Here is a 121,896-nt window from a genome sequence, read left to right as displayed (position 1 = left end):
GGCTGGGAGGGAGCGGGGAAATGGCCATTTACAAAGGCCAAACATCAGTCAATTCGTTTGACATTTGATCAAACTTTTTGAAAAAAAAAAACAGCTGCCAACTTTAGTTAAAGCTGTGGATTGACTTTTGCTTAGCATTTTGAGAGCATTACACAAACAAGCGTAGAGAGAAAATTGCATATCGAATTGATATGCCGCATAGTCAAAATTGACACTACATAATATCAAATTGATCGTCGATTCATATTAAATTTTTATTCAAGAGCAATTTCCTCTTTCTCTCTGTGTGACTATTTTTTTCAGAACACTTAAATTCGATTTAATTCGATTCGATAGCCTTAAATTTGAATTTTAAAGCACACAACTTTCCCGTACCTAATTTTTGGCAAATGGATTTGCCTTTTAATGTGAATGGGGGAAGGGGATGAAGCCCAAAGCCCGAAACCGAAATGAATTTGCTTTTGCAACTTGTAATGAAAAGTTTTGCATTCGGGCTTCAATCAAATTAATTTGTTTATTAGGAACAGAGAGCTTGGAACTCTAACTCAAACCCAGCTGCGATTTTTGCCGCCATATCTGTCTGTCTGGGCGAATGAATCATAATTTTTATGATTACGTATACGCCGCGTGGGCGGCCACTCATTCCATCATTTCGAGAGCAAATTGCTGTTCTTATTGTTGTTATTGTGGCAATTGTTCTGCGGCACAAACACATCGGCTGGGCGAATGGGTGGCCGGTGGGTGGTAAAGTTATTATTATTTTAACAATTTTCCAACTCTTTTGCGCTTGAGCGGCGCCAGCGAAGGTCGCGTAATTCAAAAGCAATTTGTTGAAATTAAATTTGATTACGTTTATTGCGCGCCAGCTGCTCGGCCCGAAAAACTTTCATCACTTTTCCACGGAGTTTGCCCGTGGAAAACTCTTCTTTAATCGCTCGGTAATTGCCCCAAATTGTGCGACAGAGGGCGCCACGCAAATCACCGATCAAGCAAAGCTTTTCCTTTCCTTTGCCTGTTGTTTTTTTTGCCATTTTCCACTTCCCATTTAGCTCATTTTGCCCACTGACAGTTGAAATTGGACAGGCGCACACAGGATAATAAAGTATTGTTTTGTCAAAAAATAAATTACGTTTCAACTTGTCTCAGTTGAAAGAAATTAATGATAGTTTTGGCTTGAAGAAGTGCAGCTACTCTTGTAAATAAATTACCAAAATAAAGCTGTTTCCAACAGAAAGTTATCTTTAATTGATCGCTGAAATCACAGCTAAAGAACGCATAAAAAATATATTAAGGATTAATCCTTAAAGGCATATGGCGAGGGCTCATAACGCTGCTGAAGGCTCTCCACATAGGGATTGGCCTCATCGCTGGCGAATTCCCGTTTGTAGTCCATCATGGGACTGTTAATCAACTTGGATTTAACGGCTGCAATTCACAGAAATATATCACAGATATTCTAAGGAAAGTAGTTAGACTCACGTTGAAAGCTGTCAAACATGTCCATGTCGAGATTCTCGTCAAAGTGTTCCGCATACTCATGATCCAGCAGCCCCAGCTTTGGTTGGAAGTCCAACTCATCATCCTGGGCCAAATAGCGATCCATTTTATTCTCAATTATCGGCTCCTCGTAGCTGTATTTCGACATCTCTTCGTGGCCATACGAATCCTCTTTAACTGGCTGAATTTTCTCCATTTTTCGCTGCTTGCCGGGCCACGAAAGAAAGGCTTTGAAAGCTAGAGGGGGTTCAAACCAAAAACTTATTTTAAAATAAGAGAGAACGACTAATTACAAAGCTAAAGGAAGTGCGAGCGAGAGGAAGTTATGCAAGTAGTAAATTGACTGCTTGCACTGCTTGCATTCCATTATTTGCTTTGCTCATAACTTTTTAATTAATGGTCCGATTTTAAAATTTTCTTCTACATTTCGATAGGTATTAATAAGCACAACAAAATTGCATTTACATTTTTGTGTAACGCGTATTAGAACTAGTAAAAACTTACGATTCATTGACCGATCGAAACGATGATGTTTGACATCCAATAGTCCCTCCCCTGGGCATTCCATTTCCTTTTTAGATCCATGAACCTGTCGATGGTACATGTCCAGCAAACCCTGGCGATTCACCACAACTGTGGGTAGAATAATTCTTAGTTTCGATATGAACTTCAATATTTTTAGAGATTTTCTGCTTACGCGACGACGGCTTACCCCAGGCGCTGGCCAGGAAAAGCAAGAAGAGGATGAACAGCGGCGTCCAAATGGGCAGTCCAAAGGCAGTCCTTCTATTCATCTTCGATATGTATTTAAATATCTAAATATAATTACTTGAAAATATTATTCTGATAGACAACAGAGTCCGGTTGGTTTCGGACTGGAAAACGTATAGTCAACCGGGTTGAAAGGAAACAAGTAAGCTTGCTGGGTTTATGTGAATATTTCATTTTGTAATTACAAAATAAAAATTAATTTAATTATTCTTAGCTCTCCATACCAAAGATACAAGTGTTCAAGATTCAGGGAAAACTTTCTGCTAATCCGTTACCGCTTAGATTTAGCCATTATCACTTGTTCTTCGCTTTGTGGCGCTTTTGAGCTTTCTCTCGGCCACAATTTTGCCTTATGCGGCTGACCACCTTTGACCCCTCGTTGCCCCACCGATGGAAGCGTTGAAACAAGTTGCCAAAAAGTTAAAGTTTCCCCTTCCCCCAGCTGCCAACAACAAAAGTTGCAGCCCATCAAGTGCCACGCCCACACACAGAGAGCCGCCCACTTGCGTAAACGTTTGCTAACAAGCTTGAAGGGAAAACTATGGGGAAAAGGGGGAAGTTGGGATTCTGAGAGAAACCAACAAACATTTTTGAGGGGGCTCCCCTCCCCCTGCTAACTAAACACAAACGGATATGTGGATAGTTCCACCATCACCACACAAACCTCTCTTCAATATTTTAAAACCCAAACAATTTTGCCAACAAATTCATCTAGAAATCCAGGCACAAAAAAGCTGAGAGATGAGTAACTAACAAAAAAAAAACAAAAAACCAAAGAAAGAAAAAAGCAAAATGAAATGTTTGAGGTTTGCCAAAAATATTTTCAGCATTTCTGTGTGTAAATAGTGAAAAATTGCTGCTTTTGTTGGCCAAAACAAACCGAAATATCTAAAGTTGTTGCCAGTTCTTTCCACCTACCCCTTGCCACCTCCCAGAACTCCTCTTTATTAAAATGTCAAGCCATTAGGAGAGGGTGGGGAGATTTCGGCAATAAAACGGATTCTAACATTTGTCAGTTGTTGTTTCTGGGGTGCCATTAAATGCAGGAGATGCCAACAAAAGCCAACCTGACAAAATGGCTAGCGAAAAGGGGCGGCGGGGCACTCCACTCCTCTCCACATGCCAGTTAAAAACATCTTAAAAGCTACTTTTAACCACAATTATGTAAATATTAACACAAACGAAACATAAGACAAAAGCACAACAGCATAGGCAAAGGCAAAAGCAAGAGAACACATCCGAACCTCCTTCCACTTCTGCATATCTATTCTATTCAGATCCATTCCAAAGAAAAGTCACGAACTCTGGGAATATTGTGACTGTAATCACAAATTCAGAAAATACAAGCATTTTTAAAAAAAATATTTATTTTCTTAGTAATTTAACTTAAACTTTTTTAACTGCAAAGAAATATTTTAGTAGTTTTTTTTTTCTAACACAGAAAAATAATTATTTTTTTTATCAGTATAATAAATCTGAATATATCCGTGACTTCAGGGGAGAAAATCACAGGTGTCACTCATCACTGAGCCTAGGAACTTTCACAGGCAGAACAACAGAATCAAGGTGGAAAAGTTGGGGGGGAGGGGAAGGGGCGGTGAGGGCCAGGTAGAAAGGCAGAAGCAACAAACGGGTGACACATAAAGCCAGCAAATGTCTGGAGTGTCGACAACACAGCCATTAGCATCTGGATGAGTGCGAGATGTCCCGCCCACCTTTCGCTTTTCTCCACCTTCGCCCACTTTTCCCGCAAGGTGTTGAAGTTAATGTCAGCCGAGTGTGCGTGTGTGTGAAAGAGACATAATCCCCAAGATGAAGGCGGTGTTAATAAGCAAAGAGGCGGCGGAAAATGCGGAAAATGGGGGAAAATGGGGGAGGGAGAGCCAGCTGGCTGCCATTATTATTGAAAACTGTTAGACATGACAGCAGGTCACGTTTTGTCAGGCCACGCCACTCAGTCAGCCAGTCATTCAGGCAGTTCCTCATTCACTCACTCACTCACCCGCTCACTCACTCATTCATTCAGCCAGCCAGTCAATGAAATGAGCAAAAGAAATGCAAAAATGCACAGACGACAATCCGTTTTCATGGCTGATTTAACAGAGTTTGAGTTTGGTTTCGTTTCGTTTCGTTTGGGCTGGGATGGAAATGTCCCCCGACAGAGACTGAAGTTGAATCCGGGAATCCGGGAACTGAGCTCCGGATTGGGATGGCAAACATATCGGTATGGGCTGTAGATGCAACTCATCCCCGTGGAGAACCGACAAACAAGTTAAGGGACTTAATCTGCAAAGGTACAGCCGAAAATACCCTTTGGATTATATGGTTATTTATTTATAATACAAAATTAGACGCAAAAAATGTTGAATATAAAATAAAAACGTTGGTAATTAGTTTAATATTATTATAATAATATTTTGTTGTCCATAATTAAAAAAATTTCATGACCATGATCTTAATTTTTTTTTACTGAGTATACTAAGAATATTTCATTAATTTATAGATTTTGTCTTTTAATTTAATGAAAATAAATACAAAACCCCACTTTGTATAAATAACCTTTGATAAAATGATAAGAATTTCCCCCCTCGAAAAAATGTCCTGCTACTTGTTGCCAAAAAAAAAATGAATGAAAATTATTTCATAGCAAATACAAGGCGAAGAGAATGGAAAACCGAAATCACATTAAGCCAAAAAAGAGCCGGGGAAAGTGGGCAGCAAAATAGGGGGTGAGGTGGGGTTAGCAGTGGATAGGAAACTAGCGGAAGGTCCCTGTACAAATGCCAATCCAGTCACGGGTTCTAAAAATCAAAAATTTGAATTTCGATCACGTCTTCAATTACGTCGAATCGACGTGCATATAAATCAACTCTGTAACAGGCCCCACACACACACACAGAAACACACATACTGTGTTTATACGATGCCGAATTCACGCTATCATTTCACGCTTTCGGCCGATTCGTGCTTGTATAAACGCCATTTCGTGAATTCGGCAACACACGAAAGTTGACTATGATTTCAGCCCAAAAGCGTGATTTGGTGATATGCAATCTGGTAACTCTGTAAAAAATGATTGACGTTGCCAGATCGCTAGAAATTGAAGGCCTTTTATAGGCCATTTCTCTAATCAGTGGTATTACAAATTAGATTTTTTACCGGTCCGGCATCCCTATCAGCTGAGAGTGAATAAAAGCATGAATTCTCGGCTGTCGTATAAACAGGGGCAATTTCTATATCGCGCTTTCAAGAAATCGTGATTGCTATCGTATAAACATAGTAACAGACACTCAGACAGGGGGGCGGTGGATGGTGGGGCCTATGGGGGCGTGGCAGTCAGTCGTCAGTCAGTCAAATGCGGTTTTGTTGTTGCTCCACTTGCCCCTTATCCCCGTTGTTGCGTTGAGTTTTGTAAATCAAGTGGAAACGCCACACAGGGCAAAAAAAAACAAAGCACAGAGTTCGGAGAAAGCGGGAAAATCGGGCAGGAAAACGGGTCTGGGAAAGCGAACCGCACCGATGACGATGGCGATGATGATGACGATCTGGTGGAAAAGTCGGTGGAAAAGCACAACCAAGTCGAGGAGTCCAGAGTTGAAGTGCTGATGTGGCACAAGTGTGGGCGTGCCACGCCCCCTAACCCCGCCCATTGTTCAATCGACGCCCCTGGAACCCGCCCCCCCCCCTCGCTGAGCACTCATGCTAAGTGCAGTAGACATGCGGAAATTGTAGGTGCAGCCACGCCCACCGCCCTTTCAAGGACACCAAATAATCGTCGTTAAATAAAATAAATTAAAAAATAAAGTCAAAACTGGGCGAAAAAAAAAGAAAAATTGAGCCATACTATTTATTTTAATACTCATATATTAATAATATTTTCTAATATCCATTTCATTCATTAGTGTTTTAAATTTATTTAGAATTCTGTTTTAGAGTGTTTGAAATATAATATTTATTCATTTTCCATGGGATATCCTTTTTGATAATTTAATGGGATTATAATTATAGGAAAATATCATATTTAATTTCATTTGACAAAAATTATCTGGAAAAAGGAAGACCGGAAATTGTTCTCTACTTTGCAAAAGGCGGGAACAGGTTGAAAGGGGGGCAATGCCTGTCAGCCAGCCCGAATTATTTGGCATTAAAAATTGTAATTTCTGGCCAAGACAAGCAATCGGGAACTTGTTGTTCAATTTCCCCCCATCACGCTGATTATCCTGGCACTCGCACACACACATGACGCCACACTGACATGTCCTGGTTGTTGTTGATGTTTGTCGGGAATTTGATTTGATTTCAGGCAACCAGGAACTGCAACTGCAGCAGGAGTTGTCCTCGTCAATGTTGGCACTGCAACCTCCATTTCCAGCTCCTGCTCCTGATCCCGATCCTTTGCCTCCGTCAGCTCCTGCTCCTGCTCCTGCTCCATGTCCTTCTGCTGATGCTCTGTAAAATGTCCTGGCCTGCCATTCGCTTGAAATTACTGACAACAGCTTCAAGCAGCGGCAAAGTTGAATTTGCATTGCCCAGAGCCGAGTGTGTGTGTGTGTGTGTGTGCGAGCGGGTGTCCTGCGAGTGTGTCTGCGTAAGTGTCTGTGTATGCGAGAGATGTCAGTCATTGGCACAAGTGCATCACACGAGGGTAGGTCAAGATAAAGGAGAAAATCATTTTTGTAGGAAGCACAAAAAAGTTTTTATCAATTAATTAAAAATTGAGAAGTTTTTAGTTATTCTATTTCCTGTAATAACACCCTATATGTTGATAGCTTAATCAAAACACAAACCAACTTATTGCATGAAATTTTTTTTTTATATTTCTCAATAAAAGTATTATTTGGATAATTTCTTTATCTAAAATGTACAATATTTTTATATTAAACAAAAATAGATATACTTATAGATACTTTAGACTATATCAATATCATTCTTTTTATATTCAAACATTTTTTTAGTTTCACACACCTGACGACCCCGAATGTTAATATACAAGAGGAAGACCCGAAAAAAAGCAGCATCTTGCTACACATGCATTTGTCTGCAGCCTGGCCCTGGTTTTTCCCCCATTTCCTTACCAGTTCGTCCTTCCTTTGACGTCAGAGCAGGATGTAAGTGGGGGGGTAGACTGTGTGACAGCTTTCTTGAGATGCACTTCACGTGCATTTGACTGCTTAAATAAATTTTGCTCATGGTAATAAATTCACTTAAACTCAAACTACAGGCCGGGATGTGGGCCACCCACCCAGGGCCAACCACTCTCATATGCGAGGACAACGGGAATGCTGACGGCTTTATAAGACTTTTTGTTTAGACACTCATAAACATAATTGACGTCATAAAAACAGACAGCAGCAGCAGCAGCAGCGGCAGTAGCAACAACAATGACATAATGTCATGTAAATCTGTGCAGGGATTCCGTGTGTGGGTGGTTGTGGATGCCCGCCGTCGCCCCGACTTTTCCCCATTTTCCCCAAAAGCTTTTCCTCTGTCGCTGTGGTAAGTGAAAATCATTAGTTTCAAGTCCGCACAAAAGCCGAGGCATTTGTTTTGTTTGAGCTGCTTTAAAATGAAATGCCTCTCATGTTTTATATGGCCGAAAAGGACCTGCCTGCCCGTGCCCCTAAAAATAAATATATATACCCGTACGTATATGTAGGTAGTATCCCCCATTTCTATCTCGGGCAAAGCGGCCTGCATTTTTTGTATAAATTCTAACAAATTGTCTACACTTCCGACCAAACTGCGCTCTCTCATAGAAAAGCCCCCTCGACCGCCGCCCCTGCTTTTTCGCCCACTCTGTCTAACCTACTCCCGCTTGGCTCTCCATAAATCAAAAAGTGCTTGGCTACAGTTTTACAGTTTGTGCATTTGCTTTGTGTCCTATCTGCCCCCCTTCTCGCATTCTCCCCGTCCCTCTCCTTCTTTCTTTACATTTTTTTTATGAACTCCACATTAGTTGGGGGGTTGAAGGGGGGCTAAGGGTTGGGGTGTAATGGTCCACATGCTTGGCATGCCGCACTTTTGTGCGTCGTCAACTCTCGCAGTTTAACATATTAAAAGTAAAGTGAAGTGGGCACACTGTGGAAAAACATTACAGAGAACTGGTCACACTTGAAGATTAAAGACGACATTGGGCACACTGACGAAAACATTTAAGTGAAGAAAGGGGATAATTAACCCTTAAAAACAATAAAAAATATTTAAAAAATAAAATTAATAAATACTAAAAATGCAATTTATTTATAATAAAGTTTCTTTAAGGTTAACATATCATAATACATTTTTCCAAGTGCATCACTTATAGGCTACTTCGAGTAAAAAATCTCACAATGAGATTCTGAGGAGAAAGGGAGCAGAAAAATGTGAATTGAGGCGAGGGGGAAGGGGTCCGACTCAATGGCAGCCCGTCTATTGTTGCCGGCCTGATCCCATTCATTATTCACCATTGGCAAGTCCTCATGTGTGGAATGTCCTTTGAGCCAGTTGGCGAGATAAGTTCCCGTTCCCCTTACGCAAGCCACATTCTACACTTCCTGTTGCATATCCATCCAATAATTATCAAAGGGGGCTGATGGCTGGGTTAAAGTTAAGCTTAAATGGGATGAGAGCCTTTTGAAATATAATACCGTTATTTACACATCACTTCATTGAGCGCGCAATTTTTTAAGCAAACAAGCGACAGGGAGAAAGAGGATCTTATCGTCTCGGCTCGTTTATCAAGCTCATTAGTCGCTGTCGCATCTTCGTCCTCGCTCCCATCCTGGTCCTCATTTTCATCCGCGCGTTGTCCTTTGGCGGAAAATTATTGAACAGCATCGAAAACATTTTAAGCGCGTCCTTCGGCTCAACGAAGTGGCCACCAAGGAGACGCTTTTGCGCCCCGATTTTCCACCCCCCTCGTAAAAGCGAAGACGCTTTTATGCTTATTAATGACGCTACATGCAATTTATGTCGGTAGTTAAAACGCTGTCGCAAATTAATGGACGTAATGTGCAATGCCCTTCCAAGGACTCGCACACATCGCAGTCAAGAAAATCTCCTCCTTGAAGGGATAAAGCTCTGCCTAATTACAAAAAGGGAAAAATGCGATAAGGCCGAGAAGAAGAGAAGAGTAGAGAAAAACCAAAAATAATTCCAATTTTCATCAAAAACTGAAATCCCGAATTTCGAAAGAAAAAAAACCGGGTTTTTCGCTAAAACAAAGCAAATACTGCTTCAAAGTATGGATTGCCATACCTTTCTGAACTCGTTATTAAATTTCCTAACGATTGGCATTTAAACCTTGACAATTTATTCATTTTTAATTTTTCGCAAAAAATCATGGGGTACCCCCTTATAAAAAAATTAAAAATTGGCGAAAATTTTATTTTTCCAAAATTACACGGAAAGTTTTATGGATTTATAGCAAATTTTGTTATCTGTTCAAAACAGTATGAATTTTTGGTGTAGGACCATTTTTGGCCAAGTTACAGCAAAAAAACCAAAAGAAAAAATTCCAATTTTTGTCAAAAACTGAAATCGCGAATTTCCAAAAAAAAACAAAACCCGTTTTTTCGCTAAAACGTTGCAGTTTTTTCGCTATAACAAAGCAAATACTGATTCAAAGTATGGATTGTCATACCTTTCTGAACTCGTTATTAAATTTCCTAACGATTGGCATTTAAACCTTGACAATTTATTCATTTTTAATTTTTCGCAAAAAATCATGGGGTACCCCCTTATAAAAAAATTAAAAATTGGCGAAAATTTTATTTTTCCAAAATTACACGGAAAGTTTTATGGATTTATAGCAAATTTTGTTATCTGTTCAAAACAGTATGAATTTTTGGTGTAGGACCATTTTTGGCCAAGTTACAGCAAAATAACCAAAAGAAAAAATTCCAATTTTTGTCAAAAACTGAAATCGCGAATTTCCAAAAAAAAAGCAAAACCCGTTTTTTCGCTAAAACGTTGCAGTTTTTTCGCTATAACAAAGCAAATACTGATTCAAAGTATGGATTGTCATACCTTTCTGAACTCGTTATTAAATTTCCTAACGATTGGCATTTAAACCTTGACAATTTATTCATTTTTAATTTTTTGCAAAAAATCATGGGGTACCCCCTTATAAAAAAATTAAAAATTGGCGAAAATTTTATTTTTCCAAAATTACACGGAAAGTTTTATGGATTTATAGCAAATTTTGTTATCTGTTCAAAACAGTATGAATTTTTGGTGTAGGACCATTTTTGGCCAAGTTACAGCAAAATAACCAAAAGAAAAAATTCCAATTTTTGTCAAAAACTGAAATCGCGAATTTCCAAAAAAAAACAAAACCCGTTTTTTCGCTAAAACGTTGCAGTTTTTTCGCTATAACAAAGCAAATACTGATTCAAAGTATGGATTGTCATACCTTTCTGAACTCGTTATTAAATTTCCTAACGATTGGCATTTAAACCTTGACAATTTATTCATTTTTAATTTTTCGCAAAAAATCATGGGGTACCCCCTTATAAAAAAATTAAAAATTGGCGAAAATTTTATTTTTCCAAAATTACACGGAAAGTTTTATGGATTTATAGCAAATTTTGTTATCTGTTCAAAACAGTATGAATTTTTGGTGTAGGACCATTTTTGGCCAAGTTACAGCAAAATAACCAAAAGAAAAAATTCCAATTTTTGTCAAAAACTGAAATCGCGAATTTCCAAAAAAAAAACAAAACCCGTTTTTTCGCTAAAACGTTGCAGTTTTTTCGCTATAACAAAGCAAATACTGATTCAAAGTATGGATTGTCATACCTTTCTGAACTCGTTATTAAATTTCCTAACGATTGGCATTTAAACCTTGACAATTTATTCATTTTTAATTTTTCGCAAAAAATCATGGGGTACCCCCTTATAAAAAAATTAAAAATTGGCGAAAATTTTATTTTTTCCAAAATTACACGGAAAGTTTTATGGATTTATAGCAAATTTTGTTATCTGTTCAAAACAGTATGAATTTTTGGTGTAGGACCATTTTTGGCCAAGTTACGGCAAAAAAACCAAAAGAAAAAAATCCAATTTTTGACAAAAACTGAAATCGCGAATTTCCAAAAAAAAACAAAACCCGTTTTTTCGCTAAAACGTTGCAGTTTTTTCGCTATAACAAAGCAAATGCTGATTCAAAGTATGGATTGTCATACCTTTCTGAACTCGTTATTAAATTTCCTAACGATTGGCATTTAAACCTTGACAATTTATTCATTTTTAATTTTTCGCAAAAAATTATGGGGTACCCCCTTATAAAAAAAATAAAAATTGGCGAAAATTTTATTTTTCCAAAATTACACGGAAAGTTTTATGGATTTATAGCAAATTTTGTTATCTGTTCAAAACAGTATGAATTTTTGGTGTAGGACCATTTTTGGCCAAGTTACAGCAAAAAAACCAAAAGAAAAAAATCCAATTTTTGACAAAAACTGAAATCGCGAATTTCCAAAAAAAAACAAAACCCGTTTTTTCGCTAAAACGTTGCAGTTTTTTCGCTATAACAAAGCAAATACTGATTCAAAGTATGGATTGTCATACCTTTCTGAACTCGTTATTAAATTTCCTAACGATTGGCATTTAAACCTTGACAATTTATTCATTTTTAATTTTTCGCAAAAAATCATGGGGTACCCCCTTATAAAAAAATTTAAAATTGGCGAAAATTTTATTTTTCCAAAATTACACGGAAAGTTTTATGGATTTATAGCAAATTTTGTTATCTGTTCAAAACAGTATGAATTTTTGGTGTAGGACCATTTTTGGCCAAGTTACAGCAAAAAAACCAAAAGAAAAAAATCCAATTTTTGTCAAAAACTGAAATCGCGAATTTAAAAAAAAAAACAAAACCCGTTTTTTCGCTAAAACGTTGCAGTTTTTTCGCTATAACAAAGCAAATACTGATTCAAAGTATGGATTGTCATACCTTTCTGAACTCGTTATTAAATTTCCTAACGATTGGCATTTAAACCTTGACAATTTATTCATTTTTAATTTTTCGCAAAAAATCATGGGGTACCCCCTTATAAAAAAATTTAAAATTGGCGAAAATTTTATTTTTCCAAAATTACACGGAAAGTTTTATGGATTTATAGCAAATTTTGTTATCTGTTCAAAACAGTATGAATTTTTGGTGTAGGACCATTTTTGGCCAAGTTACAGCAAAAAAACCAAAAGAAAAAAATCCAATTTTTGTCAAAAACTGAAATCGCGAATTTCCAAAAAAAAACAAAACCCGTTTTTTCGCTAAAACGTTGCAGTTTTTTCGCTATAACAAAGCAAATACTGATTCAAAGTATGGATTGTCATACCTTTCTGAACTCGTTATTAAATTTCCTAACGATTGGCATTTAAACCTTGACAATTTATTCATTTTTAATTTTTCGCAAAAAATCATGGGGTACCCCCTTACAAAAATATTAAAAATTGGCGAAAATTTTATTTTTTCAAAATCACACGGAAAGTTTTATGGATTTATTGCAAATTTGGTTATCTGTTCAAAACAGTACGTATTTTTGGTGTAGGATCATTTTTGGCCAAGTTACAGCAAAAAAACCAAAAGAAAAAAATCCAATTTTTGTCAAAAACTGAAATCGCGAATTTCCAAAAAAAAACAAAACCCGTTTTTTCGCTAAAACGTTGCAGTTTTTTCGCTATAACAAAGCAAATACTGATTCAAAGTATGGATTGTCATACCTTTCTGAACTCGTTATTAAATTTCCTAACGATTGGCATTTAAAGCTTGACAATTTATTCATTTTTAATTTTTCGCAAAAAATTATGGGGTACCCCCTTATAAAAATATTAAAAATTGGCGAAAATTTTATTTTTTCAAAATCACACGGAAAGTTTTATGGATTTATTGCAAATTTTGTTATCTGTTCAAAACAGTACGTATTTTTGGTGTAGGATCATTTTTGGCCAAGTTACAGCAAAAAAAAACAAAAAGGATTTTTCCTTTTTTTCCTCTGATCAAAAATATACATACTTTGTGGGATCGGAAACTTCTCCTTCTCTGCGTTGCAAACTTCTGGCTGAAAGCATTATACACTCTGCAAGGATATAAAAATGGATTAAATTAATAGAAACAAGAAAACCGCGGGCTAAGCTTACCCAAGATCACTTTATCGAATTCAAAAGCACCGGCAGACTGCAAATTTAATTACTTAAGCTCATTAGGGCTCATTACCCTCAAGTTCGACTGCTTGAAGCATTTTAGTAGTTGAGCTGAATTAGCTGCAGCTTACAGGTGAACGATATATGTGTGTAGCGCACAGGCAAGGAGATAAACACCCACCTAACCACTTAGGGGTTAACCTACAAGGCAAGGCTTAACCCCCGCCCGCCCTGCTCCCGTTCCTTTAACGATTTTACCCCCCCGAAACCCACTGCCTCCCCTCTAAACTTTCGCACAAAAGGCAAGCCCTCAATGGATATATCCCCTTACCCTTAACCCCACACTGCCCCCTGTGGACTGCAACTTTTTGACTTTGTGCGCCTTTTGCGGCTGTTGTAGCTGCGAAAATTTATGGCCAATTCAATAAACGATTTTATTACATGCGCACGTTGTGTTAACAATGTTATTATTATTGGCGCCCAGTTCCGAAAAAAGGGTTGCAAAATGGGGCAGAAAACCCGGGGGCAATGCAGTGAATTGGTTCCTGGGCGACGGACGGGTTAAGCGGGGTAAGCGTAAGCCAATTATTATGAAAATTAATTTATTTTCTATCGGTAATATGAGGCCAGAGCCCAAATGGCATCTACTTTTCCGATGGCGAAGGGGGAACCTTTAGCCGGTTCTTATCGCAAACTGGCCAGCAGCCAGGAGAGCTCACAACCCCCAACCCTCAATCCCCCTTGGCCCTTTTGGCCACTTATCCACTGAAATTGCAGTCCAAACCCACTGCTTTCCTGCATTTCCAAATGCTTTTACTTTGTTTACTTCCCAGCAATTGTTGTTGTCGATCTGCAGTGAGGAAAAAGTTTCGAAAAAACGGAAATTCCTGATATCTCTAGGTATTTTTCAGATACAAAATTGAAATAGCATACTTTTTGGCGCTTTTAAAGGCGATTTTAAACATATTATTATTTTTTGGGACTAAATGTTGTTTAGCCCTTTCTTAGTGCTTGGTGCTAACTCACAAATTATTCTCGAATTTCGGTTTTTGTTTTTAGATTTTTATATCGAACTGTGTTAGCTGAATGGTTGGTTATACTTGGATTAGTTTTAATACTCCAACTAACTCTACTGACCCATTAGTGAATTCGACCATGGATTAAAGTACCCAGATATAGTTGCAAATATTTAATTAACACTTTTTTGCCATCCTGCCGTCCCACTGTGCGACCCACTGTCTGTCAACGGTTTGCGCTTTTGTTTGCCCAATCCAATACACAAAAGGCCAGCGCTCACATACTCTCACACAGATACTCCGCGCGCGTTTGTGTGTGTGAAACCTTATTTTCTGCAAACGCATTGTGCTTGTATCTGTGAGTGTGTGTGTGTGTGTGCAAACACAAAGAATTCATAGAAGGCGCACTCATGTGCAACCCAACAAGGCAACAAAAGTCTCATTACTTTTACTTGGCAAATAATGAAGCTAACAACAAAACAGCCACACGCACCCATACACATGCACTAGCCAGCATATGTTGCTGTATGTGTGTGTGTTTGTGTGTGTCAATTTGACAATTGACTTTGGCTCACTAACACACACACACAAACTCATGTGGCCGGATGCGAATTCACGCTTCATTCTTAAGGCCAGTAATTTGGATTTTGTGGTCTGGGGAATTTCCTTAAGTAGATAAATCACAAAGTACGAACATCTTTGGGGTTTTCTATATTCTTCTTTGCGTTTATGGTTATTTTTGTTAATTAAAATCTTTTATATACCTAAAATACTCAATAAAGATACTCTATCTATCTATCTCTAGGAAACTAACGGAATTGTAAGCTCGAAAAATATTGTTGCATACTTTTAGACAAGTTTTAAGTGATTTTAGGGTCCATTTTGTATTAGTTTTAAAATATATATAAAATAAAACATGATTTGTAATCAATTAAGTTCTAATCCCAAAAGATTTTAGGCAGAAAGCTTTCATTCTGATTTTAATTTTGAGTATGGAAACTTAACTAAATTATTTTACAACATATAACAATAAAAACGAAGGATAATCTTCTTGAAAACACCCTGAACTCTGTTCCCTTTTGATGAATAACTTAAACGAGTTTAGTCAATGGTCCCACAATCATTTTGCCCAATCATGCTGGCACTCAATTTAATTGATTTTAAAGTTCCACACCGAAAGTGAAGCTACATAGTTCGGGAGCGAGACGTAGAGGGGTAAACAATGGCAAACGGACCTGCAGCGAAACAGATGTGTAACAGGTTGACCAACCCACCCACCGACGGCCAAAAACCATCCACTCTATACGCCGAGTAGACCCCATTCAAAAAGCCCCCCAGAAAACCCACAGAACACAAACCCTGGACAGAAATTAAAAACAAAAACGAAACTCACCAACAACGCGTCGCAAAGCTCTTGAAACTTTGGCAGGGGCGTGCGGAAAGGGGGCTTCAGCTCAGTGAAGTTCGGTTCGGTCAGGCGGCTTTTGAGTGTTTTCCACCTGAGCACAAACTTAAGTGGCGAAACTTGATTAAAACCGCACACACCGACACACACACACACACACACACCGCCAGGGGCGTAGAAGGGGGGTTGGAAAGGGGGGCAAGCCAAAAACCCGGATCGGTCGAAAAGTTTGTGATACGGCTAAGGACCGGTCGGGGATTAAGTTGCGGTTATGCACTCCACTGACGGAAAGTCAAAGTTGCACACGTTTCCATTGTAAACTCATCCAAAAAATTAAGGTCACCCAAGAAAATGTACAAAAGTTGGTGTATTCAAAGTTGATACCAAATCAAGCTAACTGAACTGAAACTAAATCTTTTAACTAGCTAATTAGAAAGTTTAATGAATACTGGATTTATCTGGAGGAAACCAAAAATATTTATAAAAACACCAAACGATAGGAATAAAATATTTCTGTATTTATTTATCCTTGCCTTTATTTACTGTTCAATTGTTTCGTAAAAACCTCTACCAATGTCTTTTGACAGCCGCATCGTTATTAAGATCTGGAACTTTCCGTTCATATGGCTTTCCTTCAAGGGGCAGATCCAAGGCGTATTCCTGTTGCTGTCTTAGAAGTTGGTGGATCCCCGGATAGTCCACAAAGACGGGGGCATACCGTTCGTAGGAGTCCTGGTCAATATCGAAGAGAAATCCATTGTCATTGTCGTCGTCTAATAAGGATTCATCGGAAACTTGGTAGTTATTCCTCAGCGGTGGCAAGTAGGCATTTCCGGGCAATTCCGCCGAGAAACAACAAACGGCAATCCAGAGGATCAGAATCAGGGTCAAAGATTGTCTCAGCATCTTGGTAACTTCGGTCGAGGGCTTCAACTGTGCTGAGACCCGAATTGCAGTTCGCTTTTATGGCAAAAACGGCAAGGCCACTGTGGTGCACTTTAAAAAGAATTTAAGACTAATATTAAGGATTATTTTATATTTTCAATGGTAGTCCAAAAGGGGAGTTTGCTATTTCCCGATATTTAAATTGTATTATTCCTTCAAAGCATCGATATTACCAAATCGATATTGTCAAAAAATCGAAAATATCGTTAACTTTTAAGCTTTATTTCTTATCATAATTTTTTGTTAATATATAATATTACATTATTATTATAGATTCTTTTATTCCAAATTATCCTATCCTACTACTATTTTTATAACGATAAGAACCCCGTAAGAAAATATTTTAAAGTGCACTCTTAAATATTCACTTATAGACTGCAAGACCTTGAGTCGAAATTAATTTTTGACTGACTATTACACATAATCAGCACTCTTAAAAAATTCACTGCGGACCTTGGACTGAAATAATATTTTTGGCTGCTCATTAGAAATAATTTTATGCCGATCCTGATCTTCAGCGGCGCGACAAACCTTCGCTATTGGCTCGTTATCTCGCATAAATTTCCCGATATTTCTGTGCCACTAACTTGGGATACTGGTTCTGTGGCTCTTATACCGCAGATGTGGGAACACAAAACGACACTTAGCCGAGCGTCGAATGTCGGATTTTTAGACGCATGCGCTTTAGGCGGCAGAATATCTGACGAATTACAGCGTTTCCCGCCAAAGTCGCCGATGGAGGGCATCAGGGCATCCATCTGGCGACGGCTTTGTTTACCTTTGTTATCAGCTCTTATCACACGGCGTCTCACCGGAGTCCGCTGGGTGTGAAGTGCCCGCCCATTGGCTGGATGGGTCTCTCTCTCTATAGGAGGTATTAGGTGTCTTCCCCTCCCTCGGCATTTTGTCCGGCAATTAAATGCAATTAATACGGGGCCTGGGAAATCTCTTCATTGGAACAAAAAGTAAACAGCACCGACTTTTATGCCTTGCATGACAACTACAAGGCGGCTAAGCCCAAAAAGGCATAATTAAGAGTTAGTATTGCAGTGGCAACAGCAGACTGTGATAACTGCTAACCGGTAAATGTTGAACAACAAAGCCGGAAAGGATATTCCAGGGTAAAGTAACGAATACTTAATGTTCTTTAAATTACGAAATTTTAAACGAGTTTATAAGTAAATCTATTGGTTTACAAATGGTTTATATAATACATTTGTCAAATAAAAAAATAAAAATATATTTTTATTTTCTAGTTTCTAGTATTTTGTTAAATTATAAATATTTATAAAAAAATATTAGGGTATGCTGACAGTGGCTTATGACCTTATATGTCAAACATTGAATGCTACATGCTGACAACATTTGTTGCTTGCAGGCACTTTTAGGGTTTTTGGTCTAAGGGGGTTAAGGTGGGCGACGCCCACGCCCACTTCTGATGTGGCCTGCAACACTTCCGGCATTTAAGCAAACAAAATATGTAGCAACAAGGAAAGCACACGGCTGCAACAAGCCAGAGCGCATTTGTGTTCCATTTGGGGACCCCGGTGCCCTTCAGTCCCCCCAACCGCAACCCCTTTTTACACCCTTCTTCAAGATAACAAGACTCAGCCCTAACTTTAAATTTAAATTTGGTTATCGATAATTTCGATTAATATTTTAGATAGAGATTGATGCTTATCTGTATTTATTTGTGGGTTTTATTTATTTGGTTATATAGAAAACGAATAGCAAATTCTTTATAGTTATGGATATTATTTTAAATTTAATAGATTAATTTGTCTATCGATCAATTAGTTACAGTTATTTTCTGTAGTAGTACTAGTATTTTGACCGCAAGTGTATATGCCCCTTTTATGCTGCCACATGTGTAGGCAGAAAATGCGGCCATGTAGGCTAATGAGTTCGTTCTATGTCGGACGTGTCTTGTTTTTGCCCTTTTATTTTTTTTTTTCTACCTCCTACACTGCCGTTGTTGTTGTTGTTGTTGCTCTTTATGTGCGGCTAACGAGGACGTTCCATTGTCTTCTGATGCCACAACCCAAAATGCCAGCGGCAGTGTCACAGTTGCAACTTGCTATCCATATGGCAATTTGAGGGCCCAGAGATTGGAGAATGGAAATTTTATGCCAGATAAAACAGGTAAGTAGGTCCAAGTGTACGAATCATGTTGATTTAACTGATTTTATTTAAAATATTTATATTGCAAAAAAAAATCATTATTATTAGGTATACAAAACTATCCTTAGAAATTTTAATTTGCCAAGGCAATTAAAAGAAAATCACAAGCACGCGAGTAACGACACACACACTCAAGAACAGCGACACTAAGAAGAATCGACGTGTGCCCAATGCCAGCTCCAATTAAATAATAGGTATCTATAATTTAATAATAATAACAAATCTCTCATTCAAAGAGCCTCCTCAACCAGTTAACCCTCAGGCTGAGCAGCTCCAGGAAAAAGGCAACCAAGGCGGCCGAAAGCAAAATCGAGGAGACATAGTAGAGGCCGCAGAAGGAGTCCAGGGGAATGGGCGACACCTCGTAGTCCTCCTCGTAGGGCTTCGCGTACAGGCTGCTATCGAATTCGCGGACAAAGTAGCCAATAATGCCGGCGGACAAGAGCTGCTTGATCTTCCGATCGAAGGCGAACTTCAGGAGCGAATGGCGCCTCAAGTAGATGACCAGTTGGTAGAGAAAGATGTGCTCGCGGATGTGGGTCAATCGGCTGGTGCTCCAGTGCATCTGATTGTAGTACGTCATGGAGGCAATCAGCGAGGTGGTCGTCACCCTGGCCTCTTCCCCCAAATCCTGGATATAATCGAAGCGATCCTTGGACCCATTTCTGGTCAACACAGTCAGGTGACGCGGATAAAAGTCCACATACTCCTGGGTAACCAGCGTGTAGTTGGCCCCGATCAACTGGGATATCTCGGTGGGCAGCGGTTTGTTGTAGGGCAGCCGGAAGGAGTCGAACAGCTTGCCCTGGTAAACCACGCGCAGGACGAGGACCAAGAGCAGCCAGCCTGCATAGAGGATGCGAATGCGGCAGCTTCGGGGCAGACTCCTCGCCTCCAGCGGATTGCCCATCAGGGTGGTGAGTACCTGGAGGAAATGAAGGGCCCAATCGGACTGCCCACAGACGAACCTCTTGCGCAGCCAGACGACGAGGACCACCAGGCAGCCGGAGGCCACCAGGGCCAACCAGACGGTGCCGCAAAAGGGCACCGCCAACTGGGCCACCGCCCCAAACTGCGGGCTCATGTGCATGATGAAGACCAGCGAGCTCTGGTGATACGAGCTCGTGAAGGAGAACTGCGCCCGGTGCTGATGCGAGCCACTCATGGCTCCAATCAGTATGGATGAATTGCTGTAGATCACCTGATCGAAGCAGCCACTGCAGCCGTCCTTGAAGTCCGGCGACAGGCACTTGTCGCAGGGCTCCTCCAGCAGGATGCGGAAGTGAAAGATCTTGGCCAGCAGCTTGATCAGCTCGCCATCGATCCCGGTCAAGCGCCAGAGCTGCGATCTCTCCTCCGGATCGCTGGCGTTGCCCTTGAAGGACACAAAGGGCGCCAGGGGATACCAGCTGACACGCAAGGGACAGCCGGACAGGCTATTCAGACCCCGATCGAAGGACCTCGCCCGGTGGCCATAGCGAAAGGAGCCGTTCTCATAGCGATCGATCAGCTCCAGGTTGATCTTCAGGTCGCAGTCCTGGTTGAACATCCGATAGGCGTAGACCAGCACCACGCCGCTCCTCTTCTGGGTGAGCAGTATCACGTTGAGGGTGTGGAAACCCACGCAGGTGGTGGATATATCCCGCAGCACCTGGAGTCTCTCCGCCCGCGAGTTCATGCGACGCGTGAACAGAATGAGGAAGTTGTACTCTCGCGTCGAATGGACATCGGTGAAGTGAAAGCTCAGGGTGTCGAAGGCCTGCGCGGAGTTGACCAGGAAAACCACATAGCTGGCCGGCACCTCAGCGGGTGGCTGCTGGAACGTCCGCAGGGCCATCGAGATGCCCACCTCGGTGAGGATCGTGGTCATTAGCTCCTCCTGCCCGTGATCCCGGTGCTCATCCTCGCGCGTCAGCTCCATCACCGCCAGGGTGCTTTGCGAGGGGCTGACCTGCTCGTCCAGAATTTCCAGGGCCGCCGCCACCAGGGGCGCCATCACTTCCGGTTCCGGCGGATGAAGTGCACCCATCGCCACGGATCGAAGGACCGCCAGGAGCCACAGATATCGAAACATTTACACGCCGCCGCCGCAGTTGCAAGTTCATGAGCAAATGCCCTGGCTAATTTTCCTAATGGTCAACTTTTATGGTCAGCCAATCGCCGATAAGCGGGTTTTCCTTAATGCCGAATTAGCCTTTTCGAACTCGATCTAATCTGCGATGACAGTGCATTTAATTAGCCTAATGCTGAGGAAATAATTACTCGAAATAAATGGCAATTCGATGCGATGGATGGCCAAGTTATCTAAGATTAAATGTGTGAGTTTTAAGAAATTTATTTTATAAAGGGGGATCACAAGTAGTATTTTACCAAGTAATATTTTGGAATTTCTATAAATTTTAATAATGCTTTAATACATATTGGTAAAAATGAAGAATGTAAATATTTCTGTGTAATATTTTTACAATTTATTATTTTTATTTAGGAAATTCGTATATAATATATAATTTTAGGCCTAATAGGATTTTTACCTTGGACTCTGTTATATTATGGTTTACATTTTCAGTGCTAAGCTTATTAATTTTACACACTAATAGATTTTATTAATATTTTCTGCTGTTGTTATAATTGCAAAGATATTAAAGTTTACACGTTTTTGTTTCGAAATATTTCCCTAAAAAATAGCAAGAGCCTATAATAATTTGTATAAAAATGCTTACTATGCAATATTTCAGTATTCCTATCATTTACATGCCTTTTTTCTTAACAAGAAACAAAAAAGCAGGGAATGCTGGGCAATCAGACAGCAATCATCACAAGAGTGGCCGCAATCCCGAGAGCAGTGTAAAACGCAATGCAAGTGCAAACCCAAACCAAAAGCCAATTCAACGTGTTTTTTTCTGTTCGGTTCGCCACAAGTGTGGGGATAAGGATAAGGATAAGGGATATTCCCCTGCCTAGGACCAGTTTTTATTTATCTTTGCGCAAAGTTGCCCACTGGACGCGGCGAGAATGCAAGGCAAATGCAGCATATCTCTGCGGCTTGTTAGTCCAAGCGAAAGGAGGCAGTGCCACGCCCCCTCGAAACCCCAGCTACCCAGCTTCACGCCCATCTGGCGCGCATAAAAATTAAAAATTTCATTAAATTCACAAAAATGCTTGAAGTGGAAAAATGTAATATCCTTTGGGCACAAAGGATGTGCATATAAATGCAAATGCGGTACTGTTGCCCGGGTAAAAACGAAGCGATATGTCCGAAACGCATACTCAACGCCGTTGCCACGCCCCCACCGCAGCAGCAGCAGCAGCTGCATGCATGAATGCACACGGTGCACTAAGAGAAAAATATGAATGCATATTGTTTTTAATTAAATTATTTGTAATAATTTTTCAATTTAATTTTTAGTTCTTTTAAAATTCATTTAATTTACCTTATAATTTTTGTAATTAAAGATTCTAGCTTTGTAATTTAAAAACAATTTTTTTTACCGGTGCCTTTTTTTTCACATGCATTTCCCGCTCGCTTATCTTTGCCTGACCCCCACTTTCCCCCCGCTTTTCATGGAACAACCTTTGTTTGCAATTAGTGGACGACTTTCATAAACAAAGCGGCAAAGAATCGAAGAGAAAGGGAAAAGGATATGGGATTCAAAACGATATTTAAGAAAATCCCGGAGTACCGAGTCCTTCTGGGAAGTCGAGTGACTCTCGAGGCGGAAACTTTGCAGCTTTTCATTTGCCTAATAAGACGTCATCAGATTGGGCCAATCGAGGAGAAAGTGTGGAGAAAGTTGGGGGGAAAGGAGAAAGGGGAAAGAGTAAGGAGCACAGAGCAAAGTGCATGGAGCATATGCCAGGCAAGCGACAAAAGTTCGAAAATTAAAAGTTTTCCAAAAAGTATGCAAAAGTCAGAAGGCGAGGAGAAGGAGTGCGCCGAAGTGGCCGGAAAATGGGAAATGGGTGTGGAGAGCGGATGGAAAAGCGGCAGCGGAAAACTGCATACGTATGTATGTATATGTGTGAGCATGTTTTTTGAACTGTAATTATGACGCTTGTTAGCAGTTATTCCCCATTTACGTGCCTCATTTCCGAGTCGAATTTTTTAAGAAATTTTTTAATGGAAAAGGAAAAAATGTATAAATAAAATAAAAATATGGATTTGAAAAATAACCTAATAAATAACAAAAATAAATATTATTTAAAGCTGAAGCTGAATATTTCCTGCAAATTTTTATTTACCCTTTTTAAATATTTATTATTTCGGTCCCGAATCTTTTCCCTAAAACTCGAATACCATTTAGGCGAAAATATCCCGATCATGGAACCAATTAAATTACTGGCCAAGGGCAAAAAACAGCTACCCCTTTTCCCCATACCCAACCCTCGGTTTGCTCTTCTTAAGTTTTGCGAAAGTTCAAGCTTGGTCTGCGCATAAATTAAAAATGACAAGGATATGCCAGGACGAGTGGGAGTGGGATTGGCATCGTGTAACCAAGCAGGCAACAAGTTGCAACTTAACGTTGCCCACATCTTGCCGAGGTCCCCGAAACCCCCTTCTCCGGAGAAAAACCCCCTCTATGGCATATGAAACATGAGCGGCCCCGCCCCTGAAAAATTCTACAAATTCAGCGAAAAGTATTTTCCACCTTTAAACGTGGAATGAAGGTGAGGCTGGAAAAAAGAGGGAAATGATTTATGAATGCAAAAACTTTTCGGACCAACTTTGTACGGCCGTTTTGCCATGGTGTGTGTGTGTAGGAAAATCCTCATGTTACACATGAGAAAGAGATGGGGATGGAGATGGGGGTAGAGGGAGAGAGAGAGACACGACCGTCCGCTTAATGGAATTATAAAAATGTTAACTTCAGCAGAAATTCAAACAGCGCCACACTCCATTCGCTCCCTTGGAAACACTCTCTAACCCTCCTTCACCCCTTCTTCACGCCTTCCCCAACCCCTTACCTAACCCCTTCCACCCACTTCCCTGGCTTCGACATGTGTGGGCAACTAACCTTTTTCTCTACTCGCCTCCTACGAGCTCAGTTATAATTTTGTTTAACATTTAAAGTGGCTTTGTTTGTGAAATTAAAAAAAAAAGAAGCAGAATTCGAACCGCAAACGATTGAAAATATTTGTATAGACTCGGAATTAAAAACAAAGCAAAATGGGGCTCACAAAAAAAAAACCGAAATAAGTGGAAAAATTTCAACGTCAGCAGCAGACGGCCTTTGGTTAGCCGTTGGATATATCAGATAGATATATATAAAATATATATAGATAGATGAGCAGACATATGGGTATTTGTGGCCAGGGCAATCCAATATACTTTTCAAAGCAAACACGAACACAACTTGAGGCTGCCACAAGGCCCAAAGAAGCTGGCAAGGGCTGACACTTGAACCCATCGCCGGGACCGGGAAAACACCACCCACATAAGCACCCACCATGTGGCCTGTACCACCACCACCCCGTGCAACAGCAGCAGCAGCCAGCCAATTTCAAGCCAAGTCCTGGAAATGGACCAACTTGTAGTCCTGCAGCTACGCTGGGCAAAAAACTAGGCATTATAGTATACAAATATAACTTATAACTTGGAAAATGAAAAATAAATGGATCGTAACAAACCAACTTATAAATGAAGGGCTGAAAATTAAAAAAATATATATTAAATACTGAATTTATGGTATTATTAAACTAAAATTTAATAATAGGTAATAATAATAAATTAAATACATTTTAAAACTCACTGCAAAACTTTAAAAATATTTATATTAAATAAAATAATTAAGGTTTTTTTAATGCATATCATCCGAAATATTTTCCCACAAATAAAATATTTATAGTATTATTCTAAAAGAGAAATAGGAAATTTGTAAAGATTTATTTTAATTAAAATCATGCAACATATTTTTACAAAAGTTCATTATTTCTCCCAGTGCAGACCCCGCTGCTGCTCCTGATGATGTGTCTTATCTTGTCCTGCAGTGGCTGAGCGATGCCAGCGCATCCTGGAAGCTTTTTATCTTGGCGTCATGTTGATGTTTGTCGGAAACTTGATTATTTTCATCTCGCTTTTTTTCGCCAACCCAGCACACATGTCGAGGAATCGCCGGCCCATGTTACTCCCACTCGGAAGATGTTTTGGATGCTGGGCCCCCGCGGCAGACAAACAGGCAAGGAGCTGGGAACTGGGATTAGCTCCACTAGCCAAAAAAAAAAAAAAAAAAAATGTACCCAGAAAAAACGTATAGAAAGATATACATATGTACCAAACATATACACGTTTGTGGCCAAAAGTTAAAAATAAAGAGTTTCGCCCCGATGTAAATGCACCTTTAACTCGGAGTGGTGGTGGCTGCCACAAGGACTCGGTTACAGGTTGAGTTCCCTTTTCCTTCTTTTTTTCTTATATCCCTATATTTGTTGCTGCCGTTGTTGTTGACAAACAAGGAGAGCGCATAAGTAGAATAAGTTGTAATAAGAGCAGTTAACAACATGAGTGAAGTCAAGGCGAGCGCACAGCGGGCAGAAAGCCAAGACACCTGAACGTCACGGCACGAACGTGGCCACAGTGGGGACACGAGATGAAGAACCTGCTCACAAATGCGGCGTAATTAATCGCACTTAAGAAATAAACCTTAGGAAGGAATATTTTTACCAGAAATAAATGGGTAATATTATAAAAACAAGAACATAAAATGAAATACAAAAAGATTAAATCAGATACATCAGATCAGAAAAAATAAATTCAAATAACAATCATTAATAAAAAATACCGAGATATTCACAGATAAATAAATCTGACACATTATAAAATGTAATAAATTCTGAACGATTTTAGAAATATATTAAAATAAAAATAATAATAATGTTATTAAAATATAAGCAAATAAATACACATACCTTTTAGGCCTGCCAGTGCATCGTCACCATAAAAAACTCCTTTAGGCAGTTTTCACTGCACTGAAAGGGCACGGGCCACGCTCCTGACAACTGACAACTCCTTTAAAATGTAGTTACTGTTGTTATTATTCAACCTTAATGAACTTAACAAGCTCGCACAGCGACGGGCCGCAGGACGAAGGACGAGGAACGAGTGGCAGAAGGACGACAGTTGGACACAAGAATCCCGCCCACCGCCTCCTCACACACACACACACACACATTTAACACACACCCACAGTCAGACAGACAGACACACAAACGAACAAGTCAAACAGCGGGTGGCAAAATGGGTGGCTTCGGATGGTTTTGGGTGGTATTTGGCTGGTAAGTACGTATGTTGCATGTTGCTTTGGGGGCACATACGCCCATCGTGTGTGCCATGTTCATGTCGCAAGAAATTTCCCAGCTCTGAATGGCGCAGGGTCACGTAACTCAAATAAAGCGCCAAAGCCACGAGCCGCAAAAAAAAACCAAAAAAAAGCAAGAAAATAAGAATGCTTAAAAAAAAGCGAAGACATAAGAAAAGAGCCGGCTCCTTGTGCATTTCTGTTGTGCCGAAAGTGAGGCGAAATTAAAAATGTTTTACAAATATTGGAGGAACGAGTCCTGAGCTCAAGAAACAGCTCAACAGGATTTGATTTCAATTCAAAAGAATAACCCAAAAATATTCAAAAAATTGAAAAGAATATTTTTAGGTAAGAAAAAGTTAAAATATAATTTTTGATGTACTTTCTTAAAAGCCCAATATACCAAGTAAATTTCATTAAAACGTTGTTTGACTTTTTTAAGAGAAATAAAAATAAAATTTGAAAGTATAGCTAAATAGAAAAAGTCTTTAAAATCAGACATATACAATGTACATATATCATACATAACCCAATTTATAACTAGATTTTATTAGCCATTTATTCTTAATGGTACGAAATTAATAAAACCAATAAAAGGAATAACTTATAACTGGTAACTTAGAATTTATGTGCTGTCTTATTTTTCCTGTGCTTAGCCACCTAAGAGGAAATTAAGTAAGGCCTGAATTCGTATCACGAAAGGGCCCATAACCGTTCCCAGTATTTTTCCGTCTTATACTAAATTTTGATGCTTAAAAGCCGACTGCCTTTGTGGTATAGCCTACAGTCGCTGGCTGACACTCAAAGCAGCCGGTTGCGTTTTCTTTTGATGCAGAAAATACGTTAAATATTCATCAAAATATTCAAAGTTTGTTTTAAAAACTAATTTGATAAAATAATGAAAATAAGGTCTTAAGAAAAAGAAAAGTACATTAATGTAATGTAATAATGTTTTAATTATTCTTCCCAAATATTTGAAATAATTTACGGATCTTTTTTAATGCTTGAAATATTATCCTTATTAATTAAAAAAAAAATCCCATTACTTTTTCATTGCATATCTGAAATATGAATTAAATTTTCCTAGTAAAACAAAATTTAAAATGAATTTTATTAACAAATAAAACGTCCATCCATTACTTCATCGATAAAATTATTACTTTATCAGAAATAAATTCCACACTCAATTCATCAAAATACTATTAAAATATGATTTCCAATCAAACATTAATTTGGGGTCACAACACCTTGCTTTTGCCAATATGTTGGCCCTCTGGCCACATTTGCATTAATTTCAATCGTTTAATGAACGAACTTCACGTGGCTTGATTATTTATTAGCACAGCTTGAGCTCGAATCGAGCTGGGGAGTTGAGAATTGTGGTTTCTCGTTTACTGGTTTTCTGGTTTCGCATTTCAATTTCATTTAGTATGCCCTTCCGGTTTTTGTTAGACGCACATATATATAGAATAGTTGCAACTGCATAGAGTTTATAGCCGCGAGCCATTCGGCTGTTATTAAATTTATTTATTGAAAACGCCACTCGGTCCCCGATCGAAGGGTTTTATGTTTAGGTCATCGATATGCAAAGTGATTGACAAAAACACTCTAGTTAACAACACTCGCTCCCTTGGAGTTTTATTTATTGGATGCTGTTCTGTGCTGAAGCGAAGGCGCTGGCGATGCCGATGCGATGCGAAGGTCCTGGTCCATTTGACATAATTAATTGTAACACGAACAATTACGAGGCGAGACAGCGAGCAGGACAATAAGGATATACATTTTAATTAAAGCACCTCGAGCAACTAATTACATTGCCAGAATGCTATGGGCTGTGTGTGTGGATGGGTGGAGTGTATGGAGTGTATGGTATGTCCTTGAGCACCTTTGTCTGTGTGCGGTTGTCCGCAGATCCTTCGGGCTGTGTGTGAGTGTGTGTGTCTGTGGGTGAGTGTGCCACTTGATTCATGGGCTTGCAAATTGAATGCAAAAATTCTTAGCATACTTGTGAGCGCGACGCGAGCATTTTTTCTCGAGAGGCCACTAAAGAGTTAAGACGTGCCAGTCGATTATTAATCGATGGGTTTTAAAGGCAGGGGTTTAAATCATATTCAAGATTTCCACAAGGACGCCTTAAATCTACTTGGGTAATTGGGTAAATATTTATAAATGTTTTTAATATTTTAGGAAAAAAATTATGGATTATTAGTTTAGCAAGTCTCCGAAAATCGCCTAACGATTTAAACGATAACTTTGAGCAATCGATAACACCTGCCGATGGCAACAATTTAGCACCTCTTACCGCGGTGCAGGATTATCGCAGTCTATCATCACCGCCGAAAAAAAAAAATACAAAAACAACTCCACGAAAACTTTCAGTTACTCAGTCTGTCAGTTCATCAGTCTGCCTTCCCCTGTGTGTGTGTGTGTGCCTGTGTCTGTGTGGTGGAGTCAGACAGTGTCAGACATAAATAAAATGCAAGACGGCAGGCGGCAGTCGGAGGCACGGCGCTGACAGGTTAATGTCAAATCGCCCAGCCAAAACCGAAAAGCCAACAGGAAAAACAACTGAGGAAAAACACTAGAGGCGGAAAACTGGTAGCTCCAGGGATCGAAACTACGAATACTTAGGGAAAATTATTAATAATAATTAAATTTATAGAAAATACTTGTGATAAACATTAAAAAAAAGTTGATCAGCATGCTAAAAATATAAAATAATATTAAAGTTAAAAATAAATGTTTAACCATAATATTAATAATAATATAAGTATGTTTTGACAACAAAATAATTACGCAAATATTTATTATTTTATTTTTATGTTATGATAATTAATATTGGAACCCCCTTTTGTTTTATAGGGTATGCAAACAAAGCAAAACCAAAAAGGGTGGCGGGTGATAAGTGAAGAAAATGACGACAAAAAAAAAGGCGAAAAAACAAAGCGCCAAAGTTTTTTCGTCAACGTCGCCAGAGGACGAGGAAAACTCCGGCTGGCTGGAAAAGCGACTCTGAAGCTGTCAACTGACAGTTATGAGAAAAAGTAAAGCTGACGAAGACATCAGCGGGGCAAATTTGTTTAGTCTTAGTCGCAATTCGCCATTCGCTATTCGCTTTGCCGCCCAACAGCCACCCACTTTTCGTCCTTAGCAGCCCGCATGCCATTTTGGTAATGATGGCTTAAAGGACGCCCGCTGCGACAATGTGTTTGTTTTGCCTGGAAAAGCGCCGAGTGGGTGGCAAATGGAGGAGCGTCCTTCGCGAGGACGCGCCGTTAACAGAGCATGTCGTGGCTTTGCTTTCGGTGGGGATTTTGGCCAAAAGGGGGCCAGGGTGTCAACCGCTAAAAGGGCGTTAAGTGTTTTATTTACCCTCAAAATATAATTTATATTGTGGCTGGATATGTGTGAGTGAGGGGGATAGCAAAAGAGAGAGATAGAAACAGACGAAGAGGATTTGCTGTGAAGTGATTTAAATTTTAAGTACTTTTTGCATTTGTGTTTGGTTGGGTATTTACCACACTCCGCTGAAAAATCCCTTCCATCATTCCATGTTTCTCTTACTGATTACTTTTCTCATTTTGCAAATTGACTTGATGACATTTTCGGGTAATTTTCACAATTCTGTTTATCTGTTTGAGAGACCTTTTCTTTTTCTTCTTTTTTTCTCGCGGGAATCCCCGAGGTCATGGAATCTTTATCTTTATCCCTGCCATAAGCAGTCTATTAACGAGGTGCGATTTTACAATTATGGGGAATCGTTTGTTGTTACATTTTTATTATTATGTTTTTATGATAAATAAAAATATCTATTAAATTTTACTAACAACTATTTAAAGCTTCAATATTTTTTAAAAATATGCGAGTCTTAGATTTGAAAAGAATACTTATTTTAATCAACTCTTACTGATTATTAATTTGTAGATTTTAGATAGCCAACTATAACATTCATTTAATTTGCCAAAATAACAGTTTTTTTTAGCTAATTAGCTTACCTAAAATTCCGTCTTACTTTCCAGAATAACGATAAAAGGCAGCGGGGGAATTGAAAAAGTGCAAATGAGCCCAACCAATTATTTCGAAAACAAAACAACTTTTTTCACACCTCCGTCGCCTCGTCGTCTGCCAAAAATGTGTTGAGCATTAATTTAATGTCACATTTAACCGGGGATCCCGGGACCGCAGCAAACGGGCGCCCTTACCCCTTTTTTCGGCCCCCCTTTTTTCAGGGCCGTCGCGACATTTTGCGGGTGGCGCTTTGGCAAGTAAATTAAAATATTTTAATGAGTACAATTTATCACGCGCCAGCGGCTCTGGCATCGCAGTTTAAAGCGTTACCCGGTGGCTTTTGTCCTTCGTCCTGCGTCCTTGGGAATCCCTTTTCCCGTTTGGGCCAAGCTGCCGGGGTTTGGCAACTTGTTGCGACATTTAATTATTGGTGACAGTATAATCAAGTAAACTCGGCAAGAATTTCAATTTCATTTAATGGTTTAACACATTTTCCTGGCTTTTCTCGGGGTTAAGCCTCAAGTGTCATGTAAACGACGTTAAACGGGCGCCGGAAACGGTTAAAAGCCGCAAAAAGGGTTTAAGCTTTAAGCATTATCCCTTTCTCTCTTATCGTTGAACAATTAGTAGGGCAAAAACAGAATGGAAGCACAGCAATAAGCATAAACATGATGTCAAAGACAATTATTAGGGTTTTATGGATTTAAATGGGTTGTGTTTTGGTAGTTAGTTTCGAGTTTTACCCTTTGAAAATGTTACAAATTGAATAGGGTTTTAAAAGAACAGAAAAGTACAGGGAAAATTCTGTTTTTCGGATATTTAAATAATGATGTAAAACAATTGCGAATTTGAGAAAATTTTATTTTTCCAAAATCACACGGAAAGTGTTATGGATTTATTTATTATTTTGTTATCTGTTGAAAACAGTATGTATTTTTGGTGTAGGACCATTTTGGCCAAGTTACAGCAAAAAAACAAAAAGGAGAAATTCCTATTTTTACCAAAAAAGCCCAGACCCCAATATTCACAAAAAAATAATTCCTTTTTTGACCGAAACAATAGAAGTATTAATCCAAATATGGATTGTCATGCCTTTCTGAACTCGTTATTAAATTTCCTATCGATTGGCATTTAAACCTTGACATTTTATTTATTTTTATATTTTCGCAAAAAATCATGGGGTACCCCCTTATAAAAAAATTTAAAATTGGCCAAAATTTTATTTTTCCAAAACCACACGGAAATTGTTCTGGATTTATTGATAATTTTGTTATCTGTTCAAAACAGTATGTATTTTTGGTGTAGGACCATTTTTGGTCAAGTTACAGCCAAAAACGAAAAGGAAAAACTCCTATTTTTAACAAAAACCCAGATCCCGATCTTTCCACGCAAAATAATTAGTTTTTGGCCAAAACAGTGGAAATTAAGATCCAAATATGGATTGTCACACCTTTCTGAACTCGTTATTAAATTTTTAATCGATTGCTGTATCCCCTTTAAAAAAAAATGAAAATAAGCTCGCATGATATTATACAAGTTACTTGTCAATACCTGCTTATAATTTTCACACAGCTTTTTAAATCCAAACCCCTTTCACCCCAATTCTTTTTTCCAACTCCTTTTGCTTTCCATTAAATTTTATTCCTTTCTCTAGCCTTTTGACGGCTGCTGCCTATAAATTGGCATATGAAAATGCAATTGGCTTGCTCACTGATTTCATTTGCTTCCCAACGGAAAATGCTCACAAAAAATGGGAAAAATCGGATGCAAAAAAAAACGAGGGCACTGAGAGTAGAAGTGAAGGAGAAATTGCATTTGGCCCGCAGAGCTTTGAAGTGTGGCGCCAACTGCGCTGATTAGATAAGCAACAACAAAACAAAATACAAAATATAGTTGAGTAAAAAAATAAAAAATATATACATTAAAATGCCCAGCGGGTGAAGCAGCCATCTCCCTCTTTCAGTAGTTGACTGCTGCAACTTTGGCTTACAAATTGTTTTTTAGTTGGCACAACTTTTAATTTGGTTATGGTGTGAAAATGTTTGTTCTCTCCATCTTTCTACCATTTCTACTTTTTCATTTTTTTTCCCCCCGCATTTTGATGAAGTTTGTGGTGCAAATTAATTTGCATTTTTACTCCCCAGCTTTATATGTACGTATATATGGCAAAGCAACTCCCAATGTTTATATATAAATAGTAACTTTTATGCGGCGACTTTTTCAATTAGCAGAGCACGAGCGACTTTTCCCATTGCGTGACCGTCGGCAATTAGGGGGCAATTAATAGGACCTTGCTTACATGTCCGGCGACAATGGACATTAATCAAATACAAATCAATTTTCATATCAGATAGCCGAGGCACTCAGGAGCCCAAGAGTCCAGGAGCATGAAGAGAAATGATATTCGATTCATAAATGTAATAAAAAACCTTAAAAGCCTCCTTCCTCACGCGTCGCAGCCAATTCGATTTCAGAGCCCAAAACCAGAAGACCAAAAATAAAACCATAACCGAATGACAATTATCGGGGCTATTTACTGGGCCTCCTCAATCCAAAAAGGCAACTGGAACTGGGTCACACAAATGGTATGGGAGTCCAACAATTCAATTTGCTTGACGTTCTAAATGGCTTTGACTTTGGCTCTGGCACTTTTTGTTTGAAGGGTCACATGATATGTCGTCTAGTTCGGATCAAGTTTTGCCCCTCGGTCCATCCCACTTTGTTTCCCGGTTACTTTGTGTTGGCTTAGCGAAACTTTCGCATTGATAAGCGAGCAAAGTGGGGGTACAGGGAGAAAAATTCGATTTTCAGTTTATAAAATGCATTTAAGTTTTAATAGATGTGCTAAATAATCAAGACTTTTTTCTAAAATATTTTTATAAATATTAAAAAGAAGAGAAAATCAAAATACAGTTACTCAGCTAAAGTGGAGACATCTAGATTTAACAAATTTTACAGATTTATACGTGGATATTTTTCCACAATGCACACATAGAATGAAATGGATCAGTGTTTTCTTTCCAGCATTCCCACGCACTTTCCCCCGCCGATTTCTCCGCTTTTCCTCCTGCGTAATGAAAAGTTTTGGCGTAATGAAATAAGCCAAAGTTTTTGCAGCTTTCAATAATAACTGTAAAAGTAACTAGCCAAAGTTTCTGAAAAGAATGGGAAATGGGTAAGAAGAGGAAGAGCATAGAGAGCTGACAAACTTTTCCACGTGTGATTGTGTGTGTGTGTGTGTTCCCTTTTGTGTGTGAGTGCATGTGTTAACGGGGCTATCAATGTGATTATGAAGTGACGACTAATGTATCTACTTGAGTGCACTTTGAAATGGTCAGAAAAGGAGGAAAATATCGAAATATTAATGCTATCGACTTTCTAAAAATATTTCAGGTAAAAATTGTATAGATTCCTTCGAATAGTTAAATCATTAAACGCCATTCACTCGCACTTCCCATTTCGCTCGCAGTCTTACCCATTAATCTCGGTTCCGCTGCTTCTTCTCCTTCCTTCCCCGATTCATTTGATTACTGCCCCTCATTTCGATTCGCCCACGAATTATGTGCAGCCCATTGAACAGTCATTGAAAAGTAAACACTGGCCACATAATAACAATTAATCATAATTAAGGCCTCGAATGATACAAATTTACCGGGGGGAAAACGAACAGCACGGTCTTTGGGGTTGGAAAACTGACGCAAAGGCCGGCGCAAAGCTCCTTGTAAGTGGAAAATCCTTATCCATCGAGCGCCTTCAGCCAACTGACCTATTGACTTTTGACTTGCGGCACACGGCAGGTAAGTACACAGAGAAAAACTACGATATATTTATTTTTCAATATTTCTGTAATAATCATTTGATAATAATTTTCACTGAACTTTCACGAACTGTAATAAAAATGATTCATTCGTTTTTATCATAAAAAAAATCACTATTAACCTTACATATTTTTATTAAAGCTTTAAATCTATTTAAGTATGTTTTTTTACTTGCATCATTTTTTTAACTAAATAATGGTTGCCTTATTTTCAGTGTATTTTTGCCCTGCTGACCCCTCTCGCCACCATCGAACTAACCGCAACGTTAATCAGGCGTTAAATTAACGCACTCATTAGCACAAATTACAAATTGAGCTGCAAGGCAGAGGACAAAGTGCCGGGCCAAAGGGCATTACCTGGAGGGGGGCGTGGCAGAGGGAGGGGCGGATTCGAGCTAAGCCAGGTGCTCAGCATAAATCACTTAATAATCAAGTGCAGCCCATTTAATTGGCTTGCCGCTGGAGCGAAAGCAAGGATGTCCGTTGTCCGTTGCCTGCGAGCAATTAATTATTTCATTATGCTGGCTGACAAAAGCTGCCTGCCGGACAGCTTCTCAACCCCCAGCGCCTCCCTCCCCGCCAGCCACGCCCCTTTTTGTTTATTTGTTTGTTTGCCTTTTTATTTGGTGACATTTAATTTAAGTTTTGCAATTTGCAAGCGAATTACAGCGCCGCTGATTGAAATGACCCGCAAAATTCGAAATTCCCCCCGGGCAACGGGCATGTGGAACTAGAAACTCTTCCATGTGAAAATATTTCCAAAAATCAGGGACAACAAAAAAAAAAGAGGAAAACACCACCACACAGCCAAAGGCAACGAAATTTGCAAAGTTTTTAATTGCCAGCCAACCGCTGGCAGTGACAACCGCAAACAGAAACAGAAACGGAAGTGAAATGGGAGTGGGAAGGGAAATGGGAAAACGGAAACGGAAGTTGCTACATATTCTCCTCAAGGTGCTAAATGCATTTACCAATGATTTTTTTTAAATATTAGAAAAATACTAGAAAATGGCAAAAGAGAAAAGCCTTGTAAAAGGATATTTACGATATTCAGGAGTGACTTTAATTCCTGACCTTTTCAAAGCCCCCTTTTGACGCTCATCAAGTTCAATGTCGAGACTTTCAATGGCTGCAAATGCCTGGCAATAAACTAAAATTGCAAAATGGCCCAAGTCTGCAAGTTTCGTTCGAATCTCCCCCGAATCGTAACCCCCTTCATGCGAAACTTACCCGCCCCATCATCATCATCATCAATGGACAAGCGACGACGATGTGCAGATTTGGCCGCAAATAAATCGAAACATTTGCCCGGCCGCCATAAAACTAGACAAGCCCCAAATGAGAGCTCCCTTTGAATATCCCTGAACCCCCCTTGGCCCCGCCCCTGCGTTACTCGCGATAAGGACAACAGATAGCGGTTGGCCTCAACTGCAAACCAATCCACTAAACCCCTATCTCTATTTCCTCCTCGAAGCCGGCCAATCTCTCAAAGTGCCAGACATGCCAAAAGGACTAAACAATTTTCTGGGCTGGCAATTTTTATGGCCAAACGATAAGTAAAACGATATTGAATGTGTATCCCTTTCCCGGCGAACAAAATCAAAGGGGGGCGTAAAGGAATTGGTTCTCTGGCAGGGGGAGGGAAAAGCCACCGCATTAAATGCCGATAAGCATCGGCTTTGTCCTCGAGTCGAAGGAAATTCCATTCGATTTCTGTGCATTCGCTGTGTCTTTGTTTAAAGCTTATTAGCACTTTCTTTGGCGAACCCAAGAGCAAAAACTTTAAGGATTTCCCTGCGGCGAATAATTCGTGGAAAATGGAAAGTGTACAGGTAAAAAAGGGGTGATACTTTTACTATAATATTATTATCATTTAATATTCTACTTGAAAAAGAAGATTTATAAGAACAACAGATACAAATATATTTTAAATAGGTGTAAATTCGAACTTAATTAATACGATTCTTTATCATATCAGTTATTTCATAGAAATGTTAATTATCCTATAAAAAATCATTTTAATATTAATAAATTGATCTTAAAAAAATATTTAATTATATTTAGATATTATTTTCTTTATTTTCATCTACATTAAAGTCTTATTAAAATCCATCACAACTTTCCTCAGTGTAAAAATTATTGGTGGAAAAGCTGGGGTCTAAGGCCAAATTAGCTGCACGAGTGCCAAGTGCGAAATGTGAAAATGTTAAATGGCCAACTGAGAGGGCCAGCGAAATGTGGCAAAGGACCTTCAGACCCCCTTTGGAAAAACTCCGCCCGCCCGGAGGAAATGCTGCGTTAAAAATTATGTTTGGCACCCCCACCCCTTAAGAAAACAACAACAGCAAGAAAAAGTACAGTGTATACATATATATTCATGGCATTTATAAAAGTCATTTGGAGTGGACCCAATTGGTGAAGGGGAATGGTGCGGTGCATGCAAAGTGCGGCCATTACGAATTTTGTGCCCTACAAACCGCAGGGCATAGCGATCCCAAGGAAAACTAAAGATGTGTTTTAGTTATTAACATTAATTTGCAACAATTTTATTTGAGCATAAATTTCGATTTATTTCAGATTTTTAAAACAGGTATTAATTAAAGAAATACTGACAAATATTAAACTTGCAACGCTTTTCAACTCAATAGTTTTCCTTTAAATATTTTTTTAATTTTGAAGAAATATATGTAAATATAAATATGAAATGCAATCCAAACGACCACCACTCTGGACAACAGAGTGCAAAGAGGTTAAATTGCTTTGACTTTCGCTTGCGCTTTTCGCCACTTTTTGGCATCCCCTTACTGCCTTTCTGCCATTTTCTCCCTTTGGGCCATTTTGCTGCCAAGTGCAAGAGCAAAATGTTTATAATTAAACTTTAATGTGTATTTAATGAGCTTGGGGGCAGGGCCGCAAGCGGGGGCCTTGAAAAAATAATGCAAGCTGAAATGCGAATGCGAATATGAATATGAAAGTCGTACCGGGTTTTTGTCTCTGTTTCCAGTTTGTTCACTTTGGATCCTCTTTTTCTGTAGCCAGACATGTTTACAAGGCCAACAAGTTAAAACGAACCGTAGAGATATGAAGATATGGCCATGCAGACAGGAAAGCCCGGCCAAGTTTATCCCTTGATAATATAAATTTAATCGTTCGCCTAATTGTCTTCATGTGAAACCGACTAAATGGTGTTAAAACTTTGGCAAACAAATTGCAACTAGTTGCAAGGAGTCCCATGGCAAAGAGCCCCCAAAACCAGGACGACTTGAGAACAAATTTCTGGAGTCGCTTTGAGCCACTTCAAATTGCAAGTTGCTGCTGCCACTGATACTCGTACGTTTCCCAAAGTTTAGCTGCCCGAACTTTGCCCACACAGATGCACAGGGAGAAAAACTAATTAACTCGAACTAATAAATAGAAATAGGGCCTTTGAGAAGCCAAAAATCCATTAGATCGAAATAACTTTTATAGAAATAAAGAATCTTAAATTATGAAATAAAAAGAAATATATTTTGTACATAATTTAAATTTGTTAACGATAAAATCTGCCACTTTAAAATGTCCAGTATGAATTCATATTACTTTTGGGCTAAAAATATATTGTTGCATACTTTTACACACCTTTTTTGAATTTTTTTCCCCGTGCATGCGTAAGTCTGTTTCAGTTGAGTCCTTGGCTTTGGGCCTGGTCACGGGCTTTAGGCCAACAACTTGCTCTGCTCGCAAATGAAATTTCACTTAAAAATTTATGAAAAACCATTCTGACATGGGATGACCGAGCGGAGTGCCAGACAAGCTGTTCGCCAGTGAGGGAATCCTCTCCGGCAGATGGCTTTACATTCGTTAAAATCCTTGATGTGAGCTCAACTGGTTTCTGATACGCAAAGTTTAAAATCAATATCTTTAATTTGTCTAAAATTGTTTAAACAAATAGATTTGAAGACATTTCAAAACATAAATCCTCAAATTGAAAACCAAAACTTATCCGAAGTCCTTGCCATATCCTTAAATATGCCTCAATTAAGCTCGGTCTGTCTGTCAACTTCGGCGATTTAAATAAAATTGAATGCCTCGCTTTCGACAGCTCTCGAAACCATTTGCACTTGCTGTAAATGTGTAAAGTTTGATTATGGAAACTAGCTGGGGAAGGAAAAAAAGGTATGGAAAAGTATAGAAAAGCTGGAAATATATATAGCCAACGAATGTGGAACAAGAAAACGGGGAGGACCTGGCAAAAGTTTCTTTTGTAAAATACCATTTGTTTTATTGCGCTGGCATTGCTAAAAGTTTTGCAAATTGCATGCACACACAGTCGTCGGGGCATAAATACACATTTAGAAGCAGAAGTATATTTATATTTAGCCCAACGCATACTTATACGTACAGAGCAGAGATATGACATGAAGAAATCGTATAAATCAATAAACTTATTCAATAAATGTTCGAACCGCCGGGTAGTTTGACATTTATGGCGACAATCATTATGTGCAGCAGCCCCCATTCCGCAATTCCACCTCCGTTCGATTTCGATGGGTCGTTAAACGCATAATCGATACTAATGAAGCTCCTGGATTTACTTGCTGCCAGCAATTATTGTGACTGCACCAGATACGGATAGCAGATCCCCATTCCCAGCCTCCTTAGCCAAGTGCCCCTGCATCCGTTTCATGGCATAATAAATTGCCTCCGTGCGTTTAAATGGCTTCATCAATAGGCAGGCGAAACATGGCTTAAATCCTCCTCCCGGCATAAAGATTTTATGTTCCTTATTTCGGTTTTTTTTCTGTCGAGATTTGTTTACGCGTTGGAAATGAGGGGGAAAAGCGGGTGGAAAAGCCGCGTTAATGAGCGTAGGCCAACATTTTATGTAGCACACTTTTGAGCGCGGCTAATGTAATTATCTGATTAGACTCCAAAGTGAAGAGGGGTTTTCCAGGATAATGATGCGCCATTTGAGAAGGAGGCAAGGAAGTAATGGAAGTAGAAGAAGGTTTATTCGTTCAGTCGTTTGTGGAAAGAGCTTAGTACAAACTTAGTGTAAACTAGAAAACTAAATGAAATTAACAATTGCATACTTTTAAACACCATTTTTGGAGATTTTAAAACGTTAACAATTTGGGGACAAAAAGGAATACCATCTTAAAAAGTCTTTAAAAATATGCGCAACTCGAATCGCTAATCCTCCACTCAAAGGAACCTTCTTCATAAGTATATTCCACAAGATGCAGCGCACTCGCTCTCCAAATAACTGAAATTGCAATTCAATTGAGTGGAATAAACTTATGGATGCCGATTTTCTATTCGCCCAGAAATTTATGACTGTCCGCGGAGGAAGCCAGGCCCTTGATCGTTGGGCTGGGCCAAGAACTGGAATGAAAATGCCTCGGAAGGACGGGAGTTTGTGGATATTCTCACAAGACAAACGGCTCAATAAAGTCGCAATTGAATTGCTGACAATTGCAATTGCATTGCGATTGCGATGGCGATTGCCGGTCGGCTTATCAGCGGTTCGCAATAAATGCAAGCATATAATAACCCCAAGGTGGCAGTCGAGGGTTAAGAAGCATCGGCATCGGCCTCCCTGTGCCCCTTTCAGAGGCAGAGGGCGTGGCAACAACGCCCAAGTGTCGCATAAAATAAACATTTTCCAAATTGACACTTGCGATTCAAAACCAAACACTCAATTGCAGCAATGCCAGCGACACCAACACTAATACTAATAGCTGCAACAACGACAATTGCAAAAACAGTGACAACAACACTGAGAGAAAATGTTGTTGTTTTAGTTTTATTTAATTTTATTTGGAAAATAACAAAATATTAAGAAAATACCAAAGGAAGTGCAAGGAAAATGAAGTTATGCAAGAGGTGAATCGACTGCTTGCACTGCTTGCATTCCATTATTGCTCACAACTTTTTAATGAATAGTCCGATTTAAAAATTTTCTTCTACTTTTCGATAGGAATTAAAAAACACAACAAAACGTATTTATTATATATATTTTACAGATTTATATTATATTATAAATGAGATTGTTATTTTTGTTTTTCTTTGTTGTTTCTTTGTTGTTTTTCTTTCAGTGTATGATGCCAGGATGACACCATCATCAAGTACAACAACAATAAGAAGAGGAGGTACAACAACAACAGCAACAACAACGGCTGATGTTGTCGTTATCAACTAGAATTCCTTGCATCGACGCACAGGACTCACCAACACAAAGACACGTAAGCTTGGCTACGTGTGTGTGTGTGTGTGACTCGAAAGGGGGTTTTGTGAAGGGGGAGGGGGCGGTGGAAAAAAGGCACTCCAATGGAGCCATAGAAAGTCACCGCCAACACCGCCACAGTCAACGCCATGACCATTATCGGCAACCTCAGCCTCCGTTGCCATTTACCAAACAACTAACTTTTCAGCCCCCCTTGGAAAATCCCCTCCTAGAGCCCCGCCGCCACCCATGTCCTTACCGCATCGTCATCGACATTTATAAACTGCACACACAAAACACTGTCCAACTGTCCCGCACAGTTGCCCGTGGAAACTTTGCAGTTGTTTGGACTGTTGCTTCGATTTCCCATGTCTGGGTTTACTCTGTTTTTTTTTTTGCCAGAAGAAGGGAAGGGTGAATGGGTCTCTGGACAGGGGAACCAGTTCCCCCATCAATAATAATTATTAAAACATTTTTCATGCAGTGACGATTCCCAAAGTGAAATCCACAGGTTATTGAACATTCTTGAAAATATTAATAATTTATAAACATATTCCTCAATTTTTTTTTTAAATACCTTAATTGCTAAAAAAATATTAAATGTTGTTATATACATTTATTAAATGTAATTAAGATTTTTTTATTATACATTATAATGTTATAATCCCAAGTATCTTAACTATTTTCCCCAAGTTCCTAAAAATCTTAAAAAAAAAAGCGAACTAGTTCCCTTCGATAAATCGCTTGTGAAGCGAATCGTGCAAATCGAATAAAAGTTGAGATGGCATTTTTGTTGCTCTAACGACCATTTCAATGCGACTGTAAGTGAAGATGATAATGCTGATGATGATGATGGGAACGGGGTTCGGGGTTCGGTGATGGGGAGGGTATATGGCTACGATGGGCTGGCTCCTCCTCCCGATGAACGATAATGAAGCCGTGCACATGCGGTCCAAGCTCAAAGGCAGCAGGATTGGAGAGGAGCGCTAAGGAGACACAACCATGGCCACAGTCACGGCCACAGGACCAATGTCCGCCACTTGCCGGACCACCATTCCCCTCCACATCCTTTATACTCCTTTTTTTGCCGCAGTTTCAGGCTGCAGAGGGGGAAAAAATGATATAGTTTAAATATCAAAAATGATTTATCAACTAATTTTAAATTAAATTTAAATATTAAGTAAGAGATAAAATATTATTTTTGTAATATATATTATTATTATTAGTACAGGTATATTATTTAATATAGAAAAAATATTATTTTACAATATTAACATTGAATAATATTATACAAATTATTTTTCATATTTTATACCCAAAATGTTCCTTCGTTTTTATAAAAGAATCTTTAATTACAATACAAATTATTTATAGAAAATGTCAGAGATAAACTTACTAATATTTTTTCCAGTGTACTAACTGGCATCCCGTTTTTTTTTGCAACACACTCACACATTTGCACAGCTGCGGAGTGGCGAAATGGAGAGTGTAAAAAGAGAAATTCCTAAATGAACGATATAAATTGTTGGCAGCCACAAATAATGAAAACACTTTGCGGTCATTTAGCGCTATTCGAAGCTCTCACACAGATACTCACAACCACACACTCACACCCACACACACACACTCACTCACGCAGGCTGTTGACAGTTATCCTTGCGAAGTCGAAGGGGTGGGAACGAGATGGATGGACAGATAAATGTTGGGTGCCCTGCTTCTGCTCCTTTTTGAATCCTTCGACCGAATCCTTCGTCGTCCGTCTGGCGGTGACATTTTTTCTGCTTCGACCCCAGTTCAAAGTCTATTGCAATTTGAAAATGACATACGAAGTCCATTAAGCGCACAAATGTGCAGCGAATGCGGCACAACAATTGCTCGTCTTTCGTCCTTCGTCCTGCAGCTGCATCGTTACTCAGCCCAAGTTCGGAGGGATTCCTAAGCGGCAAAGGCAGAGTCTGGAATGGCCAGTTTGGGTCCAGCAAGCCAAATTATCTTAATCAACTCAAAGCCATAGTGGAAGGTCCTTAAAAAGGATGCAATACTGCTCCAAAAAGCTTAAAAAAATATTAGGTTTATATTACAATATTATAAATAAATATTCTTAAATATATATATTTCCCCAATTATTATGAATTTCAGTAAAACAGTATTTTTCCTTTATAGCTAGGAGCCACTGTTCCCCCAGATAAGCACACGCACACTCGCCCAGCCCACCCGAAATTCGGCACACACAAAAGACAAAGGACTAAGGACTCAGGACGAAGGGCGCATCGATATCCACGTCTACGCCCGATACGTTTGTTCCATTGATAATGAACATTGACAACTTTGAATGCAGACAATTGAATCTTAATTTTCCACCGCACTCCCTCGAAAGGATGAGGAGGCGATGGCAGCCAAAGGACATGCAGACGTCGAATCCATTACGACATCATCCCATGAATCAATGTTTGAACACAATAAACATTTATTTATGATGCAGCAGAAATTTTTATTCTCTACGATCCTTTTGTGCGACAATTCCTTTCGAGCATATTTAATTATTATTTTCTTTTGCCTGGGGAAGGGAAATTGAGCCCAAAAAAGGTAAAGAAAATTACTTAAGGTTTATGCATTTTTTTTTAGTTATTTCATGGAAAAAGTGATACAAATAAAAATTCCTTCTTTATAGCATATTTAAAAAATATATACATATTTATTTAAATATATTATATTTTGATATACCTTTGATCAAGTTCCTTAATTACTTTATCTCTAAGTACTGCACTATCTGCTGCCTTGAATTCAGCTATCTGCTGACCTAATCCATGAATCAAATGTGCACAATAGGCATTTATTTATGAACTGGCTGCTGTCCACAGCTCCAGGGAACTTCTTCATCCCAGCAATTTGGCAATCCACAAAGCATTGCGTGCTGTGTTTTATTACCTGACTGCTGCAGTTGCAAATGCAAATGCAAATGCAGTTCCTAAGCCGAGAAGCAAGCAAAATAATAATAAATCCTTTGGATAAACACAGGCTGTCTTAGTCATCCATTTGTTCTTTATTTCCTCCGAAGAGGCGACAGAAAAATGTAGTTGTCAGGTGTAGTTGCATGGAGAAAGTGTTCTTGTTATAAATCCGCCATCCAATCCTCTAAGAAACGTGCTCCACATAATCTCCAAAGCAGAATGGTGTCCATGCTGACACAGTTATTGCTGGTACTTGTTGTTTTCTGTACAACGATAACATATTATAACCATTAATATTCAGTAAAAATACAAATACAGTTATATAATGAGAGTAACAGAGTTTCACCGACTTCAAAACTTACCCGGTTTTTTCACAATCATTTTGGACCTTCACGTTTACATCCTCAACAATTGCCTTGAAGTCCTTGGTAAGGGCATGTTGATCCATTTCATTGCACAAGGCTTGTATGTAAAACGAACCCTCAAGTGTGTGGCGAAAGCTTTGCAAACCCTCGGAAGTGCTGTAGCATTTGATATAGTATGAGTGAACTGGATCAATTATCGAAGAATCCGCTTGCAGTCTATGCATGTAGTCCTTGCACGCCTGGACTATTAGGATTTTCGGCTTGCCGATTAGGGTTTTATTTCTGAAGAGTGGAAACAGAACATCGTCATCCAAGTCGTAAAATTGTTGGTCGCACGTTTCGATCTTCTCTTTTCGGCCGCCATGGCTCAAGATGACGATGACCACACCAGACAGGTGGTTGAAATTTTTTAGAGATACTGTAATATCATTAGAATTATTAATACGAAAATATCCATATTAATCGCATTAGCCACTCACAATTCGCAATTTTCTCCTTAATGTCGGATTTTTTGGGATCCTTAACTTCTTCCACCTGACATTTTAGATTGCCGAAGGTTTTGAACAACGCTTCGACATCCTTTTCGCTTCCATGCCGTACCTTTTTTTCGTTCCCATGGAAAGTGTGATTGAATATGCAGACGATTGGTGGCTGCAATCTTGGATGAGGACCATAGGCGGCTTCCAGTGGAACTGAAGCACTGGAGACTATCTCCCCGACAGCATCCTTTCAAGGGCATTTTTAGTTATATTATAGTAATTATTATATATTAATATTTAATATATACTCACGACCTGAAAAACCATACTAAAAGGTTGGAATTCCTTGGGGGGTTCTTTTCCATCACCGACAATTGTTTCCGCAATCTCACCGTCCTAAAAAAAAGAAATCATTTGTTAAAAAAAACAAGATATAATGAGCTTTAATTTGTAATCAGATCATTGGGGACAATGCTTATTAATGTTCGCTATAAAGGGGAATTCCCGGGAATTTCCGGTTGATAAAATTAAAAATAAAACCTTATCTATAGATAATGCTTACCCATTTAAAGGTCATTGAGGCAGGCTGAAATCTTTCAGAGGACTCGCCATCAGTGCTGGGCGCCTCACCTTCTTCCGTTGAATTTTCTTGGACCTGAAAAAAATATATGTTATTGCAATCAGCTCTCTCCTCCTGAGTTAAGCACCTCTTCATTTTCCGCCGGCTGTTCTTGCTGCTCCGTGTCCATTGCTAAGACTAATTTGTGTATTCTCAGCGATTATTCTTATCAAGAAAAGCATGCGTTATCGCAAGCTTTTTAAGAGTTGTCAACTCAACTGTTAAATGTTAAATATCAATGTCACATGAAAAGATTATGCACTCAAAAAAAAATTTTAGAAAATCGCCTATGGATTTGCTTTACTGGCGATTTTTTTCTATATTTCTGGAATATTTCTTGAATTTAATGAATTTTGATTAATTGGAAGAAAATTTTCTTTACCAGTAGAAAATTTTTTTATTTTAAAGAAAAAAATCGCCAGTGAAGCAAATCCATAGGCGATTTTCTAAAATTCAGGGCGATTCATTTTCTGAGTGTGCATATAAATATATTTATTGGTATAAATATAGTTGTTTGATATATCTATACACCACACATTAATGTGCATATGGGGAAGAAGAAGACGCTGCGCAAGTGCTGTTGACTGCCGCCAGATGGCGCCTGTCGCTGTCAGGTTTATGAACTAATTGAGGCACAAATGGGAACCGACTTAAGTCCGGATTCTGTCTGCTCACGGTGTCGCACATTTCACAAACAGCAGACAGCCACGCCCCCTTTCAGCCCCTTTGTGCCTCCTTAACGAGTGACAAATAGGCGTATGAGCAATGCTGCTGCGATGGCATCAGTTCGCCTTCATTATGCATTACAAGCTGCTTAACCGACCCGCCGGATCTTCAGCGATTTTTCCATTAAATTACACCGAATATGGCTGCTCTGACACAACCAGAAGTCCCACCACCCCAAAGAATCTTAATGGGAAAATGGAAATTCGGCAAAAAGAAAATGCTCCCATTACACTCTTTTCTCCTTTTCCCGCTTCCCTGGATGAGAGGGGTTAAAGATGGCGAAACCTCATAATTGGTTTAACCGCAGGAAAAGGAGGAGAATCCCAGGGAGTAGCAGTGTTAAAGTGGTAAATATGTCAGCGGCAGTAGAGACATAAATTTTCGTTAAGTAGACGCGCACACGCAATCGCGGCCAGAAAGTAGAAGAATCACTTCGTGTAGAATTCAAGTCGAGAAGATGAAGATGTGCTACAAGGGAGGGGGTTGCGTTACACCGAGAGAAAAGATAGTATTTTAAATTTTATACATCATGTAACATCATGATTTTTTGCGAAAAATGGCAAAAAAGAAAAATGGCCAGGTTTAATTGCCAATCGATTGGAAATTTAATAACGAGTTCAGAGAGAGTTCCATATTTGGCTTAATATTTCCGTTGCTACGGTCAAAAAACGAATTTTTTTTTTGTGGAAAATTGGGATCTGGGTTTTTGGTAAAATTTTTTTTTTTTTTGCCAATATTTTGAAATGACCAAATCAAAATTAATTATAATACAACATTATTTGTTTATTAATTTGTTAACAATATTGAAAATTTAAGATCGTATGTAAATTTAAATAATATTAAGCCATACTACATTTTCTAATATACAATTGATTTTTGTGTAGAAGGCAATAATCGGTTGGTCTAATCTTTGCTGCGCTTGAATGATGATGATGTGCCACGCCCATCGCCTTCCGCCCCCTGCACACTCACACACACACGCACACGGACAAAGCCTTAATTACAACGTGCCAAGAGTTAAGCCGAATATTTTTTTTGGTTTTGTGGGGCAGGAGAAGACGAATGAATTGCTGTGGTGTGGCCGAAAAAAAGGGGTAGGTGGGGCGAAGGGAGGAGAAAGATATGGGGGGCGTGGTCCTGACGGGGGCCAAGAAATTTTTGGGAGAACACGTGCGCACATGTGCAACTTCCGTTAAAAATCTATTGCTAACTTTCAACAATTCACAGACACAAACGTGGCCAGGCAGACACACACACACACAGACAGAATAACACCCACACACATACACATGCTTGAAAGGTGCGCGCTTTGGCTGTTTGTGTAAGTGAGTTAGAGTTTCCTGCAGCTGTCGTGGCAACTTCCGGTTCCTCTTCTTCTTCTGCTGCTGCTGGTAGTGCCTTTGCAACAACGTTTACGTCGACGCCAAAGTCCATGTCTCAAGTCTTAGCCGCCCCCCTCCCCCCTGGCAACCCCACCCATGTCCTTCCTTCTTCTATCTCCTGCATGACGGCTAAAACACTTATTTGGCTTAAGGCTAAAAACTCAAAGGCAAAAACAGCAACAACAACAACAGCAGCGAAAGGGAAAAGCCAGAAGGAAAAGTCTGGAGGTAAAAAACTTGCAATAGTAAAATACAATAATACACTATGTAAGATCAAGAAACTTTCCTTTTTATGGTGTACCCTAAAATCCTAAGAAATTGACATTTCCATACATACTATATATTGAAAAAAAAAATCCTCATAAAGTAATTTTCCTGTGGATGGGAAACTTTCTATAATAAAAGAAAATAATTTATATATTACACTGCCTTGCTCCAGAAAAAACACAGTTGAAGATATATTTTAATGAGGCTTAGAATTTTAAATACATTGAAAAACAAAAAAAAATAATAATAAATAAATGTAGAGATTTAAAATCTGTTTTAAGATGAAATATAATCGATGGCTATATCCCTAGGAAGCTTCGGGCCACATTAACCACTTATCGACCACCATTAAAATCAGTCTGCTTTATAAATATAGAAACTGATACAACACCATAAACATAAACCAACGAATCCCCTGGCCCGAGCAACATTTTCTTCTTAAACATGCATCTGTAATCAAGGGACGTAGATAGTACGGATGGGTAAAGTAAGTAGTACGCATGCTGCTCCCTGTGTGTGCTTAAAAAATTGCACAAAGTTTAAGCTTTGGGTGCACGTGTGCATGGGCGGCGAAAGGGGGGGCCAGTCGAGCCAGTCGTGGAACTGTTGCCGAAGTCACGTAATTCAAATAACTAAAGTTGGCGTAAATATGCCGAGCATACAACACACCCACTCGAATGGAGTTGAGTTACTGGCAAAAGACAATTGCTCACGCACTTACTTGTTGTTGTTGGCCCGGCTTAAAGTTCATTAATTTCTCTCACTCTGGTTGTAATTTGTTTTGAGCAAACAACTGACGAGAATGCTGCCGGCTTTCAAAGGGGTTAAATTCGCATCATTGCAATATGCAATGGATACTGTGTTTGCATTTAAAGGTGGTAAAAAAATGATTCGCCTGATTTCACTAGGTCCTTAAAGTATGCTACAATATATTATATATGCATTCCGAAGCATTTTTTCTGCATACTTTTAGACACCTTTGATTTTCTTAGGAAAATTAGTAAAACTTACATATTAGATTCATTTTTAAACTTTAGTACAAAGTATCTCTCATATTTCCCCACTCCAAGCTGTATTTTAGTTTAAAGCCAAAATAGTTAATAACACTCTCTTGACTTAACTTTAGAGTCCCCTCACCCCAATCGCAATCTTGAGCTTGGAAAAAATGGGGATGAGCTGCTAATTACTCGCTAAGCTCCTCTTTTTGACCAGCTAGAGAAAAGGCGAATAAACACTTCAGCAGGACCGTTTGGCCAGCACTTGGCTTAGCTCCTCCTCTCGAGGTCCTGCCTTATGAGCCATGTCGGGATTCGGTGGCTCTGGACGTCTGTTGCGTAATTAGTTACCAGATTTGTCTGCGCAATTCGCTCGGCGGCTACTTTATATGTTAATGAGTTTTTGCTTGGCCGGGCCCCACTTGGCCAAGTCCGCTCTTCTTTCGACACAAATTTCCTTTGTCTTGGCCATGAGTGGAGTCTGTGGTTTGGGACAATTGAATTGGAAAACAGCTTTCGCGGCTTACATAATACAAACACTGGAAAAATGTATCTCTTAAACAGTCGTATTTCCTGTTTTTTCATAAATATTTCTCAAAAATGTCAAGAAAAGTGCTTAAGAATTCGCGAGCTAATTTATACAGAATATATAAGAAAAAAAAAAAAAAAAAAGCATTATAGTAAAATAAATTTAAAAATCACTGTAAACTGCAGTATAAAAAAATATTAATATTTATCATGAGATATTCATATAATTTTAAAATATTAAATTTAGAAGCGTCTTTAAACCCTGTTAAAAACAGACTTATTTTTTTCCTATGTGCACAAACTAACATGGGAATGGTGCTTCTCTGGGGGGAAAAGGAAACGCTGAAAATTTCACAAAATATGAAAGTCGCTGTCCTGCTTATCGCACAAATGGCATGGCCAGGAAAGGGGAGGAAGGGGTTGCGAAGGGGTTTGGAATGATGTTAGGAAGGGGTTGCGAAGGGAGAACTCTGCTAAAGCGGCCGCTTTTTGCCAAAGTTCAAATTGCATTTGGCAAAAAGAAGGGGGAGAAAGGCGAAAAGAAAATGTGCATAGCAAAAACCGTTTTGATAGACAGCGGGGAAAGCTGGAAAAGCGGGAAAGCACCTCGTGTGTGTGAGTGTGTTGTGTGTGAGTGTGGCAACATTTTATTATCTAAACAATATTGCCACTGCTGCACTTGCAAAGCGACGACAACAACCGAATCGCTTCTATGGCTGATTGAACAAAGTTTGTATGTTGTTGTCATAACAATAGGGTATCAATGGGTGAATCTGACAAGAGAATACCCATTAAAATCTTTAACTGTAAAAGATTTAAATTTAAAACTAAAACCCCTTCATTTAAGACTAATATAGATAATAATATAATACAGCCAAAAAAGTTAAAAATTTAAATAATTATTTCGAAAAACTTTTTAAAAAATAAGATTAATAAAAATAAAAAATAAAAAAATGTCTTCTAATAATTAAAAAAAAATTAAATAATTTTTTCACAAAATTACACGTACAAATCAAATCTAGTTCACGTTTATTTCACACTAAAACCATTTCAATTTAATTCAAATTCCTTATCAAATCCAACTTTTTGGATATACAAAGTTTCATTTCCAAAAGTGCTATAAGGTTTGTTTACTCTGCTGCGTAATTCTACTAATAAATGTCGATTATAAATATAAAATATACAAATAAACTTGTAAAAAAGAAATTAAACAAATTACTTATCTATCAAAAACTATTTAACCCATTAAGTGATAAAAAAAAAATTGCAACACTTTCAAGAGTGATTTCTTATCTAATCAGACAACTCCAATCTGATTAACGAACGCGGCCCATCTGATAACATGGAAATATCTGGAAAATTATGAAAAAAAAAACTTAAAATAAATGAAAACTCGAAGACATTTCTTTAAATTGTTTATTTTTTCTAAAACCTATTTTATCATCTGGTTTTCTTTGTTGTTTTTATGGTTCTTGTTTGGGAACGGGTAAATTACAAAGTAAGTTAATTATTTCACATGTTTAACATATTGTTTGGGTTTTTAATTTTTTAGGAGTTTGATTTGTTTGGTTTTACTTCCCCTCACAACATTTCGGCGCCGTCTCTCATTGAATTCTGCCTAATTCTTGCACGCCATAAAGGTAATAAACGTTGGTTTAACAAAGTTTTTGTTATTAGAACTAATTGTAAATTTATAAATTATAAACTTAAAGCAGTTTGTTACCAATTTGATAGCTTGTAACATACATTTCATACGCATTTATTACTTGTTGTCTCTGCTTGTTGGTTTTTCATTTATTTAATGTTTTAGCTTGTTTTGAGGAAATAGCTGGTTGTTCTAAATAAATGCGTACGTTTAGGAAGCAACTTAAAATGTACAGTGACAGTTTCTTGTTGTAGTTTTGGATGTGTGTGTGTGTGTATTTTGTGTTGAGTGAAGAAATTTATAATAATTGTGGAATATTTTTCTCTTTAGTATTTTCAACTCCGCGTTTATGACTCTGTCAGTGGGGAAAATTGGGCGATTAACAACGGACGACGAACAGTGGCACACTGGTAACTGGTAACATAATGGATCAAAGAATAAAAGCCATTCCATAGGATTCCAGATCCCCGCAGGCCGCCTTTTTCGGGATGCAAGGCATACTTTCTATACACACGACAAACGACAGATCATCATAAAAAACGTAAACGCAAACGTTCGTTAGCAGATTTATATATATCTCTTTGTTTGTTGTTGTTGTTCTTCTTGTTGTTAGCGGATGATGTGAAAAAGTTACAATGGATGAGTGTGTGTGCTTGGGGTCTGAGGCTGAAGTAGGGTTTGGCTGCGCAAAGGTCCGGCCTAGCCGATCATCAGCCCGCAGCCGAGTCTAAAGTTGTTCTTGACGTGGTTCATGCGTCCGCTTAGGGCTAGCGTAAATGGCAATGGGGTAAGGCGCTTCTCCAAAACTCCGGAGATGTGCCAATTGGAATCGATTCCGCCTGGAAGAAGTAGAACATTAGAGTAATTGATATAAAAAAAAAATAACATTTTTATGGATACTGTAATTAAAGGCATAAATTGAAAAGTAAGCCATCTCACTGTGTGCTAAATTAATAACAATTTTAAATAATACAAATTATAAATTAATTAATTAATTAATAAGAACTTGCCAGCTAATAGAATCATATTTTGTATAAATTATAACAAAATCAAGATAATTCTTAGTAAATGGACAAATGGAAAATAAATAAATCTGATAAAATACAATTAAATATGCCAAAAATTCTATCTTTATAAGTACTAGCTAATATTTTGTATAAATTATAACAAAATCAAGACATTTCTTAGTAAATAGATAAATTGCAATTAAATAAATCTGATAAAATACATTTAAATATGCCAAAAATTCTATTAACCACAAAGGGGTTCACCTTCAGAAACACTCACCTCTGAACACCAGATCCGCCTTGGGCAGATCGATCTGGTAGGCCAGCGTGGCCACGGACTCCTGCATGCGCAGGCTGGTCTCCACCTCGACACCGATCTGCAGCTGGTCGCTGGCCTTCTGGTAGTAGCACACGTGCAGGCCGCTCTGGCCCAGGGTCCCCGACCACACCGAGTTGCCCGCTGTATAGCGGCCCACGGCGGACACAATGGCTATCTGGCGGCCGGGGACGTTCGGGCCGAACTGGTAGGCCAGCTCGGCGCCCAGGGCGAGGGCTGGAGTGACTGACTGCAGATACTGGCCAACGACCACGCCGGAGTTGGTGAATATGCTCGGATTGGCCACCGTCAGCGAGGCGGTGTAGTCGCTGCCGCGATAGTCGGTCGTCAGCTGCGAGGCGACCATCTTGGAGTCCTGGATCTGTGGGTTATTAGAGGTAGATGGGTATTAATATGAGTAATACTTTAAATAATATTTAAAACTGTTGTGGATAATGAAAAATGGATCTTTGAAACTACTTGTTATTCTATCATCATTATAAGTGTCTGCCTCATTCTAGAGCATAAGAAATAGTTGGGTATTAATATACAAAATATTTAAAAAAATATTTAAAGCTGTTCTACATAATGGAAAATGTATTTTGGATACTAGATATACCATAAATCGTAATGATAACATAGATAATACTATTCTTTAGCTGATTTCTTTGAAACTGCCTACTTAAATAATATTTTGCTTGTTATTCTATCATCTTTATAAGTTTATGCCTCATTTTACAGCATAAGAAATAGTTGGGTATTAAAATAAATTATATTTAAGGCTAATGTACATAATAGAAAGTGCATTTTAGATACTAGATATACCATAAATCCTAATGATAATATAGATAATCCTATTCATTAGCTGATTTCTTTGAAACAGCTTTCTTTAAACATATTATGTTTGGTTTTCTATCATCTTTATAAGTATCTGTCTCATTCTATAGCATAATCATATTAATCAGATGCTTATTGGTTATTTTTTGGCATCACGAAGTCATTAACCTTGTTGGGAAGCTCTTTAGCTAATACAAGACTGGCAGTGTAGCTCCTCCTGAGCCCCAATCCCCGCCAGAACTCACCTGCGAGGCGAACTTGCAGCGCAGACGGGCGGAGAACTGGTGGATAACGTTGGCGTTGAGGTTGCCCGAGGGGTCGATGTCGCCCAGGAGGACGGGGAAGGCCTCCGTGGGGCTGTACTGCTTGGTGCCCACGTAGGTGGCCCCGAAGCGGTAGCCACTGGGCACCACATTGCTCATGTTGATGGTGTGCGACACCTGGAAGTGGTTGCTTAGCCCCTTGTTCAGCATGATCTTGGCGCCCTCGAAGGTGATGGCCTGTATGTCTGCGGGAGGATGATAATAGTAAACATAATACATAATATATAACAATACTCCCAACGAACCCCCCGAAAAGCACCCCCCAGATGCGCCGTCTCGCTCTCGCATGTTGTAGGTTATGTCATCAGAGGTGCGGAGGGCTTTTCGGGGGGGGGTTTTTGCCGAACGGGCGGCCTTTTCTGACTGAAGTCCACGTACCTTTGCACTTCTTGTGCAGCTCCTCGACGGTGCCGGGATTCTCGAGCGGCGCATCCTTGGCGGCGGCAAAGGAATCAGCGCCTCCGGCGGACGAGGAGGAGCCCGATGGGGAGCCGGATTCGGAGGGCAGGGTGGCCGGCTCCGGGAGGCCGAGGCCCAGATTGGAGGCGCCACTGCCTGGGGCGCCGGAGGAAGCCGCTAGCACGTTGCCCATTTCGAAAGTCCCGATGTAATCTATGTAATTTCAAAGCCAACACGTTTCTATATCGGTGTTATGTCTTGTCTCGACCTATCGAAGAACGATAGTCGATAGGCGGCGAAAAAAGATTGGGGTATTCCCGAAACGGTGGTTGAATCGTATCAGCTGTTCATTACAAATTCAGCTGCTGAGTCATGAAAATTCTTTTATATTAGTTTAAACAATAATTAAAAATTTAAGTTTAACAACTTAATAGAAATTTGGTAAGCTTTAAAAAACATGTTATTTTTATTAAGTTTTTAAGCAATTCAACTCTTTAGGGAATACCCTAAGCGATTTCATCACGGTACAAAAGACAAGAGTTACCAGATGGTTTGTGGTTGTTTGCGCGGTTGCCAGACGTTCGCGACTTTAAATATTTATCGGAATTTAAAAAATTATTAGAGCACGACTACGAAGGTGTAGAAAAATAAAAGTAATCGCCACTTCTAAGTTTTTTGGCATGTATTTCAAGACTTCTGGGTTGCCTTTAATCAAATGTGATGCAGAAAAAAATCAAAAAGATAGGAATTTGTAGAAAAATATAGGCCAGAAATGTGCGGCGCACCGCGAGTTGCCAGACTGCCGCGTTTTTTAAAACGAGTATTTATTCGAAATTTTAAAAATAGCTCTATTTGCACGGCTCCGAACGAATTACAACGAAAAAGTATTCATTTAAAGGTGCTACGTTTTTGACAGGTTTTTCTAGACTGCCTGGTTGAAATAAATCAGACAAAAGAACAAAAAAAAAACATTTATGAAAGTGCATAATTATCTCCATGCCGATTAGATTAAATACCATCCCCTAATTAATTGCCAGGCGATTCGTATTAATAAAAACGTTTATATTTCAAGTTTCAAGTATATGTATAGCTTTTCCGTTCGCATTTGTGTATGTGGAGTTATGTGTTGTATGAGTTAGGAGCACAGAAACTCTACGCTACGTATTTCTCGAATAATTGGGACGAAACAAACCACTAATTTCCGTGAGTCACCTAACTAAAAGTTAACTTAAGAGCGAAACTAAAGGTAATTAGAAAAAAAAACGCATTGTACAAATATACGTAACTGTTTTGGTTTTCCAGCTTAACTAGGCGATTAAACAAGATTAAAAGAGTCAACAAAGTAGTTTTTCAGGGGGGAAAAAGGAGGGGTACGATACAAATCAATGTACACAAACAGTATTGAAAAAATAATAAAAGATGTGGGGTAGGTAATCAACAACAGGATGACTTCTCCGGCTCGGCGACGACGAGATTGAAGTCGAGACTATTGGGCCGCGAGAAACCGGACTTGATCCCATCCCAGCCGTCCTCTGCCTTGTACTCGCCCGACCGGATGCGGGCGTAGACCTCCTGGGTGACCATGCGGAAGGCCTCCTCCACATTCGCACCGGAACGGGCCGACGTCTCCACGAAATGCAGGCCGTGCTGTTTGGCAAACTTTTGCGCCTCCTCGGTGGTCACCTCGCGGTGGCCGCCCGCGTTGATCAGGTCCAGCTTGCAGCCGACCAAAGCGAAAACGGGGCGGTGGGGCTCGATGTGCCGCTGCGCCTCCATCATCCACAGCGGTATGTGCTCGAAGCTGGCGTGATTCGATATGTCGTAGACGAGCAGCACGCCCACCGAGTTGCGGTAGTAGGACTTGGTGATCGACCGGAAGCGCTCCTGCCCGGCGGTGTCCCACAGCTGCAGCTTGATCTGTGTGCCGTCCTTCATCTCGATCAGGCGGGCGAAGAAGTCGACGCCCACCGTGGGATCAGACAACTGAAAGGGCAGGAAAATGGGATTTTATTAAGAGGATAATGAAGTAAATCTATAAAATATGTTAAGGGCAACATACAGTCTTCAGAAAATACAGTATTATCTTATATATTGTTCATTTTAATATTTATCAAATTGTATTTACAATATTATTGTAGTTAAGGTGTACTATTTAGTGATTGTTCAAAGGACATATAATAAATTCAATAAAGAAAAAAAAACATTTTTTTAATATGAATTTATAAATCTTTTTTAAATTGAAATTAAAAAAGTATTGACTCAACTTTAGATAAAATAATATATATTTAAACCAACTTGACTCACAATAATAACAAAAAAGTGTATTATTAATCTATTATTTTTATCTCAATGTTCTTAAAAAACATTACTCCAATCTTAATAAAAAACAATTAATTCAATACTTCAGATAACTTTTTAAAAATACCAGTTTCACTATAAAAATACCAATAATAACCAAAACTGATATTATTAATGTATTATTCCCAACTCAATGTACTTCAAAAATGATTTTTTTTGCACTTATAACTTTCTACTACTGATATCTTCCGATTACAAGTTATTCATTATTTTTCCCTAACTGTCTTAACTATCAAAATTGACTACATATTTTAGAATTCCCTTCTACAAATGAATTTCCCTTTGTTACTTTCGAAACTATTTTCTGGTGATATCTCCTTGAATTTTGAATTGCCCGCCCTAGTTTGCGGTGCATCCCTGGCCCTTGTGTGTTGTTGTTGCCTGCTTTATCAGGCGAACGCACACACACACAGGCACTTTACACACACACTGACAAGGTGACTAAGACAGCATCTTTTGAAAATCCACTCCCTTTGTCTATTTTTTTGCTGCTGTTTGCCCAGTGCAGTCACTTAATTATGTAATAAACACATTAACTGCATCCACACGGCGATCGCACAGTGGGCCGCACGAACACGCACAGTGGTCAGAATACGCACCTCGGCGAATTTGCCGTCTGTGAAGAACTTGAGCAGCGAACTTTTGCCCACGGTGCTGTCGCCGATTAAAATCAGTCGAAACTGATACTCGAAAATGGGCTCCACCATGGCGAAATGTCGTCTTTGCGGCGAAATTCACGGATTTATCTGTGAGTCCGCAAAGTATCTCAATTTCCACCTGTCTCTCGCAAACTTTGAGACGCAAATCGCTGTTTTGCTGCTGCTGCTTGGGTTTTCTGGGTTTCCGAAGCAATTTGATGGTTTGTCGGGCTCCCTGGATTCCTGGCTGCGCGACGCTCGATTCCCGGCCGTCGGCGGTGGTTGTTAAATTATAAATATTCGAGAATTCGAATTCAGCTGCCTCTGAATTTTGTTTTGTTTTGTGTTTTTTTCTCATGCCAGCCCGTGAGTGTGTGCGTGCGTGTGTGTGTGATAAAGGCGGCGTTGCCAGGCGGGCGGAAGCTATCGATAGGAAGCTAAAAAGTAGCCATCAGCAAAAATAGCTAGAAAAAGATTTAATTAAATAAGTACATTCTGCAAGTCATCGGAAACTGGGACATTAATGGGTTAAAAACCCGGCAAGGCAAACATTTCTGCTGTTAAATTCTTAATACCTTTTTTTATAATTTTTAAATTTTAAACAAAAAGTAGCTAGATTTGGCTTGAAATCGGTAACCGGCTAATGGCTTTCTGGCAACGCTGCCCAATTGTCAGTCTGACAGCTGTTCGATTGTAAATACGAGATAGAGATGGGAAAATACCGTGATTTCTTCGTGACACGATGGACTAAATTTGATATATAAATAAGTAAATAAAACACTTAACATAAAAATAAAATGTATTACTGAAAGACGATTTTCAAGTTTGAAATCAAGGAAACTCATATGCTTTGTGTATCATCTGTGCCCTGAGAAAACTGTCATTCTCGTGTCCGTGCTTTTTCGTGCCGCAAAAAAAAACCATCGCTAGTACGCACTGTATTTTCATTTTACGTTTGTTTTCCGTGGAAATTGTCCGTTTCGTTTCTCGCACAGCACACAAATGTACCAACAATCCGCCGGCCACTCGGAAAACAAGAGCTTCTTTTTGTCAGCAGCCGGCAGCCGGAGTCCGTAGATCAGCCGGATTCTCCGGATTCTCGGGATACGGAATCCACCTCGTTCTCCGTCTCCGTCTTCTCTTCCTCTATCTCTTCCTCCTTCTCCGCCTCCTCCTCCGCCGATTCGGTTACGGAACCAATATTATTACCGTTAATTATAGCCACAGCGGGGCGAGAGCATATAGAATCGCCATATAGATGTTCAAGTTCGTGCTGAACGACGCCGCCAACTACGTGCGATCCAATGTGCGGGAGTTCAGCCTGAATGCACTGCGTCTGCTGCCGCAACTGCCGCAGTTGAGTCCATACGATGTAAGATCTGGAATCGGTAAAACTAAAGCCTTTTGATAATACACCTAAAACCACTGATAGTCCCCATGAAATTTCCAATTGGGATCTACCTTATAGATGGTACTTCTAGGATTAAATCCCATTACCGGAATTATCAGAACTAAGATTGGTGATATCCCAAAGATAAATAGTACTTTAGTTTCATTAAACTTCTTAACAGAATCTTTTATAATATAAGATCTGGAATACACCAAAAATCACTGATGATCCCTATAAAAAGCCCAATTATGTCCGTAAGATGAAGGATCTGGAATCTTAATACCTTATAGATGGAACTTCTAAGATTAAGCCCCTTTAAAAGTATTATCAGATTGGCTATACCTTATCTTATAACTAGTACTTCTGTTCCTTTAAAATTCTTAACAGAATCTTTTATAACATCTGGGATCCATATTTTTCTCTCTTTTTTAATATCAGTTTTAGGGATTGCTTATTCTAAAAGGATAATACTTTGTTTATTACCATAATTTGTACCTAGGATGTATTATATTATTCGTTATATATTTCACCTCTCTGGTAACCTCTACAGAAAGTACAGTAAACTCTCTAAAAACGCGCCCTTTATTCAATATTTTATATGTATATATTTTATTTTATACACATATTTCAAAATAAATACAGAATATAACATATAATATAATAGGTACATTTTTGTACCTAACTTAAAAAGTTATCCTACTGGTTTACAGTATTTAAATTAAAAAAAAAATTATATCAAAATTTAACTTGACTTTAACAAATGTACTTAAAATATCCTCATCAATTTACAAAAAAAAAAAGTATGATAATTAAAAATGTGGCATTTTTCTAGGTACACTTCATTTCACAAGAATTTTGTTCACTTGACATTCGTTATTGACGCGAAGTAGGGTTACCAAGTTAAAGCTTCTTGAATAGAGCATTTCATTTAACACTTACTTATTTAATCACCTGAAAAACATGGGAACAGTGGTAATCCCCGCCAGAGCCAAAGGACCAATAATAATACCAACTATCTCCACAGGTTAACCTAGTTCTAAGGGAGAACGAGTTCGTCTACAACTTCCCAGTGGAGGGGATCATCCGCAGCTATGAGACGAACCAGCTGGGCTCCAACTCGCCCTGCGAGGACTCGCGCACGGAGGCCAGCCTGCTGCACCGCAACGGCTTCATCTGCGGCATCTTCGACGGCCATGCGGGGGCCGCCTGCGGCCAGGTGGTGTCCAAGCGGCTGCTCCGCTACGTCTCGGCGGCCACCCTGCCGCGCCAGGTGCTCCGCGAGCAGATGAAGCAGGGCTGCAGCAGCCAGTCGTTCCTCAAGTGCCACAACGACAACGTGGACTTCGTCAGCGAGATCAAGCCGCTCTACGAGGCCAGCTTCGTCAAGTATATCAAGCAGCTGGCGGAGACGCCGCAGCGGGACGTGTCCAGCGAGCTGGTGAACGCCTTCCTCCACCTGGACGAGAATCTCTCCGAGGAGGCCTTGGCCAGCAGCGATGTGCGCACCATGAGCGTAGCGCTCTCCGGTGGGTGAAGAAGTTAAGAGTAGACCTGTTGTAAACGATGCAGCAATTGTATTTTACAAGGCAGCCGCTGCATCGTTTACAATTTCCTTTTTTATTATTTCCTGATTAATAAGCTTGAGAAATGTGGATATTTGTAGCCAAATAGTTGGGTTGTAAACGTTGCAGCATTCATATTTTACAAGGCAGCTGCTGCATCGTTTACACTATATTATACTATTTAATAATATATTTACTGGCTAATAATATTTAAATATACGGATATTTTTTGCACTATCCGGAGTGAGATGTAGTCAAAAATAGATGGGTCTGTCGTTTACACTTACTCGTTTGTTATTTCCTGGTTAATAATATTTATTATATATTTTTTGCGCTATCCCGAGGGTAATGTAGTCAAAAATAGATGGGTCTGTAAACGATGCAGCATTCATATTTTACAGGCAGCCGCTGCATCGCTTAAACTAAAACGTTTAATATTTACTGGTTAATAATATTGAATATTAAATATTTTTTGCACTCTCCGGAGGGTGATGTATATTATTTTATATTTTACCATATATTTATATTTAATTATAAATTTTACAAGGTAGCCGCTGCATCGTATACACTTACCCATTTTAGCAGATATTTGCTTAATTTAATCGTTGTTTTATCTTCTGTTTGTTCCCATAATTCCGATCTGACTGTCCAATTAACAAATGTCTGGATTTACCTACCAAAATTAGACTCTGGAATTTAAACCAATTTAAATAAATAACTAATATATTATTTTCCAGGAGCCGTCGCCTGTCTGGTGCACATCGAGGGCCTCCAGCTGCACGTGGCCAGCACGGGTGACTGCGGCGCCGTGCTTGGCGTCCTCGATCCGCAGACGCAGCAGTGGCAGCCGAAGAAGCTGAACAGCGAGCACAACGCGGACAACATGTCCGAGGTGCGGCGCATCCTGGCCGAGCACCCGAAGGAGGAGCAGGAGACGGTGATCCGAAATGGGAGGCTGCTCAGCCAGCTGGCGCCGCTGCGTGCCTTCGGGGACTTCCGCTACAAGTGGTCCCTGGACATCATGCAGCAGAAGGTGCTGCCGATGTTCGGCGAGCACTCGATGGCCCCCAATTACTACACGCCGCCGTACCTGACCGCCCGCCCCGATGTCCAGCGGCACGAACTGGGGCCCGGCGACAAGTTTCTAGTCATCGCCAGCGACGGCCTGTGGGACTTCCTCTCGCCCAGCGAGGTGGTCAGCCTGGTCGGGGAGCACATCAACTCGAAGAAGATCCTCGAGCCGATGCGCCTGCCGGAGGGCGACATAACGCTGCAGCAGATCTCCGAGCAGCTGGCCGAACGGAAGTGGGTGTTCCTGACTATCTAATCTTGATATCCACTGATTTATGATTTTTTTATAGAGCTGGCCTCACACGGAAGCCCGTGGATCAAAACGCGGCCACGCATCTCATCCGGCATGCCTTGGGCGCCACCGACTATGGGATTGAGCACTCCAAGATCTCGTACTATCTGACGCTGCCCAAGGATGTGGTGCGGCTGTATCGCGACGACATCACCATCACCGTCATCTACTTCAACTCGGAGCACATTGCCCAGCTGCAGGGCGAGGCGGATGCGGATGCAGATCCGGGGGTCACTGCGCCGGTAGCGTGATCTCCGTGTATATTTAACCAGCCAGCGAGCCACTAACCTTCAGCCTAACTAGCCTAAGTGTTGCGTTTAAGTTTGTTTCATTCGCCAACGGACCTCGGACAACTGCCGCGCCAAATAAATCCAAATCGCACGCGGAAAGCGAAATTATCTATGCAAATTGAGTTATTAAGGGGGTATTCTCATTCATTTATTTATAGCTTGGGTAGTTGTGAATATGCTTTTAAAAGGATTTTCAGAAATTCATTTGTTTCTTTTGTTCATATTTTTTTGCTTTTTCAAATAGGAATTTTTTAAAAAGGGTCCAAAAACGGGTTTTCCCTTAATGGAACAGTTGAAATAAAAGCCTTGACTGAGTTTCTTCATATATATTTATTTTCAAATAATTCGTGATCTCGTTAAATAGCTAATCTTGTTGTTTAAAGCAAGTACTTATCGTAATTATGTGGTTTAAAATTATGCAAACAATCTTTTAGTAGTTTATATACTCTAATTCAATTTAAAACCTCTTATTTTTAGACTATATTATGCCAATTGTGGTGGTTTAGATGTAAAAAACTTTTAGTTTGGGCTTTAAAAGGGGGGCGAACCAACGGAATCCTACGAATTGGAGTAACTTTCTTTCGAGAATCGATTTATTTTACATTTATATTCAATTACAAAGGTTTGTAACGCTGCTTTGTATATATATATATATAGATTGGCGGGTGCAGGGGGATTCGGGGTTCCGGGTCTTCGTGGGTAAAGCTAACTGAAAGCCAACTGGTAAACGGTACGCGTCCTAATCCTATACATGGAAAAAACTAAGCAACTAATCCTTGCCCTCCTGCTCGGCGGCCTCCTGCCGACTGACGCAGTTGAGGAACTCCATCTGGATGTGCGTGATCTGCGTCTTGCTGAAGCACTGCATCTTCTTCTTGAGGAAGTCGAAAAACAGATCCAACTCATCCCGCTTGGCGAGCGCCTGGGCCACCTGCTGCTGCTGATGCAGCTCCTCCTCCTTGACCAGATTGTTGGAGCTGCTGGCCGCCGCACTGACGGCCAATGGCTGCTGGTTGGAGTTGCAGCTCAGCGAGGGAAGCTGCAGAATGGTGGCCGTCGGCGTGGACGAGAAGGATGTGGTGTTGCAGAGGGCGGCCGCCGGCGTTGTGGTCACCGTGGCGGCATTCAGCGAAATGGCCGGCGTGCTGGAGATAGTCACACTCGTACTGGTCGCCTCGGTCACATCCACCAGGGATATCTGTTGCGTGGCGGAGTCGTGGCGATTGGAGGAACCTCCACCTGCTGCCGACGACGAGGAGGTTGTGGTGGTGACCAGCGTGAGATTCTTGAGCTTGCCATCGGCGAGCACGCTATTCGAGGCATTGCCCGATCCTCCGCTGCTCGCGAAATGCTGCTGGCTGGAGCGAACCGTCTGCGGTGGCTCGATGTCCGATATGCAGAACTCGTGGGCGTCGATATAGTGAAAGCCCTTGCCGTGGCTCACATCGCTTTCACCGCCGTCGACGGCATCGCCGACGCCCATTTCGCAGTCGACATGGGCACCGCTGGCCTCCTCGTACAGGCAGACCTCCTCGTAGTCCACCTCCGCCCCGGTGGCCCCGTCCTCGTCCAGTTCGTGCTTCACAATGTCCATCTGGCCATCCTCATCCTCATCGTCGTCATCGTCATCGTGGGCAATCTGGGAGAGCTCAATGCTCGAGATGCTGCCGTCGTGCTGCGACTGGTGGTGGTGATGGTGATGGTGGTGCGGCTGGTGGTGGTGGTGCTGCTGGTGGTGGCCATGGTGACCATGGTGATGCTGCGAGACGGTGTCATCCGAGACGCCCTCCTCGTAGGCGGTCAGGATGAAGGTCTCCGCCTCGTCGCTGACCAAGGTGATCTGAGAGGCGCCGTGGTGCGAGGATAGAGTGGCGGTGTCGTGATCCGACTGCCCGTCGTCGTCCACCTCGTCGTCGTGCTGTTTCAAATGCAGCATGGCTCCGATGGGCAAACTGGTGCTATTAGTGCCTCCAATGGCACCTCCTCCTCCTCCTCCTCCGCTAGTCGCCTCATAGCCGCCCTGCGTGTTGCGGTGCGACTTCAATTTGGGCTGGTAGACCGTCGATAGGAAGTCCAGCTCCTTGGCGTAGCGCCACTTGGACAGACGCCCCTCGATGTACTTGGGCGTGCGCAGGCGGTACTGGTGGAACGTGTCCCGCAGGTTCTTCCACTTGCGACGCACCTCCTGCACGGTGTACTTGTCTGGAAAAAGGAGGGGGGAAAATTCATTAGAAGTCATTCGGGAATTGTTTATAATTGGTGGGATATGGATTCATAAATACTTGATTCCGTTTACAAATGAATTTACTCGAAATACGACACTAACATATGTGTTTATAAGAAATCGGAGACAAATAAATTCCATTATTAAAGGGATTTCTAAGAAAAGTGATATTCACTTAATTATTAATCTATTATTAAAAGGTCTAAAGTTCATAATCCGTTTACAAATGAATTTTTTTCTCGAAATACAATTGTTATAAAATATGTGTTTATAAGAAATCAGATATAAATAATGGAATTTAAGGGGATTTCTAAAAAATCTGATACTTTCATTTCAAAATAATTCACATTAATCTATTATTGAAAGATCTGCAGTTCAGATTCTGAACTAAGATTATGCTCACTGCGAATTTGAATAAATAATAAATAATGCACTTTAAAGGGGTTTCTACGAAATCTGGTACTTTAGGCATTTTTATAATAATAAAACGTAATTGTTTACCAATCTTTTTACAATATAGTTGGTCTATTATTGAAAGTGTTGATTTAAGATCATACCCAATTGGAAAAAATTATTTAATTTAAAGGGGTTTATACGAAATATGATACTCTAAGCAATTTTAAAATAATAATATATTAGCAATATAGTTAGTCTATTATTATCTACATAAGGTCTGTACTAAGATTTTACCCCTTATTATTTGGAATAAATAATGAACAATGGAATTTAAAGGGGTTTCTAAGAAATCTGATACTTTAGGCCATTTCTAAATAATACAACTTAATAATTTACCAATCATTTTGTTAATATAGTTGGTCTATAATTTAAAGTGTTAATATAAGAGCATAACCAATTGGATTATACTATGGAATTTAAAGGAATTTCTAAGAAATATAAAACTGTAGGCAATGGGAAACTATGGAATTAAAGGGGCTTCTAAGAAATCTGATACTGTAATATAGTTATTCTATTATTAAAAGGTCTGACAATGGAATTTAAAGGTGCTTATAAGAAAACTGATATCTCAAGCAATTTCTAAATAATAAAACTTAATAATTTTCGAATCTATTAAAAATACAGTTCGTCTATTATAGAGAGTTCTGATCTAAGATTATAATTACTGGGAATTGGGATAAATAGTAAAAATTAATAATACTTTAAGAAATTTCTAAATAATAAAACATAATAATTATTAATAATTTATCTATTATTTAAAGTTCTGATCTAAGATTATAAGCACTGGGAATTGGGATAAATAGTAAATAATAATAATACTTTAAGAAATGTCAAAATAATAGAACATAATAATTATTATTAATTAATCTATTATTTAAAGTTCTGATCTAAGATTATAAGCAATGGAAACCGAGCTATCTATAGAATCTTGAAGTAGTTTTTAAGGATATAATTTCCCATATGAAACCTTAGAAAAGGATAATCTAAAGTACTTTTGGATGGGATTCTGCACTCCCTCTATCTAAACTACCCATAGTTCCACTACTTTCAAAGGTAAGTGACTCCGGAATGAGTAAATTCCGGGTTCCAGGAACCCGGTAATCCCCGCCAGGACTCGGCACTCACTTCCTATCTGCTGGGCGACCTCCTGCCAGCCGTTAAGGACGTCGGAGCGGCGTCGCTGGTTCGGCTGCAGCTTGTAGTTGTAGAGGGCCGGGTTCTGGCGCACCAGGTTGATCAGCGTGAGGATGTCGTCCGTGGGCGCGTTGTCCTTGTGGTAGCGCTTGCGCTCTGACGTCGACGAGGACATGTTGCTTCTGCTGTTGCTCCTTGGTTGCTAGTCCTTGATGGGGCGATGATCCTGCTGCTCACATCCAATTGTTTTGTTTTTGTTTACCCAGGAAAAGAGCGACTTTCGTTCTCGACGAGATGCACACGCACACACTCGCACGGCCAAACACCCACACACACTCGGGGCTGGGGTGTCGGAACACGGAACACGCACGCACACACTCACGCACACTCGATGCCAAGGATAGCGAGTGTGTGCCGCTGGGCAGGATCTCCGTGGTCAGGCTCCTCGGCGCACGAATCTCCTCCAGAATCTGCTCCTCGTCCGCGGCGATTGATTCGAATTGTGCCGATTTTCTTCGCACTTGATGCTCTTGCTTTGCTTTTCTTCTATTTCTTTTTTGGCGTTGCTTATTTCGCGCTAGCGATGGCACATCGCGCAATTGGCGTTTGGCTTTGGAGTCACGGGTTTTTGCAAGAGTCACGAGTCACGAAATCGCAAGAGTCCTTTCTTTATTGGAGCAATTATTTACTTCGTTTGTTTTATTTGCTGTGATTTGTTCGAGGGAACTAGAAAGGGTGATGATATGGCAAATATTTCCATGAAATCATATATTACTTCCAACAAGCCCAACTTTGAATCCGGAAATTTGAATTTCTGTAACTTAATATCTTGTTAAGATTGAAAACCACATCTATCAATATATAAATAAATGTAATCAGTTTTTCAACATTCGGGACAGTTTCTGAAATGTTGAATTGCTGTATCTTTTTATTATAAAATCAAATTTAGGAGTACATTTTTAGTTATTATTTACATGTTAAAATTCAAAACAAATTCAAGATTCATGAAAAATAATAAAAAGAACATATGTTGCTAGTGCCGAAAAGTGTATCAACAAATCACAGATGTTTGAGAATTCGAGTCGTTGAAATTGATCAAATTAGCAATTAAATCGGAAAGGAGAATTTGGATTGATTTAATTACTTTTAAGATTTACTTATTTAGTCAATAATTGGGTAGAATAAGTGCAAATTAAAAACGTGACACGAAATCACGCTTTGCCCGCAGCGTTGCTCGGCGGCCAATCGATAACCGGCATCGATAGCACCGCGCCCGTGCAGGCCTGCGTTTACGTTTTTTTCTCTCCGCACCAGCAAAAAAAAAACAACAAATCTCGCAATTTCAGCGCTTCTCCGTTCAATTTGCCGCATAATTGTGTATGATAATGGGCACGCCGGCGAAGAATACCAATGGCACGGGGCTGGAGGACGTGAATATTCCGGGGCAGGCGTACCTGCGCGAGGCGCTGACCTCCTGCACGGATCCCCTGAAGGCCATCGAGAGTTTCCAGGTTTGTTTACGTTGGCAGCGCGAACAACAAAATGGGCGCGAAAAGTTTTGTGGGTTATTTCACTTGTTAATTGTGGGATTTCTAATATTTTCACCTGTTTTCAGCTGGAGAACGGCGTGCTGCTGCCCTCGCTGCGTCCCATGTTGCCCCTGCTGGATCTGCATGGCGTGCGCCGGCTGGACTTCCACACCTCGCTGATGGAGGAGCTGCGCGACAAGCTGATCGCCCACATCAACGAGATGGGCCAGAAGGAGCCGCGCGAGCGGGACAAGAAGCTCAAGGAGCTGCTGGTGAAGAGCTTTCCCGTCGTCCGCGTGAAGTCGCTGCGTCCGGTGGTCATGGCCATTCTGCGGAACACCCAGCACATCGACGACAAGTACCTCAAGATTCTCGTCCGCGACAGGGAGCTCTATGCGGACACGGATACGGAGGTCAAGCGGCAGATCTGGCGGGACAATCAGTCGCTGTTCGGGGACGAGGTTTCCCCCCTGCTGTCGCAGTACATCCGCGAGAAGGAGCACATTCTGTTCGATCACACCAATCTCAATAATCTGTTCTTCCAGCCGACGCCGAAGGTGCGACGCCAAGGCGAAGTGGTCCAGAAGCTGGCCAATATGATCGGGACGAGCGTGAAGCTGTACGACATGGTGCTGCAGTTCCTGCGCACCCTCTTCCTGCGGACGAGGAACGTTCACTACTGCACGCTGCGCGCCGAGCTGCTGATGGCCCTGCACGATCTGGAGGTGCAGGAGATCATCTCGATTGACCCGTGCCACAAGTTCACCTGGTGTTTGGATGCCTGCATCAGGGAGAAGAATGTGGACATCAAGCGGTCGCGGGAACTGCAGGGCTTCCTGGATAATATCAAGCGCGGCCAGGAGCAGGTTTTGGGCGATCTCTCGATGACGCTGTGCGATCCGTATGCCATCAACTTCCTGGCCACGTCGGCCATCAAGATACTGCATCACCTGATCAACAACGAGGGCATGCCGCGCGACAATCAGATCCTCATCCTGCTGCTCAGGATGTTGGCTTTGGGGCTGAGTGCCTGGGTGATGATCGATTCGCAGGACTTCAAGGAACCGAAGCTGGACTGCCAGGTGGTGACCAAGTTCCTACCGGCGCTCATGTCGCTGATGGTGGACGACCAGTGCCGCAGTCTGCATGCGAAACTGCCGCCGGATGAGCGCGAGTCGGCGCTGACCACCATCGAGCACTCGGGACCGGCGCCCGATGCCGTGGAGGCGTACATCCAGGAGAGCTCGGTGGCCAGCATACTGGCCATGTACTACACGCTGCACACGGCGCGCCTCAAGGATCGCGTGGGCGTGCTGCGCGTGTTGGCTATTTTGTCCGCCTGCAAGGACGATCGGGCCTACGAGGATCCCTTCCTGCACTCGCTGGTAAGTAAAGTCTATGGATTTCTAGCCAGGGTTCGGAAATCGACACACATGTTAAAAACAATGGATATTGTATTTTACAGTGTGAGCTAAATTGTGTTAAAATGTGAAGAATAATTGTTAACTCGGCTCACTTGGGTTTTTTACACACTGTGTTAATGACACGACGCGTTTTTTACACACTGTGTTTTTTACGCAATGTGTTTTTAACACTAATACAAATTACATTTTTCTGACATTAATGAGTCAAAAAATTAAAAAAAATTTTTAATTGTGAAAAATAATTTTTAACACACACAGCTCACTTGTGTTATTTACACAATGTATTATTAACACGACGTGTTTTTTTACACACTGTATTTTTAACACAAAAATGTAAATTACATTTCACTGACATTAACTAGTCGAAGGGAAAATGAAAACCCAATATCTTATATATTAGTTTTAACCATTTCAAAGCATATATGAATTCTCATACTCTAGATTTTCTGTTTTTCTGTTCAACATACAATTCTGACACTTTAATGTCAAAAACGCATTGTGTTAAAACCACGCTGTGTAAAAAACACTTAGTGTAAATAGCACAAATGACATGTGTCTGTTATTTATGTTTTTAACATATGTCAAAAACTTTGACCTTTAGCATGTTTTTTACAGTGTTTGTTATTTACCTGTTTCTAGCAGAGAACCCAACTAAAATAACCCGTATTCCCTTCCAGATCGCTTTGCTCATCCCCATGAGCGAGGAGTTCGCCACCGAGGACTTCTGCACCACGCTCTTCGACGAGTTCATCTTCGCCGGCCTCACGCGCGAGAACGTGACCTCGCGTCACATGCTGAAGCTGCTGTGGTATGTGCACAACAAGCTGCCCGCCGGCCGCCTGGCCACGCTGATGAAGGCCATGCAGCCGACGACGGCCCACAACGAGCATATCCACAAGCTGTACGAAACGCTGCAGGAGAGGATTGGCACCGGTGCGGCGGAGACGCCGGTGATCGAGGCGCCGCCCATTGAGTTCGATTCGCCGCTGAAGAGCGTGCCCACGCCGGGCCCACACTACAATGTCCAATAGCTAGAGGCGCCGGCGGTCGCGCCACCAGCGGCTGTCGTCGGATGATGATGGTTAATAAGGAGAACGATAAGGATGTTTACTTCTGGGCAGCCAGTGGGATGCATGCATGCGCAAATCATAATTCTACTGTTTAGACTAAGCAGCGAGATATAGTTTACATATTTACAAATGTATGGCTTTGTTGGCAGGCATTATCTATATATTATATATTACTGTTACGCTAGTGTAACGATCGATTCTAGTACACAATATAGAGTACAAATCTATCAGCTCTTTTATTTATTTTTGTAATAGTGGAGAAATGAAAACAAAGCCAGTTAAATGCTTCCATCGCTCAGCTTTAATGATTTTTGAGGCAGGAGTTTAGTTCGGTACAAAAGGCTCTACACTAGACGCTTATAGCTTACGGGAAATCAGGGATCGCAGGTAAGAGTTACTTTTTGTAAAAAAACTGACAAATAAGATTTATTTTTCAATTTTTATTATAAAAGTTGACAAATAACTCTTATTTGTTGATTTTTATAATAAAAATTGAAGCATAAGAGTTATTTGTCAACTTTTATAATAATTATTTGTCAATTTTTTTAAAAAAGTAACTCTTACTTGCGATCCCTGCGGGAAATAAACACAATTCAGTGGGTTCACTAGGACAAGGTCATGTCTGCTCCGCCGTTTCGGCGGCCTTGGAACTGCAGACTGGCGGAGCTGCCGGCGACGTGGAGGCAGCCCCTGCGGATGCTGTGGACGCTGGCGAAGCTTCCACGGGCGAGACATCCAACGGAGGTGGTGAAGATGAGGCCGACAGCAGCTCGTCGTCCAGCAAGTCGATGGCTTGGATCTCTGAGGAGAGACTAGGAGCAGGCAGTGGCACCGAGAGCGACGATGACGAGGAGGAGGTTGAGGATGAGGACGAGCCGGAGGAGGAGGAAATGGAGCTACTGGCGGAGGTGGTGGTTGTTGCAGTGCTGCTGCCTGTGGTCACAGCTTCTGCGGCTGCCTTTTCCGGGGCCTCCTCATCCGGAGATGGTCCGCCCGCCGGCGAAGAGCCCGCTGAGGAGGCAGCCTTTGGTTGCGGTGGCGCGGGTGTGGCAAAGATATCCTTCTGCCGCTCCGACTTGCACTCCTTGAGCAGCTCCACATACTCGTTGTACAGGCGCTGCCACTCGGAATGCGGCTTCAGGGTGTCCAGAACGCACTGCATCAACTCCAATTTGAGCACGAACTAGAGGGGGATGGAGGTATATCAGTGAGCTGTAATAATTCTAGATTTATGCTATATAAACCTGTGAAATTTCGGGCTCCGGAGTGCTCAGCAGATCGTCCAGGAACACACGCATCCTTTTCTCAGAGCCATGAGTGGCCAACTGAAAGGTGAGCATCTTGTGCCAGTGCTGCAGTTCATCCAGCGACTGCAGAGCCTCGCACAACTTGATTTGGTTCTCGATGAAACGGATTTTGGCACTCTGCTGCCAGCTCTCCGAGTGCCGCCTATAAAAATACATCCAATATTTAGTAATTAACTATTAAATAGATGGATAAACGTACAGCTCCATGCCTCCAGTGAAGCAAAAGTAATTCTGACTGCTCGCCTGCATGCTGAGCAGCGGAAACTTCTGTTGCATTTGGTCCATATCCCTGGGCAAAGTTCCCCGGATGCCGTGGTACATGATCGCATCCTTGGTGGCCAGCACCAGCCAGGATTGCAGGCTCGTCGAGTAGGAGTACGAGTTGCCGCTGGGGAAGCCAATCAGGGGCATTCCCTGATCGGTCACCGAGAACTGAACGGCGGTGCCATGCTTGTTCAGCAGCTCCAAACAGCCGGCGGCCAAACTGATGACCTTCCTGGCAATGTCCCATATTCGCAGCAGTCCGCATTCGGTCAGCACGCCCACCAAACTGTTGTCGGGACTCTGGAATAGTAATTCATTAGCTATTTCAATTTATAATCTATTTAATCAGACTCACAAAAGCGCAATGCACTGCCGAGCTGGTCAGCGAGATGGCCGGAAAGACCGGGCAGCCCGTCTCCATGGAAATGAGGCGCATGCTCCCGTCCAGGGAGCACAGCATGGCGTACTTTCCGCACAGATTCAGATTGACTATCGGCGAGCCCACATAGAACTCCCACAGCATCTCCTTGGAGTCCGAGGCGGTTACCTTCGCGAGCATGCCAAGATTCGTCTTCAAATGCCCATTTGAGACATGCACACGATAGTCCAGAGCGGCCTTTACAAACTCACTCTTCCCGGTGGCCGTGACATTGAGATTGCTGGGTCCACTGGTGCTGCTCTGGTGCTCCTCCAAACGCGGAGATCGCGGCAGTTCGCTGGTTTGGCCGGGATCAAAGGGCAGCGACTGGCGGCGCTGGCTGGCGGGTTGGCTGGTCTTCAGTCGCGAATCGAGGCGGCCCAGATCCGCCTTGCTGACCAGCGGCTCCAGCGGCATTAGGGGCGTGGCCGCGCCGCCCTCCGCGGGAGGCGAGACACAAGAGACGGCCGCTGTAATCGCCGGTCCGCTGCTGCTGGACACAATCTGCGAGTTCAGCGATATGGGACCATCTTCGTGAAGCGGTATAAACATGGGCGTGATCCGTCGCTTGCCATCCTTGGTCCGCGTCTCCGTTTGCTTGCTTATCGGTTGCTGGTTGCCCAGCGGGAATTTCGCTGGCTTCGGGTGCTCCGCCAGCGATGTGTTCTTGCCCAGACCATTCACATAGCTCTGGCCGTACATTTTGCGTATGATGGCGTTCTTCTCCTCCTCGGAAATGGCCTTGCCCAGCTCCTCCTCGCTGAATTTCAAGCAGGCAATGCTGCCGTCGCCGCTGCAGGCCATCAGCAGGCATTCCTGTGGGCCCCAGGACAAATCGAGGATGCTGTCGTTGAAGAGCTCGTGGATAACGATCATGGGACGCTGCAGGGCGGTCATCCAGACGGAGAGCGAGCGATCGCGAGAGCCCACAGCCAAACAGCAGTACTGCAGCGGCTTGCTGGGACTGCCATCGTTGTCCTGCCGCCGGAGAATGGAGTTATGGAACCTCACACAAGTCACCGCCTTGCGGTGGCCCACGAAATCCTTGTCGCACTTCCAGCCCTCGCGTTCGATGATCTGGGCGGTGGGTCCGCCGCCATTCATGGCATGGGCGGAGACCAAATACTGGCCATCGGGCGACCAGGAGAGCCGCAGAATGTGCGTAGTGCCGCCGCACTCCTCGAAGGGCTCGGTAATCGTGTGCGAGAGGTTCCAGTCGAGGGTGCTCCAGATCTTGATGCTCCTGTCGTCGGACTGCGAGGCCAGGAAGCGGCCCAGCGGATCCCACGAGACGCCCTTCACCAATCCAGTGTGTCCTTTGAGTGTGGCGACGGAATGGGGAAAGGCCTGGGCATCCCAGATGATCACCGTGTTGTCAATGCTGCAGCTGGCCAGGTAAATGTCATTGGGGGACCAGGCCAGGTCCAGAACATCACCATCATGACCGCGCAGCGTGTGAAAGCATTTCCAGGACTCGTGGTTCTTTTGCATGCCGCCTGAACCGAAAACCCCACTGGAACCGGCACTCTTGCGCCAGATCATGATGAGCTTGTCGTCGGAGCCGGAGGCCAGATTCTGGCCATTCTGCGACCAGCGGACGCAGTTGACGCAGGCCAGATGCTGATCCATCTGGCAGAGCATCTTGGGCACCTCCGCATCGCATTCCGCCTTGTCGGAGAGCACCGGCAGCAGGTTCCAGATGACCACGCGACCGCAGTCGCTGCCCTGGCCGCCGGTGGCGAACTTGGTGCAATCCTGGTGGATGTCCACCGAGAATATCTGCTTGTCTAAGGGGGAAAACGGAAAATGGGTTATCACTTATCACAAATTGTTCAGAGACCGCCAATTGGAGGCGACCGGCTTTTCAGGGCTTTCCACGGTGTCAGCCTAAAACCCACCATCGTGATGCACCCACGCCGGCTTGAGGAGCCGCATTTACAGTCTAGTTAGTGCTGCTATCTTAAAAGTAAATATCAATCAAGTTTAGTTCAAGTTTAGTTTTGGTCGCAACAACAGACTGCCGCATCAGGGATGGCAAGCACGGAATCAGGGATGGGCGATCTGTTCACCGTGATCCCGTGACTGTAAACCGTGACCGATATTAAAACTGGCTATTAAAAAGCTATATTTAGCGATAAAGACTAAAGTTATTAGCCGCAAATGGTCACGCTGCCGAAGGGCGGGATATTCAGGATTTTTTTGAAAAATCTATTTTTGCAGTTTTGTTAATTTAAAACAAAATAGAAAGATAAACAATTGTAAAATTACAACATAAAAACCAAAAACCCTGTGCGGAAATTATAAGGAAAGTTTTAAAAAACAATTGAGTTATAAATTGATTTATTTTCTGGTTAATAAGTAACTATACATTTATTTATTTATTTTCTGGCTAAGAGGTAATTATAAATTGCCTATAACCTTAGTTCTTATTGTAGCTATAACTGCTGTGGCCTACTATAAATTTGAAATTAACAAAAAATCTTTGGTTTATAAAATTTTAGAGTAGTTTCAACTCACTTTCTTCTTTAAAAATAAAATGATGTTTTACTGTGCATAGAAATTGTATAGTTAAAAAATTTGACATTTTTGATAGTTCTACCTTAAAATAATATAAAAGTGTGGAAAACTGAACAAAAATAAAACAGGCGATTAGATAGTTTAATTTTCTTGAAAGAAGATTAGTTTTGAAATCTGGTTTTCTGACAAGATTATAGCACCTCCCCCTTTTCGAGCACCTCTCATCCTATAGGCCCCACTTTTGCCACTTTTTTTTTTGCATAACTGGGTGGGTGGAGTGAAACTAACGAAAGGAAACGAACAGCGAGGAAAAGCGCCGAAAGTTTTTCTAAGCGCTTGGCTGCCATTGGTCCACCCACTTAAGGGGCGTGGTTGGGGAAACTGGATTGAGGGGTTGGGGGTGGGGTTTTTTGGATCGAATGAATCAAAACAAGACTAATATTTTGAGAAGAAGAACAACGCCAAGTTTATCCAGCGATTTAGCCACGAAATTGCTTTTGCAAAATTTCACATTTGCTTAATTTGCATGCATGTTTGCTTACTTGTTTGTTTGCCTTGTCACTTGGATTTCCCCCACCCCATTTATCCAATGCCAAACTCAAGCCCCCAATTGACTGACAATCCAGACTGTCTCAATAAAGTGAAATGCGAAATAAAATCAGTGCGAAAAGTACTCTACCTGGGACAATTTGCAATCCAACGCATCTGTCGCCGGCGACATGTGGCGTCAATGATGTTCCTCTAACAATTTTCCCCTTTTCCCCGAGATTTTCCCACCCATTTTCCCGCCCCCTTTCTGAACGCCACTTGACAATTGTCAACAAAGCGCACGTAAAGCGATTACAGTCTGCGTGAGTGCAGGGAAATGGAAATGGGTGGAAAATGGATCCTGCTCCTGGGATTCCTCCTCCACGGATATCTTTTGTGATGCACTGTGTGTATCTGACGGATATTTGGCAAATCCGACGCCAACGGCACTTAAGCTGCTCAAGATTGTCCGCATTGTCAGGAATAAAAGCTGGGTTTTGTATAGAAAGCGGGGAAAAATGTAGGGGTTATAAAATATAGTCATTCCACTTGCAAAGAATTTTAATTATATTATAGTTTCCTGGGATGCTTAAATCTAAAATATCTATAAGAATTTTTTTAAAATTTCTTTTACCAAAGTAAAAATTTGGTGAAAAAATGCCAATTGATTAGAAATTGAAATACGATCTTTACCAAGTATGACATTCCAAGCTTTGACCTTTCTAAAGGACGAAAAACAAGTATAATCCAATGAAATTATCTAACCAAAAAGAAAAAAAATCGATCTAAAATAAAATCTAATCCCAACCGAAGAGGAAATAAAATTTTAATTTAATTAATGCAAAAGTCCACCAGAAAAGTTTCAAATATCAGGCGCAACTAATTCATTAGCCCAAAAGCATGCCTTTTTTGTTTTGGGATAAAAAAAGGAAAACGGAAAATAAATCTTTTTGGGCCTGAGCCCAAAATCAAACCCACGAAAAGCTCGCGAGCATCTGCCTTGATTGTCCTTGATGGATGGATGGATGATGGACGTTTCACCAACCGCAGGAACCACTCATAATGGAGAAGGGAGAATGGAGGGTGGTGGTGCGGCGCTAAAAGCAAATGACAATCAGCGGAGAGAGCGGCAAACATTTAACAAAAAGACAAGAAACAAAGTTTAAAATCTAAAAAAAATGCAAAGGAGGGGGTGGCACATTGCAATTTACATGCAAACAAACAAATAAGCCCAGAAAACCACCCACCACCCAACGTATGGCCTTCCCTTTCGCACCGCTTTGTTTGCTCCCACCACCCAACCACCTCAAACCTTCTGTCTGTCTGTCTGTCTGTCTGTGTGTGTGTGTGAGTTCGTTTCCAACATTTCAATCAACGCTCGAGTGAAATGTGAAAAAAAAGAAAATCATAATAAAAGCAAGGATAATATGGCAAGCGAGTGCTTTGGCGGGTGGGTGGTGCGGAGGAAGTGGTGCCGCCGCCCAAGCGGAAATGGATGCGCATCACAAAAGTGGCACAAATTGTGTGGCATGTGTGAGACGTTGCATGCAGCTAGCTATAAAAGAGAACAAGATGTAGTTGCCTTAAATTGGAAAAAACGCATAAGTTGTCTTATATAAATTTGAAAATATAAATTACCTCTCCAAATTAATACCAATAGGTTTAAATTCGATTTTTTAGGAAATAACTATCTCAACTATCTTATTGTTATTGGGATGGCAAGACCATCAATACAAAATTCCTATTTTTACCAAAAACTCAGATCCCGAACTTTCCACGCAAAAAAACCGAAACAATGGAAATATAGATCCAAATATGGATTGTCATACCTTTCTGAACTCGTAATTAAATTTCCAATCGATTGGCATTTAAACCTGGACAATTTATTTTTGTGCCATTTTTCGCAAAAAATCATGATGTATCCCCTTATAAAAAAATTTAAAATTGGCGAAAATTTTATTTTTTCAAGATTACTCGAAAAGTGTCATGGATTTACTTATTATTTTGTTATCTGTTCAAAACAGTATGTATTTTTGGTGTAGGACCATTTTTGGCCAAGTTACAGCAAAAAAACAAAAAAAAAATGTAAAAAAATATCTACCTGGTAGACCTTTAATATAAGTAGTAGATGTTTTTAACGAAATAATTAAAAATAGCTTGAAAGTCCTCTAAATGCTTGAAATAAAATATTAATATGAACGAATTATCTTTGAAATATTTTATTTTAATGTGCTTCCCTTGGGCGCAGTTACTTCTAGCCTCGATCGAGGGTTTGAATTTGGTCAAAATTGTACTTCCCTGGGCCACCTGGAAATGGGAACTTTTGGAAGGGGATTCCCCGCTGCAACAGCCGCTGTTACACGCTGTAAAACCAAGTCCCCTTCCCGAATGGATTGCCATAACAACCGTTAACCGAGATACATTTAAAATCTCGAGCAGAGTCGAGAGTCCAACCAAAAATGGTAAAAAAAAGGAGTGGAAGGGAAATGCGACGACCAGAACCAAATCCAAAGTGTAAACATTCACAGCCTCCGTTTGGCGAGGGAAAATGGGGTATGGTGTGTGTGTGTGGTAAGCTAGACAATGCCCAATGCCCAACCCAAAAAACCCCCTAGCCACAACCAAACTCCCTCGACAGCAACAGCTTCCTTCCTTCCGTTGTGACGTTTGATGTGCAGCCATGGAAGCTTTATATTTTTTTCTGAAAAATACTGCGAGTGGGTGGCGAACACGCAACCAACGTGTGCTGCAAAAAAATACGAACCAAAAAATGCGGTATTTATTTCAAACAAGCTCAGTACAGAAAACTGAAAAAAAGAAAATCAACAGATAGCAACACGGATTTTCCAAAGCCATTGCTCCGGATTCAGATTCCATTGCCAAAGGCGAGATACACAAGAGAAAATGTTTTAAAAAAACATTACCTTTTTAATAAAATTATGGAACACTTGTTAAATTTTACCTGCAATTTTAAATTTTTTTTTTCCATTTTTTGCAAAAAACCAATTTTTCAGTCAAAAAGTCACAGGGTATAAATATTGTAATTCATCAGTAAAAACCGATCTCCAGTTCATCTATAACAAAATTACAACTTTTTTTTCAGTGCCCTTGCCACACAGACACACGATGCAATTGCTTGGCAACAGCTTGTGGGGAGGTGTCGCTAATGAAGTCGCAAACAGTCGGCGGCAGCAAAAAATTAAGCAAAGAAAGCAACGCAACGCTCGACACACATCCAACCGCATCCGCATGCCTTCATTGTAATAGAAATTATAAGCTTTTCCGCCTCCAACCCATGCTAGCCATATCCCTTCGTCGAGCTGTCGTTTTAGCAACACGTTGCCCATAGCCAAGGATTGCAACATCTATTGTTCCAATGGCAACATCCGCCAGAGGATAGTAATTGAAAACGGGCAACGTTGCTCTAGAAATATTAAAAAAGTTCCTCTATTTAGATGTGTAATATATATTACACATCTAAAATCGCCTATAAAGCCTACACTACAGAAAATTATGTATTCTTAGATCAAATTTAAAATGAAAAAAAAAAGGTCGACCTAAGGATAACCATGAAAACCTATATTTATTTCAATGCTTCCAATTTTATTTTACTTTTAAATATTTCTATAAAAGAAAACTAATTTAATATATAAAGCAATCTTAACTATTAAATATTTCGATAACAGAAAGCTATTTTAACATCAAAGTCAAAATAACTATATTTCCATTTGATTTTTATTGAATGTCCCAAGTTGGGCGCCAATAAAATGGTTCAATCCGATTCCCATCCGATCTAACCTGTCTTAAAAAGTGTGGCAACTCTTCAACAGCCGGAAACGATCAATCCATGGACCAATGGGCTTCCGTCTCGCTCTATTTTTTATCCTCTTTGAAAAGGTAAAATCCTTTCTTCGAGGGTGGTTTCCATTAACACTTTTGCACTGTTGCTGCTGGTGATGTTGCTACCGCTGCTACTGGCGATGTTGCTGCTGCTGATGCGCACCACCAATGCCACAGCGACTGGGGCGCACCACCACCCACCTAGCGAACCACTGCTTTTGCTCTGCTGACGCTCTGCTTACGCCTCGTTTCATTTACAACAATTCATAATTTTAAAATCGCACCGAGCTCGCCTCGTTCTGGTTCTGGTACTCGGTCTCTGTTTTTCTGTTTCTGTTTCTGTCTCGGCCTCAGGACTCGTTGGATGCTGCTCTGCTTTACTGATTTCACTGCTTTTCCTGCTGCTGCCGCTGCTGGCGCTCATTTCATTTGATTTTTAACTGTCATCGACGCCAGTTCAGACCGTTAGCACGCGCTTTCCACGCTTTCCCGTGTTTATTTTATTTAAATATTTTTTTAAAGTGAACACGAAAAAAGTTAAAACAAATATAGTTCGCAATTTTAAAAATCATAGGTGAGAAAATAGATCCGCTTGGAGGATCGGAATTAAAAAGTGTTAAAACAAGGAAATTATTTAGTGGATTGAAAAATTATAATTGTGATCAAGTTTAAAGCCCATTTTAATTGGGGAGTATTTATTAAATCTCTTTATTAAAACGAAGCACATGTTTAGCAAAGTTTAATCATAACATAAACATTTAATCAGAACATTAATAGTAATTTAAATCAGAAGATTTTTCCAAAACTTTTCTTGTTTCTTGTTTTCTCTAAAGATCCAAATGATCTGCTGGGATAGTATAATAATAAAACACATAAAAACAACACTCAATGAATCAAATCCACTTGGCATCAATCCATCCACATAAGCAAACCAAAGCGAACTTCCAATCGCCCGCTGGTAAAATTATTTACACATAACTCATACGCATCCAAGGGTTGCTCTTCACTCTCACCGCTTTTTCCAAAAAACTCGGATCAATCCACACGGAGAACCTGTCAAAAAGGGTTCAAATCAAATTCGATTTGGGCAACGGCAAAGTTGCAAATGAAATTTTGCCAAATTTTCGGGCAACGCACACGGATACAGAGATACGGACAACGGACAACGGACAGCGGACAGGGTTCCGGATGCGGGGCAGGGGTCTGGAGTCTGTCTGCCGCAAACGACACACATGGCCAGAGAGCCACAAGTGGCACATTATTTTAATTCGCAGTCAAACGCTGTAACGTTAACACCACAACGACATGTCACCAACAAACCAACAAGTTCATTTGTCTGCATATGTGCGTGTGTATATGTGTGGGGGTGGGTTTGGGTTTGGGTTAAGCACAGGACAGGAACAGCACCCTCAGCGGGCAAGGGTTAAAAACTTGATTTATTTTTGGTTAGTCAGTGATCTTCAACCACAACGTTTCGTATCTGAACAATTGGGATATTCACAGTAGTCAGAGATCCTTATTTTTAAATATTAATTTTTATGGTACTTTGTTTGCATTTTAAAACTTATTCGATCATTTTTAATTGGCATTAGAATAATGATTTAATTAAGTTCGTTGTAAAGTGGGAGTCAATAAAACTCTTTAAGTTGTACGGCCATTAAGCTATAGTTATGATTTTGATAAACTCCTAATTAAGCCCCACGTTGGGCGCCAAAAACAAGAAACATCTAGCTTTACTTATTAAAATCACCTTATTTCTTTTATTTTAAAACTCATTATAAAGCCCCGCGTTGGGCGAAAATATGTAGATACATCCAGCTTTATCCAGATTATGGCCAGGCCTGAAAATCACTAAAAGCGAGCCCAGACTTCGCCCAGGGTTGCACACCAGGTGAGCCCGTGAGGGTTGCTAACCAACTCCGTGGCGGGGGGAGATGAACTCCATGAGGATTTCGGAGTCGAATGGAGTGGCGCGGACAACTTATCGTTGTTTGATATGCTGTAATTATGTTATAAGGTTGCCAGCCCAAGTGCCAGTTAAGTGTGTGCTTGCAAGGGTTGCCCGCAATCCCAGTCGGGGGTGGCTTGAATTCAACATCGATGATGCGACATCAATCAGCTGGGTAGCCTTGAGTGGTTGTGGATGTAGATGTGGTTCACCACCCCAGGGGGAATCGGTGAGGGATTACGCTTTACTCTAGTTTTAATTGCCGTGCTGTTTGAAAAGCGAAAAAAAAGAAAAGCGAAAAAAAAGAAAAGCGAAAAAAACTTGCCAAGAATTATGCAAAAGTTCTCAGCTTATTCCCAGACGAAAGACAAACAAAAGTCGGACCAAGCCGGGATGCACTTTGCGCATTAATCTCAGCTCCATTTTCAGTTCTTGGACCTATTCTCAGCTGCAAAAGTTGTCCAGAAACTTGGGCGTGGGCCATAAAAGAAAGTTCTCCGACAGCTGCTGATTGAATATTAAAATGCTGCCAGTTACTCTTTAGCGCCACCGCAGCCCACCCCATAAAAAGTGAGAAACTGGCAATTAAAGCCCTGCCCGGCATCAATCAGTGCCGGGAAAATCAACGGAATTTCCACCGCCCACAGCCACACCCACCGCGCCTTAATTAGCATAATCTAATTTCAACTTTGTCGCAAAAATCACTCCTCGCGCCCCAAACATTTTTTACCTCTCCCGAATGACGGCTGCCAAAAATGCAAATCAACAGCCGTCCTTCTCCAAGAACCCCTCCCAAATCATATATTCCTTTTGCGACAGTTGAAAACTTTATATATTTTTACAACGAAATGAAAAAACAATAAAAATGAAAAATTCCACAAATCCAACATGGAACAACAGAAAAAACAGAAGGAATGCAAATGAATGTTGCAAGAAAACGTATAGAAGACGAAAATACCTAAGGTATTTAATATTTTCAATGGGTAGCTATCTTATATATCTTAAACGATTAATTTGTAGCTATGATTTTGTTCAACTTTATAAAGCCCCACGTTGGGCGCCAAAAACAAGAGACATCTAGCGTAACTTTTTAAATCATTTAACTGTAGTTTATTTGTAATACTGAATGAAATTATTATTTACCATTAAATAATGCTGATATCCCCTTCAGGATTTTTAAAGGGTAATCTGTAGCAGGCGTCGGCTGTGGCTTGTTAAAAACTTTTTAAATGCGAAAATGAAAGAGCAACAAGGCAATGGAGTTCTGGGGCGGGGCTTCAATGAGTGGTATACTGTTCGTGGTTAGAATTGACAGGCACACGGGCACACAGGCTGCACAGGATACAAGCAGCCAGGACACGGCGTCAAGTGCCTCAACAGTTTGGCAGCACAACAATTGAGTTTGTCCTCGAATGTTCGCGGAAATGGAGGCGGCAAAAGGGGTGGGTGCGATTGTGTGTTCCTGCTGTTGAAACATTTAATTTACTGGAATTTGGCGCGATGTGTGTAAGCTTATTAACAGCTTGGGGGATTTCGAGTCGAAAAAAATGGGGGTGGTGGCGTGGAGACTTTATCGCCTGTTTTTCTATGCAAATTTGAAAATGTTTTGGGGACTGGGAACAGATGTTGGCTTAATAAAGTTATAATAAAGGTAGCTTAGCGGACGGCAGCTGTGGAACAATGGAAGTTATGCTATTAACATTTTAGTGACTGCGGATCTATTGGTGATTTGATAATGGGTTGCTGGAAAATCTAAGAAAGGGGTGCTCAAAACTGTATGTTTTATTTTCCGTTTGAATATTTCAATCTCCTAATTATTTAAGTCACATTTAAGACACTCAACCACTCCTTAGATTTCACATTCACTCGGAGAGCAAACAGAAAATGCAGATTTAATTGTCCCTTGGGTAATGGAAAGGCGGGAGCATGGAAAAGGCGGGGGAAAGCCAGTTGGTCCAAGACAATGCAAATATATATCCATCCCTGTACAAGTATAAATCTCAAGTGACTTCAGAAGCACAGAACTTAGCCAACGTCTTTTGTGTGTTTTTCTTACCCTTCCTTTTTTTTCTCCAAGGATGAAGGACAGCAACAGCAGCAGCAACATCTCGTCGAGCAACGCAGCAGGGATGCCCTGTTCCGCCGGTGGAGGAGGAGCAGTGACTACGGCAGGTGGGGCAACCACTGGCAGTGCCACGCCCACTGCGCCCAGTACGCCCACAACAGCAGCGGCGGCGGCAGTAAGTGCGGCAGACCCGACAGCAGCAGCAGCAGCAGCTCAAAATCCGCAACAGCGCAGCAAGAGCAACATCCACGAGCTGAGGAATCAGGACTACGTCAGTCGCCTAATGGCCGCCACTCCACCGTATTTGTACTCCGCACCCGTGGGACCGAATAATTTCTTCTTCAGCGATATGCTGCGCTCCCTGGTCCAAGCTCGAAATAATGAGACGGCCCGAGTGTTGCAGCTGCAGCAGCAACAGCAGCAGCAGGCGCAGCAGCAACAACAGCAGCAGCAGCAACACCAGGCTGCCCTGGTGAGGCGGCCCAGGAAGCGATCCTGGTCGTATCGTCCCTACTACGAGCAGCTAAGAGAGCGTCGCGATGCCGAGGAGAAGCAGCAGCAGCAGCAACAGCAACAGCAACACCATCAGCAGCAACAGCAACACCATCAGCAACATCAGCAGCAAATGGCGCCCGAAAAACCTCTGGAGCTCACCAATAAAGCCATAACGCCGTATGGTTATGCCAAAATGGAGGCCAAGCCACCCATAACACCAACGGCCACGGCTACGGCAGCTGCACCACCAACTAGCACCACTGGTAATAATAAGACCGGCGGTGGTTTGGTGGACAGCAGCCTGCAGGATAACACACCGCCGGCGGCCTCGTTGCCACCGCAGGATTTGGTCCTTCCACCACCACCACCCGTTTGGTATCCACCACTCTATGCGCCCTACGGCATCGATCCCCTTCACTTCTTCATCGATCTGCGCGTTTCGGGGCACATCTACGATCGCAAGAAGGAGAATGTCTCACCGCTTTCAAGCAGCAACAATGCGATTGCCGAGGAGGGTTCGCCCGGCTCGTGTTCCAGTTCGGGCGCCAGTGGTTCCGCCTCCGCTTTGGCCACCGGTAACCTACTGAGTAAGCAGCGACATGGCTCCGCTTTTACGGTGCCCATTCCCAAGGCGGCGCAAAATGATGCAATCAATCTGTGCGCCAATTCGGCGGCTGCGGGTGCAGGTGCAACATCCACCTCATTGGGCAGCAAGTTCGAGCACTACGCCAAGTACTACGATCTGGGCGAGACCAAGGAGAACCATCCATCCAGCACGGCTGCCAATCTCTCCGCGGCCGCTGCTGCCGCCGCTGCAGCTGCGAATCTATCGAAATCGGGAGCCAGCTACATGTTGCAACATCTGCCGCGACTCTACAGCCAGTTCGCCGCCCATCAGGCGCAGGCCCAGAGCCAGGATACGGATGCCAAGTCGGAGTCCGCCTCGGTAACGGCCTCACTTTCGGCGCCCGATCTCTGCGATGAGGATTCGCTGGGCCGCAATTCCAGTGACACCGGCAACGGCTTGGAGGGCACCAGCCAGGGTGGTCAGGGTAATTGCGACATCGATGTGGAGATCATTGACTCCATCAAGTACCGCACGGATGGCGAGAGCAGCCGCTGTTCCAGCAACGACGAGGCCTCCATCACACAAATCGATTGAGGCTGCACATTGGAGTATTGAGTATTTTATGAATAAAGTTAATGTGTCTACGATAAAGTTGAAAGTTTATTATATGTTTGGAAATCGGGGCTTAGAAAGTATAGAAAGTCTTTTACTAAAAAAGATGGATCAACATGAAGAAATAAGGAAAGGAATTTATGCAGGTGTTTAAAAGTATGCAATGAAAAATTTACTTAGTATTTTGGACTGCTTTATTACTAATTTTCTATAAAATTATGTTGCATACTTTTAGATACCTCTATTAGTGATTTTAAAGCTCTCTTAATTTTATAAAATGATATAGATTGTTAAATGATGTACAAACAGGAAAAGCCCCGTTTTCCCATTCCCGGAAAAGTAAGCAGCGGGAAAAGTAATTTCGTAAATCATTTGACGCCGTCGTCGTTGTCGCTTGTTGTTGCTGCCTCAAGGCATTTTTTAAATGTCGTCCCGCGAATTGTCGAGCCCCACGTTGGGCGCCAAAAAGAAAAAAAAGGACCGCTCACCACACTGCCACCGAGCATTACACGCCTGACTACGCTTTGTGTAAATTAAAACTGCTGCCGGCTGCTGGATGACGATGACAACGCCCCCACAATCTCCGCCACAATTCCTTTGCATTCCCCTTGTTTTTCGCCCGCTTATTCTTTTTTTTTCATTTGAGCCCCCCACAGGATATTAATTTTTACACCATTCATTGATTTTGTTTGCTACCCGGCTGCTTAATGAACACATGCAGTGCAAAACCGGCGGGGGCGTGGCGACTTGTGCGTTCGCCAGGCTCGTTTCCGTTTCCGCTTTTATTTATGCATGTTGCTCCTTGTTTTTTACCCCAGAATTGTTATCAAACGTATGGATTTCCATGAGTTTGCAAATTTCTGCACATTGAGGCAGAAAAAGTGCACCGAAAGCCAATCAAAGCAGCAGTAAAACACAAAAACCAAAAAAAAACCAGTACAGTCTGTACCAAAAGCTGTCGATAAAAAATTTGCATGAAAATCGGAGGGAGGGGAAAACAAAGTGAAGTTGTCATCATCGTCATCATCATTGTGTAATCAAAGTAAGTAGCAAAAGGAGATGGCTGCGAAATTGAAATTCAACCTAATTGCAGGAAATTTATAACTCAACTTAACAGCTGACAGATTTTTCCCTTTTGTGCTGCCGCGAGGGGTTCCCCGGTTTTTGTGGTTGGGGAAGGGTCCCCTGTCATGAATACTTGCGTACTTTTGTTATCCTCTCGAATTCATAAATCTTGGCAGACGCTCATAATTCATGCAACAGTCGACAATTGGCAGCGGTTTCCACTCAAGACGATGGGGATGGAGGTTGGATGGTATGGTTCGGTGTGGATTTCCCGAGCAATAAGCTCAACTTGCGGCAAGAAACAAATTTCACCAATGACAAGACGGGCTAACTGGCAACCGAAGAAAAAGAAGGAAAATGTTATAAGAAAACCCGAAGGAGAAGCGATGAAAATCCTTTGACTGAGGATGGGGTGGAGTGGCTTATTTTTTTTAGCAAACAAACAATGAATGCAGCTTATCCCAAGGGGACAAAAAGTACTTGGGCGTGTTGACAGCTTAAAGCTTTCCCCTTAATTGATAGATTTGATGATTTAAAACGCGAGGAAAAGAAAGAGGATATGAAAAAGGCTTATTACTCAAGATGAGTTTAGGGATAATCCAAAGTAAGACTTGAGTATCATCAAGGTTTTTTAAGTCGAGAATTTTTTGAGAAAACCATAGACAATTTTAAGCAAATAAGTTTGTTAATTAGTTCTTAACTCGTCCTAATGGTAATATTTTTTTTTAAATTTCTTAAGATTATAACAAAATGTTTCGTGCTTCTTGAAATTTTGTTATATTTTATTTAATACTTATAATCCAAAATTAAAACTTTATATTTAATCCTTAAAAAACCGTTGCGTGTGGCTCCATCTATGGTTCGGAAAACTAAAAAAACCGTTAGAAATTTATGACCTGTGGCGCCACCTATGGCTTGGAAACCCTGATGCTGCCAATCGGCAGGAAAAAGGAGCCAAATGGGCAGTACTCTTGTAGCGCGCATTTCGAAATGGTTTTTGGCCAAAACAGACTTGGATTTTAATCAACAACATTTTCGCTTTCTTTGTTTTTAAAGTAAATCCGTTTTCAGAGAATTTTAATGAATTTCAAAATCAAGGATAATACATAGACCATTTTTGGCCAAGTTACAGCAACAAAACAAAAAGGAAAATAAATCAAATTTTTACCAAAAATAATTCGTTTTTTTATCGTAACTGTGGAAATATTCATCCAAATATGGATGAACTCGTTATTAAATTTCCAATCGATTGACATTTAAACCTGGATATTTTATTTTTTGGCCATTTTTCCCAAAAAATTATGATGTAACCCCTTATAAAAAAATTGAAAATCGTGGAAAATGTTATTTTTTTAAGATCATCCGGAAAGTGTCATGGATTTATTTATTATTTGGTTATCTGTTCAAAACAGTATGTATTTTTGGTGTAGGACCATTTTTGGCCAAGTTACACCAAAAAAAACAAAAGACAAAAATTCACATTTTTACAAAAAACCCAGGTCCAAATTTTCCACAAAAAATAATTCGTTCTTTGATAATATTAATATTTTCTAAGCTTAAAAAAATATATATAATATTCCTAATTCCCGTTTGCACTATTTAGAATAAAAACACCAGCATAAATGTTTTATCATTGTTTTGTATGTAGGTACACAAGTTTATTCACTAATACATTAGTTTAATATTAATTTAGATAAAAAACAAATGCATAACAAACATTTAACAGAGTTTTCTTATTTTTTCCTAAGCTTTTTCTGGTTTTTATTTGTGTTTTCTTTTCTTTAATTTAATTTTATTTTATTTTATCTTCTTTTCTTTTGTTTTACATCGATTTATTAGTTTACATCGAACCATATATGCATCTAAGTATGTATATATTTGTGTAAATTGTACTTGGCTCACTTGCAATTGTTTTGTGCACCGTGCTTGGCCAAAATCCATCGACTCATCGGGATTTATCTTATAGCATAACAACATTAAACATCTATAAAAAGTGTTCGTACAGTAAATTTTATTTAACTATCATGAATATTTCATTTTAATATATATATATAGGTATATATATTTATATTACATATACGCAACTATACCGAATTAAGTTTACGCTTTAGTTATAGATTTACGGGTGTTTCCATGTGTGTAGTATGTGTTTGTATGTAGTTGGTAACAGTCTTTTATCACGTTTAGTTTGGGCTATGCGCATTACGCACAACGTATGGTACATAGGTATATATATATAGTATATTTAATGTGTATTACGATTTAGCCTAATAATTGTTTAAATCCTCCGATTGGCGATCTTCGGCGGACGGATAATCCGGGCACAGGCAGTCAGAATCTAAAAGAGCAATAAAGGATGTAGGGCGCTTGTCGTTAATATTTTCAATTTTTAAATTTCCCACTTCAATTTAAAATTCCCGCCAGTTTTTGAAGTTGCCGCCAGGAATTAAAATGGCCGAACTAAATTCAAATAATTTCGGTGTTTACAACACTGAAAAGACGTGTTCGATAAATCCTTTTTGAGCAACTCTGGTCCCACACTTTTTCGATAAACAGGCCTGGCTGCCTGATGGGTTTCGATTATTCGGGTTTCACTCCATTTCATGCGCACTGTTAACTTCGCCCTGCAATTTTCACTCAACTTCGTGCGCACTGTTAACTCTTCCCACTCAATTTCTTGCCCACTGTTAACGGCCATACGAAAACCACTCAAATGTTAGCGCTTAACTGAAGTAAAAAAAAACATTTTGTTTATTTTATCAAAAATTAAATTAAACACAAATTTAGAAACCTAATGATCCTGAAATAAGCAATGAAAAAAAAACAATTTAGTGTTGTAATATCCAGACCTTTTTAAATATTTTGGACCTTGGCGTGTGAAGATCGTTCTCTCCTGAGCGTATTTTATTTAAACCCAGAGATCTACCCAAACCAAATCGTGGAAAATATCAGACATCCTCAGCCTTTTATAAGGTTTTTTTTACCAGTGGGTTCCTGTTGATTAAAGGAAGTAAGTTTTACTATTATTTCGTGGAAAAACCCCACTTATAAAGAAATGCGTTTTATAGGAAAATTATTGGAAGTCGAGTTTACTCCTTCACGTGGCTGACGGCCCGGGGAAATTTTCCTCCCAGATTTTCATCTGCATCTTGGAAAATTGAAGTCGAGTTTACTCCTTCACGTGGCGTACGGCCCAGGAAAATTTTCCTCCCAGATTTTCATTTGCATCGTGGAAAATTGAAGTCGAGTTTACTCCTTCTACCACCAACGCCACAGGATTGTCAAGATTTTCATCAGCTCTCCACATTCATCATAGAGCATCAAACAGAAGTCTAATCAAGAAAGTGAACAAATCTAATCAAGAAAACTGTGAAAATTTCGACCAGCGTTGCCACCTAGCGTCCACGCTGAAAATTCTTGTGAATTCTGGTCCAAACAATTCCGTACAAATTCATGCACGTCAGTGCCAACAACATAGTGCAGCCCTCTGCTGAAAGTGCGCAAGTGGGCAGGCCCAAGCCTGCAACACCCATTTTGTGATTCTGTCTAGTTTTACCAACACAATTTAAATTTAAATCAGTTAAATTCTTATCAACTAAATTCCTATTCGTAATTTAAATTACATTTTTTTATCGCTAAATTAATTAAAACATAAATATCAAATAAGCAGTTAACGTAAATTACCTTAAATCCTAGTGTAATCAAATAATTCGATAGGCAGTAAGCAAATCTCGTCATGAGAGCAAGTGTTTAAGCCCCTGGAAGTGTTTTTCCCTAATTTATCTTTACATTCAGTCAATTGAAATGCAGTTTTCAAATTTATAAACAAAATTACAGCCAATAATGCAACATATTGAAAGCGCTTTCAACGTTGGATGCTGGACTGCCTGCACTCGTAGTAGTGGCTGTGGTTTCTGTCCTAGTTTAAAATGTTAAAATATGCGATTTAGTTGAAATTGCGAACTTCTGGCACCTATTTGCTGGCTTTAAAATCCTATAAAATGCAACTTCTAGTTTATATTGGGGTTAATATCACTACTAAACTAAAGACGGAGTCGGATTACATCGAAATGCGAGTGCTAATGGACTACAGAAGGAATGTGCGACCTTCATCGATGAGGTGCTGAAGGCCCTGTTGCAAGTAGCTTGTTTCCCTTGTTCCCCATTTGCTTGTGATTAAAAATACATACACCGTTACAACTTAAATGGTTTATTTTCCATTACTACATTGCTAATGTTACAACTTAATTTAATGAACTCAATTTTTTCATCATCGTTAGGATTGTACTTGGTCCATGTAGTAATATTTTTTTCACTAGTAACTTTGAAGTACAGACCTCGTTTAAGTGAGGCAATCCTATTATTAATTGCAAAATTTATATTTTCATCAAATAATTTGCAGCACTTATGTTTTCGTAATTTCGAAAAATCTGATGTATTCACGTAGCAATGTTCGCATTTTATATTATTAACCTCTTGGAGGCATGTGGCTGTGTGGGCATTTGGCGTATAATTTATTAACCCACAATTGGAGCATTGATTTTTCATACAAGGTATATAAAACAATGTATGCAGATCCTCCACTCTTTCATTATTGCCCCTTGAATTTTTCTTCACAAATGCACTGTGTTTGAAGAGTTCATGTGCTGAAATATAAAAAAAAGATTTTTAAAGGACTTAATTTAAAATAATTAATAAGTAATAATATGAAATATTTACTTGGATCTATATGTTCTTCTTTTAAATTATCTTGTTGTTGCTCCTCTTGCTGTTGTTGCTCTTGCTGTTCCTGCCGTGGTTGCCGTTTTGGCTGTTCTTGTCCTTACAGCAACAAAACAAAAAGGAAAATAAATCAAATTTTTACCAAAAATAATTCGTTTTTTTATCGTAACTGTGGAAATATTGATCCAAATATGGATTGTCATACCTTTCTGAACTCGTTATTAAATTTCCAATCAATTGACATTTAAACCTGGATATTTTATTTTTTGGCCATTTTTCCCAAAAAATTATGATGTAACCCCTTATAAAAAAATTGAAAATCGTGGAAAATGTTATTTTTTTAAGATCATCCGGAAAGTGTCATGGATTTATTTATTATTTGGTTATCTGTTCAAAACAGTATGTATTTTTGGTGTAGGACCATTTTTGGCCAAGTTACACCAAAAAAAAACAAAAGACAAAAATTCACATTTTTACAAAAAACCCAGGTCCAAATTTTCCACAAAAAATAATTCGTTCTTTGATAATATTAATATTTTCTAAGCTTAAAAAAATATATATAATATTCCTAATTCCCGTTTGCACTATTTAGAATAAAAACACCAGCATAAATGTTTTATCATTGTTTTGTATGTAGGTACACAAGTTTATTCACTAATACATTAGTTTAATATTAATTTAGATAAAAAAAAAACAAATGCATAACAAACATTTAACAGAGTTTTCTTATTTTTTCCTAAGCTTTTTCTGGTTTTTATTTGTGTTTTCTTTTCTTTAATTTAATTTAATTTTATTTTATCTTCTTTTCTTTTGTTTTACATCGATTTATTAGTTTACATCGAACCATATATGCATCTAAGTATGTATATATTTGTGTAAATTGTACTTGGCTCACTTGCAATTGTTTTGTGCACCGTGCTTGGCCAAAATCCATCGACTCATCGGGATTTATCTTATAGCATAACAACATTAAACATCTATAAAAAGTGTTCGTACAGTAAATTTTATTTAACTATCATGAATATTTCATTTTAATATATATATATAGGTATATATATTTATATTACATATACGCAACTATACCGAATTACGTTTACGCTTTAGTTATAGATTTACGGGTGTTTCCATGTGTGTAGTATGTGTTTGTATGTAGTTGGTAACAGTCTTTTATCACGTTTAGTTTGGGCTATGCGCATTACGCACAACGTATGGTACATAGGTATATATATATAGTATATTTAATGTATATTACGATTTAGCCTAATAATTGTTTAAATCCTCCCATTTATGCTAATCATTATTCTTCGTTTGTTTCCGTTTCCGTTTTCGCTATCGCTATTATAACGATTTTTATATTAATATTTGTTATACTTTTTGGGAATTTAAAATTTTTCTTTTAACAAAGAGTGATAGTAAAATTAAAAAAATCTATTTAAAAACTTTTTTCAAAACATAATAAATAAATCATTTTTGTTAACATTAAAAAAGAAACCGGAAACGGAAAGAACTACACTTTACACTGGTAACTAGCTCTACATGCATGTAAAAGTCCTCTTTACTTGGTACATGGAGTTAAAAACAACAAACTGAACAATCAGAGTGTGTGTGTGAGTGTGTGTGTGCGTGCGTGTGTTTTGTTTGTTTGTCTCAGGCTCACTCATAGGTTGGGGTTAGAGGTTATCTATCCGTATCTGTATCTGTAGCTGTTCAGCAGCAGTTTCCCCGTTAACCGCCGGTTAATCATTAACCATTAGTTAGCCAATTGGCCTTCTTCTAACTTAATATGCTTTCTTTTTTGGGACACTATGCTTTTTGGGACTTGAGCTGGCTGCCAGGACAGTAGTTATCACATCGATGAAACCCTTCAGTCGAGAGCCGATCCCGCTCTCTCTATCTCTCGATCTCTCTAGTCCTGGTCCTCCTCCTGATTTCGATCCGACTCCGATGACTTCCGGTTGCCGGTTGATTTGTTCTGCAACTGCACCGCATACTCGCTCTTGATGTTCACATACAGTTCGGTTTGTTTGTGGTGCTCTTGCTGCAATGGGATCGGAAAAAAAATAATATCGGAAAAATGTTATCATTAATCGGGAATAAATGTTCTTGAAATCAAGACCAAAGAATCTTTATTTATGACCCTTTTGTATTTTTAATTAAATTTTATTTAATAGGTATTCCAAATGTCATCATCCTCATATGTTTAGCTTACCATGATCTCATCGAATCGCTGATCGGCATGGGGCACATCGTATCGCTGACCCTGTTCCCGCAAATTCCTGGCCACATTGAGTTGTTGGGTCAGATTTCGTCCGATTTGGTCCAGAGAAGTGTGCAGCACGTGCTCGATCTCTGCGGAGAAATAAGAAAATAAATAATATGAGCATACATCTCAGTTATCCAATTTAACTCAAAGAAAAAAACTTTCTCTACATTTAACCATCACTTGATGGCTATCTAGAGGTTATTGATCATTAAGCCAAAAGATGCACATTAACCAAAAAAATATATAAAAAAAAAACAATTTTCCATTGCTTAAATTATCTCCTGATTAGTAACTTTTTATAATTTAACCAAAAGTTATCAAATATTTAACCTGCAGTTAACCACTAAGTGCTCTTTGTATTGCCCTAAACTCACCAGTGCTAAGTTATTTTATTAAGCCAAAAATATCCAAGAGTATAGTATCTCTTGATTAGTAACTGTTTTTAATTTTACCAAAGGTTATCAAATATTTAACCTGCAGTTAACCATTAGTACTGTTTTTATTGCCCCAAACTCACCAGTGCTGGGTATAAAGCGCCGCTTGGCGATTTTCTCCTCCGTTTCGGCTAGAACAGTGCTGCCCCTCTTTAGGGTGGACCCGATGGCCTGCGGGTTGGGCGTGGGTGGACCCTGACAGAAGTCGCAGGGCGAATGGGACTCGCTGCAGGTGCAACTGCCCAGGGGGCAGGGCGATTTGGCCGCCGATCCGTGGACGCCGCGCAGATGCTTGGCCGCCGTCACGTTGACCACACTGATGCTCTTCGAAATCGAGGACTTAACCGAGGATGTTTCGGGTGGAACGAGTGCCAGGGGCGGGGTCTTGGAGCTACCTTGCCCATGGGAGGACAGGGCCGAGGAATTGTGATGCGAGCGAGCGTGATGGCTGCTGTAGGGATCGCCGAACTCGGACATGCTGCGCGCCCCATCGTCCTGATCCTCGTCATCCTCCTCGTCGTCATCCTCGTCCTCCGCCTCCTCGTCCTCGTCGCCCTCATCGCCGTGGCCCCCGTCTGCGTCCCCGGACTTCTGCAGGTTCTGGATGAGCCGCAGCACAGCCTTCTCCAGCAGGGCCGGGTGCTCGGAAGCCGGCACATCGACGGTCGACTGCGGTATCTGCGTGTTGATGATCACCGAGAACTTCTTCTTCATCTCCTGCACCCGCCGCTTGCCCTCCTCCTCGCCGAGCAGCGTGTTCACGCAGACAAAGGAGTGCACCTTGTTCGTCTCCTTGTCGATCTCCAGGTAGCCCTTCGATTGCAGGTAGATGATGTTTCCGTTCCGCGTGAACAGTCGGTAAGTGGACTCGCCATACGAACTATTGCAGTCGTACACTGCAGGAAAAAAGATAGTGGATAGTAGGTAACTTCGATTGCCCAACAATTTTTTAGGATAACAAAAAAATAAATTTTAACGATATAAAAACATCAGATAAGAAAAAAAATTAATCGAAATTTTAATAAAATTAAAATGAAAGTCTTTTGCAAAACTTTAGCGTTCAAAATACCAAAACAAACAGACTTTTCTTCCTAAAAAAATATTAAAACTCCACAAAAACCTTGAAGTTGGAACATTTTTAAAAAATCGATATTATCGATAGTGCTTTCGATTTTTTAAACAATCGATATTGTCGATAGTGTAATCGATCTTTTTAAATAATCGATATTATCGATAGTGTAATAGATCTTTTTAAGTCTATATATCTCAACACTTACTCTGCCGCAGGGCCACGATCACCCAACGCACATCGTCGTTGTGCATAAAGGTGAACGGACTGAGATTGCGCACCTCATCCGTCATGTAACCGGCCACGATTCCTATCCTTTGGTCACAGTCGATGATCCGGCCGTCGATTAGGTGGCGGGTCTTGTACTCCAGCGTGTTGGCATCAATCAACCGATTGGCGATCTTCGGCGGACGGATAATCCGGGCACAGGCAGTCAGAATCTAAAAGAGCAATAAAGGATTATTAAAAGGTGAGGTAAATAAAATTAGCTTTAAGGTGTCAAAAAGTATGCTACGATTTTGTTCAATTCCGAAAAGACCACTTTCTTTTATTGAGTAAGCCTGATTCTACTTACGATATCATTGCCGCTGATCGTGTGCAGGGGAATGACATCGTCCCGACCCCGAGTCCTCCGGATTAACTGCAGATTGGAGCTCAAGTGGTTGGATTGAACGCCGCGGGGCGCTTCGTCACTACGTCGAAAGCAGCCATCGATCTTGACCACCTCGTAGGCGGTGGGTTCCGATCTGGGACCCGCACGAGCCAATCTAAAGAAGAGCCCACAAAAATTAATATTATATTATAATATCATATGAAAAGATGCTATATGATATAAAAAATGGAGTGATATAATAATAATACTACAAGTGATGACATGACCACCACCCACCTCACTCGAAAGCTGCGTCTGTCCTCGCGCAACTTGCGATCGATGGCGTCCTCCTCGGATTTGCTCCGCTGGCGGGGCTCACCCTCCGCATCCGAGTCGCCATGGGCGTCGAAGAGGTTCTCCAGCTCGGTGGGGATCAGCTGCTGCTTGAGCATGTTCTGGTCCTCCGGATGGGTGATCTGCATGATGCTCTGGCCGTAGAGGTCCGACTGGCAGTGGCCCAGGTGCTGCTCGATGCTGGCCGAGATCAGCAGGATGTGGCCGTGGCAGGTGAGCGTGAGGAAGAAGCTGTCCAGCATGTCCATCAGGGTGTCCGTGATCTGCGGTCGCTGCTGCATCAGGCTGTTGCCAAAGGCTAATGGATATATTTATTAGATACATAACATATATATATTTATTTATATTTATATTATATCTCACCGTGCTTCAAACGCAGTGCATGGGCTGCGAACCGCAAGACAGCTGTTTTGTCCACTCGACGCGGTGACTCCGCCACATGGGGCACCATTGTGGAAAGTTCCTGGATGGATCCGTTTAGTTTATCCCGCCGATTCTTTTCTGCTCGATTTCGAGCCTCGCGACCACTGAAAAAAAGGCAGAAAATGTATTTAATATAATTTTAAATATATCTTAAAAATTTCTAACATAAAACTTTTTATTTGTAATATATACCTATTAACAGAAAATAATGTCATATTTTTGAAGTTCCTGAAAAACTTTTTAAATAAATTCCACTTATCTCTATAAAACTTAGAGGTATCAGATCAGAATTACAACAATAAAACGTCTCTAGACTAATAAAGAGCACAAGTAATTTCGCATTGGGGCAGGTAATGCAGTTTGGCAACCGCTCAGCAAAAGTTTGCATTTATTATTGTAGAACCTTTTCAAATTGCCAGCGATGCTCAGACTAAAATGTGTGATTAATGTGGACAGTAAAATTGCGCAATGCACGGGCTACTGGACTTGGGTGATAAATAATATATATGGTAAAGTAAAGTACTGTGGGCCAAACGATAAGCGATCGTTCGTTGAGGTAGGAAATTGTTTGGTAAGGGGGTTCAGTGAAAAAAAATAAGGATTTTACACATTCTCTTTGGGATGATTTTAATTATATTTAGTTAAAATAAGTCTATCAGAAGGTCACCCACTACCTCTGCTACGGATGTTCCATAACAATCGCAGCTATCTGCTTGAGACCATGTAGCTTGCACTCGAAAGCTCGCCAGAGTTGTTTGTCCGTAAGCTGTCCGTCCGTATAATAAATATATGTAGATGGCGCATGACTGGGCATTTGCTCGGCCGTTACGCAGTCACAAGTATTACATAGTGCCCCGGCTAGACTATTACAAGCAAACATCAGCCCCCATTCCGCCCCTTTCTCAGTCGGTCAATAATTATCAGTTTTGCATGGGTGGCGATTGGGGGAGGGGCGATTCTATGCGATGCGATTCAAGTGCAATGATCACGTTCTGTTTCGCAGCGGTTTTGGTTCGCTTCACTTGGCGCCAAATGTCTTGAACATTATATTGTGATTGCATAAAGCCAGACACAGAAAAAATATACTCCAAAATTTGTTAAAAAATTTGAAATATAGTAATATAAGGTGTATTATTAACAAATCGCCATTTACATATATTTATTAAAAATTCCCCTTAAGTTTTGAGTTTTAAATGAAATTTCGAAAAATAAATAAATATTTTTAGGGCTAATTATTTTTGGTGAGCCCCTTGCCATCCGCTTTTGGTTGGGTTCATGAGTAATTTATACGGAAATGTGAGATCGTTGCGTTCGATTAGCAATGGCTACCGCTGTACGCTGCCACAATGTTGTTTTAGAACCCAATCCCCCCCACTCGCCCCCTCAAACTGCCTCACTCCCTGCTGCCAACCCAATCACCACCCCTCGAACTGATGTAATTTATTTTAAAACGCAATTGCAAAACAAGTTCGCAAAATACACACAGACACTGGCGAGTGCGAAACGAAGTGCAGGAGCAATTGCAATTGCAATTGGCAAAAGCAATGCAAACAGCTGAAAAAAAATGAAGAAAAATGGGGGGGAAAACAAAAAAGGCCATCTCATGCATAAGGAAAGTGCGCAACAGCCGAGTAAACAAAAACACAAATACTTGCAAAAAAATTATATAAAAATAGTAGTTATTTTGAAAGTGATATTATTTAAATTAGGGTTACAAATTCTAACAATAGATCGATACGAAAAATGGTAGATTAAATAATAACTAACCTTTCTCAAGAAAAGCAAAAAAAAGAGGAAACAAATTAAATTTATATAGCTTCTTGATTTTGCAGACTATTTATTTATTTATTTAAAATCTAGAAATGTTATATTCAGCTAAATTTTTGCCTATTAATGCAAAACTAGCTGCAAATTAACAATAATAAAAACAAGCTATTAAAAGTGTCGTAAACAAAAATTAATTGAGCCACAAGAAATGGAAATTGTGTAGAAAACTGTGAAAAAGTCGATTACTATTGATTTCTTGCCTTGTTATTTATGGTTTATTCTGGAAATTACTTAAATTGTTATTCAGTATTTTTGCTGAATTCTTTCCAGGGTATTCTACGTGTTCAACCGACTGCAATTTGCCAATACATCGATTTGTTGGCCTTGATTGAGTTAGCACAGTGCACTGCACCCTTGCACTTGATGTCATATTGTTGTCGTTGCAACTGTTGGCCAAGTGGCTAGAGAATGTTGGTTTTGGCCACTCGAGCTGTCTACTTTTTAGCCAATTCCAAGTGCCATTTCGCTGGTGCATATATATGTATGCCTACGTATATCTGCTATCCGCTGGTGTGTGATTGTTTGTTTACTCAACTTGTTGCATTCGCCGCTGAATGGAGAACCGAACTACACTTGAAAAATTAAAGCAATTGCTTCTTAATTGTGAAAACATTAAGAGATGGATTTCGATAATTTCTCAATCTTTTGATTGTTTTTTTTGTTAAAAACAAAAATGTACAAAAATTAAATAATATAACATTTAGCTAAAAAACAAACATTTATTTTAATTTTTAATATATTTCAACAATTATGTTATAGACCTTTATATTTGTTGTATATCTCCAGGTATAGTCAAATAAATCAAATATATTTTATTACTGTTTATGAAATCTGTATATCGATTATTTCGATTGTAGGCAACGATATTTTCGATATTAAATTTAATTTAATTTTAATTTAATTTTGGTTTTATTTCTTCCTAACTAATTAAATTTATGTTATGTTTTTTAGAAATAATTAAGAGTGGAATCATTGTAATACCAATATTTTTTTTTTTGTAAACTAATAAACAGATTTTTGTGAAAGTTTTCCTTATAATAAGACTCCCTGCTTTGTTCCCAGTGCACCGTTGGCGTCTTCCTCGCTTCCGCCGTCTGTCTCTTTCCCGCTTTCTGTTTGTCTGCCGGAGCTTACAATGTAAAGAGTGCGCGTATCGATAGCTGCCGGCTCCACCCACCACCCAGCGCCCCCTCCGCCCCATTCCACCACCCATCCATCCACCCTATCGACGGATGCAGTGCGACCTTGAAGCCGTGCTAATGACGTATCGAAACGCATCGGATTATATGGCCGAGAGTAACGGTACAGCAACGGCAAAAATACACACATATGGCCAAGTAAATAAGGAAGTGGGGAATAGAAATGCACCGCGGTGTTCTGTTTATGGTCTGCCAATCAAACTGCCTCCCAAGGGAAAAAGGAAAGCGAAGAGGGTTGCGATGAGGTCAAAGGTGGCGCTAGGTGGGTGGACTTGTGCAGCTCTCCTGCAGCTCCAATGAATGGCGATTCCGCTGAATCGGCAACTGAGAATACTGAATACTGAATGCCGAATGAATGAATGAATAAATGTTTGTCCCTCGGTGTCTCGGTGACGAAAATAAATCAAGAAAATGTTGATAAAAATATATTAGCACCACCCACGGCCTAATCAAGTGGTTTTCGGTGGTTAGGTGGCTCGGGGTTGCCTAGTTGGTGCCACAAGTGGCACAAGATGACGCCTAATTGGGAGGAGCAATCTTCAATCAGGCCAGACACTCAGCTGGAGGCTGGAAGCGAAGTCATTCTCTGGGGAACTGGGGTGGCTGATTCTGATTCTGAATAATGGCAAATTGGCCGACCCCCGTCGAGGGATGCTGCCCCCATTAGCTCGGTGGGTGGGATCTTCGCCCACCACAAGGAAGGGGTGAAGCGGGTCGAAGGGGTGCACACGAAACAACGGCGAAAATCCCCATTCATCGATTTAATACATCCCCAAAGTTTCACATTTCAAAGCAAATATTTTCATGTGAGAGCCAAGATATCCAGTTTTCAAGTAGCCAAAAATATAAAAAGAGTGCATACTTATGGAATGGATAGGTTATTACTTTCTTGAGTTGTGTAAAATACAAAAATAACCGCTTTATTTGAAACTAAATATTAAATTGTTATTGAGTGATAATATTTCTGTAATGGGGCTTTAAATTCCCTTTAAGGGAAAAAGAATTAACGTTTTAAAAGAGACGCAACACATTTTTTAGTTTTTTACAAAATTTGTTCTTAATATAAGCAAAACCATTTGAATCTATAATTGTATAATTGGAGTATCTATTTGGAACTTTATTTTTATAGAAAGAGAGGGAGTTTATAATTATTCAACGACATTTTTTAATGGGATCTTATGTACATTACAATTTTTCAGGAGGTAATCAATGAAAAAAAATTGTACTGGCTACATAACTCAGAGTTATTGTAATAAAAATTGTATTTTTCTAGAACTCACCTATTCGAGAGCTGGAACATCTCCATCATGGTCTCGTTCGGGTGCTGGTGGTGCGGATGTGGCGGATGATGCGGATGCTGCGGATGGTGGCCGTACGGATGTGGCTGCGGATATTGGTGGTGCATCGCGTGCAGTTGGGCCGAGTGTCCGGGAAATGCTCCTTGCAGGGATCCCGGCCCCGATCCCGGCATTCCCGACCCCCCGGGACCGTAGCCCATGTACCTTCCACTGGCCACGACTCCTCCGCCGCCTCCTCCGCCTGCGGATCCTCCCGATCCGTAGGGTGCATTCGGATACCACATATTCGGATAGAAGCCCGGCTGGGTGCCGTGATGAACCGGGGAATGTGCATACGGATGCAGAGCGCGAGCATTGGATCCTCCGACGGGCAGCGGACTGCCCGGCGATCGGTAGTTGAAGTGGTACATGGAATTGGAGGGCGGACGGAGCTTCAGGTCGCAGGAGGAGGGCGTGGGCGATTGGTAGAAGCTATTCGCACCACTGCCACTCCCGCTGGGCGCATAATCGCTGCCCAGCACCGAGCTCTCGTTCTCATCCGGATAGTTGTCCTCGTCCAGGTCGATCGGTTGGATGGCTATGCTCTCCAGCGGAGCCTCCGCATCCGCATCCACATCCGCATCGGCATCGGGCTCCCAGGCACCCAGATCGTCCATTTGGCATTCGCTTTTGCCCAGCACAAGGAGATCGGCATCGAGTGCCGATGGGGTTCGTTCGTCAAAGAAGGGAATGTCTTGCTTGAGATCCTCAATGTCCTGGCCCTGGCGACCTTGACCTTGACCTTGACTCTGACTCGTGGAGGAGTTCCTGCTGCGACTGGCACCCTCCATGTTCTCCAGCTGGAAAAAATAGAGAGGGAGAAATCATTGCATCACTGACAGCTGATAAGAATTCGTGGTAGCACTAGTTTTAATTGCCCAATAGATTATTTTCCCATTTAATGGTCACTGCACTGCTAGAAAAAAGATCACATAAAAATACTTTGCAACCTTGTAGTTAGATCATTTATTTAGGGTAATATTTTCCGAAAAACTGTATGTAATATTTCCTGCCCATTCTAAATTCATCTGAAATTTATTCTGGGTTATATTTTCAGAAAAAAACTGTGTGTAATATTTCCTATCCATTCTAAATTCATCTGAAGTTTTCATTTTAACATAAAATTATTTATTTAATGCCTTGATTTTCGTTATTATTACATTTAATGATTATAACCTTGATTTCATGTCCCTAATTTTCTCTCTCCAATTTAATATAATTCTTAAATTTATATAAACTATTTAATATTTTAATTACGTATATTGTGTTTCATTTGCCAGTGCCGTTTGTATTTTTTTAAAAATTAAAAATAGCCAGCAACGGAATCAAATAGTGAACAAGAAATGAGCGCAATTGGACTCGACGTTCCTGGGATTTTTTATGATCGAACTCGTAAAACGCTCAAAGCCATAAACGATGCTGAGTCATGGGCGGCGGCGAAGGGGGGTCGCTGCCTGGTTGAATGACAAAAGCAGAAGTCAAAGAACGGGCCAAAGATATTCGGCGTTATTTATATGCGAATCTTGTCCAAGTGCCGCCTATAAATAATACCAACACTATATACTATACACCCATGGACCTGATGCTCGGATCGCACGCATATAGCCGTTTATTCAGGGCAGATCTTTGAACTATATTTACTCCTTCCTTCATTTCCTTCGGCCGACGTATGTGTGTATATTATTCTTGCCACTGATTCACATGACAAACGCATTTGGCGGTCGAGGGAATTGTGGGGAATTCTAGTCATAAATTTCGTATTCGTATTTCTTTGCCCTCGAGCTAGCTGTTTATTTGTTTTCCCTTGTGGACAATTGAAGCTTTCTAAATATATTCTTATGGAAATCATCATTGCCGTGGGAAAAGGTGCTCGATCCTTGAAAAACGAACTTTAAATCGAATTTAAGCTGAATACACATTTTAGGTATTTTTTATATTTCTATTAATCCGAAAGAAATGTTATCTTTAATTTATTCATCACGATTTCAAAGAAAAAACGGCTAATGGCTCAATTAAAAACGAATTTATTTCACTTATATGGATCGGAGGAAATTTTGCTATCGAAAGAGATGTGACAAATACCCGTAAACAGGCGTTTATGAATGATGATGGTTTGAATACACAGCAAGAAAAGAAGATTTAGCAATTTAAGATCTTGACAATAGGTTATTTGTAATAATTAATTTAATATTACAAATATTTTTCTTATATTCGGTTTAAAAATCGTTTATTTAATATTTAAATGCTATTTTTAACTGTATAAATTTCACCATCAAACAATTGACTACGCTCACTATTTTTATACCCTTGAACAAGCAAAAATAGCCCATGTAATAAAAAGAAAAATGATAAAAATACAAAATCTGATAATAGTCAACAAGGAAGTCGACAGCCACTCCACTCGACAACTAAGTAATATGCAATCCAGGCATTTCTTCTTTTTTCAGTTGTTGTTATCATCGACGATTGCCGTAATATTTGCGCTTCTTCCCTTTATTAGTTTATTTTGCTGTTGCACTTTTTTCCGCCTTTCCAAATTTGTTTTGTAATTGTTTTCGAGTGCCGGGTAAACAGCGGTCATAAAGACAGAACGAGGGGTAGGGGGATGGGGATGGGGATGGGGAGACATGTCAATTGCTATTCGCTATTCTGCTGCCAAAATCGCCAGACGGCTATTGTCGCTGTCGCAGCGGGCTGCCTGCTGGCTGTCGGTGCAATGGGGCGTATACGCAACGCGCTAGAAACACGACAAGTGGGCGGGAGGCGAAAAAAAGAAGGTGGAGTGGCACTCTGAGACCCATTTCTCTCGGTTCATTTATTTATTACCAGTACCGAATAAATGGTTTAGTTTTTAGGGCATAAATAGCACTCTCCCCAGAACTATTTAAATATTATATATATTTTTATGTTGGTACAACAGGGCGCATACGCAATGCAATAAAAACATTTTAATAAGGCGGCAAGAAAATCTCCTATTTTCCATATTTATTTATTATCTAATAAACTGACATTTAAATAATTTTAGATTTTTTGTCCTATGAATTTTTATTCCCTTGTTCCAATCATTATTCATTTTTGTAGGTATATAGTTATACTTTCCACACCCTATCATTTGTGGGGCCACAAAAATAAAATCAAGATAAGAGTTACAAGCTAATTGACTATTTCCAACTTGATTTATGGCATTTAAAATTTAAATCCTAAATGCGAATTGCTAGGTATACACACAAAAGCCCCTGATTTAGGGTCTGTTATCGTGCAAAAACCAAAAATCGACGCATATTGCCCTTATCTTGAACAACTATTTCGGCAATCGTTAAGTGGCACACGACACGCCTTCGAATCTATGGGCCCCCAAATCGATAAAGTTTGCCAAGTTCCCGAGTTCCATGGGAGGCCCAAAATGGGGGAACTTCTCGAGTTCGGCTCCATTACGCCTCGACTGGCCATATAAATTTAGATATAATCGTGTGTGCGAGCACACATATATTTATATATTCATATGGCGTAGGGCAATTATAATCTTTGTACAGATATTAAACATGAATATTGCTTTTGATAAGCCGCCGACCGTCGCTTGTTTGCTCTTCTCGATTGCTTTTCTACCAACAAATTTCAACGACCATGGCCAGACACCCACAAATTGTTGTTGAACCCGTCGGTTTTGTTAAATGTTCGCGTCGCTGGTGGTGTTATATGTATACATACGTATACGTGAATACAAATGTATATATTCATATGTATGTACCGCAGATATCGCCGGGCTGATTAGACCCCGAGATTGTTGAGGTCAAGTTTTGACAGTTACTTCTTTGCCTAGGAATGTGATATCTACTTATCGGAGTTCGCATGCCATTTTCAGATCTATGGATCCAAAGTCTTTCATATTTTCTGTATATTTTAAGATTTTATTCTACAATTTTAATTGCATTGCGTTTTTACCATTAGAACGGCGTTACTAATGTTGGCCTTCAGAAGTTCCTTATCATGTAACCTATTTAGTAATCCCCCCTAATCACCATTGTAATATCACAATGTTGCATTGCTTCGTGACTCATTTGATGAATGACTTTCGTTGACCAGATAAAAACGATGGTAAACTATTATTCACTCGATAAGGATAATGCAAGCGATTGGCGTAACTAGTGGGCTAGGAATGCTAACAACTTTGTGGTGGTGATAATCTACAAATCTTTTGCCAGATTACTAAGATTAGATTAGGACCTAGCAATTTCTTTGAAAACTAGGAAAGAAAAACAATACATAACCGGATTTTAATTGAAGTTTAAATTTTGGTAACAAATGAATTTTTCATTGTAAAACTTTTTTTTGAGAATTCGGTAGCTTGTCAACTAAAATTAGCCTAAACAATCAGGGTTGCCACCTCCACTGTAATAAAACAAAATAAGCTAAAGAAAGATGAGCTTATCATATTGATTATTACCAAAATAATAAAAAAAGTTACGAGCTTCTTCGAGGCATTCCCGCTTATGATATTATCTTAATAAATATGAGAGACTATCACAACTTTTTTAGGGTTGCCACCTGCGTGATTGCGGCACTGTAATACCGTAAGCTTTCTCTGGGCCCCCATAAATCAATCATGAAATATTTACGTCTAATGCTGGCCATAACAATAACAACAAAAATAACAATCGAAAAGGCAAGAAAAAAATCAATTTCACTTACATGTTTTGCGCTGTTTCTTGTTTTTCTGCATGAAGCTTTTCGCTCGCTCTTGCTCTCGCTCTCTCTCTCTTCCTCTCGGCAAGCTCGCCCTTTCACTCGCACTCGTCTGCGCCGAGCGGTTTGTTTATTTCTCTACCCGTCTCGCTCTGTCTGCTGGCTGTATTGGTATTGGCGAATTATTTATTTTGTATTACTTTGTTTTGCTTCGTTGTTGTTTTTGGTGTCCTGCAGTTGCAATTCGCTTTGTTATCTTTGCCGTTATTTGTTTTTATTTTTCTTTGTGATTCTTTGTACTTTACTTTGCAAGCATAAAATAAGGTAAAAAAAAGAATAACGGTATATAAAATTGCAGTATTTTACTTCAGTTCACTTGGTATTTTTCTATTATTTTAATTGTTACACTCTCGCCTTTGAGCGGTATTTTCATAAGTATTTTTTCAAACATTTTTCAAACACACTTTTGGTAGTTTTTTTAGTTGGACGGGATTCTGGGGAATTGAGCACAATTTTCAATATTTTTTCCGTTTTCGCTATGTTTTAATTTTCTGATTATTTTGGTTTTAATTTCTGTATTTATTTCTCTTTTTTAGTTGTTCAATATCAATCAATATTTGTACAGCTGGAGGTATTTTGTTGTTTTTGTTTCACTTTGTTGTTGTAGCTTTAATTGTTGTTGTTTTTTGCCATTCAGCTTCCAGCAAGTGTTCATTTGTTGTTGCTAAAAGAATGGAAGAGAAAAAAGAAGAAGGGCTATTAAATAAAAAACTCATTTTTTTAAAATGATTATTCTGGCGTTTTACAAGTTTAAATTTGTTTAATTTATTATCTTTTTTAACTTTTCAAATCCAAAGTGCTAGTATAATTTAAACCTAATTTATCTTTGTTCCTCACGTTTTTTATGGCTCGAATTCGAATGTAATTTTGTTTTTGCTCTGACCGCTATTTTTGCGGTTGTCTTTTTTGCTAATTAAATGAATACTTTAATTTATATATTTGAATTTTTATTTCCCACTAACTGGCGATCGGACACAGAAACCGAAAATGTTAATATTATTGTCGATCGGCATGCCGAGCTGTCACCTGTTGCTTTGTTGCTCTGCAGCTGCCGCTAAAGCTAAATGCTTCTTAAATTCTTATTGTTTTTAACTTTTTGTTATCTCGTTGGCTTTTGTGGCTTTTTTGTGAAAATATATAAACCGGTTACGGCCGACACAAAAGTTAGCACCACCATGAAAAAAAGGAAGGGGGGACTGTTCGGTGGGTTGCAAATTAAGGGAATTATTGAACCCGAGTTGAACCACCATTACTGATATTTCACTTGACTTATTTTTGCTGAGCTCGACATACGTTCATTTAAATTTATTATCTAAACTGGGTTCCTATTTAAATTATATGTGAAGAATGAGTGTTTAATAAAACTGAAAAACATTAAAGTACATTATGGAGATCTTGAAATTTATTTATTCCTTTGGCCTTATCAAACCATCCTTTAATTGGTTCATCTCGGCTAGTTTCTATCCCTACCTTTCATCTCTAGTTCCATCCGAAATTCCCTCCACAAAGTGTGTATACGATATATTTATTTATTTGTGCGCATTTAACTCAAGTGTTGCCTGGCAGTCTAAATCAAATATACATATAAGAAGATAAACTTCTTTACGAGTGTCCCCGACTTTTCCCAAAAAGCTCACACAGACAGCTCACACGCACACACAAATATGAGTGCGAAAATGTGTGTATGTGTGTTTGTGAAGCAAGGACAACGGAATCCTGAGGCCCTAGGATTCCCCCCGTTCTACGTAGGTGGGCGTGTGCACCAACACACACGCACCGCCGGAGGTTCCCACTGGGTGTGCGTGCGTGTGGGTGTGGGCTACAGTGAAAACTGAGTGGGTTAACTTTGAAAAATCCAATTTCGAAGAGGTAGAATAAATGTATTTCATAAAAATAAAAAATAAATTAAAAAAAAAATTTTTTTTTCAATAATAATTATGATCTTAAAGATCATAAGAAAAAATTGAAAAATTAACAAACAAATTTTATTTTAATTTGGCAATTCACAATACAAAAATGTTTGTTTTGTCTCAATAACTGCTGTTATTTTTCCAGTTTTTCCCAGTGTAGGCTCCACTTTCCCCCATTTCGCCTGTTCATTTGTCTCAGTTTTCAGGGACATCGCAGGCACGCAGAAAATCTTTGCAAACAATTTTCTGGGTTTTTTGTTTGTGCTGCGGTTGACAAGTGCGAGGCACACACGCACCACCCACTGGGGCACCACCAAACCAACCACCCATCCACCCAACCGTCCGCCATAAAGCTGCAGTGGCTCCGGTTTTCGGAGCCGTATCTGTATCTCTATCTGTGTATCTGGTTATGGGTCTGGATCTGGATCTGGGGTCCGAGTCTGGGGCCTGGGTCAATCACCCGCCAGCGGGTCGTAATTGCAAAAAAAAAAAAAAGCACAAAGCACACACAAACAAAAGTAACAAAAAATTAAAATGTAATATAAAAACCTTTTTCCCATCTTTTTTGCCCACTTTTTGCACTTGCTTTTTGTTTTATTTTTTATTTGCATTTCAGCGACGCGACGTAGGAGAAAAAGAATAAAACAAAAATAAATTCAAGTGCTCCGTCAAAATAAAGCCGAAAAAAAGAGCAGCAGCAGAGAACGGCAGAAATGGCGAAAAGCCATTTGCCAGACAACGACAACGAACTTTGGGCCCTCGGGGGATGTGCAGGGGATGATCGGGGGAAAAAGCGAGAGAATCTAAAAGAGAGCCGGTGAGCGGTAAAAAAAATAAATAAATTATATAATTTGCTTTGACGTTTGACGTTCCGCCCCCTTCTTGGCACCCCCTCCCTTCCCTCAGCCCCTCAGCACTTTCGGTTTGTTTACATTTGCAATAGTTAAAGTTACATCGAATGGCGCACGTTATATTGGCTTTGAACCGCGGGGCGTATACGCAATATTACGTATACGTCTCGCTGCGCGCCATTGTATGGAAATCATTTATAAATAGAGCAAAAAAAAAATGAAAAAAATAAGAAAAGCAAAAATGCCTGCTAATAGATCATTAGAGAGGATCACTTTGCCAGTGGTGGGCGATGGATTTTCTTCACTTTGGCTGGCTGGTTGACTTATGGTATTTACGATATGCCCAGGCAGCCAGCCCCTTTGATGTTGGCAAAATTCTCGGTATGATAATGAATGAACTGCATTGAATGTGAGGCATTTCTCCCCCCGTCTTATCATTTTTATAATATACATACGTATACATATTTATGAATAATTCTATTTTTCAGGTATCAGATTGTGCTTGTATACATTTACTTGAACTTGACACTACTTCTAGGGTTTGCGGTTACACAAAATATTTGCCACTTCGATTAAGAGGAATTTCAAACCATTTGGGTGAGAAGAAGAAGTACAAAAAATGAAAATTTATTTTATAGCTTTTTAAAATTAAAATATGAGAATTATTTAAAACAAAATTAAATTCTATATCATTAATTTCCACTACATATGTATTTTATCTGAGTTGTAAAGAGGACAATAATAATAACTAAACTCGCACTTTTTTTAATATATATATTTTTTTGGATTTAATTTAAAGGATTTGCAAAAAAAGGAAACTAAAACTTAAAGAACAAATATTTTTAAGCCAAAGAATATTATTATTATTTTTTACAAAAATCGTGTACAATATTCTTTGGCTTAGGATTTACTCGAAAAGGAAAAACGATAAAATAAGAATTAAAGTCTGCTGTTTCGACCTGGCCCAAAGCTGACGTCGACATCAGGTGGTGGCTGGCAAAAAGTTGTCGCAAAAACCAAAAATAGCTGAGCACTCGAAGAGTGAGAGAAGCCGCTGAGGAAAGAGCGATTGGGGAGAAGAAACGCGTCGGGAAGAAAGAGAGAGGACGGGAAGAACGTGGCCGTTGGAGCACGTTCTACAAAGATTTGCGAGTGCACTTTGCATAACATTCCATAACATAGGTAATATAATCGTAGACTCCACAAAAACTAGACCATATTAGTTTCTTGCCTCATTTGTTTAGTTACAAAATTGTCAGACGATAAGGAAGCAAAAGCTGGCAATAAATGTTAAAAAAAATGTAAAGAAATCTCTGACGAAAAAAAATAAAAGGAATTCAAATAACTATCTCTCACAATAAAATGTACAGCTTTGGAGCTGATTATATTTGTATTCCTAATCTGTTAAAGAAATAAAACTAGTTTGACCCATGGAGACTTTAAGGTAGGTACAATATTAAAAAGCTTCATACTATTATTAAAGGTTATCGGGAAATATTAGACCTCTTCTTTTTAAAAGAGACCTTTTGACATGTGAACTGGGCGTATGCGTAACGTGGAATCTCAAATATTGCACATACGCCATGTGAACCGCAGCGAGCGGAGGTGATATAAACCAAATTGATTTAATTAGCATAGCAGCCTAAGATGGCGTCAAGCTATCTCAGTCGTATGCCTTCCAATCAGGCATGCCAAATTCGCCTCCAATTAAGATTCGATTTATCGATAAACTTGTCTTTTGGCAGTCTATTGGCACATTGGATGTGCCCTAAATTTATGGGCGGATCATTTACAATGTATTTCGAATTTATATTTAAAATTGTATTTTATAAGGCGGTTTTTTAAAACATTAAACATTTATTTCTGAATTGAATGATAAATTATAATTGTTTTTGGCGCTTAAATTGATGGAAGCTATAATTTTTATCAAATTGCTTTTTAATTTTAGAGAGTATTTTGCCCCTCAGTCAACTTTCCCTTCTTTCAAATGATATTTGATTGTCAGATGATATGACATATTTAATTAGAATTTAAATATTTCATTTAATTTTTCTCTACTTCTCAAGGAGAGCACGTCAGTTTGTTTTTTTTTTTTTGGGTCGCCAGCGTTTTACGGTCATTTTTATTGTCTAGGTTAGGTTATCAATTGCCGCTGCTTAGGTCCGCTTTCAGTACAAAATCGGCTTTCCTTTTTCCGCAGCAGCTTTGGAGCGTCTTAACCCCTCTCTTTCTGGCGCCGCCGCTTAGCCCCCCGTCGCCCACCTTTTTGTGGTGAGCTTTTTTGGCTCTCTCGGTTTTTTACCGCTTGGCCCGCTCAGCGCTCACCGCTCGGCGTTCGACGTTAGACGCTCAGCTGAACGACGACCGCTCTTAGACGCGACGTCAGCAAAAAATTTCATGAAAGCGACAAGAAAAACAAATTATAAAAAAAATATATAAATATGTTTACATATACAAACTCGTTAAAATATAAAACACAACAAAAAAACTGCTACAACAAATTGCCCGTATATTTTATTGTCTTTAAAAAATAACCAGACAACTCAAGTTATATGGTTTTATATGCCCGGAGATAATTAAAAACAAATAACGACACCAAAACCAGCTCATGTACATATTTTATGGTCTCTAAGAAGTGCCTAGCAAACTTACCTATATCTTCTACATATTTATATTTAGTAAGCCCCATTTAAAACATTTCCCTCTCTCCACGCAATTGAACTGCCAACATCAGCACACAACGTAGAAATTAATTATCAAACATAAAACAAAACAAAAACCAAAAAGTAACAGAGAGAAAATAATAAAAATAAAACACAAAAAAATCATCATCATCGGCAGCGCGAAAGAAAACCTTGAGAGCAACACAGCAAAGCAGCCGACAAGAAAAAATTGGAAAGAAAAAACAGAAAACATTTTTATTGATCGGAACTCGGAACTGGTAAATCATTGAAAAATTGTTGCCAAAAAATGTCTGATGCTATGATGGGCTATTTATATTTACTTTTATTGTTATTATCATCATCCAAAGCTCAGTTCTATGTCTTTTTTGCTTTTCGTTTTTTGTTTTCTGTTTTATGCTGTGTACTCGGACAGTTCAAGGGAGGCTAAGGCCCCATCAAAAGTGCCCCCACCGAACATATATCTTTATACGCCGAAATCCGTTGATCTCCGCACACCCATTAAGCCGAAGATCTGGAATTTGGCTATATCTATAATTCTCCCCGGCAATTCTTTGGGTATTCCTAAGTCGATAGACTCGAATCTCACGTTCTGGCTTGCTTTTGTTGTTTTTGATAAAAAATTAAATAAACCGAAAAAGAAACTGGAAATTCATTAATATGTTAATTTTTTTGTCTTGCCTCATTGATTGTGTCGCTGTGACTGGCTGTGTGTTTGTGTGTTTGTGGCTGGGCGAGCGTTAATGTTGGCTAAGCAGATTTTCGGAGGATGACAAACACAGACAGTGGGAATGTTTTTCGTAAATCGAAACTTTTCCCAAGTCAACAAAAAATGAATCGTTCTCGGGTTTCGATCGCGCAAAAATGCGCGCACGCGCCGCTGATTTCAGCACAAAGATATAGAGGCTTTCTGCATACACATATAATACCAAGTTCAATTCTTAAATTTACCAACCAACAAAAGTACTAGTTCAACAACACACAACAAGTGTTCACCAACATTAGTAGTCTAGTGCCCCGACCCCATAACTCTAATATTCCAACACTTTTCATCAAATTGGTATGCTGGATACACCAAGACTAGTTCAACAATATACCAACATCAATATTTAGACTTTGTTTCCCCACTCCAACTTTATAACTCGAATATTCCAAATTTTTAGTTTAATACATAAACATAAGTGGTCTGAAACTCCAACATATCTAGCCAAATACACCAACACGGAACACTAAATACATCTAGACTAGTTCAACAACACTCTGTAAACAATTTAGCTTGGCTTCTCGAATATTAGTAGAATATTTTCCAAACAAATCGGCAAAGTTTCCGAATCGAAAAACCCTTATAAGTAATACTACATTGTATGATTTCATTAAGGTCACCGCAAACTACCTTCTTTTCTAATAATTCTTCTCGACCGCGTTTTTATTTTGTTGTTTCAAACTTTTTTTACACAAAAGCACAAACACTGGGCACAGCACACACCCGAAAAAAAAGCGAAGTTTGTTTGTTGCTTGTTGTATTTCTTCTCTTTGTTGTTGTTGTTGTTTTTTTTTTTGTATTTTTTTATATGGGGCTTTGGGGGGCACTGTTTGATATTCCAATTCCATTCGTTAGCGCGGCGCCATTTACGTTTCTCGAGCGTGTTCTTTGCATTTTAGCAGCGGCGGAGCCCACGAAAAAGGCAGGCCAAAGAGAAGGAAACGCTCACACGTACACAGCCAAAAAAACACAAATACGAATGCGAATAAAAATAAAAAATAATAATAAATAAGAAACAGAAACGGCGACGGTAGGCGAAACAGCGAGCAGCGAACAGCGAAACACCGAAGCGGCGACCAAGCGAACGTCGCGAAGCGTCCGTCCGAACCGCTACAGAAACAAAAATTAATTACATATATTGAAATCACAAACTAAACTAATCAGCCAGACCAGCGGAGCAGCGGCAGAGGCAGCGGCGGCGGCAGCGGCGGCGGCGGCGGCAGCGGAGAGCCCGAGCGGCGAATCAGCTGCCCGAAAATAAAAGCTTGCCGAGCGGGAGCGACAGGGACGGCGCAACGCCGAGCGGCAGCGGGAGCGAGCGAGAGGGCAGCAACAACCTGCGTTGGAAAGCTGTCGAGACCTTGACTAAGGTTTCCGGCCGGGAAACCCTCGCCGAGTTCATGCTCACCCAATACACGGGGAGAAAAATGATAGGCAAGAATTCTTGCTAAGAAAAGTTTGTTTAAGGTGAGTACATTTGGAAAAACTCTCAAAGAAAAATCTTGAGATTTGGAACCTTAACAAATAACGCCAAAAAGTAGGCTTTGAAAAATAGAATGCTGTGTTTCGCCTCAGGGAAAATCCAATTTGTCATTAAAAATGTATCGTATACTTTTACACACATTTTATGAGCAACTAACTCTTAAAAAAACTTGAAAATAAATAATCAAATAATTTTAGCTTGCCCCACAGAATTTTAGGTTCAGAGTTCTATGCTTTGATATTTTTAAAATAAAGTTCTCAACTCAGGTAGTTTTTTTTTAATGAAAAATTCTTTTCCTAAAGGTTATTTAAATCTTTGATTTCACCAAATTGTGTATTTATTTTCATAGCATACTTTTCGACACCTATCGAATTCACCGCAGAAATCACTAAAGGTTTGAAATCCCTTTTAAAGCTGTCTAAAAATATGCTACACTTATCATAGCACACTCTAAGACACCTTTCCGATTTGGAGTGCTAACAAAAAGGGTCTTCCCTGATTTTCTCGCAGTGCACCGCCACCGAGAGAGACTCCACTCGGCTCTCCGCTCGCACTCTCTTCTGCTCTTCTGACCGAGAGCTTTTTCTTGGGGCAGAGGCGCGACTGTGTGTCGCTGTTTAGTCTATGAACTTGACGCTGGCGTCTTACACAATGCTGCTTCTTCTTGCCGCTTCTCTACACCACCACACGAACACCTAAGCACACTCACACACACACAGATAGGAACGGGGGGGCACTCTCAAAAAAATAACACTCGCAATCAAAACGAAAACACTCTCGGTTTGTTGTACAGAGGAATATAGGGATACTATATTATATCTTGGCCCGATAAATCCGGAGCACTAACCTAGGAACTGGAAACGGGGTGTGGAGAGCCTTTGCCTCTACCTGAGGCCTGGGAAACGTCGGCTGGCCATAAGACTAGGGACTACGGAGGCGCCACTTGGCCAAAATGGGCCGCTTCCACTGCAGCAACGGCCGATGCGGAGCGACGACGACGCGTCGTGGGACTTGGACAGATGCCGACCGACTGCCGTCGATGAGGCCCGGTCCAAAGCGCCCAGTGTGCCCAAGACGTCGGGAGCGACGGACGGACGGACGGACAGAGAAACGGACGGACAGCAGCCAGGACGCTCGCTCAGACAGCTTTCGATGCGTTTCGGCGAGCGGAGCTTTTCCACCCCCATTCCCACTTGACATTGCCCCCTTTCCATTCCCGACTTCCACGCTTTTCCGAAGAGCAACAGTAACGCACAAGGAGTCCAAAGTGGCTGGGCAGACAGGGCGCATACGCAACATTCGAGGCGAGCGATAAGACGACAGCCGTCTCGCTCTCGCTCACGCAGCTTGGCCACAGTTGCGGTCACAAAAATATTGTCAAATTTTTGGTTTAAAAGACAGTGCTCTTAAAATTTTGTTTTATAAAATACGCTTATATTCAGAATATTTTTTTTTTCAGAAAAACAATAAATCCACTTCTTACATGTAGCTAAATAAAAAAAATTGATTTGGTTTTTAAACAAACTCAACTGTTTTCGTGCACAGAAAATATGAGGGTACTCATTTAAAATGTTAAAACAATTGATAAATCTTATTTAAATTGTTAAAACAATTAATATTAGTTGTTTAAATTGTTAAATCAATCAATGTTACTTATTAAAATTGTTTAAACCATTAATATTAGGTAGTTAAGTAGGTATTCAAAATAATATTTTATATTATAATATTTTAATTAATTTTATAGGCTTGTTAAAAAATATATTAAAATTGCAATCATAATAAATCACTTTATTTGTATAGTATAAATTAGTGAAAAGATAAATACAATGTGATTTAAATCGGAAAACAAAGAACGATCTAATAATTATAGCAGAAAAATTAATAAAGCTCGGTCCTAAAATGTCCCCCGCAGGTGTACATATATCGCTGCTTTCGTAGCTGTTTTAGTTTTCTTCGGTTTATCTCGCGATAGCACAATCAAAATAATAAACACAACAAAAAGCGCATCGGCCGAAGGGAACTAATCTCGGCCATTCGATATGCGACTGATTCGAGTGATTCCCCGCGGAGCCTCGAGTGATAAAGTGGTGGAATTTTTAAGTTGGCATAATCAGATGTTTTTTTAAATATAGATATGTAAATATAGATTTACATATATTCTAATATTTTCTGTACATAGTTCCGAACAACCTATCTAAATTAGACTAGTTAAATTAAAATACCAATAAGGGTTACAGAAAATATACAAGTATATATTTAGAAACTCAATGGGTAAGATTAAACAGGCTGCTAGTGGCCGGACCGCAGCATGTCGAGCTCTTCGGCCAGAGCGTAGACTCGCATCTCCTTCTCGGTCATGAGGTCCTGCAGGAAGGACTGCTCCTTCGGCAGGGCAGTGGCGCCGTCCATCAGCAGGGCCTTGTCCCACGGGCACTCGTCGATGGCCATCAGCAGGGCCTCCTTGGTGCGCTCGAAACTGGTCCTCGTGTCGGTCAAACATTTCAGATACAGGCGCCAGTAGATCGAGTTCCTGCGCAGAATGCGATACTGCTCCTCCTCGATCTCCGAGCGTCCCGCTTTGGTGGGCAGGAAGGTCTGGAACATGTTGATCAGACGATTGCGCACCGCCATGTGCAGGCATCCCGCCATGCTGGCCAGCAGCTCATCGTGGCCGCCCGTGTTGGCGAAGCGCGTATTGGCGGCCAGCACCCAGTGCAGCAGCGAAACGATTCCGGCTTCGGTGCGAATGAATCGGGCGCGCTGTTTGTGCCACAGCATGGTCTTGAATCCGGAGAAGGTCTGCAGCATGAGCAGGTTGCGCGGAAACTCCTCCAGTCCAAGCTCCACCAGCTCATCCAGTCGCTTGCTTTTTCCACCCTTGTCCTTTACGTTCCCCTCTTCTGCTCCTCGATCCTCCTCGCGCGGAATAGGCAGCTGCATCTGCATGATCTGCACCTCCATGACCTGCTCCCGCAGGAATCGCCGCCACTCGCTGGCCTTGGCTTCCTTGGGGCCCAGTGGATAGGTCAGCAGCTTATCGAACAGGCTGTCTGGCTGCGCGTTGCGAGCGTCCAGCCGCCAGAGCAAACAGCGCACGCGCAACAGCATAATCAGCCGGTTGGGCAGGAAGTACTCCTCCAAAGGCATCTCGGCGGGCAATGAGTCGAGCTGTTGCACTTCCACCGCCAGCAACTCGAGCCCAGTCCTCAGACTCAGTTCAAGACAAGGTGTTTGCGGCATCGAGGCGGCATGTCTGCCCATCGACGTGCAGCGCAGCAGATGGATGGCCTCGCTCCAGCGACCGCGCCGTATCAGCATCTCTGAACAAACCAGATAGGCGTACATCTCGTCCCGCGAAGGCTTGTCCGAGTCGAAGTCCTGTTGGATGATCTTTTCGAATATGTCGAAGGCCCGGTTCCGATTGTCGTCCACCTCTTGGCCCTCGAACACGCACATGGCCAGTTCGGTGAAGAAACGTGGAACGCAACGATTCTCCGGCTTAATCATCTGGTTGCGAATCCTGCGGCGCGTCTCGCTCAAATACTCCTTGGTCAGTTTGCCCATCAGTTTGTGCAGAACGACGAGGAGTCGCTGGAATCGCAGCCAAAGCAGCAGGAACACGTGGCGCTTGAGCTCCTCGCCCTCGGCGGCGAAGGCTTCGATGCATTTGAGCAGCAGGTCGCTTATGGTTCGCCCATACAGCTCGTGGCCCATGAAGTGCGGCATGAAGCTGGGCGTTACGCTCAGCTCCTTGGCCAAATTGATGAGGGCTGCTTCGAACTCAGCTTGCTGGACACTTGGCGGCACGGCATAGGTGGGTCTGTCGGCCAGGCCGGCGAAGAGCATCTCAATGGCCTCCGACTCGCCGAACTCGTCGATGCAGGGATTTAGTTTCTCCGCCAAACAAGAGCTGCGAACGAGCGGCATCTTGGTGAGCTGGACCACCAGGAGCAGCAGATGCAAGCGATTGTTTGGCGACTTGAGGGCATGGGCATAGGGCACCACGTCGTCGCTGTAGATGCACCGCTGGCTATCCAGTCCCCGCTCGACCTCGTCCTGCGCCGAGGCGGCCAGCGGCGGATAGGGCAGGTAGCAGTAGGCCTGGCGCAGACGCTCCACTCGCGTCCAGATCTCCGGCATCGGCATGCCCGATCGCAGCACCATCTCCTCGTACTCGATCAGCGATTCCTCGTTGGCGGTGCAGGCCTCGAAGCAATCGACTGTTAGGCCTGGGAAATTCAGCTCCATTTCCAGGCGCAGCAGGGCAAACATCTTGTTCATGTTGCCCGATTGGCGCAGAAACAGCACGCAGTTGTGGAAGAGCTTCAGCATGATGCGATCCGTGTCCACGGTGGCAAATTTGCGACTCTGTTCGTCCGTGTGTCCCACTTGCATGCGCCGCATGCTGAACGCGTAGATCCGGAGCACCGCCGGCACGGAGCACCTCGCCATGTTGCCCTGGGTGACCATGATCAGCGAGGTCCAGAGCGTGTACTCGAAGGGGTTCTTCTCCAGCATCTTCTCAAAGCGTGCCGCAACCTGAAAAGGTTGTGTGGTAAAATATATATGATTTAGTTTTGTGGAAAAATACGGAGAAAGTTCGGAGGTGACTAGTTCTAATGTTTTGGAGTTTTAATACGTTTTTACTTTGATTTTAATTCGATTGATTTGCAATTACTGAAGAACATTGGAAAACTTCAGAAGTATTTTATGGATTTTATTGTAAAAATTTTAGAAATTTCCAAAATAATCAAAATAAACAGGATTGTTTGGCGGTTAGTTTTATGAAAATGATTGAAGTGACAAAATATTCAGCTATTTTTACTGAAAATCAATAAAGTTATAATATTAATTCCAACTATATAGTACAATTTTAGAAACTACCTTTGCAGTTTTTGTTAAATTCTAGATCAAATCTATAAGAAATATTTTTTAGCTTTTTATGATGAACAAATTATAATAAAATTATTATAATATCTATTTATAATACAAGAAATTTGTTTTTGCTTTTAAACATAAATAAATTATAATAAAATGATTAATATATTTTTTAATAGATAGTATATGGTAGCATATTTTAGTAAATATTCATATATGTATTAAATGTTCAGAAGTTTATATAAGTTTTGAGTATAATAAAGTAAATAAAAAATAATTAGAAATACTTTAACCATATATACATATTTTTTCCCCGTTTTAAATGATAATATAGTAATTAATTGGTACCATAAGTAATCTAATAAAACAGATCTCTTGAAGATTTACCTCACTGGCCGGGTAAGTGGCGTTGGCCACGTCCGTGTAGAGCCTCAGGATCTGCTCGTTGGAGGGATGGTGCTCGAGGGCCGTTTCCAGGTGGTGCAGCTCCTGCTCGGCCACCGCCAGCCGGTTGGCCCTGTCCAAGTTGAGATCCAGCAGGCGGTGGAGCTGCAGCCAGTGGTCCAGCACCTTGGGCTCTCGCTGGACGAGCACCCGGGTCTGCATGAGCTGCTCCTGCAGCTGGGACTTCTCCTCCGCGGTGGGCGCCTCGGTGGGGAGGGGTTTCCTGGCGGTGTAGCGACTGCTCTTGGAGGAGGACAACTTGGAGCGACCCGCCCGTTCAGTTGGCTTGACCTCCGGATCCCGGAGACGTCGCATCCGAGACTTGTAACGCGGTCGTGTGGGTTTCGTCAGCTTGGAAAGGCTCCTGAAGGACATGTTGCCCTTTTTGTCCACATAGAACTCATCTTTGGCATCGAATTCTAGAGGTTTTCCTTGCGGTTGATCCTTTTTCTTGGCTCCTGGCTTCTTCTGCTCCTGATCCTTATCCTTTTCCTCCTCCTCCTCTTCGGAGGAGTCGCTGCTCGTGGAGCTGTCCGATTTTGCTCCCCTAGTTGCTATATCCCCATCGTCTATATCCTTTTTGTCGTAACTCCTGTTGTTTCTCCAATCCTCGCCCGTTGTTGCCGTCTCTTTCGCCGGCTTCTCGGGAGTCTCTTTCGCACTCACGGCCGCCGGGGAATTGCCGTAGGCGGGAAAAAGAGACATGCTCAGCAATTAATTTATCACTTAATTCACTAAACAAAAAAATGTATTTACGAATATTTAGTAATTCGCATTGGCCAGAGCTCTAATGTCTAATATTGTATTTTAGTCTCATACAATTGTTATAACATTTTCGAACCGGGGTCAGTCAAATTTTAAATTAAGTGCACGAAAAACGTAAAAATTAAATGATTAAATTACAAATTTGTTTGTTTACGTTTTCCTTTTGCCGCCAATCGATAATCGGGAGAACAGCTGTTCTTCAATAACGATAACGATTATCAATGCCATTTGGCAGTTAGCGAAGACACCCTCCTGATCTAGCAAAGACATGGTTCTTTTTTTTTGCACCTACTTTTTGAATTTTGGGGGATTCCCACTCATAGTAATTTGCTTTGAGTAAAAACATTTCTTCCTCTTTTCGATACATTTTTATTTGTATTTCTTTAGTATAAACAACTAAATCTAGTTAATATTTTGATGTTACTTTAATAGTGAGCTTTCTGGAAAATTAGCTGGGCTTATTGCAAATTAAAAAAATAAAATACAAAATAGCAAAATTCTTTTAAGCGAGATCTTTGTAAAATATTTTATATTTATGACGCTGGAAAGGCGGCAAATTTAAATCGTTATTTTCCAGAGCTTAAGCATGTCTCCACTTTTGGAGACCATCTAGCGGTGTCAGCAACCATTGGGTGTAGACAACAGCAGTTTTGAATTTTTGGGCCTGATTAACACTTTTCAGGATATCCCGCCCATCCGAAAACCCCTAAAATACGAAGCTATGTTCATATAGATGGGCGAATCGCACCAAAAACGAAGTAGTACGAAATGCAAACACATATAAACATACATATATGTAAAATGAGCGTTGTTTACGTGCTAAAAACTTGTAAATATCCCCTACTTTTTGGGTTGACCCATTAAAGTTTTAATATTTTCATTATACAGGCTATCGGTTTGATTCTCAGTAGACTGAGATATGTGATATCCATTAATTTGATTTTGGATATTCGAACAATGGACTTTTTAATTTTTTTTTAGGTGCTTTTACCAGTGGCTCATAAACTCTCCGATATCTACGAAAAATCCTTTGTGCTTTTTGGTCTTTAAAAATTTTTAAATTTAATAATTTAAAAAAATCATTAATGCAAAATTGAAAGCATTTCGCACCTTGGTTTTTTAGGATTGCGGATTTCCCTTTACTTAAAATAAAAATACATCCCAAAAATGCAGATTATTTTACAAGTTTGAAATAGCTCTTAGCCCAGGCTAGCAAATTCCAGCTTAAAATTGGTAAACAATTGGCGACGACGACATGTGTTTCAAATCCACTGAACATATTTGTTAATAATTCGGTTGAAGCACTTACGCCTGTGCTCACACAATTAGGTCATGTTTACCAAACAAACGAAAACTATTTGTTGTTTACTGAACTCCTAAAATATTTGTTAATAATTGCGAATTTTGGGAAGTAAAATAAATAATGTTTTATTTTTTTTGGCATGACCCGAATGACCTAATTGGGTGAGCCCGAGTGTATGTGATGCGCCACACATGATATCGGGGAATAATAATGCTTAATGTCAATCGATTTGCAGCTTAAGCTTTATGCACATCTCGATAACGAATTCAGAATTCAGGAGGGGTGTGGCAGTGATTTTAGCTGGATATTTTTCCGTTCCGCTGCGGAAGAGCTTCTCTTTTTTTCATATTTTCCATTTTATTTTATTTTTTTATATACCTACATCTTTATACATCTTTTTTTTTGAACATCTCAAAGACGCTGTAAAATGCGCTCGTTTACACCTCAAGTGGCAATCATTTGCCATCGCCCCCAGTGACGTTATCGTGGGGTTTCCTTGGCCACCCCCCATCCCCCTCCTCTCTCCGCCTGTCGCTAATCACCAGCTGTGAGAAAGTCCTGAGAAAGCGGAGAGAAAGCGGAGAAAGTGGGGGAGAAAGCGGAGAGAGAAGCGTTGACTGCTGCTGCTGCTGCTGTTGTTGATGATGATGAAGTGCCAGCAATGTGACAGTTACAGGATGAGACAGAGACAGATACAGTGAGGGCGAAAGAGAGGAGTGATTCGAGTGTGTGTGTGTGTGTGGCACAACAATACCCTCCCACACACACAGACACATTTGTAATAATGGGTAAACAACAACACAAACAGCAGCCCATGACAATGACAAGGCAAATAGCGAGGAAAACTTCGCAAATGTCAGCTGGCGGTTGTCTCTCATAATTCCCCCCTCATCCCCTGTTTTTCCACCCCCTTGGAAAATTGAACAGTAATTACTTTAGGCTTTTCCCCAGCGGTGGCGGCTAGGCAAAAAAAAAATAAGAAGGAAAATAGGAAGAAAAACCCCGGGTAGAAGATTAAAAACAGACATTAAAATGAAAACAAATCTGAGTCTAGCTTTAAAGTGCCAGACGGCTACAAAAGTTGCCAGCAGCAACTGTAAACCGATGAGGGGCGTGGGCAGATATGTCTAGCATCTATGCACTGAAAAAATAGTAGCAATTATAAAATGAAAATTGATGAATTGTCACCAGCTACGATTTTATTAGATAATTATTATTTTTAATAATATTATTTTGTGAAAATTTTAAAAAATATACTAGGTTCTAAAACCTTTGTTTATAAATATATACTATGAATTTGAATTCATTGCTCAAATGTATCATTACTTTCTTTTAAGTTTGTAAAAACATTTTATAATATTTCAATACTGAAATCTCAAATATTTGTTTATTGTGTGAGGGGATGAGCATATGGGCACTTCCAAAATGTCGCTCGGGACATTTGCACACCTTTAAAGTTGAAAAAAAATTGTAAAACAATGGATTTTAATTTTAATTATGGGCTTTTCTTTTCACTCTTCCCAAGCTCAATTTTTGGTAAAAATCTTGATTTTGTACCACTTTTAGTTTTTAAGATATCGGTAAAAAACTGCCGTATTCGCTCGGGACAAAAATAGAAGTGGATTTCAGGGAAGTTCATACAACACCAGAAATTAGCGAATTCTGATGGAATATTTGAATGCGATTTTTTTTAGAATGTTGTTCAAACATGTCGCTGTGAAATGCTTTTGGTTTCACTCAAAAATTCTTTGCCGTTTTTTTTTTATGCAGTTTCAACCACATTCGCTCGGGACATGTCGCTCGGGACATTTTTTCCGACTGTTTTGTAAAGCGGATTTCTTTACCTCTATCTCTCAATGGCTGGATGTTTTGCTTTTAACTTAATAGTTTAGCATGTGAATGAAGCATTCAGTACAGAAAAATGTCACATATTAGCATTCCTATAGGATAAATTTACAACAGAAGACAGGTCCAAAAAATAACAAAAAAATAGCCAAAAACTGATTTTTGCGTATATTGGTGGGGTTTGTCATAAAAATAATCAAACTATACTCCAAATTTGTAGTTAAGCTCAGTATCCAACTAATTAGAAACTAATATCGGGGCAAAATCATGTAGAAATATGTTTTATTCAAGTTTCAAGGTTTTTGGCTTGGTGGACTTTTTTTTGGAAGTGCCCATATACATATATCGCTTTATATTTACAGCTACTAAACTGTAATCGGGGCCACACACCGGAAGTTGAAATGACTTGAAAATTTATTGCATTTGCTGCACAACGTCGACAGCGACAACAGTGTTGTTGCTGCTGTAGCTGCTGATGTTGCTGCTGCTGTTGGTGTTGCTGCTGCTGTAGCTGCAGGCGAACGCTTGACTGCCTTTGGTGTTCCCAACGCCATCGCCATCGCATCGCCATCGCCATCGCATCGCCATCGTCAACGAAACGGAAGTGGCGCGGCAGTCAATTGGGAAGACAGGCCAGGACATGGCCGGCGGCACTGCCAGCTGCAAGGGGGGTCGGCTATCGGGTATCGGGGACCGGGCGCTGGGAATACCATACCCCTTTCGAGGGGCGCTGGCTCCAGAGGCGGCGATTGCGAAATTGAATAAGCCCACAGAACCTGATCCCCAGAGTTGCAGCAGGATGCAGGATACAGGAACTGGAAACCATCACTGAGCAAATGGGGTTGGTTCTTACATGTAAGCTAAATCATGTTATCTAAATATATTCGATTTAGAGCTGGGTTTTAGACATCCCTTTTAAAAGTCAAAATAGGTGTCTAAAAGTATGCAATAAAATATTTTTAATCCCAAAGTTTTATGAATTCATACTGAAAGACGACTATCAATTATTCACTGCATATTTTTAAACACTTATGTAATTTAAATCGTTATACCTATTTTAAAAAGTAAATTACCAATAAATTGTTGTTTTAAATGAAAATAGTTTTAAAGGACTTTAAGATTTTTTCAGTACATTTTAAGTAAAAGCTTTAAAAAGCTTTAATTTAAAAAGGATAATTTTTAATAATTAAATAGTCAAATAGAGCAAATATTCTATCTTAAAAATATGACAAAAAATGAACCCGCAGGTTTCTTGCCGAAAATGTGTTGACTTTATTCTGAAAACAACTCAGTTCACACAGTTGACATCAGTTAAGTGAATTTCTTTTCCCCAAGTGCCGATGCAATACCCAAACTCATCCTTATTCCGGTCGACACGAATTTACGGCGATTTTTCCGTCACTGGCAGGACATTTTTCGCCATTTCGCTCGGCGCTCCCCGGAATTGGCTGCTCCTGGGCCAAATGTCTCAAGTCGTGGCTGTCGGAGAATCTGGGACTGAGACGGAGTGAGTGCATCCATCCTGTGCGCAGTTTACTGCTCATAAAAATCCATTAAATTATTCAAATTGCATAGGAAAAACAGTTTTTGTCCGGGGCTTTTTCGGTGATGACGTCGACACACAAGCGGAGATTTTCCCAGTCGGATTTCCCCACCATACAGGTTGCCTTGGACAGGTTTTTTGTGTTTGATTTCAAGCCATTTCTCTCTCTCTATCTCTAACCCTTTCTCTTTTTTTTTTTTTTTAGGTATTTTTCCGCGTTGACTGCTTAAAATAAAAGACAGCCGGCGGTTGCAGCTGAAGAGGCTGGGGAATGGAGGCGGGAGGATGAGGGCATGGATGCG

The 121,896-nt window shown here is 40.4% G+C and overlaps 13 protein-coding genes across 15 annotated transcripts; 3 read left to right on the top strand and 10 right to left on the bottom strand.

Moving 5' to 3' along the window:
- Window positions 1-1,219: 1,219 nt before the first annotated feature.
- LOC108055507 (uncharacterized) lies at window positions 1,220-2,387 on the bottom strand. Its single transcript, XM_017138874.3, has 4 exons — window positions 2,195-2,387; window positions 2,002-2,130; window positions 1,480-1,734; window positions 1,220-1,425 (listed from the first exon to the last, which is right to left on the bottom strand). Exons 1-4 carry the CDS (start codon window positions 2,289-2,291, stop codon window positions 1,295-1,297), a joined length of 612 nt encoding a protein of 203 aa, XP_016994363.2. The 5' UTR covers window positions 2,292-2,387; the 3' UTR covers window positions 1,220-1,294.
- A 13,960-nt stretch (window positions 2,388-16,347) lies between these two features.
- Window positions 16,348-16,773, bottom strand: LOC108055502 (uncharacterized). Its single transcript, XM_017138870.3, has one exon. The coding sequence runs from the start codon at window positions 16,717-16,719 to the stop codon at window positions 16,381-16,383; it is 339 nt and encodes a 112-aa protein (XP_016994359.2). The 5' UTR covers window positions 16,720-16,773; the 3' UTR covers window positions 16,348-16,380.
- Window positions 16,774-19,165: 2,392 nt separating this feature from the next.
- Ir7a (Ionotropic receptor 7a) lies at window positions 19,166-21,013 on the bottom strand. The gene has a single exon (XM_017138879.2). The coding sequence runs from the start codon at window positions 21,011-21,013 to the stop codon at window positions 19,166-19,168; it is 1,848 nt and encodes a 615-aa protein (XP_016994368.2).
- Window positions 21,014-43,283: 22,270 nt separating this feature from the next.
- On the bottom strand, window positions 43,284-44,832 carry Damm (Death associated molecule related to Mch2 caspase). The gene is made up of 6 exons (XM_017138869.3): window positions 44,764-44,832; window positions 44,619-44,711; window positions 44,369-44,452; window positions 44,057-44,303; window positions 43,575-43,995; window positions 43,284-43,475 (listed from the first exon to the last, which is right to left on the bottom strand). Exons 1-6 carry the CDS (start codon window positions 44,803-44,805, stop codon window positions 43,397-43,399), a joined length of 966 nt encoding a protein of 321 aa, XP_016994358.3. The 5' UTR covers window positions 44,806-44,832; the 3' UTR covers window positions 43,284-43,396.
- Window positions 44,833-49,975: 5,143 nt separating this feature from the next.
- Tom40 (Translocase of outer membrane 40) lies at window positions 49,976-53,980 on the bottom strand. 2 transcript variants are annotated; one of them, XM_017138886.3, is made up of 5 exons: window positions 53,645-53,980; window positions 53,080-53,368; window positions 52,624-52,886; window positions 51,506-51,923; window positions 49,976-51,057 (listed from the first exon to the last, which is right to left on the bottom strand). In XM_017138886.3, exons 2-5 carry the CDS (start codon window positions 53,291-53,293, stop codon window positions 50,918-50,920), a joined length of 1,035 nt encoding a protein of 344 aa, XP_016994375.1. In that variant the 5' UTR covers window positions 53,294-53,368; window positions 53,645-53,980; the 3' UTR covers window positions 49,976-50,917. The 2 variants fall into 2 exon arrangements, with proteins under 2 accessions (XP_016994375.1, XP_070074901.1); XM_070218800.1 differs by having other exon boundaries at window positions 53,080-53,313.
- A 161-nt stretch (window positions 53,981-54,141) lies between these two features.
- Rab39 (RAS oncogene family member Rab39) lies at window positions 54,142-56,486 on the bottom strand. Its single transcript, XM_017138889.3, has 2 exons — window positions 56,058-56,486; window positions 54,142-55,083 (listed from the first exon to the last, which is right to left on the bottom strand). Exons 1-2 carry the CDS (start codon window positions 56,163-56,165, stop codon window positions 54,535-54,537), a joined length of 657 nt encoding a protein of 218 aa, XP_016994378.1. The 5' UTR covers window positions 56,166-56,486; the 3' UTR covers window positions 54,142-54,534.
- Window positions 56,487-56,974: 488 nt separating this feature from the next.
- Window positions 56,975-60,813, top strand: Pdp (pyruvate dehydrogenase [acetyl-transferring]-phosphatase 1-like protein, mitochondrial). Its single transcript, XM_017138888.3, has 4 exons — window positions 56,975-57,468; window positions 58,511-59,012; window positions 59,786-60,353; window positions 60,410-60,813. Exons 1-4 carry the CDS (start codon window positions 57,355-57,357, stop codon window positions 60,660-60,662), a joined length of 1,437 nt encoding a protein of 478 aa, XP_016994377.2. The 5' UTR covers window positions 56,975-57,354; the 3' UTR covers window positions 60,663-60,813.
- Window positions 60,814-61,012: 199 nt separating this feature from the next.
- LOC108055517 (uncharacterized) lies at window positions 61,013-65,253 on the bottom strand. The gene is made up of 2 exons (XM_017138885.3): window positions 64,507-65,253; window positions 61,013-62,903 (listed from the first exon to the last, which is right to left on the bottom strand). The coding sequence occupies exons 1-2, from the start codon at window positions 64,688-64,690 to the stop codon at window positions 61,471-61,473; spliced, it is 1,617 nt and encodes a 538-aa protein (XP_016994374.2). The 5' UTR covers window positions 64,691-65,253; the 3' UTR covers window positions 61,013-61,470.
- A 540-nt stretch (window positions 65,254-65,793) lies between these two features.
- Window positions 65,794-68,765, top strand: NELF-B (negative elongation factor B). Its single transcript, XM_017138883.3, has 3 exons — window positions 65,794-66,026; window positions 66,131-67,429; window positions 68,146-68,765. The coding sequence occupies exons 1-3, from the start codon at window positions 65,895-65,897 to the stop codon at window positions 68,497-68,499; spliced, it is 1,785 nt and encodes a 594-aa protein (XP_016994372.1). The 5' UTR covers window positions 65,794-65,894; the 3' UTR covers window positions 68,500-68,765.
- Window positions 68,766-68,816: 51 nt separating this feature from the next.
- Hira (histone cell cycle regulator-like protein) lies at window positions 68,817-72,566 on the bottom strand. Its single transcript, XM_017138882.3, has 5 exons — window positions 72,426-72,566; window positions 70,465-72,314; window positions 70,045-70,409; window positions 69,783-69,987; window positions 68,817-69,721 (listed from the first exon to the last, which is right to left on the bottom strand). The coding sequence occupies exons 1-5, from the start codon at window positions 72,460-72,462 to the stop codon at window positions 69,155-69,157; spliced, it is 3,024 nt and encodes a 1,007-aa protein (XP_016994371.2). The 5' UTR covers window positions 72,463-72,566; the 3' UTR covers window positions 68,817-69,154.
- Window positions 72,567-81,438: 8,872 nt separating this feature from the next.
- LOC108055504 (methylcytosine dioxygenase TET) lies at window positions 81,439-83,082 on the top strand. Its single transcript, XM_044395773.1, has one exon. The coding sequence runs from the start codon at window positions 81,439-81,441 to the stop codon at window positions 83,080-83,082; it is 1,644 nt and encodes a 547-aa protein (XP_044251708.1).
- Window positions 83,083-89,501: 6,419 nt separating this feature from the next.
- On the bottom strand, window positions 89,502-111,955 carry gce (germ cell-expressed bHLH-PAS). Of its 2 annotated transcripts, none has more exons than XM_017138881.3 (10): window positions 111,664-111,955; window positions 103,075-103,792; window positions 98,329-99,185; window positions 93,963-94,126; window positions 93,543-93,897; window positions 93,228-93,420; window positions 92,862-93,093; window positions 91,668-92,480; window positions 91,097-91,236; window positions 89,502-90,925 (listed from the first exon to the last, which is right to left on the bottom strand). In XM_017138881.3, exons 3-10 carry the CDS (start codon window positions 99,174-99,176, stop codon window positions 90,794-90,796), a joined length of 2,877 nt encoding a protein of 958 aa, XP_016994370.2. In that variant the 5' UTR covers window positions 99,177-99,185; window positions 103,075-103,792; window positions 111,664-111,955; the 3' UTR covers window positions 89,502-90,793. The 2 variants fall into 2 exon arrangements, with proteins under 2 accessions (XP_016994370.2, XP_016994369.2); XM_017138880.3 differs by lacking the exon at window positions 111,664-111,955 and adding an exon at window positions 109,964-110,481.
- Window positions 111,956-113,047: 1,092 nt separating this feature from the next.
- LOC108055519 (nuclear exosome regulator NRDE2) lies at window positions 113,048-117,056 on the bottom strand. Its single transcript, XM_017138887.3, has 2 exons — window positions 116,082-117,056; window positions 113,048-115,355 (listed from the first exon to the last, which is right to left on the bottom strand). Exons 1-2 carry the CDS (start codon window positions 116,841-116,843, stop codon window positions 113,106-113,108), a joined length of 3,012 nt encoding a protein of 1,003 aa, XP_016994376.2. The 5' UTR covers window positions 116,844-117,056; the 3' UTR covers window positions 113,048-113,105.
- Between the last annotated feature and the right edge of the window lie 4,840 nt (window positions 117,057-121,896).

Source organism: Drosophila takahashii, chromosome X, assembly GCF_030179915.1.
Source record: "Drosophila takahashii strain IR98-3 E-12201 chromosome X, DtakHiC1v2, whole genome shotgun sequence".
Taxonomy (NCBI): Eukaryota; Metazoa; Arthropoda; class Insecta; order Diptera; family Drosophilidae; genus Drosophila; species Drosophila takahashii.
The sequence above is the reverse complement of the archived record's forward strand: the minus strand, read 5'-3'. Positions and strand labels throughout refer to the sequence as shown.

Excerpts from the sequence above, each read along its gene's own strand:
- LOC108055507 (XM_017138874.3), bottom strand. The coding sequence starts at position 2,291 with ATGAATAGAAGGACTGCCTTTGGACTGCCCATTTGGACGCCGCTGTTC. Across the intron at positions 1,735-2,001 it reads TTTCGATCGGTCAATGAATC|CTTTCAAAGCCTTTCTTTCG; the intron begins GTAAGTTTTTAC and ends AACCCCCTCTAG. Across the intron at positions 1,426-1,479 it reads CATGTTTGACAGCTTTCAAC|CCGTTAAATCCAAGTTGATT; the intron begins GTGAGTCTAACT and ends TGTGAATTGCAG.
- LOC108055502 (XM_017138870.3), bottom strand. The coding sequence starts at position 16,719 with ATGCTGAGACAATCTTTGACCCTGATTCTGATCCTCTGGATTGCCGTT.
- Ir7a (XM_017138879.2), bottom strand. The coding sequence starts at position 21,013 with ATGTTTCGATATCTGTGGCTCCTGGCGGTCCTTCGATCCGTGGCGATG.
- Damm (XM_017138869.3), bottom strand. The coding sequence starts at position 44,805 with ATGGACACGGAGCAGCAAGAACAGCCGGCGGAAAATGAAGAG. Across the intron at positions 43,996-44,056 it reads TAAGGAGAAAATTGCGAATT|TATCTCTAAAAAATTTCAAC; the intron begins GTGAGTGGCTAA and ends ATGATATTACAG. Across the intron at positions 43,476-43,574 it reads AATGATTGTGAAAAAACCGG|AAAACAACAAGTACCAGCAA; the intron begins GTAAGTTTTGAA and ends ATCGTTGTACAG.
- Tom40 (XM_017138886.3), bottom strand. The coding sequence starts at position 53,293 with ATGGGCAACGTGCTAGCGGCTTCCTCCGGCGCCCCAGGCAGTGGCGCC. Across the intron at positions 52,887-53,079 it reads GCTGCACAAGAAGTGCAAAG|ACATACAGGCCATCACCTTC; the intron begins GTACGTGGACTT and ends ATCCTCCCGCAG. Across the intron at positions 51,924-52,623 it reads GCTGCAAGTTCGCCTCGCAG|ATCCAGGACTCCAAGATGGT; the intron begins GTGAGTTCTGGC and ends AATAACCCACAG.
- Rab39 (XM_017138889.3), bottom strand. The coding sequence starts at position 56,165 with ATGGTGGAGCCCATTTTCGAGTATCAGTTTCGACTGATTTTAATCGGC. Across the intron at positions 55,084-56,057 it reads CAGACGGCAAATTCGCCGAG|TTGTCTGATCCCACGGTGGG; the intron begins GTGCGTATTCTG and ends CTGCCCTTTCAG.
- Pdp (XM_017138888.3), top strand. The coding sequence starts at position 57,355 with ATGTTCAAGTTCGTGCTGAACGACGCCGCCAACTACGTGCGATCCAAT. Across the intron at positions 57,469-58,510 it reads CGCAGTTGAGTCCATACGAT|GTTAACCTAGTTCTAAGGGA; the intron begins GTAAGATCTGGA and ends CTATCTCCACAG. Across the intron at positions 60,354-60,409 it reads GAGCAGCTGGCCGAACGGAA|AGCTGGCCTCACACGGAAGC; the intron begins GTGGGTGTTCCT and ends ATTTTTTTATAG.
- LOC108055517 (XM_017138885.3), bottom strand. The coding sequence starts at position 64,690 with ATGTCCTCGTCGACGTCAGAGCGCAAGCGCTACCACAAGGACAACGCG. Across the intron at positions 62,904-64,506 it reads GGTCGCCCAGCAGATAGGAA|ACAAGTACACCGTGCAGGAG; the intron begins GTGAGTGCCGAG and ends TCCTTTTTCCAG.
- NELF-B (XM_017138883.3), top strand. The coding sequence starts at position 65,895 with ATGATAATGGGCACGCCGGCGAAGAATACCAATGGCACGGGGCTGGAG. Across the intron at positions 66,027-66,130 it reads AGGCCATCGAGAGTTTCCAG|CTGGAGAACGGCGTGCTGCT; the intron begins GTTTGTTTACGT and ends ACCTGTTTTCAG. Across the intron at positions 67,430-68,145 it reads ATCCCTTCCTGCACTCGCTG|ATCGCTTTGCTCATCCCCAT; the intron begins GTAAGTAAAGTC and ends ATTCCCTTCCAG.
- Hira (XM_017138882.3), bottom strand. The coding sequence starts at position 72,462 with ATGCGGCTCCTCAAGCCGGCGTGGGTGCATCACGATG. Across the intron at positions 70,410-70,464 it reads CGGCAGTGCATTGCGCTTTT|AGTCCCGACAACAGTTTGGT; the intron begins GTGAGTCTGATT and ends TTACTATTCCAG. Across the intron at positions 69,988-70,044 it reads TTCACTGGAGGCATGGAGCT|GCGGCACTCGGAGAGCTGGC; the intron begins GTACGTTTATCC and ends GTATTTTTATAG.
- LOC108055504 (XM_044395773.1), top strand. The coding sequence starts at position 81,439 with ATGAAGGACAGCAACAGCAGCAGCAACATCTCGTCGAGCAACGCAGCA.
- gce (XM_017138881.3), bottom strand. The coding sequence starts at position 99,176 with ATGGAGGGTGCCAGTCGCAGCAGGAACTCCTCCACGAGTCAGAGTCAA. Across the intron at positions 93,094-93,227 it reads CGATCAGCGGCAATGATATC|ATTCTGACTGCCTGTGCCCG; the intron begins GTAAGTAGAATC and ends TTGCTCTTTTAG. Across the intron at positions 91,237-91,667 it reads GCGCTTTATACCCAGCACTG|AGATCGAGCACGTGCTGCAC; the intron begins GTGAGTTTGGGG and ends ATTTCTCCGCAG.
- LOC108055519 (XM_017138887.3), bottom strand. The coding sequence starts at position 116,843 with ATGTCTCTTTTTCCCGCCTACGGCAATTCCCCGGCGGCCGTGAGTGCG. Across the intron at positions 115,356-116,081 it reads CCACTTACCCGGCCAGTGAG|GTTGCGGCACGCTTTGAGAA; the intron begins GTAAATCTTCAA and ends CAACCTTTTCAG.